At 42.5% G+C, this 141,918-nt stretch overlaps 4 protein-coding genes across 19 annotated transcripts; 2 read left to right on the top strand and 2 right to left on the bottom strand.

Annotated features, from left to right (window-relative positions):
- The first annotated feature begins 53,859 nt into the window (after positions 1–53,859).
- On the top strand, positions 53,860–66,673 carry ddx10 (DEAD (Asp-Glu-Ala-Asp) box polypeptide 10). Of its 6 annotated transcripts, XM_053854239.1 has the most exons (18): positions 58,620–58,747; positions 59,632–60,039; positions 60,103–60,224; positions 60,620–60,727; positions 60,805–61,023; positions 61,172–61,294; positions 61,430–61,519; positions 61,663–61,791; positions 61,883–61,997; positions 63,076–63,148; positions 63,225–63,385; positions 63,476–63,606; positions 64,140–64,265; positions 64,352–64,411; positions 64,694–64,804; positions 65,941–66,099; positions 66,165–66,215; positions 66,340–66,426. In XM_053854239.1, the coding sequence occupies exons 2-16, from the start codon at positions 59,721–59,723 to the stop codon at positions 65,962–65,964; spliced, it is 1,911 nt and encodes a 636-aa protein (XP_053710214.1). In that variant the 5' UTR covers positions 58,620–58,747; positions 59,632–59,720; the 3' UTR covers positions 65,965–66,099; positions 66,165–66,215; positions 66,340–66,426. The 6 variants fall into 6 exon arrangements, with proteins under 6 accessions (XP_053710208.1, XP_053710209.1, XP_053710214.1 ...); XM_053854238.1 differs by having other exon boundaries at positions 65,941–66,215; positions 66,340–66,382; XM_053854235.1 differs by lacking the exons at positions 65,941–66,099; positions 66,165–66,215 and having other exon boundaries at positions 66,340–66,673.
- A 187-nt stretch (positions 66,674–66,860) lies between these two features.
- Positions 66,861–69,965, bottom strand: LOC128747809 (uncharacterized). Its single transcript, XM_053845997.1, has 5 exons — positions 68,497–69,965; positions 67,829–67,992; positions 67,599–67,743; positions 67,203–67,499; positions 66,861–67,127 (listed from the first exon to the last, which is right to left on the bottom strand). Exons 1-5 carry the CDS (start codon positions 69,952–69,954, stop codon positions 66,969–66,971), a joined length of 2,223 nt encoding a protein of 740 aa, XP_053701972.1. The 5' UTR covers positions 69,955–69,965; the 3' UTR covers positions 66,861–66,968.
- A 5,153-nt stretch (positions 69,966–75,118) lies between these two features.
- szt2 (SZT2 subunit of KICSTOR complex) lies at positions 75,119–128,499 on the top strand. Of its 11 annotated transcripts, none has more exons than XM_053861078.1 (75): positions 75,119–75,261; positions 76,377–76,502; positions 76,670–76,843; positions 76,920–77,090; positions 77,473–77,595; positions 78,412–78,574; positions 78,640–78,746; positions 78,813–79,023; positions 79,272–79,442; positions 79,526–79,757; positions 79,826–79,955; positions 80,039–80,184; positions 80,272–80,424; positions 80,528–80,642; positions 80,742–80,947; positions 81,112–81,348; positions 81,423–81,501; positions 81,580–81,668; positions 81,840–82,008; positions 82,078–82,195; positions 82,342–82,455; positions 82,547–82,750; positions 82,820–82,917; positions 83,122–83,260; positions 83,550–83,852; positions 84,016–84,214; positions 84,506–84,553; positions 85,384–85,511; positions 85,634–85,901; positions 86,075–86,249; positions 86,443–86,532; positions 87,215–87,296; positions 87,618–87,905; positions 87,981–88,116; positions 88,376–88,492; positions 88,763–88,832; positions 88,962–89,147; positions 89,364–89,600; positions 90,689–90,923; positions 91,154–91,228; positions 91,559–91,697; positions 92,306–92,435; positions 92,692–92,812; positions 93,056–93,208; positions 93,370–93,472; positions 93,807–93,918; positions 95,570–95,657; positions 96,210–96,328; positions 96,415–96,579; positions 98,082–98,166; positions 99,326–99,505; positions 100,132–100,320; positions 100,802–100,995; positions 101,439–101,605; positions 102,022–102,119; positions 102,198–102,330; positions 102,454–102,584; positions 102,960–103,007; positions 104,117–104,238; positions 104,624–104,809; positions 112,421–112,676; positions 113,061–113,140; positions 114,083–114,208; positions 114,536–114,738; positions 116,302–116,398; positions 116,988–117,068; positions 117,289–117,363; positions 120,583–120,648; positions 123,613–123,826; positions 125,055–125,232; positions 125,310–125,432; positions 125,555–126,080; positions 126,269–126,379; positions 127,059–127,127; positions 127,200–128,499. In XM_053861078.1, the coding sequence occupies exons 1-75, from the start codon at positions 75,238–75,240 to the stop codon at positions 127,341–127,343; spliced, it is 11,148 nt and encodes a 3,715-aa protein (XP_053717053.1). In that variant the 5' UTR covers positions 75,119–75,237; the 3' UTR covers positions 127,344–128,499. The 11 variants fall into 11 exon arrangements, 5 of the variants coding, with proteins under 5 accessions (XP_053717053.1, XP_053717013.1, XP_053717044.1 ...); XM_053861038.1 differs by having other exon boundaries at positions 87,212–87,296; XR_008414235.1 differs by having other exon boundaries at positions 126,269–127,127; positions 127,200–127,288.
- On the bottom strand, positions 126,088–130,617 carry hyi (hydroxypyruvate isomerase). Its single transcript, XM_053861102.1, has 8 exons — positions 129,942–130,617; positions 129,730–129,841; positions 129,546–129,660; positions 129,286–129,364; positions 129,125–129,174; positions 128,971–129,040; positions 128,705–128,839; positions 126,088–128,633 (listed from the first exon to the last, which is right to left on the bottom strand). Exons 1-8 carry the CDS (start codon positions 130,138–130,140, stop codon positions 128,584–128,586), a joined length of 810 nt encoding a protein of 269 aa, XP_053717077.1. The 5' UTR covers positions 130,141–130,617; the 3' UTR covers positions 126,088–128,583.
- Positions 130,618–141,918: the final 11,301 nt, after the last annotated feature.

Raw genomic sequence — 141,918 nt, 5'->3', positions numbered from 1 at the left:
AACACAGGCAGGTAAGTTCAAAGTCCCGCGACATGATCCAAGTGTTAAGGCCTCCTCACTTGTTTCGGGTCATTACTCACGTGATGCAGCGGGTGCTTCATGATCAAGGCCATTGCCAGTGACAGTGTTGAGGTTGGCGAGTCAGATGGCAGGACTCCTCACACCAGCAGGCAGCTGCAGTGTGTGCCTTTTGTATGTCTGGCTCCAGGGGTCCCCCTGCTGTCTCAGAAGGAAGCTACTGTTCCACGGATGGGACAACGAGGAGTGGTGATGGCAACTCATCTATATTGGGAAGAAGTGTCCTGGTATGACTTGTCATGACATTTGACGGCAGCACAGAGGGGAAATGAAATATTGAGCTGACACCATTGATCATTTATTTACTTTAATAAACCATTCATGTGCTTTGCTTTCATTATTGAGCTGAAATCTACATATTTTATTCATTCATGAGTCAACTTGTTTTCAGCTCCATTGTCCTTCCATTGATCGTGAATCGTGCTCAGGTTTGGAGAGGTAACTGCTCAAAAACAAGCTTCATGACCAACTGCATGTGGTCAGCTCTATTTGGGACACTTTGACTTGAGCAACATGCCTGATAACAAGGGTTGACATGGGCCTTTGTATGACTTGCTGTGCTGAGAAAAAGTTGCATCTGCTTCTTTTTCTTAAAGAAGGTGTCAGTCTAAATGACCACTTTCCTGGTTCTTCTTTCTGCTCGGTCTGGGAATCTATCATATGATGGCACTGACAGTCTCCAACACGTGGTGTGGACTAGTTCCTGTGCTGACCCTCAAATCCATGTTGTTTATTCAAGAGTCACAGACGGATGAACCAATTGCTGACATTACGACTGACCCTTTTAAACCTCGCCATCATGCCCTCTGGATCAGTGACAACCTGATAACGTCCTGGACCAGCCACTGAGCCAGCAGGCTGTTTCCTCCAGCGTGTTGAGGACCGGTCAGGTAGAACAAAAGTCTGTTGACATGCCGTCAGCCGCTGACAGAACCATCATGTCAACCGACAGTTCAATGATGGAGCTGGTGATGATTTAAACACTTAGTTCCACAACTGAACTGATATTAGCCATTAAGATTAGATGTGCTTGGTAAAAGTAAGCATGTGTTTGATACATATAAATTATAGACACAGATGTTTTTCGTGGACACACCTTCATATTTGCAGACCTGTCATTTACAATTCTCCCACTGCTTTTTCCCGTCGTGCACAATAGCCGAGCAAGGTGTTGGGCTGGAGATAGAGTCCAAATAAAGCTCACAGCAGCAAAAAAGTGCGTCCGCAGAGAGCTGCCAGCAGAGAGAGTCCTCGGGGGATGAGCGTTAAACACAGCTCCTATCTTAATCCGCTTCCTATTTCTCCACAGCAGTTCTGCGCTCCATCCTGTCTCCCTGTCCACATGCGAGCGTGGAAGATGAAGGAGGCAGCTGGAAATGATGCTAATGTCCTTTAGATTCAATTTACCTTCACGATTCCAGGATATATATATATATATATATATATATATATATATATATATATATATATATATATATATATATATATATACACTCGTCCTCAAAATTATTCATACCCTTGCTAACTCTTGTGATTTTTTTATTTTGTGATGAATGATTTTTTTCAAATTTGTGTGTCAGTTATATGTGGCCAACAATTGAAATAATGACAAAAATACAAAATAAAATAAAAAAAGAATATTTCTGGAGTATTTTATTAATGGAGTCCCAAAAAATGTCATGTTCAAAATTGTTCATACCTTAGTCCATTGTCTTACTTAATAGTCAATGGCATAGCCTTTATTCTTTATGAGCGCTTCTAGACGATTCCTGTACGTGTCCACAAGCTTCCTGCATGTCTCCTGTGGGATGTTGGCCCACTCTTCCTTGGCAAATGCCTCAAGCTGGGTCAGGTTTGTTGGTCTCCTCGCCATTACTCTGGTCTTCAAGTGATGCCACAAGTTCTCAATGGGATTGAGGTCAGGACTTTGACTTGGCCATTCCAGGACATTGACATCATTGTCCTTGAACCATTTCTTCACTACCTTGGCAGTGTGTTTAGGATCGTTGTCTTGCTGGTACGTCCAGTTGTGGCCAAGCTGGAGTTTCACAGCGGATGCCTTCACATTTTCATCAAGTACCCTGATGTAATCCTCCTTTTTCATGGTTCCTTGGACCCTGACAAGATTCCCTGTGCCACTGGAGGAGCATAACATTATGCTTCCACCACCATGCTTGACAGTAGGCACAGTGTTCTTTGGCCTATAGGCTTCTCCTTTCTTCCTCCAGACATACTGAGCATCCATATGGCCCAATAACTCCAACGTTGTCTCATCAGACCACAGGATAGTTGACCAAAGGCTGGGATCTTCCTTCAAATGACAGTTACAAAAGGCCAGGCGAGCTGACAGATGTTTCTTACTGAGCAGCGGTGTCTTCCGAGGTTTACATCAATGATGGACCGTGACACCTTTGTCCCTGCCTGGTCAAGTGTTTCCATGAAGGCCTTGGTTGTCATCTGTGGGTTGGTGTTGACCTCCCTGTAGATTTTCCTCGCAAGTTTGGGGGACACCTTACGCTTCCGTCCACAGCCACTGAGGTTTTTAACGGTGTTGAACCTCTTGTACTTGTTGATGATGCTCTGGAAGCTTGAAACAGGGACATCATACTGTTTGGAAATAGTCTGGTAACCTTTTCCTTCACTGTGGCTATGAACAAGTCGCTGACGCAGGTCTTCGCTGAGCTCCTTCTTCTTGACCATGATGACCAGAAATTAAGGATGACCTGAACACTTTCCTCCTATTTATACTGTTCTGGACAGATGTCTTTTTTCTCTTTAACATTTGGCCAACAATGTTTACTTCATTGTGAAATCTTGAAGTGAGTACTTGACAAAACTTATCACATTTGGCACATTTTTGTTGAAAGATTGTCAGGGGTATGAATAATTTTGAACATGGCATTTTGGGAGACGCCAGAAATAAAATACCCCAGAAATAAATATTTAAAAAAAATGTATTTTTGTCATTCTTTCAATTGTTGGCCACGTATAACTGACACACAAATTTGAAAAAAATAATTCATTTCATCACAAAAAATCACAAGAATTAGTGAGGGTATGAATAATTTTGAGGACGAGTGTATATATATATATATATATATATATATATATATATATATATATATATATATATATATATATAGTAAGAGAGAGAGAGCGAGAGACAGAGAGAGAGAGAGAGAGAAGCGATTTATTTGAAATCTGATCGATTTTTTTCCCATTACAATGAATGGAAAAAGAAATAATGCGTTCCAAGCCTTAAAACACGCTTTTGTAGGAGTGAATGTAGAGTGTCTGCTGCAGGTGCGCTGTTCCTCTATGTGTGTGGCCGCTGCATGTGGGAGGGGTTGCCGAGTGAGTGACGTCTCTCCAGAAGTGAAGAGGTGCCCGGTGCGTGTCCAGCTCTGAATGTGCGCTTCTGTGCAGTTTGGCTGTGACAAAGTCATAAACCAAGTAACGCTCTGTCCCAGACTCGCCTCATCCCTGTCCAAGCTCCAGTCGACAACAGGACATCAAACCCTGGAGTGAGCGCTCCAGCACCTCCCCTGTGACACTCTACCACGGTCCAGTGCGGAGACAGGAAAGGTTTTACACCTCAATATTGAAGATAAAACAGTCAGTAAATGTAGCTAATGGGATACATCTGCATACAGAGGCTGCGTTAGACACAATAACAAAGTGCGTCGTGGGTCAGTTGATCGGTCCGGCACGTTATGGTTTTTTCGGCTTTTTCCGGGGGCGTTCGAGTTCTGGATTTTCGTTTGAGAATCAGAAGCAAAAAAATCTCGAAATTTTTGTTCGAACTCGATTTGTTTGAATTCCGGGATGTTCGAAAACCGAGGTACCACTGTACTTAATTGTGAGGTCATAAGTCATGTGCTCGTACCCAATTGACAATTGAGTCGTAACATCATAGTTTTGGACACAAAATGCTCTTACATGACACATGAATGGAAAAAGTAGCTTTCAGAGAAACTGAGAAATGACCAAAATAAGGCCCTTTCTTGCCCCTGCACAGTCCAGCTGATGCATTTCGCCGCAGGGTTCTAGATGTAGTATATGCATGTGTTTATGTCAAACATCATAAATCTGAACAACAATCTTAAGGTCTTATCACCTTCAGATTGCCTGCAATGTAAACATCATACCTCTTGATCACACATCTTTTTATTTTCGTTGCTTACTCCCTGAATGGCATTGTGGTTGACTGGACCATCAGAAGCCAAAAGAGACAGCACTCACACAAATGGACAATTCATCAATTAACCTGTGTGGACTGCGAGAGGTGCGGCTCCAAACACAGGACTTCAAGGATGACTGCCACAAAAGCATGAAAAGACAATCCTCTTAAAGAGGCAATTCTGATGAAAATTCACTTGACAGTGAAGATCAGTCCTTGGGTTCTCTCAAATGCCTGTCGTGAGAGTAATCATTACCGTTCCCTTCAGAGTAAAGTCACTGTCACATGTTCTTGTCTTTGAGACCTCTGATATTTCGCCTTTGATGTATTCAGACTCGTTCTCGTCTGGATTGTTTTTCGTGAAACTGTGGTACGCAAATTAGTTCCTGTAGTGTGGCCGATTTGTGTTGAGTGTTCCCAAGCAACAGGAGGGCCGATCCATGTCATGTCTTCTTCCAGAGACATTGTCAAAAAGTGCCTTATTGTAGCCTCATCATCGTCTGCAGCATCCACCTCGCCACTTCCCTGTCCCTCGGGAGGTGCTGGTCGACAGCCATACAAACCTCCACAGACCACCACTGGATGAATAGAGGTCTTCCGGTGTGCCTTCAGGCAATCCGCTGCCAGATCTGCATATCTTATTACGTTTGAATGCAGCTGTACAGTGAGCATGATGAGGTGTCCAGTCATGCTCTTGGTGGACCATGATTTCAGAAGCACGAATGCTGAGCCGATCTCACTGGGAACTGAAGTCACCTTGTCGAGGTGGACCCTCTTGTCCCGCTCATGGTCGAGAGGATAGAGGAATTTGTCTTTCACTTGTCCTGATGTGCTTTCCTTCCTCACCATCTGTGATGAGGCTGGTGGAGTTCTCTGCAGTAGGTAACACGCTGCTGCCCTGTCAAGCCCTTCCAACTCTCAACAAGTTCCCTCAGGACTGTCCTAGTCATGGCGCCATCTATTGCACGCCTGAGAAAAAATGACCTAGCAGGCAACAATGCGACTGTTCTTCTTCCTTGTTGGCCCTGCTAGATCGCGTGGCGCTCTTGCTCCAACCTTGCCACCTCAGCTACCACCATCCCCTTCCACGCCTTGAAGTCGGTAGGGCCAAAGCTTTGGAGCCTCTCTCCACCCTAGTCAGGGTTTCCTGTCTGTACGCTGCCATCAGTAACCTGATGGTCCTGCCACCTGCTGATGGCTCAATCCAACGCTGCTTGGACATTCCATCCTCAGGGAGGAGGAACACTGGTGTTCTGCAGGCCAGTGGACTCTCCCAAGAACCAACATGGGTGTGTTTTGATGGATGCAAAGTCGTATCCCTAATATCTTGAATGGATAAACATCTTTTGTCACATGCTGTCAAAGCATCTTTGATCCACATGGACACATCGTATTGTAGAATAATCTCGGACAAGCAACTTTGGTTTGGGTTCAGCTCTTTCTTCACCACGCCAGACTGACTCTTCATGACTGGCGGTACAGCCAGGTCTCACAAGACCTTAAGATTGATGAACTCCTCCACTTGTAGCAGCATCTTGTTTTGAACCTGGACTGGATTTTCCTCTCCTCCCATCAAGCAAACTCTGATGTCTGAGAGAGTCACCAAACTGAAGTCCCTCTTTAAACATCGGCTGAAAATAATGATGTATTTGAGCTAGTTTCTGTGTTTGAACCAAAATTGGTGTAAATCACCAACATTCTCCTCAAATGATTTTCTCTCGCTTCTCTATTTTTGCGCGCATCTTGATTTTGTTTTCCCAATACTTTCTTGTCTTCTTCGTAATCATACTCATTGCATTCTCTTTATTCCATGTGCACGCATTTCTTTTTTGAAGCCATGTCCACTGACAATAGAGGAAAGTGTTGCACGTGTTTTTGTTAGAAATGACTGTGTCGTTTGGAACAAAGCTCCTCTTGCGGCCCTGCAGGAAGGCAATTGCCGTCCTCAGGTGTTCCAATTCCCTTATTGACTCATTTATCATCAGAAAGTTGACAGCAAGATCTCGGCCCATTATTGTTCACTTTTAAGATCAACTTAATTCACAAAGTAAAGAAGTTCGGATTTATTGCTTCATATTTACACCCATTATTCCCTGTGGTTGCCTCTTAAAAACGTCCTCATTAGAACATTTTTATCGATTTAGTTTAGTCCGGACCGGCTGAACCAGGTGGCGCCCCTCTCCCTCCCCGGAGAGCCGTCGCTCCTCCACCGGTTATTACTTTGCGTGACAGCTGGATCAGAAGAGACAGCCGCCACCTTGTTACCTCCTCTGATGATATTGCAGTGTGCGCTCTCTCTCTCCCCCCCAGGCTCGCCCACCGCAGACCTGCGCTCTTGCCAATTTCACAAGGTGTAATGATCAATTGATTCTGCTACACTCTCTTATTTACTGTCAGACTCCACTGAGGGGGAAGGCGGAGAAAAATCACGTGCCTCCGCCACAAAAATCGCGTGAAGCCTCGGTTATTTTTGGTGAGACCTGCCTGTGTTCTCATGCAAGACTTTGACCCTTTTATGATCTGCTTTCTGGAAATGTTGCCCTCGCCCAGAGGACAGATCCCGAGAATATAATGAGTCTTTTCAGAGATTATGGGAGCGAAACTGAGTCTTTTCATTAACCGGGAGTCTGTGATCGTCCCTCTTCTCTTCACACCTCTTGCATTTAAACCACCCCACACACTTGTAGGACGAAACTGACCTTGGAGGCTTCTGCAGTAGCTACAGTAAATATCCTTTAATGACTACACTGGAGAACCCAGAAGAACAGAATCAATAGGAGCTGACTCAAACTATAAACTGTTATTGACGATCCCCAACACCTATCGCCCTGGAACGCTGACCACAGATGAGCCACCCAGATAGGTCAGGTGTTCATCCACACCAGCCCCTGTTATCATCTAACTCTTCTGCTGTTATTAACCTCATTGTATGTCATGGTGTCAGAACGAAAAATCCAAGTGTGAATTGCTGTAAAACCTCTCGGCTTCAGAGAACTGCAATAACCAGTTGATCACCATGTTGTACTCTTCTGTTAACACTGGCAGGGTTTTCACCAGCGCAGACAGCCGGTGTTGTTTTTATCAGCATTTCTTCGGACAGCCATCATTTACTGGTGAAAATATCGGGGGGAAATGGATCATTTATAAAATAGAAAATGGCAAATTCCCAAACCTTTGAGTCATCCTAAAGAATTTTATCCTGTAGAGTTTTTATCTCTAATAATTTCATGCTACAGCCTTTTGAAATAGTCAATCATTAAAGTGGAATATTAAAAAAAAAAAAAATCAAGTTTCTTATCAAGGTTTAAGAAAAAAAAAAAAAAACGAAAAAAAATCAACTTTGTTTTGTTTCCGTAAGTGTTTACACCACCTGTTCTGCTGCAGATCTCATTCAATGGAGAGGGGAAATAATCATCTAAATTATTTTAAAAAAGGAAAAAAGTCTGTTTAAGAAAATCTGTTCAATTTTATAGATATATACAGTACAGGCCAAACGTGTGGACACACCTCTCTTTCAATGTGTTTTCTTTATTGTCATGACTATTTACATTGTGAATTCTCACTGAAAGCATCAAAACTGGAATTGAGCAGAAAACAAAGTGTTTTATATTTTTGATTCTTCAAAACAGCCACCCTTTGTTTTGATTACCACTTTGCTCTCTCTTGGCCTTCTCACCTGATGAGGTCCTCCAACAGGTGACTACATCATGAAGCTTATTAAGACGGTCGAGGGGTTGCAGTGCTGCCAACAAGGCAAAAGCCCGCCACTTTGAGTCATCAGAAATATGAAATATATTTAGTTATTTTTTTTCTTTGCTACTTAATTCCATACATCTGCTTGATATATTTAATGCTGCTGAAAGTAAAGAAAATGAAGAAAAAAAACACTGCATCTGAAGGCGTGAAAGGCAAAACTTAGTACTGTGAAAGTTGTATTGTTTTGATTTTGGGGGTGGAGAAGACCCTGGCGTGATGTTTATAAACTGTGTGGACATTAGATGGGCTTACGGTCAGCTTGATGTTGTTTTGCTGTGGCATGTGCTGCCTGAACAGTGCCCCGGCTCTCCAGTGGCCCGGACCTACTAATGTGGTGGGAAGTTATACTCGGGCTGGAGCAGGACTGCAGTTATGAATAATTTTGGTTCCTCACTGAGTTTCGCCTGCACAAGGTCCGATATGTTAATATCCTGAGCCGAAGCAAAAGAAAGACCTCTGACCCACATCAGCAGGGATGCGATCCATATTTCCTGGTATGGGTAAATCAGCATGTGAGTGACAGTGAGTGGAGATGTGCACGAGCACTCAGGAGTCTCATGACCCCTGAGATGAATGTGTGACCCACATCACCTTTGTCATGATGAGCAGGAGATGAATCGGTGGCTCCATCTCGCTGCTGCTGGTCTGTTGCCTGTGAAGTGGATTATCTCCTCCATGAGGGCTTCTCTCGCCACTCTTGAGGAAAGAGCCCTCATCAGCATGCTGAACTAGCTGTCCTTGTCCTGAGCCACGACGCTTTAATAATCCTCTCCACCAAACGAAAAAAAAAAAAACCCTTCCAGGCCCACTTCCTTCGGCTCCTCACTCATGGCATGGCCACCCCCTGCCCTTTTCCCTTTCAAGACGTCACCGAGCGAGTGCGTAATGGACGGCAGGCGCTGAAGCACGTCCACCTTCTGTCGCCTGCCAAGATAAATGGAATAAGATGAAAGTGTCTCACTTGGTGTGCAAGCTTCCTTTTTTCTCTCACCACGTGTAGCTCACTTTCTTTGACCTGATTTTTCATGACCCAACATTTATGAGAACAAAATGTTGTCCTTCTTATGCATTTGTGCTCCTACTCTCACCTTCAACCTTGAGCACTGTCCTCACATGTGCTGATGGAGGAGGGCAGCCACTTTGTACACGTGAAGTGTCTTCCACCGAGGCAGGAGCTAATTCATCCAGCTTGGAGTGCATCTCACTGGTCTCCAACCTGAAGCACAGCCCTCCAAAAGGAAGCAGACCGCATGTGTGAGAAGGTTGGGCACCTCTTTATTCAAGTCTAAGCCATTTCTAGCAATTGCCTTTGAAAAAACACAGGGAGAAAGGTTTCTCCAACTTCTGTTAAGGGCTACATTTCGGGATTTTATTGCTGAATCTATTGCTACATGTGCAGTGTAGTCCAACTGCCTCTCGATGGAAGCAGGATACGTTGCTGGCGAGGTCAGTCGAACAGGCTGGTGCAGCTGGCTTCTGTAATGTAAGCTGTGGTGTCTTTCACGTGTCCAAGCATTTGTGTTGAGATTGTGCTCATACCATTGGAAGTGAACATGATGTAGTTCCCCAAACTCGTGAACAAAACTTGTCTCGATGGATGACGTACCAGATCAAATGTTACGACTTCAGTGAGTCCTAACAAACATAGCATTTTGTGTACACCACTGAGGGTCGCACAGGTGATGCCCAAACATGACTTTAACTGGCAAAAAAAGTGGATTTTCTTTTTATTTGTTTCTTCATTGACTGGCTCTGGCTCATCAAGAGAACATAACTTACAATGCATGATCAGCATTTTGTCAGACAGCACTGCACTCTCCTGTCTGCGAATGTTCTGCCGCGTTTAACTCTGAATCGTGACCATTATTACTGTGCGAGCAGCAGCAGCATTTCTCATTATTGCAGCTTAAAGAAAAAACCCTAGGCTTCAGCCAAATATCACACTTGCCCAATTTTGCTGTTCACAAAAGACGAGATTTCATTTTGGGAGGATCACTTGCTGCTGACTGAATAGCCAGTTATCAGCTCCTGGAACAGTCAGAGCAGTTCGTCCATGAAGTCCAACACACAAGCTTTGCATCTCATTAGCGCCCCCCAAACACACAGTGTATCCTGGGTGATAATTAACAAAGAAGAATCTCAGTCACTCGGTCGTCTAATTAATATTTTTCAAGACCGTTGCTGCTCCCCGCCCTTCGTTCAGGCATCCTCAAAAGTTTTATTAGGACAGACAAACCGCGGCCAGCTCTTCTCAACTCTGCTAACTGTCTGTCCTCGCTGCTGTGAAACGCCTTCTTTGCTCTGTGTCTCAGGCCAGGAGGCCACTCCCACTCCTGCCAGTCAACACAGAGGTGCTTCGAATTGCTGCTTTATGAGATTACACATCCCCTCCACCCTTGTTTCTCACACTTTCCGAGACGTATGTGGTGTTCCTCTTCAATATTTCGAAACATGAGCACGATGCTTAAACAGATCTGTCCAGTCAGACTGACACTCATGTAGATGGGTTTAAAAGCAGGAACAAAATCTCAAATAGTGGGGCGGGGCGCCCCTGGCAGGGCTCATGTGACCTTAGAACATCATTTTTTGACATACTAGAATAAAGAGTAATTACACATCCACTTGTGGTTTTTGTTTTTAATTTCAGTCACTCAAATCTTTTCTGTTACAGACAAAACAGTCTTAAGAAAGTGTGAGTGTGAGCCTCAAAACGTCCGTTCACACGTTTATTTATATGTTACTCTTGTCCAAACCATGGACCATAAACACTGCAAATGAGATTGAACCGTCTGCTAGCGGACGTAAGATACTGACGGCTAATGTCGGAGCTAATACGTTTTGCTGGCGATATCTACACTATACCGTGAAAAATGCAATAAGATGAGTAACGGACACTTACATGTTTTTTATCATCTCAAAACATTCGATAACACACCCAAGACCCGCGCAAAAAGAATGTCGGTAAAAGTACTGTTTTCACCACAATACATTGACTAACATGACTAGCACGGTTATTAGCATCTTGGCTAATCGGTTCAGCCACCTATATGTTCACTGTCGACAATCACTTCGTCAATGCAATACGACAAACAGCAGACAAACATCCATAACTGTGTTCGAACATGAGCAAGTCATTTTCGCTGGCCATCAATTCATTGAAAAACTATTTTCGCCATACATGAAGTATATCTATCCCGTTTTGGCACCGCAATGTTTGTTTCGCTGCAAAGATATATATACAAACAACAAGCATGTAGACATTTGTTTAATGACTTGGCAACACAACAGAGACAGCAGTGACCACAAAATTGACTCACAAGTCGAGTAGATGCATCGCCAGTTCAGGATCAGATGAAAAGCCTTTCGTAGCTGTCAGTTACTGCCAGGCTCCTATTTTGACACATGATGTAAACAAGGAGCTCAGCTCGCTGGCGAGGTCGCTCTGCTCTTCTGTCGTGTAGTGTTGCGTTGGGGTGGAGTGGGGCTGTGACGCCACTCACAGAACACACCACACCATCGCCCAGAGAACGTTACATAGTTCAAGGGAGTGTTTAACCAAGAGAAGGAGAGTCTGACTCCAGGATTTTTAACTACTCAACATGAAACCTGTCATCTCAGGAAATCTGAAAATAATCTATTTATGTCTAAATGTTACACATTGTTGCTTTAACAGGGATGCAATGTTATACAGAGATGTACTTATAATAATTTTATAGACAAATGTACATGAGCTGTTTGACACCACTTACTGGCCAAGCCATGTCGGAAGCTTGAATCTTCTGTGCTTGTGTTCGTCATTTGAGCTACCCTTCATTTATGTGTTGAGTGACACCAGTGATTCTTGTAAATACACAATATTCAAGTTAAAGACGACTCCTTGCCATCCGCACTGATTCATGCAAAATGTAATGTGCGTGACAAAAAGACATGTCCACTCCTCTCTGAAATAACTTCCGTTTTATTACCACAGTCCAGCACCTTCAGTAACAGCAATCATGAGCCACAATAAAGACTTCCAGCTCAGCCGCGCGCTCACCACTCGCTCCCTTTGTGCCTTAAGACTTCTTTAATGTTGGAATGGACTTAACGTACATAAGCACCCTAAAAAGTCTATGGAAACTAATTTCACACTTGGTTACACACACACCTAGGGAACAACAGCTCACAAGTCGAGGCGTGAATGTTCCGTCTGCCATGATGCTCACACACAACAGAGGAGCTGAGGATTGTTTTATACTGTGCAATGTAGGTTGTTATTTCATCCATATTTCATGGGGATGTGACCAATAGACTCATTTTTGTAATGCAGAAGTGAAAGAGATTAAAAGACCAAGCTTATTTTAATATGAATGAACACATATTTGACATGAATTGTCTATCATTTTGCATTATTCCTTGTGTTTAACACTGCAAGAAGTGGAGACAAAGAAAATCAGGACACACTACAGCGCAACTCCAGAAGCAGCCAGTCTTGACTTGAGCTCAAAAGATTGTCTGATTTATGGACCAGAAACTGAAAATATGTACTTGCTTCAAGCATCCAAATGAAAAAAAAAAGTTGAGAATCAAGAGAAATATTGGTACTAGTCATGCAACACATCATTTCCATGGGAGGACATTTCCAGAGAACTTCAAATTAGAAGACAGAATTCTGCAAAACAAAATGTGAACCTTCTTCTACAGCAAAAAGCTGAAAGCCTCTTCACACCAAGCCTTTTGTGAGAGACTGAAATGCTCCCGCTGACTCGCAGAGGACATTTTTTACGACCCTTGATCTTTCTCTTTTGGTTACGACCCTAATGATGGGTTTGGGTTCAGACTATCGAAGTTAGCTAGCTAATGCAGCACTACGTAAGATTTTCACACATTTTTTGTCATAATCATGAAGAGCTATTATTGTAGAAATCTCTAGACCAGTGACTCGTGAGCGCCTCCTTGAGGGCCGCCAGACGTTTTTTTGTTTTACACCTTTGGGCTGCGAGACGCTCAGTTCTAATACATTAGCCACGTATGGTGGCAGCCGTGTGTCACTGAAGTGACTTGACACCTGCAAATCTGTGATAGTGACCAACTGTGGAGAAGTTAAAAATGATAAAGAAAGTGATGCTGCTCCACCCCAACAGTAAAAACTGTTCATCAAAGCACCTGTTGAAGCAGTTTTGAAAATAAATTAGAATATTTTGTGGCAATACTTTCATTTATTTTAAAATAAAATAAATAAGTTTAAATAAAATATAGTATTTTTATTTTATGATATTCAGACATGGTTTTATTATATTTATTTTATTCAGAATTTATTCAGTTTTTCCCATTTTCTTAACAGTTTTTTTCTTTAGTAGGTTTGATGAATATGACTTGTACATGGTTCTGCTGGTGGGTGGACTTTTTGATGACAAATATGTGGGGCCCGGGCCCATTGGTTCTGGGAAAAGGCCCCAAGATCAAAAAGGTTAAGAACCCCTGAACTAGACAACGTAGCTCTCTCTGGACGACCCCTTTAGTCACGTGACCACCGAACTCAGAGGAGACATCACCACCGTATGGAGATGGTGTTGCTATCACTCCATCGTATCACAGTCCTGTTTGTGAATAACGTTCTATCATCAGGGCCATCTTCCAACTTCCTCAGCCTCTGGTTGCTTCCAGGCTTCCCTGACTGGCTGAAATGACGGAGCTGGATTCCTGATGACAAACGACAGAAAGACATTTCTAAAATTCCCTTCACAACAACAACACGACTGCATGGAGCACGTCGCTGTCTGTAGTGCCATTTTACACTTTTATGCCACGATCCTTCCTCTTAAAAAATAAACTATGGACTGCAGGGGGCTTTTGTAACCAGCTAACTGCAATGAATTTTAATACAACACATTTTTGGATGTGCAGCTGTGTTTACAAAGTCCTGCTCTTTGTGGATGTGCTGATGGGTTTGCTGATCTGATGCGGACACTGTCTTTATATTTCTTTTCAGTGTGTTCATCAACATCTTTATGTAACATGTTGATCAAGTGGTGCGTTAAAACACACAATTCTCTCCTCTTAAAGTGAAGTGGAGCTTGAACAAGCTGCACTTACATTTCTGTGACTCACTGGTCATGTGATCAGCAACCACACACTCTAGACAGATTCATCGGTCTTGACTGACAGAGCGCTGCTGGCATTGTTCTCTCCTCTGGGATGTGATTTAGCTTCCTTTCCTTTCGGGGGATTTGTTTGGACCGGACTCCTCTGTCTGCGAGGCAGAGCATCGTTCTAATCTGTTTAGCATAGAGGCGAGCACAGAGTGGCAGCAGAGGAAGGGCAATCTGGGGACAGCTTTCTTCTCCAGAGACACTCCAACACAGTCAGGCTTCAAGGAAACAAGTGAACCAGCAACAACCTCCCACTGCTTTCATTTCTATACTCATTTTTTTTAGTTAGCCGTCGCGCTATTTGGCAATAATCCTGAGTGCATGAGGAGTTGCAGTCTTCCGCAGTGGAAAAGTGAATGTGATGAAAGAGCACTGTAGAAATGAACCACTGTCTTGAAGCAATTTCTGTACAAGCAAGTCAGTTATGTATCGGCTGAGGAGGAGGAAAGTTCATTTACATGCAAACTGCGAGATAATAAATGATCAGTTTCTCTGTAGAACTTTCCCCCACAATGTTAAGCCACAGTCAAAGAAAGGCGACGCAAATGATCAGAGCCCCCGGCTATTATTTTAAGCACTTCAGTCTTCATTACCTTCAATAAACGGCATGTGTGTAGGGGATTTGGATGCCCATTTTCCCTGGGGATGTTTTGGGTTTACTTGAGCAGTAGAGGGATTAGAGGTTTTCCTTTAAGTACAAACCAATCCATGCACATCCCGTTTGACTTGTGCATGGTTCTTTGGTTGCAACAGGTTGTCACCAGTGGCGCTGTGAGGTTAAATCTTGAGGTGAAGTCTGTCCTTTGCCATAGTGTTGATGGGCAAGATGGTGAGGGGCAGATGTTTTGGCAAAACCAAAGATCAGCCGCTGAGTACATTTAGGACCATAACAGCAGCCTGGAATCTGTTTGTGAAGTGTTTTTCTTTGTGCACAAAGAATGCGGACCATATGTTAATGTCAGCACCACCATGTTCTTGTTGTTGTCTTTTAACAATGAGAACAAGGTTGCAGCTGAAGTTGGTGATCTTGAAGGGCCTACTGCAAATATGTTACGGCTTTCTTGTTTCTTGGAAGCAGACGCAGGACTCCTCTCTGACACTTAAAGATCTTGGTACATCGTCCTCACTGCTGGCTGAAGTGCCTTTTTCTGTTTTTCTACTCCTGAAGTGGCTGTCTATGTTCACAAAGAGAAACCAGCCAGTGGATTCCTTTTATTCTGTTGTCATTGTGTGATGTTTGGATTCCATACCCGTTCCTTTGCATAATGCTGGATCCAATATTCAGCGCTGAAGTAAGGTGGGCCTTAGTCCAAAGGTCATTTGTATGACCCCCCCCCCATGAAAGTCTAAAGATGTGCTCGCACCTTCAAACACTTCATCATCAGTGTTGACATCAGCGTTACTCGAAAATTATGAAAAGTTGCATCAAAGTCCAGACTGGTGATAGTTGTGTTTTCAATCCCAGGTTGCATTGAGTAATATTCTGGATGCAGCACCAGAAATGTGCAAACAGAGACCCACAGGAGGCATTCAGGGATGCATAACAAGCAGGCTGCTATCTGTCAGCTCTGCCCAGACCAGGCCGAGATGACCTTTGGTACCCTTTTAATTTTTACTTTCAGCCCTCTGGTGGGAAGTTCATACCTTTAGGGAACAAGCCACTTAATATTCGGAGATAGCTGCTCTTATCAGACCTATTGTGGACTATTGTCTGGACAGAACACAAAGCCAATCCTTTAATTTCCTTCCAAAGACCAGAAAAATGGAGGTTCACTGGTGACTCTAATTTGTGTGGGGGTTGGAGTGAGAGTTTGTGTCAGTTCCCAAGGTTAACTATCTCCTTTTATTGTCGTTTGGCATTTGCCATCAAAGGTGGAAGCAGCACATCAGGCTCCAGCCTTTGCCTCCTTGTCTTGTCCATCCAAGTTACTTTCAATGAAAACCTGAGCATGTTCAACTCTCGCCTCTAACTCTGCTTCCTGTCTTGGTGTCAGTCTGTCTCTAAACCAGAGATCGTAGCGGGTCTCACTACTGGCGTAATGTGCTTCAGTTTCACCCAAGCTGCCGCTGCTCTGTCACAGATGACCCTTGTCTGTTGCCTCCACCTGTTCCATCCAGCCTTTACACTTCTCTTCACCTCTTACAAACCTTCGGATTTGTCTGTTTTCGCAAGTTCTACTCCCGGCAACTAAACTTGCCCTCCTGTCACTAACCTTGTTTGCATGTACGTGGACACAGCAACAAGCCATTTGTATAGGTTTGATTCAAGTTTTAGTTTGATTCACATTTGAAAGTAGTTGCGTTTTGGATTTGAGCATGTTTCTAAACTCATCCGCAATACCTACAAGAGATACAGCTGAACTAGCCTTCTGTGTACACAGATATAGATATGACATCACGTCTCTGCAGTCCCTTAAAACCAAATAATAAATAATATCTGCTCTGATATTACCAATACCACTGTTTAATATTGCCACACAATCTACGCACATGTATTCTGTCTTTGTTCACCTGACCTTCATTCATCAATAAGACTTGTCAAAGTAATTTTTGACAATTACTGTACACGTGGGGAGCAAGTTACATTTTACGTTCCCTGTTTCATGGTTCTTTTATGAGGACACATCAATAAGTTGTTCAAGTTTTCAGGTGTTTTTATTTCTGTTTGCATTTTTTTTAGCTGAACTTATTTCTTTTCACTTCCCCAAACAAGTGCCACCTACGCTGCCGCTACCTCTTTGACCAACAAGCCTTTCAGTCAAACCAAGGTTGCAGTTTTGTTCATTGAGATATTGTTGAAAATGTCCTCAAAGCACAGTACTTGAATACTTTTGTTATCGCACAGAATCCTCCTCTGGAGCCGAAGCTTGCTTGATCCTGATTGTCAGTATGAATACAGACCGTGAAAACTTTTGCTGAGGTCTGCCGGCAGTGATCGATCAAAAAAAGTATTACCATTCCACAATGCAATGACAAAAATCGACTCTGACATTTATGTTTTTTTTGTGTTTTGTGCTTCAAGAATAACATTTGAAATATGTGTGATCATAACACTGTTGTGTTCAAAGCCTGGAAAAGAAAAATAACTTTGGATGTTTAATCCACAATTGTTGCTTGAATTATTACTGTGGAACAAGTTAGGTCAATTTATTAAAGTAATTTTCTAGAAACATTTAAAATGGATTTGTCGTGGGTTTTTTTTTTTTGGGGGTGGGGGGGGGATTGTTCTATGTGCAACATATTTTGCTAAGCTAAATGCTATGTTATGCTACATCTCAAATGAGACTTAATTTTTACTTTCCCCGCGTGTAATTTTTTTAATTTAACGCTTGCTTTTGCTGGTGACAAAAAACATAAAATGAACAGCACTGTTTCAAGAGGATATTTTCATAATCTGAGATGTCATGAAAAACCTGCTGCCAACAAAGCCTCTTAAGACCCATATACACTCTTTAGGTACAAAAGTGTACTTGTCCTTTTCAAACAATGTTACCATCACAGATCACTTGCCTGTGATGTTTTCTTTACGTTGGTATAGCTGTTCACCAATATATCCACCAGGGGAGGGGCAGCCACTCCAAAACACTCATGGCAACTCTGGAAGAAACATTGGCAGTTTGTACCTGTTTGACAAAAGAGGCAGTGCTGTTGGAGGCGGGGGTTGAGTGTGAGACGGAAGACGAAGACATGAATACGTGACCTTCTATTGTACGCGTGAGTGAGGGGTGTGATAAAGTCCAGACCCACCATGATATGATGTGAGATACAAATGAATGAACATCACAGGAGTCGTGTCATGTACATCCAGGTTCCATAGAGGTTCTGACTAGAGATGAATCAAACTCCACGCTTCACTGTGGATTGCTGTTTGCTCACACTCATCACACGCTGCGGTCTTGATTCGTAGAAGTCATTCAGCCGTGTCCCTCAGGTGGTCCTTTGGGCGTGCTTCTCAAACGCCAGCCATGGATTCAGATAAGAGCAGCACCAGAGTCTGGTGCACATTATCTTAAGCTGGATGAAACCCCCACAGGTCTGTCGTTTGTTACTGGATCTGCTTGCTCCTGAATCATGCTTCAAGGTGCCTCCTGGCTGATCGTGGTGGTGCCACTATTTTTTTCAAAACCATCATTTCCAAGAACAGATTCCACACCACTGCTCAGACACCATGGGACTTCTGCGCTGGCTTGATATTCCAAGTCAGTGACGCCCTCGAAATACATGGAGCCACGACAGGTGGCTCTTCCTTAATATTTGAAAATCCTTTTTCATTATGAGGCTCTATCTCTCCCACCGCTCCGACTAGATGGTCCTAGTCAGACTGCAGGCAGAGGAGCGCGTCGGCTCTGTGATCTCAGGAAGTCATGATTCTGTCTATTTAATTACTGAAGACAATGGTGGATTCAGCCGGCGTCTTCCCGCCGTCTGCTGCTCCCTCTGTCAGCCCGGCCTCGACCACAGCCCTGACATTTACTGAACTCTGTGTGTGTGTGTGTGTGTGTGTGTGTGTGTGTGTGTGTGGCGTGCACACCCGCACGCTGCTGTGAGGGAGAGCGACAGAGGGAGAAAGAGAGAGAGAGAGAGAGAGAGAGGCTGTTCTGCGGCCTAATGAAGGAGGTTGACAGGCCTTTTAGCTTCTGGACTCCAGAGAAGCAGAAGGCAGAACACTCTGACACTAATTGCAGGTATATAGTCACTGAGCAGACCAATCACAGCTCATTATCTCCACTCTGGCTTCGTGTGTGTGTGTGTGTGTGTGTGTGTGTGTCGCATCGTAAGTAATGTCGACTGAAGAATTTAACTGGTAATGATCTCAACTATTACTTAAATGAGGTGAAGTTTATCTAACTTTATCGTGTCCCATTGTCCTGACTAGATGGTGGGGCTTCCACATGGTGTCAAAGCATGGCGTGTGGCTTTGCTGCTTTCAGTCAACCATCTCAAGACATATTTCATATCTTCCTCATCTAAGCATCTGGCTTTAGAGCAGGCCTGGCCAACTGGCGGCTCCTCTTTCACCAAATGAGCCACCGAACTGGCTGTGACTCTGGTCGAGCTGCTGTTGAGATGGTAGTTTATACAGGAAGTAAGACGAAAAAGCAAGAGCTATTCTGGTGGAATGTCAAAATGTTGTACAAAGACTCTGACTTGCCCTTAACTTCGAAACATAAACAATAAACATGGGGCACATCCAATGTCGATGTGAGTCACGGTTCTTGGACCGTCATCAGATTTGCACGACTTAGTTCCACGATTAACACTTTGTCATTGCCTAAACTAGAGGTATGGCATGTGTTTCACCTGTTATTCACTGTCGATCATGGTAAAATCACTTCAGTTCAGTGGAGTGAAGATGAGACGTTCCAGTCTGCACCGTCACTCACACACACACAGACCGGGGCCACGTTATTGGTGGAGCCATGAGTCACGTAAAAAATAAAATATAAGTCAAATAAATCTACACCACTTGATATTTCAAGTAGGATCAAAGCAAAAATGTATACATTTTGCAAATACATGCACAAGAAACATACGCTGCACGTGAACCAGCGACAACTTCTGAAATTCACTTCCCAAAACAGTCAAAGCTCTAATAAAACCAACCTTATAAGATGTTTAAATCAAAGTTTCTCGGTTGCTCAAAGAGTATCATAAAATAATGAACAAATTCGTAAAGGTTCATTCTCATCGGGAGAAAACAAGTATAAGAAGAGTAGAATTAGTGAAGGTATCTTTCAAGTATGTCACGTTTCTGGGGCATTTTGAGATAAAGATTGTGCCAGAGTTTAAATCAATCCATTAGCAACCAGCAGTATTGAATAAATCTTTCAAAGAGCCATTAATAATGAAGGCCTGTCGATGGTGTTCACAGTGCTTTTCATGCAGATGGGTTTTTTTTTTTAACAGCGACATAAAAGCAGCCTTTTAAACTATGCAAAGTGCAGTCACGTGAGACATTTATGTCAAATGGGAATCAGTTCTCCAGAGCTGAATCCTGAGTCATGGGCCACCAACATGCCCTTCTTGAAAACATCTTATTGGAGGTTCAGCTGTTGGCCAGTATCAACCTGAGAAGTGTGGCACGAAACCCTCATGACCAGGCAATGGAAACACATACAACAACAATTGGGTATTCTACTATTTATTCTACTAATCTCTGGTTGTCTGGTTGTTTGTCCGTGTGTCTCCATCTCAGTTGTTTGTTGAGTGTAATTGGACATATTTAACTTATTTTCTTTGCTTTGTTTTTAACGTTTGTTGAGCCAAGATTGTTTTTATGTTCTGTCTTACACATCATGACTGAATTTTCTAGAGCTCATTTGCTCGGCTTGTACAGTATCCCTGCCTCTCGCCCAATGACTGCTGGGACAGGCTCCAGCACTCCCCACAACCCTGAACAGGACTACGCACTGGGTAACTGAAGATTTACGTATATGCTGTATTTGCTTGGTTTGTTCTTTATTTAATGACAAACTGTTGAAAAATGAAGAATAATCGAGATCGAACAATATGGAACTCAAACCAAAACCCTAACCCTAACCCAGTACTGAGTATAGATTGAATATGAGGACCAATGGTATGCTAGACCTCTACAGCTGGTTGCTAAGCTGCGTGGAAAATAGTGTGGCATCAGGTAAAATGTTCCATAATTATGCCAGATGAGAAAGCGGAATCTAGGAGAGCATATTTGTTCTCAGTGAAGCATCAGAGCATCAGCCGTCTAAACGCAGCCAGCAGGCTCACAGCCCTCACCCAAGTGAAGTAACTGCCAGGCTGTTCCAGCTGTCGTCCAGCTCCAATGATAAGACGAGCAGCTCCATCCACACCAGGCTCCGCTGCCTCGCCCTCCCTGTCTGGACTGACTGTCAAGAGCTCAGGACAGTGCTGACAGGTGTGAGAGCTGCAGCCATGTTCTGTTGTTTCAGAAGTTCTGTTTCTTGTCTTTGTTGCTCTCCTTTGGTTTTGCTGACGTTCCTTATGACCCCGATCTGCACCTTTACCGCGCCGTGTTATATGATTCCGCTAAAGCATATTTCCTCGACTTTTCGGTCCCTTTGGCAAGCTATTGTTTTGTTTTTAATAGATGTGATAATGTATAATATGTAAGATAATGTTACCATTTAGCTACAATAATGTCACACCGAAGCTGGAACTAAATTGTTGGAGGCGTAAGATCACACAATATCATCCATGAGAGACTGTAGTTGCCTACCTTGCGTTCAATATGCAAATCAGGTTTTATTTACACACGCAAACGCGTGATCACGTGTTGTGGTGACTCAATGAATTTCCCCTAACTGGGCCTTAAGGGAGGGGTGGATAAACCAGTCTTCAACAAAAGTTTTCCTCTTTGTAAACAGTAGGCTTAACATGCTTCAGTTGAAATTGTCATTGCGTTTGTTTGATGTCATGTAAATGTTCTAGATGAGCGTGGGAAGCTTACATAAGACGTGGAATCATTAAATGTGCAAAGTTCCCTGCTGCTCAAAGAAAATAATCCCACGTTAAGACAACAGAGAAGAGATGGAAAGAGGAAGAAGTTGCGGCGTTGTGTCTGTCTTCTTCACTTGTCATGTGTCCCACTGTCAGACATGCCACTGTGCTTGACAGTCATGTAGCACACATCTGAATTCTCCTGTGGAGCTGCCGGATTATGGGATGGAATATTAAGTATGCTTCATCTTATGCAGCCCTACTTTTTCCAAACTTCTTCTTTGTCTCAGAGTCATTTAGTTAGGACTTTCAAGGTTGCTGTGTTTATCACTTTAAGCAAGAACAGTATCAGGCTTCAGTTACGCAAGAGTGAGAAATCTGAAAAACAGGCAGGCCAGCAAACTGCATCTGAGAAGTACTGAATACTGTTTAACAACTTCTGATAAAGCTGTTTTTTAAACCCTAAGATTTACACTATTTGTACAGTGAGTTGGCAGGAAGAAGCACTCAACTTTGTGAAACAGATTTTATAAGACCAACATCCGTCGCTTTAAGAAGCTTCCAGTGAAGCGATCAAACTCACGACTGTTCCACAAAAAGAAAAAAATCTATGTTAAATCAAGAGGAAAATATGCTGCCACTGGCAACTCTGTTTGTTTTTTTTTCTTCTTGAGGCCGGGGGATTTGGGGAGGTATTTGTTTGTTCTTAGGATTTAGATTAGATTAAATATCCTGTATTTGTCCCGCAGTGGGGAAATTCAATGTGTCACAACAGCAACAGTTAAAGAGAGTAAAGACATGACAGACACACACAGTAAACGTCAAAGATGTACACAGTAAGCGTCAGAATACATCAAAATCATCATATAAAACACGGAACACTCTGTCATCATTCTACCATGGTGTCGAAGGGGTTTGCTCTTCCTTAAGACGCATTATCTTCGCAAACAAAATGAAGCCACACTTCAGAACACTACGACCCGCCGCCGCTCAAACTCCTCCGACCGACAGTCAGGAACCAATTAAAGGAACAGAAATTAACATATCTTAATGATTCCAGAGAATGTGACATTTTCTCATTGCTTCTGAATAACAACCAGTTCTCGATGCCCATCCTGCGGCGCTGTGTGTTTACACCAACAGCGACACGGCGCATTGACGCACAGATTTTGACGTCGACAAAATTTTGTTGTCGATCGTTATTGATGACGTCAACTAATCGTTGCAGCCTGACATGCAACACCCTTTGCTCTTGGTTCATCTTCTCCTACCCCATGTCTCTTCTTGGTTCATCTTCTCCTACCCCATGTCTCTTCTTGGTTCATCTTCTCCTACCCCATGTCTCTTCAATGAAAAAGAAGCATGGAATCTTTGTGGAAGTTCCATTCCACTCCACCACTGTGTCACTTCCAGGTTCTGACCGCTCAATGAAAACAGACCAGTGTTCCACAGTGCTCCAAAGCCAGGAAAGCAACACGTGACAATAGATATTGACAATATGTGTATTTAAATAACATGTGTTTATCAGAAGGAGTCGATGGCACATACGCAGTGTGTTCCAGTTCTGTGAGACACCCCCAAAGATACACCGCCACCTCATGACCACGTGCAGGAACTGTGGCAGTATCACCAAATGATGCCTGAGTGATGCCGGCTCCATGTGAACAGTTTCAGTGGGTGTGAATGTCCATAGGTCCTGTTGCTCTCAGTGACACCAGCAAAAATAGCCGCAGACTCTCCAGAGCTCCACTGTACCCTGGTGTGTGGCGAGTTTTCACCATTAGAGAACGGAGCACTTTGTGCGTAATTATTGAGATGATAATTCCGCGCAAAGGTGACGATAACCAAAGAATTTTTATCTGTCCAACCGAACACTTGTAGTCACATTGTTCCCTGTTGAATATCTGAGTCGAGTGTGAGAGAAGCCAAGGATTGCATTTGAACAAGTTTGTGATTTGCCTGTAAGAACTTGACCTGTGCCCTTCTGTTCTGTGTTCACCATATTGTACAGTTTCATTTGTCTCCCAAGTGAATTATTCACAGAACATATGAATACTGAAGTGCGGTAACCAGCAGTCGGTGGTACGGGGTTAACTGGTTCTTTCAGTTGAGGTGAGCTGTAGTTTTCAGCTCACCAAACACACACTGAATGCCAGTCACGCACGGTTCCATCTTTCAAGACACGGACTGTGTTGCATTAAGTTATTCATGCTCCTCACCATCTGCCCTTGAGCAGAAATGGATAATGGCATCTTGCATCAAGGCTCTGTCTCCTCCCCAGCCACACATGATATTGAACTTTTGACTCCCCTTCCATCATCTGGAGATTGTGACATCAATGTGTGCATTACCACATCTACCCAACTGGTTTGGTTGATTTGAGATGCGAGTCTCAGCAACAAGACAATATCACCCAAAGCATAGATCAAAGCCATAATACTCAACAACTAAGGCAACAACAATAAAAGCAATGAAAACTGAGTTTCAGCAAGTGAAAAAATTGCCATTTTTCCGACTGCGATGTATATGCATGACGTCATGGCTGGTCCAGTCATCTTTTTCATCCACAAAACCCATACTTTTCCTTTTATCGATTCGCAAATCCACCACCACCGAGCCCCAACTTGAATTGTCATTTCACGCCACTGTATTACATTAAATACTGTCGGCAATCTAATGTCAAAAGTAAAATCAGAATCAGAATCAAATGTATTACCATGGTCAGTGGGGAGCCCACCAACTAGGAACATGTGTTGGTATCAAGTGCTGACAGAATAAATAAAATAAAATAAAATAAAATTTGAGGTCCTCAGTGATGATGGTTCCTAGGAAGCAGAAGGAGTCTACAATAGGAATAGGTAAACCAGCCAACATGAGAAGGGACAGAGAAACTGTGACTCTCCTGAAGTCTATAACCATCTCCACTGTCTTCTGGGCGTTGAGCTCCAAGTTGTTGTGGCTGCACCAGGACACCAGCCGCTCCACCTCCCTCCTGTAAGCCGACTCATGAAAAAAAAAAAAAAGAACTGACTGAGGGTTGAGTTTAAATTTGAATTTTAATGTGTTTTAGACCAGTAAATACAGCAAATGGTAAAGGTTTTAAGCACAATCCAGGTGAAGTAAGGCCTGACACATGGGTAGCCTGGGGGAGGATATCTGATGTTGCGTTTACAGTAGGTGATAAACATCACAAGAAACGTCACCAAAACACACTTTCTTCCCTCCTAATGAATAGTTTGATGTACAGATGAGTGCATGAAGACGCCAAGTAAAGCAGGCAACATTACGGGTGTTTTACTAACAAAGTGTTTATGTGCAAGAGGAACAGAGAAAATGAAACTAATATCTTGTCATAAGGTCCTGTTTTGGATCATTTCTTATTATTTTATGAAACTGGCTGGAAAATGAGGTCAATGATTACGGCTTCATTAAAACTCCCAAAATAAGTCTTTCGTGGTGTTATATCTCCCAGGTGGCTGATTTGTTTTCCTGTGGACTGACGGAATAACCTGAAACAAGAAGTCTTGCTGCATAAGATACTGTGCGATCAAAACAGGGATCATGACATTTCTCCGTTTAGACTCAACGTAGATTAGTATTTGTGAGGGCCCTTTCCTCATGTTTACAGGTGACAATGGTTACATAAGCTGATGCCTGAGGACAGCGACATACATGGGAGTCCCCAAGCAATTCAGATCTTCAAAACTGCTACAGTACTGTACAGTACAGTAGCAGTCACAATAGTACCTGAATCTTCATTTCTTAAACCACTGTTTGTTTTTTTTAACTCAAGTCCACTCTCTGTCTCACCACCTGACTCAAGATTACATTTCAAGGCCCTGTTGTTTTTCTTGAAATCGACTGCAACCTGTCTTGAGCTGCACTTCTGAGATTTTGTCAAGCCCTACAGCGATCACAGCATTTTTAAGATCCCAAATGTGTCAAATTCCTGACACCTTGGACTATATAATTTTGTTTAGTTTTTGGCTTTTTTTATCAACAACTTTCACCCTTGCGCTAACCTATGCGCCCTTTGGTACCGTGTGATACCAAACCATGATATATCTGTTTCTGGATAATCAGCCAAGCTGATGCACGTCTCGCGAAGGTGTCACAGATCAGTTGACTTCAGAAACCTACTCAACAGAGCAGCCAATGAAAAACACAAATTTAGTCATTTATTTTTGTTATTTCAACCCAAAAATTTGACTGACAGAAGATAAACGACAGATAAACGTCACAAATACACAAATGTACCAAGCCCCAAATGTACTACTTTCACTGACCAGTTTCTGCTGGAAAACCCTGATGTACATTTTTAGATTATAAAATTAAAATCATAACAATCTATTCAATAAAATCACACCAGTCTTAAAATCCCCATGTATCAGATTTGCAATATACATATAGGTGTTAGGGCTCAGATCTCGGAGAAGGTCCTAGAGAGGCAAACACCAAATACAGGCACGAAAAAAACAAGGTTTATCACAAAAGTGGAAGAGCCAACCCATATGGGACGTGGTCCTAGTCAAAACGGTAACAGAAGGAGTCTCCAATGGAGCAAGAGGGTGATTGGAGTGGAGAGGAGCAGCACAGAGTGCAGAATAAACACATGACAGGTTGGGTACAACAAACACAGGAACTAAAGAACAAAATTAAATCTAAAAAAAATCTCACTAAACAAAAAATAAACAGGGCAACGAGGAGAAAGAGTAAAGAAAACATGCATACAGGAACAGAACATACAGGAGCAGGAAGTAGAGAGACAAAATAAAAGCACAATGGGATGTGACAATAGGCACCCACTTATCCGAACACATTTGAACTATCTCTGTTATTTAGAATTGAGTGACCAAGATTATAGTGATGGAAGATGTGGTGGTGTGTGTGTGTGTGGATTTGAGTTGTTGTGAATATCAGATTTCAAATAAAAACATTTCAACTGTTGGCTTATCATGTGAGTGTCCACAATCACTTTGAAAAGAAAAACATGACAAGAGAGATTCTAGTTCAGGTGATCTTATCGTACCAACAGCAAGAAGCAAAATGACCAATAGACCAATGCTGCTGGATATTCAGTTTGGTCTCGGTCTTAACTCTGTCTCGGATATGGTGATCCTGTCTGCTAGACAATTATCAACAACATTCATCCTCACAAAAATGGAGAAAAGTCTTCATAGGTTCAGTCACACTTTTCAACTTCTCCACAATGCCATTCCCAAAGCTCTCTGGGTGACTCGATGTGGTTCCTATGTGTTTTACGACGTCACTTTATTTCAAATTGTTTGAGGAGATTTTGCTTTGAAAGTTACGACTCTCCAGTTGGGATTATTTAATGTGATCCATGGATTGAACTGGATGTCTAGATTTTGACAGAGCACTTTATCGTACTCTCCCAGCGCCAGTTTTGAGCCTCTGAATTCAACTGTTTGTCCACATCAGAAATGTTTGAATGCAACAGACTTCTGAGTCAAAGTGACTTTGACTTGATGTTTGTGAGCTCTAAGAAGACAAAGGTACGTGCACACACCCGGGCTCAGTGAGAGTCAATGCATTGTAATTGAAGTATAATAAAAGAGCACTTGAGGTAAGTGCTGCTGAAAGCATTTGTCATCCGTTATCACTTGGAAGGTAAAGTAGAAGCAGGAAGCAACATGAATATATGGTCTTAATAATGTCATTAACTTCAATATGAAGCCATTTAAAAAGAGAACACTCTGACCAAAATGAGGATCATTATGTTGAGAAATGGAGGCTATTTGAAGGTAATGAGTAAATCTTCATTTGAACACCCAAATAGAAGCACAGCGCATCAAACACCCCGGTGAGGCGGAACTCTAGGACATGTGACGTGACTGTGATGCTTTCATCTGCTACATTCACCTTTGCAACAAGCTGCATTTAAACAAGCCAAGCCACAAATATGCATGAAGCCTGATGTAGTTACTACTACTACTAGTTACTTGCACTCAAGCAGATGCAGACATCTGTAACTTCAGTCTGAGCAATATTTTTGTCTATGTGTTTATCTGAATGTTTCAAACTACAGTGGAACCTCGGTTTTCGAACGTCTCGGACTTCGAACAAATTGGAGTTCGAACAAAAATGTAGTCATTTTTTTGCTTGGGATTTCAAACAAAAATCCAGAACTCGAACGCCCCCCAAAAAAGCCGGAAAAAACATAACGCTTCGGACCGATCAGCTGACCCACGATGCGCTTTATCATTGTGTATAACGTAGCCTCTGTATGCAGACTTGCTACATTTACTGACTGTTTCTTCCTCATATTGAGGTGTAAAACCTTTCCTGTCTCCACACTGGACCGTGGTAGAGTGTCACAGGGGAGGTGCTCACTCTCCACACCTCCACTCCAGGGTTTGATGTCCTGTTGTGGGCTGGAGCTGGGACAGGGATGAGGCGAGTCTGGGACAGAGCGTTACTTGGTTTATGACTTTGTCACAGCCAAACTGCACAGAAGCGCACATTCAGAGCTGGACACACACCGGGCACCTCTTCACTTCTGGAGAGACGTCACTCACTCGGCAACCCCTCCCACATGCAGCGGCCACACACATAGAGGAACAGCGCACCTGCAGCAGACACTCCACATTCACTCCTACAAAAGACTATTTTAAGGCTTGGAACGCATTCTTTCTTTTTCCATTCATTGTAATGGGAAAAATCGATTCTGATTTCGAACAAATCACTTCTCCAACGGCCGTCTGCTACGGATTGTGGTCGAGAACCGAGGTACCACTGTATGAGCTTTTGAAATGGTTAACTTTAAAGCACACTGTCTATTTGATGTGAATGAGAATTAAAATTAAATTATTGTTCATTCATTGAATTGTATTCAATTAGCAAGAAGATCGTGGAAGAAATGAAGTGGTTCACGAGACACGATGGCTGAAAAATGTGGAGGAGGCCGACACTGCTGCTTCCCGTGATGGAACTGCCTACCCTTGTTAAAAGCAGTCAAGACATTACACCTATGTTTACTCCCACTCACGAACTGCGGGACCTGACTGACAGCGTCCCATCAAAGTTAGATGAGCTACTGGCATCCCAGATTAGGGGAGAATTGAGAAGAGCTGCTGCTTCTTTATATAGAGCGGTGTCTGCTGAGGTGGTAGACACATCATTACAGGATGTCATTCAGGTTACTTCCATTTTTCAGGTAGCTTGGAGTCGATCACTTGGCAGGCCAGATCACAATGCCGTCCTGAATGTCTTAACAGATGTCTGTTGTCGGACTGAGCACAAGTCACTGCTGAAGTGAGGTCTTTTCTAAAAAAATCCTCTAAAAATGAGATGAATATATGATAACACGTGGAATCCTTTAAAGCTGCCCCCTGTCATTCACCATAGCATAACTATGTTTGGAGCAGATGGCTCAGCGTCCTAAAGCAGGGCAGCGTAATTGCAGCTACTTCCACACTAAACAAACTACATTTTGTGATGCGTTGGGCTGCAGCATGTTTAAATGTGTGTGGGAGGAACTCACTCTGCCAGCAAATGTTGCAGCTGGATTTTATGTGAATATATTTCCAACAAGCCTTTCCCCAGAGAGCCCAGACAAACATTGTCACCAGCGACCTTGTTTCACTGTGCAGGTTTTTTGGCTTGATGATTGTTATTTACTGTTGGTTGCTCTGATAACAGCAACATGCAGAGATAACAGCAGAAGAGTAGAATGCCACCGGAGATGGGAGTGCGGCATTGTCGCCGCTGGTCGACTGCTGAGCTAATGAAAATATTTGTTTTTCCACTCAGATTTGAGTTCTGCTGCGAGTGCACTTTGGGAAGTATGGAGCGAGCGTTTAGTTTGGTGAATGACAGGCTGGATGGATGGAGAGGTGGCTGGGAGCAGTCGTGCTCAAAGGAGCAGCGCTGCAGTTTTCCAGCGTGCAGACTCAGAGGATGTGCTGGCGCTGTCTCAATACTTATCTTTCCTTCGCAGGTGCGTCCGTATGTGTGTGCGGGTTTCTCATTTACCAGGCGTCTTCCTGTTTTGCTTGGCTGTTTTTATACGTTCTTTTGAATGAAAACTATGTGTGTAGAAGATCATCGCCATCAAATGAGAAGCGTCTGGATATCGAGGACACTTCTGTGAGCCCTGCTGTCAGCTGGAAGGTGTAGTGTCACGTTCAATCATCATCATCTGGCATCAAACCAAAGTCTGGATGTGGCGGCCTGAAAAAATCCCCTCTGACTCCGCCTTTAAATGATTCTGATTGTGGTAAATAGCTCCTGGCATGAACACACAGGGGCAAAACTGTTTCTTGTTTGTAGTAACTTGCGTTCACTGGAAAGAAGAGCAGAGCAGGTTTAAATACCACAGCCGATGTGCCCCCAGGCATTTCTCTTGTGGCCCTCAGGTGGTCAGTTTTTTGCTGTTGTTTATTTGCCCAGGACATTCTCACTCCCAAGTTATTAAACAGCAAGTATTTTGAATTAAACTTTTGCATCTAATGTTGACGGCAAAGTCACATTGCTTGTTGAAAGTATATTAGCACAGCAACAGATAACAACCATTGTCCTGGTCACCTGTCGCCTACTGAAGCAGTCTACCTTCCCCTCTCTTCTGTGTGAACCAATGGAATGAGAGGGCGGACCAGTACAGTATTTTAATGCATGTTGAGCATTGATTCCCGCAATAAAGTTCAGTCAAGTAGGTCAGTAAGGTATCAGACAAGGTCACTGTCAGTTATTTTTTGTCATGATAGAGAAGCTGTTAGAAAAACGCCTCTTCAAAATATAGATAATCTAGATCACAGGGGTCAAACTAGTCCTACAGGTGCATGTTTTGTTCCAAGCAATCCAGAGGACACCTTTTCACAAATCCAGTGTCTTAACATAGTTGGTTGTCTGTCTGGTGCTGTTTGTTCAAGCTGACCTCTATGTGCTTGCTGAGTTGGTACAAAGTCCCACACCCACTGTGGCCCTTTTGTGGATCAGTTTGACGCCCCTGAACTAGATCCTTTCCTGCCACTGTTAACAGTATCTACAATGTGACTATAACATTTGGTCAGCTGCGCTGTGGAAGAAACACTGCAAGGACAATATGCGATTTGTTTATTTTTTTCCTCTTGAAAGCTGCATTTGAAAGCTAATTTGTTATTAAACATCTGATCCTGGTCTTTGCACGAGTGGGAAGAGGAAATGGGAGACCTTACTGAGGGGAAGGAGATGGAAGTTTGGGACAGGGAGTTCAAATGTAACTGGACATATCGCACCGCTACAATGCTGTCACCACAGTCCAGGCTCCGGAGGAGGCTGAGGTCTGTCAACTCAAGTTGCAAACCTCTCCAATCTCCTGGGAGGAGAACAAATATGAGGCTGAAACTTCCTGTCAGGACGAAGAAATGCAGATTCTCTGTGATTATCTGTGGGTGCGTGCGAGATTTTGAGTGCACGCGGATGCTTCACAGTGAAAAAGAAGTGGGAGAAGGATAATCTGCAGCATTCATATAAAATTCCTCCAGATTCATGCTGCTTCAGTCGGACACTATTCTGTGTCTGTTCGTGGGCGTTTCTTTTAAGAGACATATTTTACTGAAGGCTATCAAAACTCTTCCTGCCTTTCTCTCTCTTTTAAAGCCCTCCACATCGCCATGGCAACCACACCAATCAGTTTCTGTGAATACGCCAGATAAGGCCAGCTTGAAAGACTAAGAAACCCACCAGCCCTTCCCCGTGCCCCCCTTCTGTCTCTTTTCACACGATTCCTTCCCTTTATCTCTCCCATCATTTCACTTTTCTTCTCATCCTTGCCTGCATGTCTCCTCTCCCATTCCCTCTCATCCTCTTTGTCCTCATCCTCTTTCCTTCCCGCTCAGCGCATTCCTCTTAATTTTCCTTTATTGCATTATACATCTCTCCCTCTTCCTCCTAGCCTCTTCGTGCAATTCCCCCCTTCGCCTCTTTCATTGGATTAAGACGACACACCCTGCACAAACATCCCTCTCGGTGGCAGAGGCCCACAGTGAGATATGGGGACTGGCATGCTGCTGACACTCACCATCTGTCCCAGAGAGAGAGAGGAGAGGACAGACTTGCAGGAAGCTGCCAACACAGCCTCAATGCTTTTCTGCCTCTCCATTTGCATTCACGCTTCAAGGGTAAAACTGCTGCCCCACTTTATGCTTTTTGAAGCAAACGCTGAAATTTTGGCAGAGTCCTCTCCTGAGGATGTGGGAATCGATACGAACCATCGGGAGAACCGGTCGTTTGGGTTGTGTAATGTTGAACACTGGATACGTTCGGCCTTGAAACTGATGCCAATCTGAAGATTCTGCCTTTCATCACCACATTTTGGTTCCTCTCCAACCCTCTTTTATTGATCCCAATTTCCATCAGACAGCATTGGGCCAGACCTCTCAGACCAGCCAACTAAAGCGTTGTAATATGGAAAGAACACTGGAATAGGAACAAACTCTGGCTCTATGGGGACTTTGTAGACCCTTTGCCTGTGGCAGGATCACACCTTTGATCTCTCTGCCTGAATTGAATTGCAAAGTCACAAGTTGGCACACTCCTGCATGAGTTTTCTACTGGCGCTCTGGTTTCCTCCCATAAATGTCATGATTCCGCTTTTATTTTGGTCCCTTGAGTCCTGTTTTTGCTTTCTCCCTCCGTTTCTTCCTGTTTCTGTGGCACACGGCTGGAGCCAACCAACCCCTGATCACCTGAGTATAAGAGCACCTGGACTCCAGCGACGTGTGCCTGATCGACTCCTCTTGTTCCTGTGGTAAATTGGCTCTCCTCGTTTGTTCTCGCTTTCTGTGCGCCTCTTTGTTTATTTTGATTACTCTGTCTGAAACCCTGGTGCCTGAGTTAGTATTCTGTTCCTTCCTCTGTTTCCACGTGTTTCCTGGTTTGTTTTGTGATTGACTATCTCTGTTCATTGTGTTTTATGTCTCTCTGTTTCCAGATTTAAGTTCGTTTGACTCTCCCGGATCAGTGACACTTTCTGTTGGACTCTTATTCATGTTTATGGACTTCTCCTGGACCCTTTGATTTTTGGACATTCTGACTTCGCTGTGTTTCTCCCAGTTTGGTGACGCTTATGGTTTTATTGTTGTTAATCATTAAACTATTGTATTTAACTCGCTCCTGCCTCCTGTGAGTTTCATCACTGCACTTGGGTCCCACTCCACGTCTTGGGCTATAAGTCACGCGTGAACTCCAGTTAAGTAAATATGTAAATATGTGTAGCTGGCAACAAATGATACCAGGAACCTACGAGGATTACAGTGTATGAGCTTCAGTCCTTAATCAGGCTGTTTTCCAGGATGCAGAGTTCCCAAATGTCAACAATAGCCACGTCCGCACGGTAGCTATCTGTCTACAGTCATGGCCAAAAGTTTTGAGAATGACACAAATATTACATTTTCACAAGGTCCGTTCCTTCAGGGTTTTTAGGTGTTTGCCAGATGTCTCTACGGTATAATGACATACAATTGGAAGCATTTCACAAGTATCAAAAGCTTTTATTGAGAATTACATGCAATAGGTCAATATTTGCAATGTTGACCCTTCTTCTTCAAGACCTCTGCAATTCTCCCTGGCATGCTGTCCATCAACTTCTGAACCAAATCCTGACTGAGGGCCGTCCATTCTTGCATAATCAATGCTTGGAGTTTGTCAGAATTTGTGGGTTTTTGATTGTCCACCCGCCTCTTGAGGATTGACCGCAAGTTCTCAATGGGATTAAGAGCTGTAGAGTTTCCTGGCCAAGGGTCCAAAATCTTCATGTCTTGTTCCCTAAGCCATTTTTGTTTGACCTTTGCCTTCTGGCAAAGTGGTCCATCATGCTGGAAAAGGTATTCTTCATCACCAAATTGCCCCTGGATGGTTGGGAGACGTTCTGGTACCATTCTTTGTTCAGCGCTGTGTTTTTAGGCAAGATTGTGAGAGAGCCCACTCCCTGGACCGAAAAGTAACCCCACACATGAATGGTCTCAGGATGCTTCACTGTTGGAATGAGACAGAGGCCTTGCAGAGGTCTTGAAGAAGAAGGGTCAACACTGCAAGTATTGACCTATTGGATGTAATTCTCAATAAAAGCTTTTGATACTTGTGAGATGCTTCTAATGGTATGTCATTATACCATAGAAACATCTGGCAAACACATAAAAACCCTGAAGGAACAGACTGTGAAAATGTAAGTACAGGAACACACATCAAAGTCAGAATAGTGAGTGAGGAGGCAGCAGGATATCTGTTCTCTTTTTGAGTGGAGTCAGACTCCTGAAGTCTCCACTCATTTCAGTTTATTCTCTAAATATGATCTTTAGCACTTTGCAGCAACAATGTGCACAGAACAACGTTGTTTGTGTTTATACGTTTGTTTGTTTTTTTACCTTAATTTTCAGTCCATCACAGCATTTTCACTGAGTCTCCTTCATTATGGGTGTTTTGGTCATGACATTACATTGTATAATGAGAAATTGTTTCCAGCCAAAGAATGTCGACATGTGTGTAATCCACATTCAGGCATTGATATGTTATTTTTTATCTGTAATTAATTCATCAAAATCAATCTTATAGTCCTGATAATTTCATCTTGAACAGACTCACATTTTGATAATAGTTTATAGGTGATGCACTCATATCAGTTCCTACATTGACTCTGACAACAAAATGTATCTCTTCAAATATATCTCTCCACAGCCACTATCCACTATCTATAACGTCACATGTTCAGGAGCTTAAAAATCTCCATGTGTTTCTCACATGTATCACAGATACAGTCATTCGGCTGGAAATGCTTGAGCCTTATGACAGTGTGAGCGTACAACAAGCCTCATTTAGGTGTGTCTCTGAATTGGCTGGAACAAAAACCTGCACTGCAGCCCTTCGGTGTATCAGTTTGAGACCCCTGCTCTGTGGGGGAACGGTATGTTATGAGGGGGGATTGTTGAACCACAGTGATTCTTTATGATCAGCAAGACTTCCTCATCTGTTGTTGCTGAGCAGGCGGGGCACATCACAATAAGCACCGCTGTAGTCGTAATAATTCCAGCAATTATTTGAAGTGATTGTTGTATATTACGTGACTCAACCCGCCGAACCCCAGTCACGTCGTCATGACTCTTCAACTACTAATTGCTGACACTTCTCCGGAGAGCAGCCAGTGCATTCTGGGTAGTTCAGCGCTGCTCAGCAGCAGCATTGAGAAAGGTCACGCGTCACATGACACACCTGCAGACAGTAATTGAGTCAAGTCTGACGGTGCAGGTCAGTATAGTGTGGTGGGCTGTTCTTGACAGGTAAATGGCAAACACTGTATTTTCGGTCAGTCACCTAGAGTGAGACGTTCAGAATGGAAATTCTTCAGTAAACTGCCTGAGTAATTCCTGTGGTGACCTGCAGACGGAGCTTCTGCGGATCAAGTTTTGACTTGTCGGCAAGATCGTTTTCGTTGTGATCAACTTTATCTTCCACACATTCAGTTGTTTAACGCAAGAAGCTCTTGGCCACAAATGTTTGTATTAGATTCCTTCCTGTGTGTCGCCACCAGGTAATGTCAAAGTGAATGCTCACCGCCCTCATTTGGTCCATTAGATCATTGGATTTATCATTTCCTCAAGTCCCATAATGCATTGCAATTGTTAACATTATCAGACCCAGAGGTTCCAATAAAATTTCTGATGGTCAGCTTCAGAACATTTAATAATGGTGGGGTGGGACTGAGACTGGTTGTATTGGATGTCTCTGAGATTGCTGTTATTTGCAGCCTGGACGGAGCAGTCCACTCTTTTCCAACTGACACTAAATAGACTTTCTATTTTAAACACTATTAAATTCCATTTCTGCGTTAATATTTCTATGACACGACGTTATATAACTACATTTCTCTACTTCAAATGTTCTTTGTCCCACAGAATTGTACAAACACGTAATTACGCGAGTCAGAATTCAAGTCAATGTGCAATAACAAACCAGTAACTGAACTTAGATGTGTAGCCAATCAGCCACCTGCGATTCATGTATTCTAGCTGGACCATAAAATGATAAAATTTTTAATCTTTGATGAGGACGGGCCACCAGACTCTGAGCCCCAGGCAGCTGAGAACAGAGCATACGAGAGCATGAGTATATTTTGGCCTGATTCATCTGATTATTTTGGCGTCTCCACGTTGTTTTCTTAGGAGGGACAAGCTGCCCCCTGGTGCTGACGCTGAACTCACAGTTATCTGGAAGTGTAAACACTGTGATTCTGAGCTGAAGTGGAAAGTGTGTCATGTTCCAAAAACAATAATCACTACTTTTCTTCTGTGATATACAGAAGAGATTCTGTGAAACACACACACACGCACACACACACACACATATATATATATATATATATATATATATATATTTTTTTTTTTTTTTTTTTTTTTTTAACTAGATCATCTCCAAGCAGCTTGATGTTCCTGTGACAACAGTTGCAAATTCAAGATGCATGCGACTGTAGCCAACCTCCCTGTATGTGGTTGCAGGAGGAAAATTCATGACATATCAAGGAGACGGCTAATGCAAATGGTAGCAAAAGAGCCCAGGAAAACTTCTAAAGAGATTAAAGGTGAACTTCAAGCTCAAGGAACATCAGTGTCAGATTGCACCATCCTTTGTTGTTTGAGCCAAAGTGGACTTAATGGGAGACGACCAGGGAAGACACCACAAGTCACTAAACAAGAATAAGCCAGACTGGAATTTGCCAAACTACATGCTGACAGGCCACACAGCTTCTGAGAGAATGTCCTATGGACTGATGAGACAAAATTTGAACTTTTTTGCAAGGCACATGAGCTCAATGTTCAGAGACGAAAAAATGAAGCATCCAAGAAAAGAACTATGTCCCTACTGTGAAACACGGAGGAGGCTCTGTTATGTTCTGCGGCTGCTGCTTTGCTGCATCTGGCACTGGGTGTCTTGAGTCTGTGCAGGGTACAATGAAGCCTCGAGACTATCAAGGGATTCTAGAGAGAAATGTGCTGGCCTGTGTCAGAAAGCTTGGTCTCAGTCGCAGGGCAACAGGACAGTGACCCAAAACGCACAGCTGAAAAGAGAATGGCTAAGAAGAAAACACTGGACTATTCTAAAGTAGCCTCCTATGAGCCCTGGCATTAATACTGTTTAGCATCTTCGTACAGTAAGGAGCTGAAACATGCCGTCTGGAAAAGGCACCTGAGACAACTGGAGCAGCTTGCACAGGAGGAGTGGGCCAAAATACAGTACTTACTGAGAGGTGCAAAAGTCTCCTTGACAGTTACAGGAATCGTTTTACTGCAGTGATTGTCTCAAAAGGTTGTGCAACAAAATATTAACTTACCATCGTTTTTTTTTTTTTTTTTGTCCTGTTTCATGAGTTATTTTCAAGTTATTTCTGCGACCACAGTGAGGTTTGCTTCCATTAAATGGAGGGTACCAATATATATATATATATATATATATATATATATATATATATATATATATATATATATATATATATATATATATATATATATATAGATATATATATATGCGAAACGAAATGTAGCGAAGGGTGCTGCCGTCATGAAAACACATCGAAACACATGAATCAAAATTGCCTGCTTTTTTTTTTTTTTATCTAACAGTGGTGTTGCATGATGAAGATGGTGATGAGAGCATTACATGTACATACTCTGCTTGCTCTCTGTGCCTTTGTACTTTCTCACTATGAGGCTTCTGTAGTAGCAGTACTTGTATCACTTGACACTCCTGTCACCAACACACCTGCAATGTGCTACTGAAATTGAATTCATTTTGTCACTTTTGCTGTCCTTCGTGTACAAGAATGCACGTTGCAGACTGGAAACAACATACATATGGAAGGAATTCATGAAGAAATAATCACGCTAATGTCTCTTCCAGAGCATGCAGTAACCTATAGATGACCTCACCATGGTATGTGTCTAACTTCCAGTGTAGAATTTTGTCTGCATCTCCTCTCACTCAGTGGAATCCCTGGAAACGTGAAATAATCATTAACCACGTCTGCATGTCATCTCTGTGATCCCAGCATCACACAATCTGCTGCCTTCCCAAGGCAGGCATCCATATTTGTTTATCTTTAAATAACTTGCTTATTCCCCGTGAACGTGCCGGTTTTCCTCCGAGAAGAGCGGGTGCCAGCGTGCAGGGGCGACCCACAGTGGCTTTCATCTCTGTTTTTCATTTATTATTCAGCTCTGCTTGCATGTCGAAAGTAAGAAGCTTCACCCCGTCTCCCTGTTTTTCCCCGACTTTCACCTATAACCACACTCCCTGCCATTACCACTGCCTACATAACTGCGTGAACAACAACATATGGTTTGTGCTTGTTGAGACTTTGGCTTTCTTTTGTTTTCCATCGGTTATGAAGTATGCTGTCTCTGTCTTGTTAATAGTCGCCACAAATTTTCCGATCTCCTTCCTACAATTTCAGCTCATGGTTAAAGATGACTAAAACTGGAACATTTAATCATCCAACGGATGATTTACGTCAGGCCGGCGGAAAGTGCAGACCTTTGCCAGCAATTATCAGGCACTGAGTAGGTCAGAGTGAAGTGAAGCTGACCGTGACTCAGTTATTGTGTGGCCCGGGGCAGAATCTTTAGGTGTGTGGTGTTCTGTGTTGAGATTATCAGGTAACATTTTTCTATCCTCACGTGTGGGGTCTCTGGCACCGAAACAGAACCCACGTAATACTAGGTAGCAGGTGGTCATTTTGATATTGAATAAGTCAAGGCTTCATGGTGATGTCCAGCTACATGTTTACAGAGAAGAACTGTGTGGCACCTGAGCAGTTTTCTCTCTGCACCACAGCTCATTTGTTCGTTAATAACCAGAGAATTGCTGAAGTCACTGTTGCATTTTAAAAAGTGAGACCAGACTGCCGCTACTTTAAAGAAAATGACTTACGCTTTGATGATAGAAGAAAATGCCTTGAGCATTGGAGTGTGTCTTTTCTGTCCATACGCGCCAGAGAAAATCGGAGCTGAGCAGCAGCAATGTAAAAGAAACCCCTGCAGAAATACCAACACAGACAATTTACTCTCAGCTGGGGCTGCAGGCGCTGCCCGTGGTTTCTGATCTTCACCTGATTGAGAGTCACTGAGCTCTCTCTTCCTTTGTCTGCTTTTTGTTGTAGTGGACCCGTGTACCTGCCCGGTTCTCTACAGCACCTCATCGATTTTCCTCTTTTACCCGTCACAAACCTTTCTCACCGATCGATGCTCCAGAAAGGATTTTTTTTTTTACCACCAAAATGTCAGGTGGTAACTAGCAGCGCGTGAAGGGCAGAGGGTATAAGTTTCGAATTCGTATTTTTGCTCCTTTAGATGAGACTCAGGGCTCTTGGAGGAGAGCTTAAGAGCGGTGGAGGCTGACAGCTAAGACGGCAGTGGTGGAGGAACCAAACAGCCAGCTGTCACATCAAGACTGCTCAAACTGTCACAGTGCATACACGAACACACACACATGCACACACTCGCACAGTTGGAGATACACTCCAAAAACAACTGAGTCCAAGTCAGAGCCAAACAAAATTAACATTTGAAAAAAACGGACCTTGGACTCCCATTCTACAAATACAACTGTGGCAGTACACGAGGGGACTGAAACATGTGGGACGCGAGAAGTGTGGCCACATCACTGAATCACAACCAATTCGTGACTGTGTCCATTTGCTTTTGGTCATGATTTAAATGTCCAGGACACAAGTGACCAGAATGTGGGTTCTTAATTAGGCAGCTGAGGTCTCCTTTCCAAATGGCAGAGAGTCTGTAGAGCTACTGCCAATGTTTGTAACAAGGAGCCAGTTGATGAGATTTGGACATTTCACAAGGAAGTCACATGACCTCTCCTTTTGGATAATTTCACATCCAGCTGGGCGCAGTCCGCTCTCTAATGAGCTGTTTCCTCAACAACAGCATCGGTCAAGCTGATGATGATGAGGATGATGACGGTTTATTTTCTCTTTTCTACTTTGACTACACTGGTATATCACAAGCACATGTAACAGCAGAACAAGATTTGGCCACCAGTCAAGTCATAGGTCATCAGTAATGTTGCTCACATGAATCTCAATAAGCAAAGTTTCATAGCCATTCAATCTCAGTTTGGTTTGATAATCCTTAAAATACCTACTGAATTATATTCATTTTCGCTGCCTATTGTTTCCTGCACAGAAGCATTTCAGCGCTTCAGGTTGACCAAATGCTGTAACATGATGTAACATGTTGCAACCTGTTGTGTTGCCTTCATTTTTTTGTTTGTTTGTATTTCACTAAGAGAATATGTTTGACAAAAGTATTGGACTTTTTTAAGGTGAAGAAGCTCCTGACCTGCAAAAAACTAAATATAAATAAATAAAATAATGCCACCTGCCATCTTTAGTTCTGCTCGACTCTAAAGCTGTAGGAATGACAGGAGGAAGGTTCAGGTCAGCTACAGGTTCCAGTGGTTTTGTTCTGTATGAGGAGTGTGAAGATAGATTTGTCTTAAATTATTTCCTCATAAACAGAAAAGTGTTGAAGAGACAAGACACAGTCTCTTCCATAGGCACCAAAGTCATTGAACAATCTCAGTGTAGAGCATCATGTTCAAATGACTCAGATCAATAGGATTATCATCTCATAGGCTTTTCATTTGAGATTATATGAATGAGTTGGAACGTTCAATTTCCTGCTGGGAAGGGACGTCTGGCACTTGATGACACTCCTTCACATTTCCTTTGCATCATTTCTGTATCTGCTTTTCATCAATCGTGGAAGAGAACGTCTAAGAGATTGAATTTTTTTCCCCTTTTTTATCCTATTACATCAATAACTGTCTCTGACCTGTCTTTTAATGACACCTCAAAACACAGTGAGCCTTTCGTGTTGATATTTTTATATGTTTGTATGAAAACAGTCTTGAAACATTCTGTAGCACAATTCATTAGAACCAAGTAAAAAATGATATACACTCAATGCAGAGCCATGTGTATGGAGACTCTATTGCAGGCTGGTTGTGAAGGGCTCAGGGACCAACTAAATGGGCTAAAAAGTATCCATGTAATAGAAAGAAAACAATATTTGATTGTGAATTCACTGCCATGCAAATGATGGCCTGAAATTCCTGTGTTGACAGATGGAACGATTCAACTCAGAGGGTCTTTAATCTTTGATGTTGCTATATTTAAATGTAAATCCAACTTGTTTCCAGCTCCCGGTTTCCAGTTCATATTTTGAATTGATGACTTTCCTACTTTCCATGAAGGTATTTTTGTTGAAAGGAAAAATCTATGCAACTCTAAGGACACACTGGTATAAACCCCATATGGTGATGGAACGACTGGTTTTGCTATTGTTTCATTGCAATGTTAAAAATCTTGCTTTCCCCATCATGAGTCACATCACTGAGAAACAGACTCAGCTGCTACAGATTCCAATCACAACCAAAATAATACTGGTATAAAGATTGTATCACACATCATTATATCCTGGTTTTGATTAATAGCGTTTGTGTTTAAAGTTCTAATCCATCCTTGTCTTTGCAGAAAAACTCATGACCTCATTAAGAATTTCCCTTCCCACTGAGTTGCACTTCAGATTATGTCTTGTCCACATCAACTCACAGTAGTGGTTGTCTTCCTCTTCCTCTTCCACCTGGTATCTCAATGACATGATGTATATTCGGTCTCTCCAACTACTGTCCCTACCAGTCTGGCCTCCCTAACTTTGTCTCTTAACCCCTCCTCACTGATAAACTCATCTCAGCTCATTCCCAATGAAAACCAAAAAAAAAGCGTCTTCAACTTTGCCACATGCCAAATACCTCAATTTACGAGGATAAGCACAGTTTACATGCTACTGCCACTGAGATTAGTCTCTCCTCTTAGCAGCAGCAACTCATTCTCATCTCACCCCACATCTTTATGGTGTGACTCACCAACTCGTTCCTACTGCAGATGCGTAATAAAAAAAATATATATTTCTCTTTCCAAGGGAAAACAGTGGATTACATCCTCGTAATGCAGATGCATGCTTACACTTGACAAATATGGACATCAGATAACAGCTTTGCACTTGCCATCTATCATCACTATGAAACATGGGGGCTAGGGATGGGCGAAAATTTATTGTACACGATATACGGCCAAACACAATCTCCACGATGACAACTCTGCATCTCACGATAAATTCGATAAACACGTGACACAGTTGCTGCATTGGACTTGCACACGTGAACGTGATGAGTCCATGACGGCGCGCCACGCTCTCCAGCTCCGCGGCGTGTGACAGCTGTGGAGAGTGTGCTGGACTTTGGTTCACGATTGTAGTTTTTAACTTATTCCTACCTCTTCCACGTCCCCGATTCGGGTTCCCTTATCGCGGACACACTCTCAAAGGCAGCGGTAATGCTAAGACCCGGCATCACTTAGGGACTATCAACAAATTCTAAAACGGGTGAAACATTAAATAAGGCAAAGATAAACAACCATTTTAGGAGAGAGAATTGTGAAAATGTTTTTCATCACACAAGAGAAATGACTGACAGTTTGTGTCATGATTTGGAGAATAGAATATGACTAAAAGATCATTAGACAGCTCAATTTAACCCCTAAATAAAATGACCTGGTTCTACGAGAGACATGAAACATTGGATTTCTCATCTCTACACTTGGTTAACTATTATATTTACACATGAACAAATAATGCTGGAGACAAACTCCAGTAATAAGTTTCATCATGAAACAGTTTCAAGAGAGACTGTAGTGTGTACAACACATGGAATAGAATGAAAATGGATTTATCGTGATAATTATCGTTATCACTGAAATTACTACATTTATCGTGATAACTTTTTTGTCCATATCGCCCAAGTCTAATGGGGGCACAGCTCAGATGGTGCCAGCCCAGTTCGCACCCCGGTGGCAGCAAGGGTGACTTCATCTAAAGTGCTTTGGTCGCCGGCCTATACACGTAAGAGCTGTTTACCTTTTTACAACACTATACAAGCCACAGTAACTGCGTTTACGAGTTAATTGCTCTTCCATTTAATCTGTCTGCTCATGACCTGCCATTTTGTAAACGCCACAGTTGTGTTCATTGGGCTCTCAGTTCTTGTTGTAAGTGTAATCAAGCATCCAAATTGGCCACAAAAATGCTGCCGTGTTCTTTGGAGATGTGTGACTTCAGTCTGTTTTAGACTCAGAAGAGTTTGAAAAAGTCAGTTAGCGAATGGGATTCAAAATATCCTGCAGCGGTACCTTTTTCACTGAGTAGAAGTGAAAATCTAAATGAAATCAGAATCCCAGGGAAGCTGCTGTTCATTCATATTCATCGACACATGTGCTCATAAAAGAGGCTGTAAATCAACACTGGTTTGTGCACATACACGTTCATTATACCGAAGCGTTAGATTGGACTGCGGGAAATAAATGTTCTTTAACTGGCCTGTGTTGTATTTTAAGGAGAGAATTTAATAAGAAAATTTCCTCAGGAATTTAACCTACGGGCTGGTGGCCTATATATGTGTTTCTTGTGGGGCTTTAAATGTGCACATTTATGCATGGATGCCCTTCAATTTGCCTCCATCATGTCAACACATGCCGATAAAATGCATGCAGCACCATGGATGGAGTCATATTCATCCTGTAAGAGCCGCCACAGTTGCAGGTGCCGTCAACACTGGCAGCTCACGTCTAAACAGTTTCATTAAAATACTGGAAACATCATCTGGCTTGGCCACCGCAGGGATGCCTGACGGGGGGGTTAAGAGCACTTGAATCACAAGCTGTCAGGCAATCGCGCACATCCTGTTCCAAATGATATCAATTACTTTTTTTTCCTCAGGAACTAATGACCCTAAACACAGGAATAGATGGCCAATTAGGCATATCAGGATCAGAACCCAACAGATCCAGTTCTTACTGCATAGCACAGGCACTTTCAGTCCTACAGAAAAGCAGCTGGTGTACAAACACAAGATGATGTAAACAGATGTAGAGTGAAAATGATAATTAACTTCTCATTACGCAAATGTCTTTCCCCTTTCCCCAACTTTGAACTGTGACCATTTTCAAGTTAAGACTTACTGTGCGAGTGCAAAACTGTTCACACTGTACAGTGGCATCAGCACACAGTCCTCTCCTAACTAGTGACCTTACCAAACCAGTCTGACTGTCTTTCCAACATGCTGTTTGTCGTCTTATTTAAGTACTGTAAACGTCATCTCATTTTCCTAGATGTACAAAACGTCAAAAACATTTTGACGTTTTGAATTTTGTGAATGTACAAAAACGAGGGTTGAATTTTTCACCATCCCACCATTTTAAATTTGCCTGTTAACATTGTTTGATAGTGTTGGTTGTGTGATGAATAAATGACTGGATTATGTTAAAAACATTTAGCCAGTTCTAATCGGGTGTCTGAGGGTGAAAAATACGCCTTGAAAAACATATCCAATAAGCTAACTAGTGTTGTGTGGTACTGGTGGACACATGCTATTAACACCCACATGCTGACCGAGGAAGTTAAACTTAGATTTTGGTGCATCCATTTGCAATTCTATTACAATCTTGAATTGAATAATACTTCAAGTTATCTGTCCTAAAAACACAACTGCGCGTCTCCTGGGTTCTGTTTTCAAGCTTTGGAAATGCGCATCACTTCAACTACAGTGACAGTTGCAAGTTGTGTGTCATGAAAAAGCTATTTTAACGTTGGCTACAACGGCTGATAGCGCCAGTTAACCAAGGAAGAGGACCGAGAGAGGAAGTAGTATTAGACCACAAACAAGTCAAAATGAGCATCAGCATCTGCTGAGGAATGATGAGTGTTTCCATCTGAAACTGAATCCGGAGCGTGCAGCGGACAGGTGAGCAACCACATTAGTAACGCTGCCATATTTGGTGAAGTTGTTGTCTGGATATACATATGAAGATATCTGCATATCTATATACCGCCCCTGTTTTGATAAGTCCCCGCCCTGTCTGGATGAGAACGGTGAGTGTTAAGTTTCATATCGCGCCTCATACTGGTTTACCAAGTTTGCAATGTAACACCTTCACTAGCGACCCGTCGCAGTGCATTGCACAAAACAAAATTAAAAAGGTGTCTCAGCAATTAATGTTATCACAGACTGAGATCAAAAGTTGACCGTGTCGTGGGAAACGTCTTATACGCCATCATTTTCATCTTCCATCCGTATATTACATTCAAGCCTGACTTTTATTTTCTGTTGATTTCTCTGGCCTCTGTGCTTCTTGGACTGACCAGGACGACATTCAATTATTTCTTATCATCATTTTACTGTCATGAGAAATCGCAGACTCGATAAGATGTGACCCATTAGGGCAAGCAAATTTAAATGAGGGTCCAATACAATAGTTATTCGACTTCAACATCTTCCAGACACCCCAGAGAAAGACAACACCATGAATGAGCAAATCTGTGAGAATCTGAGAGTCTGACTGCGTCGCTTCAGTATGCTGGTCGTTTGACTTTCTGACACCCTCTCTTCATATTCTCTTCAAATTTACCTTCTTGAATACCACAGATATCTTTTCAAGCCATGGTTAGTCAGTGTGAAACCTTGTTTGTGTCACACAAGAGCGATGGTAATGTAGTCAAGCATTTAAGCAAAATTGTCTGCTGAGAATGTGTTTTCTATCATTTCTAACACATTCTGCTCCTCCAAATGTACACACACCGGCACACGCGTGTAAATGACTACATTGGCGTATTTATTTTTCCACACATTTGTTGATTTATAATCCATAATAACTGTATAGACCATAATTTTTTTTTTCATCAGTCTATGCACACTGTTTTGGAACACACAGCTACATCGATTTGCAAGCATCTCCATGGCTTTAGCGTCCCTGGCTGGCGGATGAATTGTGAGGATAATGAAGTCCACTGTTGAATACACAACATGGGTCGGTTCCCCCTGCTGGTGCTGATGGTGCGTAAATTGAATGGAAACATAATTATTTTACTCATTTCTCACAATGGAATTATAAGCAGCCAAACAGTTTGTCATTTCCTTGGGAGAGCAAAGTTGTCAACTGCCTGTGATGAACTCCAGGACAAGAGGCAGCGGTGGTTCTTCTGAGCAGGTGTTATATTCCGATCAACAGTTCAACCTTTTTAACGTATGAATGTAATATAAGCTACACTAAAACACAAGCAGGCTCCTTGTTTGCCCTGCAGATATACTCCACTGAAAGGAGGTAATAATCACAGAAAATACAATATAATTTTATTTCTGTTCCTTTCTTTTTCTCCTGCGTACGCAAGGGACCAACACTTCAGGTGAATGTGTTTCTTTGAAATGTAAAAATGGCCTTGCCTTTTCAACATTTCTTTTCATGATGGTGACTTATTCACGCTGACATTGGTGCCGCTGTCCATGGTGCTGAGGAACAAGTGGAGCAAAGAAAAAAAAAACTAGAAAAACTGTCACACATGAGACGCTCTACAGAGGTGCAGTGCAGTGTGAGTCCCGGAATGACCCTACATTCACCTGTCATTGTCACTTTAGACTCAGACTTAAAAGCATCACTGACATACGCTGTTCCTGCACTTCGTGTCACTTTGTGTTGCAGCTGTTGAATTTCTTTCAGATCTACTTTTGGCTGTACCCCCATATCAGCCATGTCAACTGACACTGCATCCTCATTCACTGCGATGGATTTCTGAAATCCACTGCCAGGACTACTGATGTGCACGTCGTAACAAAGGCAAAGATGTCCCTGTTTGTCGAAGTTAGGATGCTCATGTCAATATTACTGCTTTTACAATGGTACCAGTACATTATATATAAATGTGTATACTTCACTGAAGCTGAGCTTCACTCCCCCATAAGAAGTTTGTGTCAAACTTTCAACCAGAGGGCAAGATCCAGCCCACAATCTTTTTTAATAAGCCCCTGACAGCTTGAAATGCATTTGATCTCCCATGACGCCCTCTTTTGATGGCACCGTGACTCCATTGTCAATTACTGAAATATAAATTCTAAACATAACTTATATAAAAAAAGATGATATGACAGACGGAATAGTTGCCATTTGCTATGGTAACTCTTCATGGAGAAAAACTTGCTTATACTTCAGCACAGAAAACATTGTTGTCAAAAATGAGTGAATAAATGAACTGTATATATACATTCTCCCATGGACTCTCATGGACTTCCCATGACAAAGCACTTTCCTGAGTTCAGTAGGACTTGCTGGGGTCTGACCTGATAAGTGGGGTCCCATACTTGAGGATTAATTTGAAATCACTTTTATCCTCTCAAATTCAACTATGTTCCTTTGCAGTGCATCCATGTAATAAGTGGTCTGCACTGCCTTCATCCAGCAGTCCATAAAACACGCTGGACCTAATCTGAGTCTCTCGCTGACAATTGAGTTCCTTTCTATAAAGAAGATAGCAGCCACTCTTATTGAATTTTGTGAGTAATAGCATCTATCACCTGGCACCCACGCAACTGTAAGAGGGTCAGGGGCCAACAGGACTAAATCCAGACAATAAAAAAAAGACCCTGTACGACTGCTGAGGAGACCCACAGTCTACTACAGCTGGAGGGACTGGAGCACCCATGCGTGAAGTGAGGAGGGAGCACTAAGATTGTGTGTAAGCGAGCACTACAGTAATATTCACTTTATATTCCAGGAGTACTGAGTGAAGATCTCACTGAACCCATCAATTTTCATTTTTACCAGCAGTTACATGATTCACGTTAGGCTAGCAGAAAACAAGTAGCTTAGAAAGTGTCTCTCAGCAGAGAGAAACAGGTCAATGTCGGCCACTTCTCCATGATTCATATTGTATCACTCACTGTTTACTGCACTTTCATTCCATCGCTCCTTCATCATTAAAAGCAGAATCCCCGGAGGCTTTGCTCTTAGGCTTTAAAGACCAGTCCTTTTCGGAGACTTGCACTCGGAGTCGGTCGCATCATCGCTGTTCGATATGAGGAGAGCTGTCCTTTCTCCGGGGACGACGGCAATTTGACAGTTCGACTCGATAATAACAGAAGTGCGTGTGGCAACTTTCAAAGCCTCTTTCTTTCTCACTGAGATAATCATCATAACTCTCGATGAGCCAGAGGCCGGGACACTTAAACAGTTCAATCGATTTGTGAGTGAAAGGCCACTGCAACCTGCATGTGCTCGTGACTGAGCCAGCCAAGACTTCTCTGTCAGAAATAAGCAGTCAAAAAACAGCATCCATTCATTGTCTCCTGCTGCTAATGTGTTCACTGGGTGAAGTCGCTATTAGGGGGCAGCAAACTGGAAACACATAGTCCATCACCAATACGCCGTCGTGCTTCCCAGAAACAACATTCTGTCTGTCTGCATGTCTGTCCACTTTGCCATCAGAAGTGTGGATCGGTGTGAAATGTATTTTTAGTTCATAAGATCCTTTCTTCTCTCAGTCCCGTCCCCTCCTCTATGATTTGAAGGCTGAGTGCCGGCGGCAATATCCCTGCGCTGTTTGGAAGATGGATGGCACTAAACGTTGGCATCAAGGTCTCCAGCAGCCTGCGGCCAGAAGCCTGCAGGGTGAAATTCCTTCACAAACAAGTGTTTGATGAGCGGGTGAATATTAAAGATGTGAGGTATGTGCTTAAGAAAGGGTGTCAGGGGAGCTCCCGGTGTGGGAGGGGCCCGAGATTGTGTTTCAGATCGATACTAAGCATCACTCACGCACACAAGCCTTCAGCTTCGTCTGAGTGATCTGCTGCTGTCAACTGGAGATGGGCTGTGCAAACGTCCAAGCACGGGCCCTAGAAACCGTGCAATCGGTGTACATGAAGCTCAAGTGTTTTGGATTTTTGCAAAAATCGTTCATCCATTGTTCACCGACATTTAAAGGGGCCCTTTTGCATTTCTTCCATCATAGAGTAGCTCTGCATTAAAATAGAAAAATTAGTTCTACAAATCTACTTCAAGTGCACAAAATCATCCAAATAGTGAGCATTTAAAGCAACTATACAGAACTTGTTTAATAATTTAAAAAATAATAAATAATAATTTTGGTACAACGTTGCTGCATTTTAACACACTAGTCAAAAACCACAAATATACTGTAGACTGCAAATGCAGCTGCTGCATTGGGAGACTCCAGGACAAAATTATGACGACATTTGAACTAGCCCAGCTGCAAATATGAAGCCTGATGCAGTTATTACGTTACACAAGCAGCTGGTGGAAACCTGTAACTTCAGTCTGTGCTGTATGTATTTCTATAAAATCTTACAGGAAACAGATAAAAAAAATGCCCAATGCACACGCACAATATAAACATGAAAATAATATGCAACAATTCCTCCAGTGAGTAGTGGTTGAACCTGCTACTATTTTCATTTTAAGTGTACGTGATGGTCATTGGGAAAGATTTGTCATGTTGCCGTTCTATTTTACTTCACCTTTTCAAACCCAACATACTGCAACCGTGACCTATTTATAACGTCTCTGTTCTTGCAAAGGCCTAAATGTTTCCAAACACTGGACTCCAACGATGGCTTCAATGTTCCTCACACCGTCTGCCATGCTCTTTTGTTGACTGCTGGACCGCGGCGATGATGTCATGTCGCGATGTCATAGTGGCAGACAGATCAATATATGCTCAATATATACCATTCAGAAGGTCAAACTGCCAAACACAGATTGATGTAGTTGGATTGTACTGTTTTCAATAGATCGATCCATCAACTGGATTACGCCCCTAATATATACACTTTTTTTGTGTCAGTAAGGGTGACACTTCCTGCTGACACTTCAAATGACACTTTTTTAATAAACTGCAAAGATTCTCAATGTCTTAACAGTCACATGATCTATGAATAGCATCCTCACCTTTCTGTGTCTCAAATATATCAGACGAGCAGAAAAACAGAAAATGGGACAAAAGACAACATTTTATTAGGATGGTCATCGGCCGCCCAGGCTTGAATCAAGTCCTCCTACCTTTAATGGTACGGAAAACAGATGGTCAGCCAGTGTGTCTCAAGAATCTAAACACTAATGAGCTCACCTTTAGAGCTGATGTTCAGTGGCCTGACCCTCATTCTGTCCTATAATTGGCTAAAAGTGTTTTCTGTCACACATGAAGGTAAAGATGCCTGAGTCATGGCAAGAGCTGGTCTCAACCTCCGCTGAGATCTAGCGTAACGTAATTGTGCTTGTCGGTTAGTTGTTTGCTTCCTGGACTTGCTCATTAACCGGGTGAGTGGGAGTGAAGGGACAAGACATGTCCATGTCAACGGTTCCCCGGCTGCCTGGGTTTTCTCTCTGCTAATGACTGTCACACCGGGTTTGAAAACTGTCACAAAGTTCAACGTGCGGCAGGAGCGCACAGACGTGTCCCCTGCTTCAGGCTTTCATTTGTTTTTTTACTTTTTCATCTTGTCCAATGGAACTGCTCCGGGACTAAATAGGAGTGAAGGTTTTCCTTTCCGAGCCACTTTAACCCACGGTATTTGACGTGTACATGAAAGGATGACGCACCAGGGGGTTATTGTCCTTGTTGACCAAACATGCATTCTTGGGTCATTTCTTGCCTTTACCAAGGAGGTTGTGTTTTCTACGCCGTTGCTAGGTGTGTTTGTCTGTGTCTGTGTGTGAAGCTATCAATGCATTTGGATGATTTTTCTCAGGAAATATTTGAAATGGGACACGGAACAAATGAGTTAATTTTGGGTGTGATTTATTTAATCGTTCGATTGTCATTGTGGGATTGTGTTGTGGTGGCTTGAAGCTGCTTGACTGAGGTTTGCGCTCCCTGAGTGCTTTTCTAGTAGTAGAAATGTTCCCTCAGAGGGAATTGTTATTGGTGTAATTTAATAAACTGTCATTACATTGTCTGCATAGTTTGGTGTGAAGGTTTTGTTCCTGTTCAGCTGATGTAGATCGTTGGGAAGGGTTTGCTACAGTCTAACCTGCACATCAAAAGACCCTAGAAGTGATTCAGAGAAGTGAACAGATTCCGTCTATGAAAGTTGCAGCAGAGTACACCATTGTGATTGAGAAGGTAATGACAGACACTGCAATAGAGTTGAGGAACTGCAGAACAGAAAATACATCTATTTCTTGTCTATCTTCATTGGACAGCTCACTGTCGTCGCTCTTTTCCCTCCAGGTGAAGACAATGATTTTGAAAGCTTCTGTGCAGAGACGACAACAGTATATTCAATTAACTATTACAATATTCCTGCAGCTGTATCTTAGGCATGATAAGCAAATGGCTTGTTTTGGCTCAAAATATGGTTTAAGGTTTACATTTTAGTTTATCACTCGCTTCTTTGATGGAGAGCTGAGATACAACAGACACTCTCCTTCCCCTGTCAAAGTGCTGTGTGTACCCATACAAGCTGCTGAGAGTTCTCATCGGCCAGCACTCCAGCCTCACTGAAGACTCCTTGCACTCTGTTTTGAACCACACCTCCAGCAGACTCCCTGCATTCCCAGAAATCCCACAAGTCTCATCTTGATTTGTTTGTGTACAAAAGAACTGCATTATTTTCTGAGACAGACCAGGGTTTATGTCTTAACTTCAGTCTTGTAAATCAATTCAGCGCAAGACTACACAAAGAAACCTTTGCAAGTAAGGACACTGTGCTCTCAGAGCAGTCAGGCACAACTGCAGTAAGGACTGACTGGCTCCACTTCAATCCCATTAACAAGCACAACATGTAAAATCAGACTGTTAACCAATGAAATTAGCATAAAAGGCAAACTTGGTAAACGTAGGTAAACTACTGCCGGTCGAGGAGAGCGGTTAAAAGATGTCCACAGTGTCACGAAAGAAATGAGCTTCCGCTCATTCTGCTGCATTGGTATATTGTTTTATTATTTTATTCTTGATGAACTATGGATTAATCTGCATTTACTCTTCCGTTGTGTGTAGTATTTTTATGGCCTCCATGGGAACGTTTGCGTAGCAGAGAGCACCACCTTGACAAATATTAAGCACAGACACACATTCACATTCTGAAGAGGTCGAAATCATAATGCTAAGAAAATGTCAGAATCAATCAGCCAACCCTGAACTAGGACAGAGCCCCCCACCCGCGGTAGGTGAGGCTGGCAAGAGTGAGATAGAGTGTGAGGGGGCTTCAAGGCGGTTGGGGAGGACTTCACAGAAGGAAATAATTGCCTGGGTGAGGGTGAAAACATTTTCAACATAATAGAATGAGAAAAATATTGTAATTACCTTCTCAATGTGTGAAAAAAATGTGAGGACTAAAAAAAAAAAACACCAGTTCTGCTGGGAGTCCTGAGTTGGGGAGGAACTCTACTCCCCTCCAGTGGACTGTTGGATGATGACACAGGATTAAAAAGCCGAATTAAAAAAAACATTGTCGGCAAGAAATGACCGGCCGCGGGTGTCCGCCCATCGTTATTCAGCCTTCACCAAACAGAACGTGCCCTGCTGTTCAGTCTTCATTTTGAGCTGAATGTATAACTATCTTTTTTGTTACTTTATTGTTGAACAAATTTATCTAATAGTAGCGAGATGTAATTTACAAATGCAAATATAATTTATTTCTTAGCACTTGTTTAAGTACCATTTGTCATTGTGCTTTAGCTCAAGTGGCTTAAAATAAAGTTAGAAAGTATGACAACTGGAATTTCTCCCAACGTAGTTTGCCACTGCCAAATTATTATTATTATTATTATTATTATTATTATTATTATTATTATTATTGCATTACAGCAAATAGGGGTTTGATGTAGTTTGTGACACTTACTATAACACTGTTGCTGAAAATTGTGAGTGAAACACTTCATTTGAGACTGAGGCCAAGAGGCAGACACTCGGTCGATCATGAGATAGGCATCTCGAGGCATTTCACTTGGCAACCCGACAAGCAGAGAACCAGACATTCACTCTCAGAGGAGAATAGAGGACAACCTGGTGCCACAAGACTGGCATTAAGCACCCACTCACAGTCTGACCTCAGCTCATCGACTAAAACTTTTGTGCTGGACAGACTCTTCTGCCCACTAATTTTCTAGGAAGATAGCACTGTTATGTTGTCTTGTATTCTGTACATTTAAAGCTGAATCTTGCTTACCTTTATTTTTTTTTTAAGTGAATTGTGACTGAGACTGAGCTTGAACCCTCTTTTTTTGTATTTTTTATGGTGTTTCACACATTTTGACTTGAGCTGACATTCATAAGTTGTATCTTAATTAAAATCTTAATGCCTTTTCGACGTCATAGCCCCATCACACAATATTTATGACCGATAAGCTCGGACCTCATTATGGCCTGACATCAGCACTGTCCTCGATGTCTTCACATCCTATCTGCTCATCTGGCTCACCATGTGTTGGCCATCTGCTTTTGTTGTCCGCTAGCCTGCTGTTGTTATTCAGACAAATTATCATCCGTGTTCTGGAGCCAGTTATTACCAGGAGGATGTAAATCAATTGAACTTGCACTACATGACATGAAAGAGCTCACATGCAAATAACAATGCATTTTTCAAAAAGAAGGTATCTTGCAATTCAGTATTGGTTCACTATGTGTGACTGCTGATACTGAACAGATAAAGTGGCAGAAATGTTATTAATATGCATGAAAGCAACCTGTTAATGCGGATGGACATCTAAATCCGCCCTGAATCAATTGGGGAACTGGTATTCTTGGAAAAAAAAAATCAATTTAAACTTTGGCTTGGATAATATTAAGCAGCATCTGCTGAATAATACCCTTCATTTAATGTGGAGGGTATTAGTAATGTAAATGAATGCAACCATGATGTAATCTGTTGTTGTATAAATATATTTAAATATAAATAAACATTATTTAGAGACATGTTGTCAGCCAGTCAACTGTTTAAAGAGTTAAAAAGCAACGGTCATAGATCACAACTTGGTCATACTCAGTCATGAGTGACTCATTTGTTTCCACCAAGTCTATGATGCAGTGGCGGCAGTTGACCAGTAGGTATCACTAACCGCTTATTTCTCCACATTTTTCCCATTATATCTGTAACCGACAGCGTATGTCTGTGGCCAGATCATGTTTATCCTAACGACAGTGAACAAATGTGTCGATAGACGCACGCCTGCTGATTATGATAATATCATTATGCAGACAAGCATCGAAACTAAAAAGCTATTCGTGCAACACAACTTTGTTAATTTATATAAATTAACGTCTAAATGTAGTGAAGGGATTGAAGTCTTAAGTGTTTAAAAACAGTTTTATCAATAAAGCTAAAAAGAAAAAAAATGGTCGCATGTCCTTGACGTCATCAACGAGCGCCGGAGTCAACACGCCGCATTCCAGCTGCATGTTCACAACTTGTGTGGCATCGGGTTGTTTTCAACATGGATAAGAAATCATCGGATGTTCAAAAGCCCAAGGCCGCCAAGTATCTGGACACAGAAGACCCTGTCAGGAACTTCGAGAAATGGAAGAAGAAATATAACCGGACCAAAGCTCGCGTGAAGGGGCAAAGAAAGCCAAAGAAGCCGGAGTGGCAGGTTGAGAGAGAAGACATCCAGAGACTGGTCAGCAGGTACGATGACATCGACACCAAGGAGGCGGTCAAGTTTTCAGATTTCCCTATCTCAAAGAAAACATTGTTAGGGTTACAGGCAGCTCAGTACCGTCAACCCACCGAGATCCAAAGGCAGACAATCGCTCCGGCTCTGAGGGGCAGAGATGTGCTCGGTGCTGCTAAAACCGGCTCCGGCAAAACCTTAGCCTTCCTCATACCGATCTTGGAATGTTTGTACCGCCAGCAGTGGACCTCCGTGGATGGACTTGGCGCGTTGGTCATCTCCCCTACCAGGGAACTCGCCTACCAAACATTTGAGGTTCTGCGCAAAATCGGGAAGAACCACGAGTTCTCAGCTGGGCTTATAATCGGAGGAAAGGAGGTCAAAAGTGAAGCCGAGAAGATTCACAGGACAAACATCGTCATCTGCACCCCTGGCAGGCTCCTGCACCACATGGACCAGACTGCCACTTTCCATGCCTCAAATCTCCTCATGCTGGTGCTAGATGAAGCTGACCGCATTCTGGATATGGGGTTTGCTGACACAATGAATGCCATTGTGGAGAATCTTCCAAACACCAGACAGACCTTGCTGTTTTCAGCTACACAAACCAAGTCAGTCAAAGACCTGGCCCGCCTCAGTCTCAAAGATCCAGAGTATGTGTCGGTGCATGAAAATGCTAAGTTTAGCACCCCCGCCACCCTGGAGCAGAACTACACAGTGTGTGAGCTTCACCAGAAGATCAACATGCTCTACTCTTTCATTCGTAGTCACCTGAAAAAGAAGATCATCGTCTTCTTCGCTTGTTGTAAAGAGGTCCAGTATCTGTTCCGGGCCTTCTGCCGGCTCAGACCCGGCATCCCTGTTTTGGCACTGTATGGAAAGCAGAAGCAAAAGAAAAGAGTGGAAGTCTACAACGATTTTGTGCGAAAGCAAAATGCTGTTTTGTTCGCCACGGATATCGCAGCCAGGGGGCTGGACTTCCCTGCGGTCAACTGGGTCCTACAGTTCGACTGTCCTGAGGACGCAGACACCTACATCCACAGAGCAGGTCGGACAGCCCGTTACAAGGAGGGAGGTGAGGGGCTTCTTCTGTTGCTCCCCTCAGAAGAAAAAGGCATGGTCGCCCAGCTGCAAGAGAAGAAGGTGCCAGTCAATAAGATCCAAGTAAGTAAGCTGCAGATGACATCACCTTCATCAATAAACTGATATTTTTGAATAATCAAGTAATTCACAGTCAAACATATATTTTTTTCAAGCCTAGTTTTCATTTGTTTTGTTCAAAAATAAACTACAAAAAATACACAGAACATACAGTGGATTGGATTCTTTTGAATAATCATTTAGTCTCTTTGTCGCAAGAATGAATGTCTCATCGCTTTCTCCCATTTCCTGTTTTTAATCTGTAGGTGAGTAATTCCATCAGATAAATTCCCCAAATGATTTTTGTCCGTTTTGTTAGTGCTGGTGTTTCCTCCTGAAAGTTCTTTGTAATAGTTTTCTTGCAAGCCACCAACACAATTTTCACAAGATGTGTCTTCCTTCAATACTATATCGAAAGAGAGATTACAAAGGTACATGTTTAAAAGTACATGGAAAATTACAGCCCAAAATGTTCACCATTTTTTAATATACTTTTCCTATCCTTGTTGTTTTCAACAACAGGGTTGGGTTATTGACAAATTTGATTTTTTTTATCTTAGGTGTGTTAAAAAATCGAATTCAACCTATTTTCTCTCCAGACGCCAGCGAATGAAATTCTTGTTTGCTGGATTTTACATATATTTCTCCAGTCATCCTCAGTTATATTTGTAATGATTACCTTTTCCCATTTTGTTTTTATGTTCATTGTATTTTTCCCTTTGTGCTCCATCAGCCTTGTATACTAGGTTGATATTGCTCTTGTCTTCTTGTCTTCATTGACCCCCATGATGACTCCTAATATTCTGTGTTCTTTTAAATGAATATGTTGTTTTATTTATAAATTATAGTGTTCCGTGTTTGTAGATTACTAAAATAATAATCATGGTTAGTACTTTTGTTTTAAGGGTTAAAATCAGTGATTTTTACATTTTTTTACAAGTCGGTTTGGGATAAATTGATTATTGTACACTATCCAACTGAACAGACTTCTCTATATTTCTTTATATTCTTAAACCATACCTCTAATGTGAACGCAGTGATCGTATCCATCTGATTTAATAGTTCTCCCTATCACAGATCAAGCTTTGGATTTCTCTTCCTCGTACATAACCTTCTCGGTTATTCCATTTAGATTCAAAATTTCTATCACACCAACATATCAGGGGTCTAAGTTGTGCACCAAAATAATAGCTAGGAAGAGCCATGCCTCCTGTTTCTTTATTTAACAGCAGTGTCTGGTATTTTATCTTTGTTTTTTCCCCATTCCTTTTGCTTTTGAAAACATGAATCATATAAAGATCTACAATTACAGCTCTGTAGTCATTCTCATGTTACCAAACACAACGCTGAGATCATTTAATTTTGTGAATAAAATGTTCATTTATTTGGCTGTACGGGGAACAACATAGGTGATGCTCTAACCTAGTGCCAATTGTTTTTCAGGTGAACCCAGAGAAATTGCAGAACGTCCAACAGAAGTTGGAGGCTTTCCTTGCTCAGGAGAAGGAGCAGAAAGAGCGTGCCCAGAGGTGTTTTGTGTCCTACCTGCGCTCTGTCTACTTGATGAGCAACAAGGCTGTTTTTGATGTTTCTAAACTGCAGCTACATGAGTATGCTCTCTCTCTTGGCCTGGCTGTGGCCCCGAGGATCCGCTTCTTAAACAAAAGTCAAAAAGGGCAGAAGCAAGAAGTGACAAATAATTCAGATGAAGATGAGGAGGAAGAGCAGTTGAAGAGCTTCAAAGCACATCTTAGGGGAGAACCTTCTCAAGAGGAAAGTGGGAGTTCTGATTCAGAAAGTTCCAGCGATGATGAGAAAGAGCAAGAGAACAAGTCCTGGCCTCTGGTTCTGGGTACTGATGATGATGAAGAGGAAGATCAACGAGACCTTGAACTGCTGACCGTTAAAAGAAAAGATGTTTTCAACCTGACAGAAAAGGAGGCAAATACTGAGGGTCTCATAAAGACGAAGAAGAAGAGTACCCAGAAAGAGACAAAGTTCAAGGAAGCCAAGAAAGTTCTGAAGAGGAATTTCCAGGTCAATACCAAAGTGGCTTTCAATGAGGAAGGGGAAATGGTGCAGATGTGGCCTCCTGTGCAGCGTGGTGCCACAGCCCAGGAAGACCAGGAGGACGAGGAGGAGTCAGGCATCAACGTAGAAAAAGCCAAGGAACGTCTCCGGAAGGAGGACCAGGAGTTTGACAAGCAGGAGTACAGTCGTAAGGTCAAGGCCAAGCACAGAGAGAAGAGGTTGAAAGCCAAGGAGGCCCGTCGGGAGGCAGGCAAGAAGAAGTCTGCTGCTGGTGGTGATGATGATGATGATGAGGAAGATGAGGTGGTCGCCTATCTGGCCATCAGCAGTGATGATGAGTTTGACCCCAGCAGTCTGCCTGACCCGGACAAACACCACTCTCCTCTCTCGTCTGAGGGGGAGGAAGAGGAGGGAGAGAAGGTTAGTGCCAAGTCTACCAAGCGCCACCACAGTGAGAGCAGTTCTGAGGAGGAGGAAGTGCCCACAGGACAGAGGAAAAGGAGGAAGCCTGAAGAAGAGGACACTGTCTTGGACACTGGTCTGTCTCTGGCTGAAGATGAGGAGCTGGTTCTGCAACTTCTGGGAGGAAAAAGATAAGAGAGGACACAGATTATTAAGATACGTTCATGCGGTTTGTTCGAGATGATGTATGTGTTTTCCATCAAATGCCTGAGACCATTTATTCATACAGGCAAAAGGACATCATAAAGAGCCATGTATATCGTCATAAATGATTTATGACTAATCATAGCTAAGTAACTTCATATGCAGTCTACTAAGGTCTGAATTTCATTCAATTCAAATGCTGGGTAGATCACCTGAAATGAACCCCACAGCTGTGGGGGGGAATTAAGATGGAGGATTAAGCTTGTATCCACTATTCGATTTGTAAAGAGTCTTTAATCATTGCTGGTCTCGTCTGTCACCCCATGAACTTGCGCATGTGAAAATGTGACTATATTCCTGTACTTGTTTCTGAAACTGTTGAAATCGTAGTCTGATATTGTGTGGTCATGAATGTGCGTGAAAGACGATCAGAATATTGTTTCTGATATGATTTTCAGATGTAGTAGTTTGGATATTAAATATATTAAATTTGGCTTTGAACTGTGATGGAAAGCAGAGATTTAAATACGCGCGAATATTTGCATTTAAAAGAAATACCCATTGTTCTTTATAGCAAATCGCCTCGCATCATTTTGAACTGAGTAAATTGATTTAAATTTCCATAACAACTTTAGGTGCAATAAACCGAGGCAGCTAAAGCCAATATTTGTGGTTTGAATTGTAAACGCGTGGTTTCACTCGTCGTAGTCGTCGTTTCTCACTATGGCACTTGAACGCCGCACCAGTGGAGCAGGTGAGTTGGGATTTATCAGGCCCCGTGTGCTTGCTAGCTCTGTCGGCTTGTGGCTCCCGCAACCTTGTTTCTGTTTCTTACAACACCAGTTCAAACATGTGCCGCGGAGTAACTGACATGCACAGGTGAGGAACCATCTTTTTATCAGAGGCAAACTTCGATTGGCTAACAGCATCTAGCCGCGCTCAACGTTTTAAAGTGTGACTGTAAAGCTTTCGTAAAATAATTTAAGTCACGAACAAAAACTAGCACTTTCTTTTTCCGACATGGCGGCATTTTCTTTTTACCTTTTGGCTTGCTAAGTCTCAAACTTGACCCCACTTTTGCTGATCTACCTCCATCGTCGTCGTTCAGAAAAGTACTTTTTTTTTTTTTTTTTTTTTTTCAAATCTGGTTTAAACTCGTAAGGTATTTTATTAGTAATGTAGAAACGCCTTCTTCGTATAGCTTTTAAACATGTTTCTGTTATACCGAGACCCAAATGCCTTTTAGATTTTTCTGTCATCTATTTTAATGTGTTTTGTCTGGCCTTTTATGATGCTTGGAATTTCTGAAATTTAGCTCTCTAGCTTTCAGGTTTAGATCCCTGAGACATCAACCAAAAGCCGTCCGGTTTTAACAAAAGTTTCTGGTCCAGTTGCCTTATTTATTTATTTATTGGACTCGTTAGAAACCCTCTGGAGGCGCTACATTTCTGAGTTATTTTGTTCTTTTACAATATCATCCAATGAAAAAAATGACATTGTGGTTCTTTGCCGAGCAGCTAAATTTATATTCCACTAGTTTATAGGAAATTAGCAAAATATTGTTCAGTGTGATTTTGTTAGTGGTATGTGTCACAAAGTTTGATTTGGTTCTGTAAGTCATGTTTTCCTTCTTGAAATGAAATCTATAACCTCTGCTACACTGCTCCGTCCCAAAATGTACTCAATATTTCTGTTTTTTTCTTTGTAAAGTATTGGTAATGTTGTAATATAATGTAAAGTATAATGTTTATTTTTTTTTGCAGGTAGGTCCATGGTGTGAGCATAGTGGAACCCGAGTTTAAGTAGTTAAAGAAACCCCTCCTAATGATCATAGCCCAGTCTACTCAATACAATGTCATCCGAGGGTCCAAGGGGGGTCTCCCCCTCCTGCCTTGTTCAGCTTGCACCATCCTCTCAAGTTCAAACATTAGGACCCCAAACTTCGTCTGCTCTCAGGGTGGTTGCAGACATCACCAACACTTCAAGATTTGTTCCCAAAGCACCAGCTCAGGTCACCAAACCAGTTTTGTGCCAAATGCCTCCTGCAAAGCAGAACACTACCCAAGGAAGGACCTTGGTTCTTACAGTTCCTAGAGCAGCTAATCCACAGTCACTGACTGTAAATCCCCGGCTGCCTCAGACCACTTCCACAAATATCCAGATCCCACCAGGTTAGTCACAGATCCATCCACTTGCCTTCAGTGACAAGATGCATGTTGGATTTGTCCCTCCAGGTATGATGTTGGTCCGCAGTGAAGTTGGGCAGCTGATGCTAGTGTCCCAGCAGGCTCTGCTTCAGGTTCAGCAGGGAACTAGGTCTGACAGCGGTCAGTCACCAAGAGTCCTGGCTCCCCAGGTGTGTACAGGATGTTGTGATTGAAGACTGAAACAAGCCTATCTTTACTGTATGATCATTTGCTAACTACGATGTTAGCATTCAGTTAAAAAGTACCTAATCTAAGATTATTTTCCCTTAAACACAAATGCAGTGTGTGAAGAGCATGATACTGAAATAACAGTATCTTGTTTTTGATGCACCTTATTTTTCTAAATTCTTTTTGCTTCATGAATCTCTTGTTTGTACATCATGAATGTTGCAACTTCCTTTTTTCCTGAAGCTTGTTTTAATGGCAGCATTCAATCTGCAGTTCATACCTGGATTGAAACTCATCAAGTCTGCTCAAGTTAAAGAAAGTAGAACTGTATAACTGTAATATGTGGAATCATCATTCTTCATGGATACGCCTGCAGGTATCGACATCAACTGCAGGTAACACAAGTGAGAAAGTGACTGTGATCAGGATGCCAGCTCCGCCCAGTTTGCAGCCGCCTGTGGCTCAAAAGACGGCTGTGGTGAAGGTACTCCATCATCCGAGTTCTCATCAAATATTATGACGAAATAAAATGTGATCGACCAATTGCTCTGGGTTATGTAGGTGATCAGTGTTCCTCCGAAGAGTGCTACTCTCCAGAGCAGCATCCATGTGACTTCTGCTGCAGGCCAGAGTGGCCATCCGAGAGCACAGAGTGGTCCTCCTAAAACCCAGAGTGCCGCTGCTGCAGCACACAGCGGTCCAGCTGGTATTCCCGCTACCTCCACAGGTGTCCCGTCCCAGGGGTTCACAAAGGTTACACCGACGCCCACATTTAGCCAGGTATGCTTAAGCTAAGTGGACCTCACGTTTACTGTATCATAAGACGAGAGGGAAGTAATTTATATGTATTTGTGTATAAGTCACCAAGTATCTGTCGTCTTTCTGGACATTTTTGACAAACATGTTTTCCTCTTGTCATTATTTTCAGGAGACTCTGGACAGTGTTAAGAAGTGCAAGAACTTCTTGGTGACGCTCATGAAACTAGCGTCCAGTGACTCCAAGTCGGCTGACCTGGCTAAGAATGTTAGAGGACTGGTGCACAAACTGCTGGTTAGTTGCCGTCATTTACTTTGCTATGTAATTGCTTTAGTTGGTGTGTGTTTTGAAGCAATGCATCTTAAATGAAGGCCGTAACGTCATTCATTTTGTCTGAACCTGACCAGTTCTTTACCCACTGCTCTTCAGGAAGGAAAGTTAGAAGCAGAGGAGTTCACTGAAGAGCTCTATAAGGAATTGAACACCACACCTCAGCCATGCCTTGTGCCATTCCTCAAGGTAGAAAGTGCTTTATCTCAAACGTCTCTTTTGTTCAGGCCACAAAGTAACGTCTGGTCATTTTTCATTCGCCATTGCTGCTCTGTGCTGGTCCCATTTTGATGTATTGCCTTGGTATAAAGCGGAATGGTTCTCATCCATAGAAAAGTCTTCCAGCAGTCCGAATCCTCACTGCTGACCCTCAGTCATTCATCCAACAAGCTGCAACCAACCCCACAACCATCAAGCCTCCCTCTGCTGACGCAGCCCAAACGCCCAGCACCAGATTCCAGGTGAACTGAACACACACCTGAGAGTGTGGGGATGCTTCACATGGATATTATTTGCTTCTCTTTTTTATTGTATTGATTGTCGGGCCTTCAGAAGCCAACTGCAGTCAATCCAAGACCAACACAGTCCAGAACCTTTGTCTACAAAAGCAGTCCACTGTGTTCAACGGCCAAACCCTTCGTGCTGCCAACAGGAAGTCAATTCACAGGTACTCAAGTTTCATCCTATGATCATCTGGTATTTGTTGTATAAAACTGCCACGTAGTTGTAAAAATGGCTTTCTTTATTCGCATCTAGAAGGTTCTACTCCATGTTCCACGAACAATAGGGAGCTCCTCGTCCCTTCAGGTCGGTCCATGGGACCCGAGCTCTGAAAAACAATCAATAGAAGTCAGTGGGGAGATCAGTTCAAGTTATTTTCTAGTCCCTTTTGCCTCATGCCCTGGATCACACATATGCTGTACCTCAGTTTAAATGATAATAATGATGTGAGTTTCGACTATGTTTGTCGTATAATTTATGATTTATTTGCATGTGAAAAATGTGAAATTATTTGAAATAGAAATTTAACGTTTTATATTTGCCGTCACAGTTTAATTCGACTGCTCCTGCACTAAGGCAGATGCAGAATTATCGCTAGTACTACACTATCAAAGGTAGAAGATAGCAAACACTGGATGACATTGTTTAACACTTACCCTGTGGAACTTGTCCCGACTGCTTTCACTCACTCGACCCACTATCGAGAGAGACAATCTCTGTATTTCGCTACTCTTTATCACACAAAGCCTGAACTTTAATTTTGGATGCCAGTCGAAAAAGCAGTGCTCTTGCGACACTAAAATGTGTCTTTCAAATTCACAGACATCATATGTGTGATCTATGGCATAGTTCAAGCCAGATCAGAAAATGACTCGTCTCTCTATTGACTCCTGTTTAAAGGTTTTGTTAACTTACTTCCCATGAGGCGGAAGTAGAGGGGCGTGACTTTGAAGAGTATTAAATTAACTTATAAAGAGATTTTAGGATGAAGGAGGTGATTTGATATTTGCAAGGTGCTTTTAAAAGGATGGTCAATTTTAGACCCTGGCATAATGTTACATTTAAAAAATAGATATGTTACTGTATTTTGCATTTCTATTGTTTTGTTTTTGGACCACAAAATGTAATTAGAATCTGTTCAGAATCAAGATAAATGTTGTATCGCGACTACATTCATCTTTAATGTTGTCTATCTCTTCATGTATGTTCAACACATCACTGCATTGCATGCACTGTTTTTCCAGTGAGGCCGTCGCTGACTCATGGCAATCTTCAATCCACTATATCCACATTTAAGGAAGGTTCAGCATCCTACAAGTATGGTTGATGTGTCATTTTCCATCCACTGGTCCACCCTTGTGTCCCCAAATTTAACCTTGTGTGCATTTCACAGGGAAGATGATGACATCAATGATGTCGCCTCAATGGCTGGGGTCAACCTGGGAGAAGAGAATGCCCGCATCCTAACCAGCGTGGTGGGCCAGGTGGTGCAGTCATGCCAAGACCAGCCCTTTCTCAACCCTAATGCAGGGCTCAGCAGGATTCTGCACATAGGTGGGAGTGAGACCAATAATAGTTGTCATTAAGTCAGTGCTTGCGCTGTGGTGTTCATGATGGTAAACAGGGATATGTGTTTGGTTTTAGGGCAACAGCAGGGAGTGAATGAGGTCAATCCTGAGGTGGTGTCACTGATTTCTCATGCTACTCAAGAGTTCCTCAGGGGGATGCTAGAGAAGGTCACGACAGTGGCCTTGCACCGCAAGGTTGCCATGAAGGTACACACCTTGGTCACTTTTGGAAGTATGATTCAGTTAGTCTGCAGAAGGTCTAAACTTTAACCCCACACAACAAAGTTTATTTAGTGTGTACGTGGACATGATACTAGCAGGTCTGATAGGTACCAGAGGGCCCACCATAGCTGAAATCTATGAGGAGACAGTGAGCAGCAACATGCTCCAATCCACTGCTGTGATTTAAAATAGTCAGGATACAAATCTCATTTCTCTACTGACCCATGACGAATGAGCATCTGACAACCAGACACTGGCAAGCAGAAAACTAAATTCCGAAAATGATTACTCTCCATCTAGATCTGTAGTCAGGTTGTAAATTTTATGAATTGATATGTAGTTTATTTATGTCGTCAATATTTTTGCTTTAAAACTAGGACTGGTTTTCAAGTTAGACTGCACTTCACTCCATGTGGTTCTTAACTGAATCAGCAGAAACCAAAGAAAGGCCTAATGTTAGGCAAAAATGTCAAACTAGTAATTGGTTGAATAGTTCACATAATGTTTTGCTCTCGTAGGATGACCCTCTACATGCCAAAGTTAGTGATGTGCGCGCACAGCTTCGATTCCTTGAGGAAGTGGAGGCTTTAAAAAAGAGGAGGAATGATGAAGAAGAAAAGGAGATGCTGTTGCGTCTGGCTCGGGTGAGGGAGTGACAATGGAGCCATTGCTGACTGGCTAGTTAACCTTTCCATCAACTTCCTTAAAATGTTATGTATGTATGTTTTAGAGTCGCTCGAACTTGGTTGATCCCCTGCAGCAGCAGCAGCTCAAGCAGCGAGCTAAAGAGGTTTGGTTTTCTCTTCTTGTGAGGAATGTTGCCGGGCATTTCTGACACAAATTCTGAATGGAGACTTCTCCATCTTTGACCGGCCAGTTGGATAATTTCCATTCCTTTGTAATGTGAATGTTTTTAGTGGTGCTAGCTGTAGTGTTTTTGTATTTTCACTTTTACTTTGATGATTGTGATGAAGGCCCTTGGGTTGCAAGTGACTGAGAGATTTCTGAGCCTTGCAATATAAGTCTTATTTCCAGATCAGTTGCGTTTAAGTGACTTGTATTTTCCCCCCAGTTGCAGCAACTAGAGCAGGCACAGCTGCAGAAAAGAGAAGCTAACAGCACAGCCTTGGCTGCTATTGGACCCCGAAAGAAGAGACCACTGACTTTGACTGAAACCAATCAGGTAAGCTTAAACCCAGTTGGAAGATGAGTGGTATTTTTGATTAAAAAAATACCACTCATCGCTTTGTAGTTTGTGAAACTACAAAGCAAAACTGTGTGACAGGTTGTGTTAGTGATGCTGTTGGCCTGGAGCGTGAGATGGTTCCAAAGTGAGTGGTCATTTTGGGAACTTGGATTAACTGAGAGTTCATCTTAGTCGAAGATAATATTTACTCAGCTCCTGTAAAGAGTGGATGACATGCTACTTCTATAGTCATTTGCTACGGGTTAATCATTAAACTGGCAATTTGCCCATGTTTGATCTGACGAATCCATTCTGGAATCCACTGGAGATAAAAATGAAACAAGCCTTCAGACGGAGCATGAGTTGGTTTAGTTGATGGAGTCTTTAATTCTTGCTGGGGTTTTTTTATGTGCAATCACTCCAGGCTATTGGTATAAAGAGAGTGGTGTTCTGTTACTTCATCATATTTCCCTTTGAACTCCATCTCCCAGCAGATCCTGCTGCCTGGAACCTCTGTTCTCCCCCTGCTGCCACAGGGGCTCCTGTCATGCTTCTCAGGCTACAGCTGTCAGAGGAGGGGAACACTTTGATAAGATTCTTTTAAACCTGAAACCGTCAGAGCTTTAAAGCAGCAAACCTCCCTTTTTACATTTGTGTTTCAGTAGATGAGAGGAAGCTCGTTTACCTAGGCAAAATCTACACAGACTTGTGGAGAAACTGAAATCATTTCATTGTTGGTACCGAAGAGGATCACTCTTATGACTGTTGATCTTATTTTGTTTGGTTATCGGTAATATCTCTGGACAAGGGATGGATGTCCTTTCCTCAACTCTTCTGTTATCTTGATTATTTTGCGGTTTCTCCAATACAACTTATTCAATACCTTTTAGCTTGTCAACAGTTTGGTATTTACCCAAATTGGTCAACTTTTTTTGGATAAAAATCCAGTGAACTGTATTCTATTATTTTATGCAGTGTAATAATGTCGTCAAGGTTGTGGATCTCTCACATTCTATTCCGCTTATGTCTGAGCAAACTTCAGATGGTAGAGCATTCGTATTTATGCAAATTAGTTAGGGTTTTTTTTTCTGGTGTTGAATATCAAAAAGTTTTTAGCTTCTCACATTTTCCAGCTGGGTAGTACAACGCACACCTGATGTGTGGGAGACACACCAGTCCACACCACCCATGGTGTGATGGAAGCTGGCTACGAAGTTCTCCCTCACCCACCCTGTTGTCCAGACCTTCCCCCTCTTTCCCCGGCTGAGAAAAACACATTCAGGGCATGAGATGTGAGGATGATGATGATGATGATGATGATGATGATGATGATTATGAGTTGTCTGTTGCTGTGTAGGGTTGGTTAGGTGGCCAGGATGATGATTTAACCGAATTACTGGCAAACAAGGTGGGACAAGTGTGTAGAAGTCTAAATCCAAATATACTCTTTCTGTGTCAGGCGCAAAGCTTTTTGATATCCCCTCATATTCACAGGTTTAATCCCTCATTTGAATCAAGTGTCTGACTTGCAGGTGTCTTTGCTAACCCGGCAGTCTGTTCCGCGAGTGACCCGGGTTGTTCTCAAGGACTTGCTGCTGTGCATGGAGCTGGATCCATTTCTGCGCCACTCTCTCACCCTGTACAAAGCAATGCTGTGATTGTTGTGAACCTGTTGGGCTACTTTTGTGCAACATCAACACCATTATTTTTATTTTTGTTATGGTGAAGTTGATTTCTTATTTATATCCTACTTAATTTATGTTTTTGTTAACATGAGGCTAACTGTTTATTTTGCTACTGAAAGTTAACTTATTGTTAACTTACAACTTATTGTTTGAAGAATGCCTCAATTTTGTTTGATTAAAATACTTGGTCCAAGCACGTTTTTTTTTTTTTTGTCTTTGTTTATTTAATTTGTCCTCATTTATTCATCTATCTTATCTCTTATCTATCTATCTTATCTCCCAAAAGTATAACCCTCCAATCTAACAATCCAAATTTCTTTCGCGCCCAAGATTTCACAATATTTCCATGCCATCAGAAAAAAAAGAGACATGTTTTAAAAAATTTATTCCTCCACACTTTCCTTTTGGTTGCAGTAGTTTGACTTTGAAATTAAATGATGCCCTTTGTTTACTTTTTACATAGTTCATCAAACAGTCTATTCCAGCACTTCCTTCTTAAGCTGTGCAATGCGTCTCAGTTGCTGGTTCCACTTGTCTTCTCTTTGTAGTAGGTATTCCATAAACTGAGCTGAGTCCACCCCTCCACCACACGAAGCTGTGATGCAGAATCCTCTCTGCTGCAGACGCTCCAACACCTGAAGTGAAATGAGGAGGAATAACCTTAGCTGCCGCCATGATGGAGCATTCCCGTCCTAAGCTAATGTTTTTACCTGCACTGAGTTCAATGGGCAGTAGTTGTTTAGTGGAAACTGGGTGACGTGTGTGTCAGAGTTCCAGTCAGTGCTTTGGGAATTGCATAGGACTTCCCTGACCTCTGGGAAAACCTCCTGGATCCAGGAACGACGGCCACTCAGGCTGATCCTTTCCCCTTGCTCTGGGGCCACGTGGACCAGCACACACTGCCAGTCCAGACACACACGATCCTGCTCCGTCTTCCAGAGTTCTAGTTGATCCAGAAGAGGATCCAGTTGGAAGAAAGAGGCCTCCTCATGAAGTAGCCAGTATTCCTGCAAACACATTAGCACAGTGTCAAAAGGAAATAGTCATTTGGTGTTTCATCCATGTTGACGTCATATTATTAATTATATTTTACTGTAGACACTCACCTTGAAATCATTAGGTAGCAAGAGCTTAGAGGTCCGTAGGAAGTTGAGTATGTATCGGAACATGGGCCCATCTCGATCAATGAAGTAGTGCTGCTTCAGTGTGTCCAGCACGATCGGCTCTGAGCCATCAAACAGTCTGCTGAGCCTGTCCACAACAATGTCAGTATTCACCATTGCTTCTTCAAGACGGGCGTAATACATTTTGAGGTGCAGATTTTTGTCGGACTTACCGTGACCCTGGGTACTTGGTGAGCGTGGCCAAGCTGCTGGTGTACATGTGTCCGCCTACGTCGATGTGAACGGGTGCGTTGGTTTTGGTCAACTGTGCGTGGCTCGGTACACCAAGGGAGACTCCTGAAAACTGCGGCTGACTCACCAAACTGATCAAGCCGTCCTGAGACACCAAAGACATATTTCATGTCAGTTAATGACCATAGTATGATACGCGGATGCTCAGTTTAAAACTTTACTGCTGTTTTGTTTACAGACATTTATCCATTAAACCAGCATCAGGCTGCAACAGCCTTCTACAGTGCGTGTCATGTTTCGTTGGTCTTATTTTTGGCTATTCATCCACAGACCTTAACCTAAAAATCCATCCATCTGTTTGCCTGAGCCTTTCCAAGGTCTTTGTTGTGGGGGCAGCAGCTGAAGTAAAGTGGCCTAGACTTACTCTCTCCCCAGAAAAGGGCCAGTAACATCAGCTTGCTTCTCTTGCACCTCTCCTTTGAATGTCCAAATGATGGGTGAGCTTCTCTCACCAACTCACTTTAGTCACTAACCGCAGCTTGCAGGAACAAATACAGATCAAAGACCAGAGCTTTCTCCATTCTTTTTACATTTTAATGTCATTGCACGTTGAAATACTGCATCATTTATACTTGACTTGACCTGTTACCTGTGTGTTGACTTCTGGCTGTAGGTCTGCCTGTGTGGTGCAGCGGGAGGCGGTCTTCAGTTCCCTCTGTTCTCCCTCAGAAGCCTCCGATCTGACGCGCACACATGGCTTCTTGTAATTCGGTTCCAACGCCGTGTCCTCGGCTGCCCTCCTCCGAACTCCAACCGCGTGGGTCCGCTCTGGCTTCACCTCGATCACCTGTTCCGGGCGCGTTACCACGAGCTGCAGCTGAGGTTTGGCGGGAACTGTCTCCGTAGCAACGCAGTGCGACGCCGGCCCGGGACCAACGATGCTGTTGAGTGTCGCTATGGAGACGGCGCCGATGCAGTGGTTTGTGTACGTCTTGGACAAATGCGCTGCCCGCGACAACATCTGCATCCGCGTTCCCAGCAGGTTCTTGCCGATAGCCTTGTTCTCGAACCACGTGACGTCGCTCGCGCAGCACTGGTCTCGCGGGCGCTGGAAGAAGGCGCTGCACAGCGGGTTCCGCTTGGACACGAACTTGATGAAGCTGCTGTACGGACACAGCTCGGTGCCGGTCTCGTACATCCGCGGGAGCGTCTCCTCGTCAGGGTCCGGGCGCCTCTTGGTCCAAGCGGCCGAGCGGGATTTATGGTAGGGACCGAGAGCCTTGAAATAAACAAACTTTCGACCGTCTTCATCCACTGCGTGACCGAACGAGTCCTCCTCCAGCTCGCGCTGGTTCTCCCGCCCCCGCGTACAGAAATACATGCAGGTCTCGAACCAGACTTTGTTGAGCAGCCCGAACGGAGTGTCGACGTTAAAAACGGCGGACTCGTAAAGTTTCCGCAGGTCCGAGCGCGTGATGGCTTGTTTCTGAACCACCGGACCCGCGCCTTGCTCCTCCAGGCGCCGTATGACCGCGGCCAGCGTCAGGTTCGCGCTGCGCAGCTCCGGGTCTTTGGTCAGGTCCAAAGTGCGGGAGTAGGGCGGTTCATTCAGGTAGCGGTTCAGCGAGCTCCGGATGCTGATGAGAGAAGACTTGCTGTACAACTGGCCACTTTTGGAGCGCGCCTCGGCGTAGAAGGAGCGCAGGAACGCGCAGAGCGCCTCCTTGTCAAGAGTTTCAAAGTCTGGACTTTGGGCTTTCTCGCTCAGGTATTCTCGGAAGATCCGGACCGCATAGCGGGTCGCAAGTCGCGTGTTCTCGCTCAGTCGGTTTCGTTCGCCCTCCAGGTGAGACTCCAGCGGGGCAGGCACGCTCCCCCCAAATCGGTCGCCCCCCTCTTCTTCTTCTCGGTCCATACTCCGCATAACGACCGCATCATTTTCTGTTGCAGAGTCGCACTCTGCCTCAGCGCAATCTTCCTCTTCCTCCCCAGTGATCCGGACCTCCTGGATCTCATCCTCTTCTTCCTCTCCTTCTTTCTCAGCGCTCTCGTCCGGGCGGCTCATCCTCTCCTGTTCTGCGTCTCCGCTGGCAGAAATTCTCGCCATATTGCGGTCTGTGAAGCAGTCCTCCGGCAACGCGCATGCGCTATATTGGACCGCAGCACCGACTGTCTTTTGTGTTTTGTGACCTTCAGCTGTGCGCTCACTTTTTAAGACACAGGGAGCAAGTGGAAACGTTTGGGAGCCCAGTCCTTACAGACACGACGGGCTGCTGGACTGAATATAGGACCACATGACAAGCAATTTGATAAAAAAAAAATGGATCCCTGTCAGAAATAACAGCCAATGGCAGACAGAGATTTTTGTGTTTGAATGTCATATTGCTCTACATGGAAGTGACCTGGGAGAACCATTTTTGACGGATTTGAGCAATTTCAAGTTCATTCATTTGCTGTTCATGTTCCAAAACACATCTTTTTCAGAAGTTCCAAACAAAGTGCAAAAATCTGAAGTAAGGGGTTTGCGATTATCAGCGACTGGCATCACATCATCATCATCTTACTTGCCTCAACTTTGGTGAACTTTGGTTTGACTCTTGAAACCTTTCATCCTATCAATTTTTATATCCATTTGACAGCTACTGGTTATGGCAACAGCTGGATTAAGCCTCCAGTTGTCTCAATATTCAGATTATTCAGTGACAAATCAGTTTGTTGGGCTGCACACTTATTTAACCCATGTACTTCACTTGAGTACTACATTTGAGTCACAGGCTCTGATCATAAGAGCCATGACGCTGCCCTCGGGCAATATACTCCAGTCCTCTTGCAAGCCTTTGCTGGGAAATGAATTTATTGTCTGAAATATTCATTATTCTATTTGTTATTTTGGGATAAAAGCAAATAATTGAGGGTAGAAGTATGTGCTCATGCTAGTTAGCAACATTACTATTGCTCGCTCCAAAGTTTTTGTGATAGAGTATTTGCGTCATTTCTGCAATCTTTCCCACAGAGCATTGTTTGGTCTAAAAGGTCGCCAGACGTCTAGGCTAAAAATCAGTCTACCACTGATCTAAAAATTAAAGTCCAGACTGGCCGTCTATTAGTCTGTTCATTGATCATGGACTCTTAAAAATCTTTTATGTATTATTTTTAAGCTTTAATAATGAGTGGATTAAGTTCTATCATCTAGATTTAGGCTAAAGTTCAGCCCATTATCCAGTGGTGAGTTTTGGTAGACTAGTCATCGAATAGACATTTAAGGCTCAGGGGGTAGTCAAGCTAAGATAATAATTCATGTAAACACTGACAGTGATGGTGGGATCGATAAATGAGACACTCCATGAAAGAGGCTGTGGGCCTCAGTTGATCTGATCAAGGACCGCAAATGGCCCACTGGATGGACTTTGGACTTGCTGCTGCTCACTGCAAATATTGAGGCAAAAAAAAGTAAAAAAAAAAAAAAAAGATCCTTTTAAATGATGCAATCAAGTTTATGAATCACAAGTGCATTCATATTGGTAGTAAAGCAGTTGAGTGCTTGAGTGCTGCATTAGCAGTAGTTTATTTCAATCCCACATAAAACATCCAAAAATAACTCATTCATCTCATCTTAATCTGAGCGATCCCATTGGAGCTAAGCGAAGAACTGGACTTTTAATTTCTGATTTTTTTTCTATATTTTCTTTACTCAGACAGATCAGATTTCTGTTTTTCTTAATGAATAAAACTGTGTATATAGATGGAACAGCTTGCACTGAATTTAAATAATATTTATTACAAACACCAAAGTGCTAAGTGCTTTAAAATGACTGGTTTTAAAACATGTTGCATCAGCATGAAACAGACCATCATGATTAACTGAAATTGTGGAAGTGGGAGGTGAAGGTGTGCACCGATTATAATTTGTGAAATTCATTTGGATATTTTCTGATATTTGTAGTGATTTGATGTCAAATCTGGAATGTTAGTAAGGCACTGGTGACCTGTGTTTTTTTTTTTTGCTGTTTCATTTTTGATCAGATGGATTTATTTAAAAGTCAGTTGTGATTTGAAGAGTTGTTGAAATGATAAAATAAGGTTGGCAGGTCCAACTCGGGTTATTGATGTCACAATATAGAGGCAATGGAGGACACATGCCAGGACAGCTCTGTAAGACAAGGCTACTGAGATCAGAGGGACAGGAACTTCTTCGAGAATATATCGACAATAATACCCATCTTCCATGTGGATGTTCAGTGATTTTGTTGACATCAGGTAAAGGTTCAGGTGTGATGGTTGCTCATATACGTGTGTTTCAGACAATGAAGATATCACTATGAGAATATCGTGTCCCTAGTGAGAACCATCTTTCAATACCGTCATAATCAGTTATAACACAAAGAGTTTGTAAAATGTTGTTGCAGCACTTTCCAGAGTGTCACAGACTTATGCGTCTAAGATATCTGTCCCCCATTTCTTTTTTTTTTTTGCGTCTTCCTAAAATAGTGTCCCATCATGCTCTCTGTCAGCTGCTGGCGAGGTGCTGGTTCCTCCCAAGGGCATGCATGACCTTGATCTACTGTCCACCCTTTGCTCTGCTCCATGCTTATTGGCCATCAATGTACAGCACGATCCCTTCTCTCATACTGACTGTCATGAAAAAAATACCAGCAACTTTTTTCAATGACGCTGAAATGGTGTGTAGAATTGGATATTTTGTACTGTAAATGATATCTGCAACTGTTATTATAAATGGTGCCACAAACTGTATAAAAAACAATCACACTTCAGCATGAGTTCACTTCCCAAACTACATGACAGGGTTTCATTCTTAACTTTGGAATGGATAAATGTTATAGGTGGCCATGAGAGAGTCTGTTGTGCTGTTGTTGTTCATGTTCTTTGGAGGTCTAAGGGCATGAAACGGTGCTGCTGGTTAATTTTGGCATTGTGTTGTTGTGCTTATGGATGATGCATTTAACGTGAGTATGTCACACATCTGTTGCTGAACAGTGAAGAACAACATTTCAGATGCAAAGTATGAATATCAAATACCTGTTTTACGGTCTTAAATCATCTTGTACTCAAAGCTGGGATTGAACGTTAAATGCTTCTCATTTGCATTATCACGCTTAAGCAGCTGTTTATCAGTGAGTTATGATATTTCTTATCAGTGTTTCACCCTCAGGGCATGCATCCAGTTTGCCAGAGACATTTCATGAGCATGCTACACCTCTGCATTTACATTCTCCTCAGCTGAGCAACAACTACTAAACATTGCTCAGTGTGGTTCGGGAGGGGAGTGATTTGTATGCAGTTTGTGGAGACACCGATAAGAGACCCTTTAGTGCATCCTTTGCTTTTTTTTTTAATAATTTAATTTTGTGAGGATTTGCATGCCAAGGCAATGGCGGTGCTTGGGGGGATATCATGGCCTGTCTTCAAAAGGAGATCAGTACTCTGAGTACAGCAGAAAAATGTGTAGGATGGCACTTTTTTGTGTGAGCAGGTAATTTGCTCCCTGACTAATCTGCAGCGATATGAAGAGGTTCAGCACAAAGAGCAGACTTTGGCTCAAAGGCTCGTGACAAACCTGTAGAAATTAAAAACAAGGTGTAACAGCTGGAACGGAAGCCAGTCTCGGGGGCTGTGGAGGAAGGTGTGCGTAGAAGCTTGTCTGTGTGCATGTGTGTGTGGCGTGCACGTTTCACAGCAGCGATTCCTCCATCCGAGTGGCTGTGTGTTGAAAGTGCACCTTTGCTTGAGGATAATTCATTTGCAGGGGATGTCAGCAAGAAGTATTAGCCAGCCACAATTATGTGTGTAGGATGAGCGGAGGTGGAGGTTACATAAGGTTAAAATGCACACATATTTACAATGATTATGAGCTGTACTTCAGTTTTAAAATTCTATTCTGACTTTCCTTAAAATTGACTCCATATTAGTCAAGTTGTTGTGCTTTTTTTAACACCCTGAAACACAAGAGATATACATTTATGCATTTATATACATTTTCTTCTATCCATAAAGTTGCACCATAATGGCCCCTGAAGCTCTGCATCTTACCTCTTTTTGTTTGGAGAAGTACAGCTTGAAGATTTCGATCACCAAAAACAGCATGTTAATCTGGCTGCAGAGGTTGAGTGCTCATTCACCTGTGTCCCAAAAGTTGGTGCTTCAGTCTTATTTCACTTGCAGCAAAGAGGAAAAATGAGTCACCTATTAAATTCCAATTCTGGTCATCTGCATTAAAATCCCATCACTGAGTCAGTTTTAGTTTGTGCACGTATTGAATGTTGTGGCATTGCTCCAGTATGAGACCTGACGTTTTCTTGAGTTTTGCTTTTTGCAAATTGAGATAGGAATTCCTGAGAAAGAGCAATAACAGAACTTTGTATCCATAGGAAGGTTGCTTTTGCAAAGAAGAGTGAGCTTCTCCGTGGACAATAACTGCATTATTGACAATGCTGTTATATGTTATGTTATATATTGTATATGTCAGACTTTCATATCATATGAAGCTGGCAATTTTATTGTACACATTACATGTGCACTAGATTCAGTCTCAAAACTTGAATGGGGCGCTGTCCCTAAAAGTACATAGCTAGCGGATCAACATATTAAAAATCAAAGTACCATGGCAGTGAAAGACAAAATGTAATCTGCACATACTGTAAATGGACAGATGCACCAAAGAGGGTAAAAATTAAAACTAAGATATTAAAAGACCTTATACAATTTTTAATTACACCATGGTATGATATCAAAGAATTATTGTGCTCAGGTCAATAACAAACTCTATTCCGGGGCGATATCGCCGCCTCTTGGACCGAGACTGACCGTGTTTACGTCATGACGCAACGATGAGGTCTTGTTCAGATGCGAAAGTCACGAACGACTCTTGATTCAGTTTGGCGAGATGCATTTTTTTAAGTTAACTCCTTAACTGACTTAAACAATTTAATACATAGCTTGTACTTCACAACCGAACCTTGTCACGTTCATCACGTGGTGCCCACATCAACAATCGCGAAACTGTTTGTTATCAATATTTCAAATTAAAAGAAATTAGATATGTATTACAAGGCGTTTATGCACAACAGCGGAGAAAATATTTGATAGTCTCGAAAACATGACAGGCTTGCTCACGAAGGAAATTATTACTACGTTTTTACGTCTTCATCCATCGCTTCCACAAACGCGTTACGAGTGTTAGTTTATTTTATTCTGAAGGGAAATAGCGGAATTACAACGTGTTCATATTTTGTATGGGCGCTTATCCACAGGAAGAAGCAGGCAAGCTACGAAACAAGCAGATGAGATCAGGGAATATTTTGTGTCAGTCACCCCAATATCATCCATCGAATCAGGTGTTCCACTCTCCTGCAGGCCACATGCTCCGCCAGACATGGCAGACAGGCAAGACAACGAGGTAAAGTTTGCTACAGTAACCTGTCCGTTTGTCAACATCAACCCATGTTGTTGTTGTTGTGTGCTGCACCACACTGGCTGCTCGAAGTTTCACTTAGAATGCACAGCGGCTGGCTGTTTTCATGCCATAAATTCCACTGCAGTTCTTTCCTGACAACTTTTATCCTACCGTCCCGTTAGCTTAGCAACTTTTGATGGGTCTGCAAATGTTGATGGCATTTGACCAGTGTGTGGAATAAATGGATAGCACTTTACTTCCTGGAATTTTATTTTGTACCATACATACGGCATTTTGTCCGTTATAGTGCTATATTAAGGTTTTTTTTCCAAATGTTAGCGATCCCACCCAATGTAGCATCATTCTTTTGCAACAGACAAACATCCAGTGTTTAATGAATGTTATTTTCTCTTCATTATCTTGTATATTTTTTTAAATTTATGTCATGTTTCCAGTCAGTGAGTCCTTCCTCTGCCTTTTTGACAATTGTGGGTTTTATCTTAAGTTTTTCCCTGGATTTCTGCTTATTATCTAATTCACCAGTCTTCTTGGAAAATATATCAAATATATACAATATTATGGACAGTTGTCCATAATAAATCTAGAACAGCATGACTACCACGCAGTAATATTTCTTTGTGTTGCATTAATAACTATTTTCAACATACAATAGTTTGAGGCGGCCGGTCGAAAAAGGGTGCCAAGCATTGTCTCGACACATATTTGTAAACCCAGACTAACCCCCTGAGGTCTTGTTGATTCTGCCCGTAGCACACTGTATGGCTCAATTGGATGTGTCTACTTCCTCCTCTGTGACTGCTTTGCTTCTTTGATTGTTTTCTTTAAAATGCAGTCTTTAAACTTAGTGAAATATCCTTCACCATGAAGCCGCAGTTATCAGCAACATATTGAGGATATGAACCCGCCAATAGAATAGTGTAAATTGCAGTACATCCTGTGTTACCCTACCTGTTTTATTTGATGATAAAATTCAGAAGACATTTTTTGTCACACATTTTTTTGGGGGCGTGAATGTTAGGTGATCAAGTTCATGCAATCTTCCTATAATAACATGAGTGTAACATGTTTTGCACATGATTGATTTTCCCTCTACTCAGGTGGAGGAGGCTGACCAAATCTACCTGCTGATGAAAGAGGAGTATAGAATCTCCAGGAATGTGCGCCTTGCATGGTTTCTTGGGAAACTAAACCAGGTCATTTGGCCAGCTTCAAAACCAGAACTGGTGAGTGTCTCTTGGCTTTCATCGATTGCTGGATGTTTGACACCATTCAAAGACTGTCTACACAGAAATTTTGTGACTTATGAGTGAGCAATTTAATAAGAGGGAAAGAAAGACATGAACTATCCTCAGGTGATGAAATTATATTAGCAATGGTTTTGTACTTGCAGCTCAACTCTGAGAATGAATTGGATCTCCTTAGCATCTTGCCTAAGGGATGGCGGCCAGAATTCTCCCCGAACACGTACCCATATATGTTGGTGCCGTCCACGCGAGCCACCTTCCTGGCTCGTAGATACCGCTTCATCATTGAGCTGGACCTCAGCCCCTCCACTGGGATTGTGGTAATCTTTGCTGCTCATTTGACTGAGTGTGGAACTGTAACAAAGAAGACTGCAAAGTTCACTTTTTTTTCCTCAGGATGACTGCACGGGAGAGATGATCTTTGATGAGGTCTTTCATGCCCTGTCCCGCTGTCTCCTTGGTCTGGCTCAACCTTTCATTGTCCCCGGAACTGATCAACTGTTCAAACCAAAAATCTTCGTCACCATTTTGGTGTACTCGTCAATCATTGGTCTCAGCTTTCATCAGGTCAGTCTGGTTTCTCACTGAATGATGACAGTTGTCCTCAGATGTGTGTCTCTGTGGCTATGTTTGTCTCTCACCAAGATTCGTCTTTAACGAATGCTGGAAACAAAGCAATAGTGAAGTGTGTTTCAGTGAATGCAAACTTAGTGTGGAAAAATAGAAAAAGGTTTTTTGTAATAGGGAAGTGAAAATGAAAGTGCATTTTGCAGAAGGCTTTGATGCCATTTTATATGCCTTTTTAAGTGCATCACTCTGCTCCTCCTTAATCTGAAAATGAGGTTTATTACGTTTATTTTTGTGTTCACTTATTTTTCCTCCATTCATATTGATGGGTTACCACTTTGTACCTGACATAATGTTGTAGTCACTTGGACTCTCTCTTTAGGTGCTGGTGCAAGGATGCCAGCTGAATAGAACAAACCTAGATGCATTTTTGCTGCACATCTATCAGCAGCTCAGAGCTGTGGAGAGCAACATTGCAGAGGTTCTCTATCAGCAGCATGAACAGGTAAGTTTGTTTCTGCTGTCAACCATAACATGGTGACCATTGACAAGATAAAGTGTTAAGGACTAACTAGGGATGACAAACAAAATGGCAAATTGAAAATGTGACTTGCTTTATCAAATATGGGCTCAGTCAATGTTTATCATCTATTGCTACTTAGTTATGAGCTGCATAAATTCTTTGTATCGATTTCGCAAATGCTTGTTGTGTTATTATGACCACGGCTGTAATGTTCTTCAAGGTATTGTATTATAGTAATTTGTAGTAATTATCCAACTTGTAGAAGCAACACACAGACATGCTCTTCTACACAAAAAAGATGAAATTTGAAAGAGGCTCAGCATCCATCTCATTCATTTTGTACATCTGATTAAAATTTGAAAAAGACTCACATGAAGTCAGGTACAGTTGTGGTGGGATCAGTTATTTGTTTTGCAATATAAATATTTAATGTAATAACAGGTTTACAATATATAGTGTACAATATCAATTGCATTGGAATAGTTGTGTTTTTGTTTTTTTTTATTTAATCACAATTGGGATGGGCGTTGACAATGGAAATGCTAAAATCTAAAACAATACTCAAATCTATTGATGCTAACTGACCTGCTTCTCTTCCCTTTATCCCATTGAGAATTGGTAAGAGAATCGCTAAGGAAGCGTATCATTGAGCAGTATCGATAATGGAAATACTTATCAATTCCCATCCCTACTCACAGTAGTCTTTATTTCAGTCTCAAAAATATGTCGACTTCACTTCTGTGCTGCTGTTCGCGTTCTAAAAACTGTGATGTCTCACATCTGCTTTCTGTTCTCAAGTCAGCGAATCCACTCCAGAGCTCCAATTGTAGTAACATCCAAGCAGATGGTCAGCCCCAACGAAAACAGGGGGTGTCCATGGTGTCTGCAGACATGGGACTCGTCAGTATGGTGCGGCAGGGAATCTTGGCGCTCCAGCTGTTGCCTCCAAACTCCAGTGCAGGTTTGTTGTGTCCTCAATGGGTTTACTGCTCAGTGATTCTTTCTAATGACTGTCGTCTTCTTCAGGGATCATCATCATCACAGATGGAGTGACCAGTGTTCCAGATGTAGCCGTGTGTGAAACTCTTCTGAACCAACTAAGAAGTGGCACCATCACATGCTCCTTTGTGCAGGTCTTTATTCATTCTGCAAGACAAATGGTTTCTATGCTGACATGCTAAAAGCTTGCCTCGGTGCAGGTGGGCGGCGCCTACTCCTACGACTGTAGCTTTGGTTACATACCCAATGTGGAGCTGATGAAGTTCATCTCACTGGCCACATTTGGGTCCTACCTACCGTCCTGCCCGGAACCTGATCTGAACAGCCAGGAGATGAATGCCTACCACAAAGCCTTCCTCACTTACTCCTTCCTCAAGACACCTGAATCTATGAACTCGGAATACTTCTGCGGTGAGACCTGCTTGGCTACTACTTGGCACTGTAGTTGATGTATTCAGTAATATCATTTTGAGGTCAAGTAAATGAAAAAAAAACGGTAAATATTAAAGCAAAAAGTCCCCCAAATCATTGCAATACAACATATACGAGTTGAAGAATAACAGCATCAATAAAACATCAAGGACTTCACCGTGTCCAAAACAGGAATGTACATCAAACACCCACTGGATCTTCATAACCGCTGTTCTTTTTCTTTTTAGTTTCTCAGCACAAGCTGTTCAATGAGCACCTGGTGTCTGCCAGTGGAAACCCAGCGCTGGTCATGAGGCGAAAAAAGCACACAGAGAAGGACGTGCACGCTCATCTGGTCAGCGTGGTGTCCGTACGCCTGAGAGAAGGCTACACCATCAGGGAGATCAGCCTGACCAAAGGTCAGAGACAAATCTTCCCTCACTGATATGTTTGTTTTTGTTATCTCACTTTTTTTTTTTTTAATATTGATTTTGGTTTGCAGGCGGGACTCAACTGGAGGTGAAACTTGTGTTGCTGTGGAAGCACAATATGCACATTGAGTATGTGGCGGCAGCTAGCTGGCCACTGGACCCTTCCAATCGCACGACCAAGGTGGAGGTGACGATGGAGGGAAGCTACGACATATTGCATGACATCAGTTGCACACAAAGGAAACCCATTACCAGCCCGTACCGCACATCTGTCATCCGTCGCTTCTGGAACACTCTCCAGAGGTCTGACGTCGCAAGGAAATATTGTCACATTTTATATGATGTAATGGTTTGGTTTTTTTTTCATCCAGTATCAATCAGACTGACCAGATGTTGGTACACCTCCAGTCTTTTAATTCAGTCCCTGAGAACTACACCATCCCCGAGAGCACAAAAAATGGGGTTCCACTTTTCTACATCCCTCCTGGATCTACTACTCCTGTACTGTTTACGACTATGAAGTTCCATTTTACACTTAGTTCCCAATTCACTAATACTAGGTTTGTTCTGATTGGTGTTTGAAGGTTCTGTCCCTGCAGCACAGTGGCTCAAAAGACTTCTCTCAGTCCCAGTTTGCATCCTACTGGAAGCCCATTCTCTCCATGGACGCCAACTTCTGGCAGAGATGGTTGCACATGCATCGTATTGCCATCATTCTTGAACATGACATGTGAGACACTTCTCTGTTCTGTCTTGCCTTGTTAGAAGATTCACTGTACGTTTTCAGTTTTACACTTTTTGTTGCTCATTCTTTCAGGCCAGTGCCTAAGTATCTGCACACAGCTGGAAACAACGGACGCTACAGCACTATCCAGTGTCGAATCTCTCACTCAGCTCTCACTTCTCTGCTGAGGGACTGGAGTAGCTTTGTCTTGGTGGAGGGCTACTCTTATGTGAAACTTATATACAGGTGAGACTCAGCTAGATAGAAACAAATAAATGGTTAGCACACCCTTCGAGTTTGTTGAGCGGCTTTTTGTCTGTCAAAGAACTTACTGTGCTGCTCTTCACAGCTTGCCTGACCAACCTCCCACCTCCTTCTACCTGGTGCGACTAATTTCCAAGACACCCTGCATCGTCCTGCGTTTAGGCTTTCCCATTGGAACACAAGCACATGTGAGGAACAAGGTAGTGAGCATCTCAAATCTGCTCTCTTAAGAAATACTGTTTATGCAGTCTGAAACTGGAGTTGAATTTGATGCTCAGAAATCACAATTTTCTTTCTAGATTGTGGATGAGCTGCGGGATCAAATCCTCAAACTTCGATTCCCACATCGCGTTCAAAACAAAGAGGCCACCCCCAAGGCCAAGAGAAAGGTGGTTGGACATCCATCCCCGTCCAAGTCACCCTCCATCCCCATAGGAAAACCCGCTCTGTCAGATAGACCTTGTGTGGTGGTGTTAAACAAACCCCTGGAGAAGCTTCTCATCAGGTATGTGCTTCAAATTATTTTTAAAACAAACCAATGTTGTGAACAACCCACATGTGTGACATATATGAGTGAGGGATTTTTTTTCCACAGACTGGGATTTGCACACCTGCAAAATTAGCTTAGATGTAGCCCAACTTTAAGTTTTATTCCGACTCTGTCCGCAGGTATGATAAGCTGCCTTTGGACTTCAGGACTCCATTCATCTTCAACATGGAGAACTTTCCGCAGCCATCAAACAGTGCTGTGCCATTAAGCATGGCAGCCAACCGCACCGCATCATCAACACTGGCGTCACTGTCCCGCTACTTTCTGCACCGACGCTGGGTGTGGGCCGTGCAGAGCAGCCAAGGCCCAGCTATAGCCATGCAGGCTGTTGCCCACATCCTATCTATGCTGTCAGAGTGAGTGTTTGCTTCCTTTGTTGACTGACTTGCAATGAATATAACTTTCAGTGAGGCTTTTTTTGTCGCTGTAGAATCCGCATTTCTGAAGGTTTTCATTTTGCTGCGAGTGGAGAAGGAATTGTCAACATGGTGATAGAGCTGCCAATGAAGGTAAAGAAAAGCCAGATATGACAAACCCACCAACATTTATTCAAATGACTAAACTTGGAATACACAATTGTTTTACAGGGCATGTCAAGTGACACTGACTCAGAGAGTCACTCTTGTATTGTTCAGTACATTCTCTTCCCGCCTCACTGCACCTCCACCAAAGACAGGTATTACTGCCCACTTACAGTATATATTAAGCTTAGTTAAGTTGAAGAGGGATTGAACTAAATGAATTGCAGAAGCTTTATCATGCAGTTTATTTTACTTCAAATTATTGTGGTGCCACATTCAATTGAGAATACTACCAGTCTCGTGCAGCAGATCTTTTGTGATTTCAGCTTCTCCACGGATGATGACAACGACACTGAGGTAGAGCCTGTGGACCAGGACACAGAATTGAACCTGGTTACAGAGTGCTGGGTGGAACCTCAGTCAGGCACAGTCACAAACTGCACATGGCAACATCGCCACCTGGAGGGGCTGACGTATCAACAGATTCCTCAAGCAGTGTGTACATTTTTATTGTTATTTTTTTAAGCAATGTCACCTTGTTTGATTTGTGATTTTGGTTTGAAGGTCTTTCCCCGTGATTTTGCCTGCATGTCCACCATGATGACGTTTGAGTATCTCAGCCAACTTTGTCAGAATAAGGACCAGTCGTTCTCACTGCCTGTTGGAGTTAATGATGGCAAAGGTAACGTTCAGCTTTTGTCAGTAGTTTTGTGTGGGAACAGTAAATAGTACTGGTAAAGTAGTACTCACTGATTTTGCCTCTCATTTGTCCCGGCCTTATTTACTTCTGATAACGCGAGCATATCTCCAACCTTTGTTTGATCACAGGTGATGTCTCACCTCCCGAGGACAGTATTCACATGGTTCCTTTTCACTTTGACCTCATTCAACTGCTGCCTAAGTGCCAACAAGTGGAGCTCTTCTTCTTGACGTTCTGCAAAGGTAACTCTTGACTGTACCAGTGCTCAGGAATCACAGGCAAAAACAACTGAAACTGAAATTCTTTTGTTCTTGTCTTTTGTCAAATGTGCAGATGCATCGAATGAGGATCAGCTCCACGCTGGTCCCTGCTTGCCCAATGAGCTCCTGCTCAGTCTCTTTCACAGCAGCTTGGAGCAGGATCTGAGTGACAGGGAGATCCCGTTGGTCAACAATGATCACATCAACTTCATGCAGCACATTTTGGAACGAGAGAGGGAAGGTCATGTGGCACCCTTCTCCTTGCCTTTAATTAAAGGTGAATGTTTGCGATGAAGATAGTCCCCACATTTCTGCTCCTCTTCTGACGTACTTGTTGTGTTGTCAGAGGAGTTTGTGAAACCTCCAGAAAGACAAGACACAGTTACGTCATTCCACGCCACAGCTAGCAGTAAAGAAGTAATGGGATCCTCCAGCACATTACAGGTACAGCCTGTAATGCAGAAGCCCTTCTTTAGCAGCACTGGTGTTTTCACTGTAAAAAAAAAAAAAAAAAAAATTCACTGGGTGAAAACAAATATTTTTATGCTTATATGTAATGTATATGTGCAAAACTAGTGCAAGATATGGCTGTAATCTATTGATGGCTCACTGCTTCTGTTTTTGTGTCTCTATTCTGCTTTGTTGCAGAGTTTTAGTAATGCTGACCTGGTCGATGAGGAGCCCTTGCTTGGTGAAAGAAGCTGCTCGGTTCCACAGTGGAGATGCTATGCCAAGCACATTGGTTCTCAGCAAATCATCCTCACCTTCCTCCCTGCAACCTTCCAAGGTTGGTCCTCTGATGCTGCCAATACTCCTGAATATTGGAGAAAGATGAGCTTGTTTTCAAGCCATGGAAGATCCACTAGACAGTTTGAGTGTGTAGGATTTATGAGCTCAAGGAAATGATGAGATGATGATTATATGAATATTATGCTGAATTTCACTGTAGCCATTTCAGTCTTCTTGTTTATTATGGGAGTGAAGCTCTCACCTGAGTCCTAAACATGAGTGCTGAAGCTCTCAGTGTTAAATGTTCTCTGTGCTTCTGTATATTTATGCGCATATTTGTTTTTCAGATGTGTTGATGTTGATGACCTCAGGTCTGGACCCAGTGGCCCAGAGTCACCTGAACTCACAGGATGATGATACTCTGACTCCTAGCAACAAGTCACAGGCTGACTCTTTGTCCGGCTCCACTAGTGGACTGGACAGGTCTGAGTCCAGCATCAGCTTTGCTGACAAGATGCGAAGGAGCTCAAGCAGCGGCCAATTCACCACCTGGTCACCCATGCTCTCGCCACAGCCCGAAGGCCAGATTCTAACTGTCGATTACCTCTCTGTGGATCCTGATGGCTGGGATCCTGCTCCTGATAGCTTGGGTTAGTCCCAGTTTTTGTTCAACTCTCAACGACCAAAGCTGATGTTAGATCAGATGAACTGGAACACAATCATGTTATGAAACCATTACAGTATTGCTCAGCGACTTAGTATTAAATTCTGTTGTTGGCCATTTTACTATGGGCTATTATTTTTCTCTTCCAGGTCTTGGGGACAAAGAGGGAGTTCAGTTCTCTGAACCCCAAAAAGAAGATTTCCATATCACTTTTAGTCGGCAGGTTTCCCAGGAGAACAGCAACCAGTGCAAGTGTCCAGTCTATGTCTACAACTGTTCATTGGAACAGCTGAGGGAGCAGTTGGTGCACCCCAACCCTAGCCGTCAGCCTCGAGACATCTTTTTCAGGTACTGACAAAGTTGGTAGTTCAAAAAATGAGGGCTGCAGCAACTCTTTTGCGGATTACAGAACAAAAGCATGAGACGTAGAAATCTTTGCTCAAAATTCAATGTCACTTTAAGTGTTGAGGTGAGCAGATGGTTTGTCCCTTGACTGAGTTTCCTCTTAACACATACGTGAACCAACCCATTTTTAAGCGGCCCAGTCCCAAAGCCCTGAATGAAGAAGCCCCTAGAAATTGTGTTCTTTGTGAAATCATTAACATGTTTGTCTTTGGATGTCTCCACCGTTGGGAGTAGACCTCGAGATGCTGGGTCCTGGGAGATGTATCAGCAGATGAAATTCAGGTAGCACTGCTCGCCCTAGTCTTTGCTCTCCTTCCGTCTCTGGTGAGGTGCTGCATTCATGCTGAGGATTCGCTTCTCCTTGCTGGACTGTCAAAGTGTTGCTGATCTAGTTAACTCCCTGACACAGCTGCCTGTATCTCTCCTCACCCAACGCACCTATTATGTCACACTGCACACACAATTTCACGTTTTAGACACAAGCCCTAACTGCTTCTGGTTTTGTTTGCAGCTTAACCTGAAAACGCTATTTATGTATTTATTTTTTAAACAATGGTCCAAATGAGGTGGATGAAAAAGCCATCTTGGGATTCTGCAAAGTTGACTCATTTATGGATCCGGTGAGCTGCAGAATACACTGCAAACACTTTGGCCACAGGGGCACTGCCTTCCAGCCACTCCCGACAACTCTGCACGCACACTGCTACCCAAGACAATAACTTTGCTTCAGATCGTGCTCTGATGCTGATGACAATCTTTAATGTGGTGATACACTGAAGCTCATCAATGGACTGTTTAAATGACTTAAGTAGGTGCACTATATGTCGGGTGACAGGAACACAGGAAATATACAGTGCTTTATGGCATGTGCATTACATTTGCAGTGGGTGTACAGATCATTGTTAATGTTGGATTGCCGCCGTCATGGATTCATGACTCGTAAATATGTTCTTGTCCTTCACAGGCTTGTTGGTTTCCCTGGCCTTTCTCACTGTGGAGATCTTGGCTCAGTACTTTAACTGCTTTTGCTTTTGATGTTGATGGATTTGATGTATTGTGACCATATTGGGAAGCATGGTTTGAAGCATCATTCTTTGTTCTCCGTGTTCCAGGTCTCTGTCTCAGGACCGTAGCAGCCCGTCTCCCTGGTCCGACCTTCTCTCACAACCTCACAAAAACAAGGAGCTGGCTAACTACTGCAGTCTTCTCCAGGAGCATTACCACCACAGCTTCGTCAAAGGTGATGTTTTTCAATGTTCTTATTTGAATTGCATGTGAATGATGCACTTACCTTGTGTATTGGCCTGGATGTTGAACTATCTTTGTATCTTCGTTGACTTTATCCACAACCTGTGCTGGTAGGTGTGTACAGGAGCCTGCAGCAGTCTTACAGCATCAACTCCCAGGATGTGTTGTTGGCCATGGACTACTGTGAGGAATCCCTGCAGGAGATCGACATCACTTCCTTCCTGCAGACCCTTTGTGGACACATCAGGCTTTTTAATGAGAGTGGAGCATCTTCGACATGGAACATGACACCTCAACCCTCACGCGGTCCTCCCACCTTTACCATTGGAGACGTTGAGCTGGCACGACCGGATGTGAAATCTGTCCTCGCCTCCTCATCCAGGTCAGCGCGGCAGATCCTGATCATTTATTTTGCAGTATAGACATTTTTAAAGACAAGAATTCATGAAAGTTGTCTGTGTGATCTATTGAAATTGTACCGGAACCGGGTGTCTTTAAAATTCAGACTCACTGTTTAAAAAAAAACCCATTGATCTCATCAATGTCTGCCTTCAGTATGGAAATGGATGATGCCAGTGAGACTGAATCCAGGGAGGAGAAGTCTTCTCCTGCGACCTGTCCATTGGACCTGGATAATACTACCATGTCCAAGATACCAGCATTCCCTCTGACTCTGCTCCATAATCAGCCCAATTGTGAAGTGTGTCCAGATCTGCACAAGATCATACAGGTGATGTCCCTGACTGGCACAATGTTGGTTGAAGGATCTTTCATTGGGGTTCATTTTCTTCTGCGATCAGGAGTGTATTTTCAGAAAGCACATAGTCTGCGTATTGATGGACTTTTTTACTTGATTGCTGTATGGGTTTGAAGTCAGATTTGCGTTCTCACAACTACTGTGGTTTCTCTTATCTCATGGACAGGACAAGTTCATGGCGACTGTGTCTCAATACTTTAAGACTGTTCCCTCCAATCCACATTACTTCTTTTACTGCCCTGTATCCAAGAAAGAGGTGAGTGCCACTTATTTTTATTCAATAGTTTATCTGCATTTTATCGTCCCTGTTTGTTCGTTCAGTGCAACATCTGCAAATCTGCCTCCAATCCAAACATTTAACGCCCACTTGTCGATCCACAACAGATCTGCTTAATTTTTTTTCCGCAAATATAAATCGGCAGATTACTTAAGTTTGACCTACCATGATCATTTGTTGTATTAAGCATCCTTACATTGAACACTTCAGCTTCCGTTTTCATGTTAGGTCACGTGTAAAAATTGTTTGAACGTATAGAGGAAGAATTATAGAGGAATTTCAAACTTCACTAAACTTAGCTGAAGATATAAAATAGTACAGTATATAACATAAAATACAGTGAATGATATTGTATGTACTCGGTCACTACTTTGTTTCGAATCGAATCTAATTTAGTCGGATAAGTAGTTTGCTCGCAACGATCCAGCAGGTGTCAGTATTGTGCAACACAATGATTCTCTGTCACTATAATTTGAGGCCTCCAATGCCACTATTTTGTATCGTTTCAAGTTCTTCAAAAGTGTTGACATATTTTGTTATAAATGTGATAGCTGTATTCATGCAAGACTGCTCATTGTAGTTGTGTCACCCGTGACAAGGTTGATTGACGAATGTGTCCAGGTGTTGGAATGTGCCGATAACACATGTCTTATGTCAGCAGGATGAGTCTGAGGACAGCGAGGACATTGAGAGGAAACCCAGCGTGGAGCTAGTATCAGATGCAGAGCCAGCAACTGAGGATGGTGAGTGTTCACTCTCAAGATCTGTCTGAGGGGAGGTTGTGTTATTGTTTTCCACTTAATACCCCAGCAATGATGTTGAAAACTAACTGAAAGTTCATCAACATCCAGAGCGGCACATGCTGCACTGAGATCAGATGCCGATGTTGGTGTATGAGGGGTATTTCACAGATGTTTTGTGAATAGAAATTAGATTAACTGCTTGCTCAATGACTGCCTTTGGCAAAGAGGAGAAGTTACTCATTATGCCTGTTCTTTTATGGAGATTTGTTGTAATGTCTGAAGCACACTGAACAGCTTCACCAGTCGTTGGTCTCCCTGTAGATAACATGCTGGGCTGCTGCATCATGACAGAGAGTGACACTGACTTGGTTGTGGAGTATGAGGATCAGCCTGCTGTTGGATCCCTGGCTGGGGAAAACCGGTCTTTGTCTGATTCCAACACACTCAACCAAGACCAGGACTCATTCAGTATCCTAGATGGAGACTCTCTGCTGGAGGTGGACATCACACAACTAGACATGCCGCCACTGTTTGTTCATGTCACCTGCTCTGTCAGCATGAAAAGCTGCCACGGATCCATGCCCATTCAAACACTTCCCACGTGTCTTGGTGAGCACATGTTTTTTTTTTCTATTTTATGATTCTACACTCTAGATGATTCATAATATATGTTCATAATTTCAGGTGAAGTCATTTCCTGCCTGGAAAATTACAAAGAGCTTCAGTCTCTTGACTTAAATGAACTCTCTGTGACACTGGACCTGTTTGTTCTGACGCTACCACTGGAGATTGAAGTGATCAATGACTTCCATCATAACAGGTGCGTCTTTAAGGCAGAGTAGTTTAAGTTTTGTTGAACATTTTGTTGGTAACTAAACTGTAAATGCTTTATAAAATGGAGAGTTGGCATATTGGAGGCAAATCCTATAAACCCTGGTTTACACTGAAGGCGAACACCCCGTAAAGCTAACACCCACGGTCATGCAACTCTCTCAACCTACAACTTGAGCAGAGTTCCCTTCTTTAAATATCCTGACTTTGAGGGTTATTATTATTATATTTGCTCCTTGTGTGTGCAGATACACTTCAGAAAGTAGCGTGTCTCTGAACCGCTCTCCAGGCCAGCCGTCTTCCTACAGGTCTGATGAGGAGTTGATGACAGTCCTAGATGGTCTGAGGGGAGCCGAGCTTGATGGGTAAGTTGCCTTGATGTTACCGCTCTTATATGTTTAGACAACGGTAAATAGAATCATTTTCACACATTTACATTTAAGCTTTTCGTTATGAATTTGATTTTATATTTGACCTATTTGTGCTAAAATAACTAAAATGAGCTGTATATTTGTGGATGGATATTGTAAACATTTTTTCCCCTGTCAGATTATGAAATAATCGTTGAATAAAATCATAATACTTGGACGCCAGGTTCTATAATTATGATGATTTTTTTTTTGTCTTTCTTTAAGGGTTTCAGGTGAAGCTTTATCCAAACTCCCAGAACCTCATAAGTTGGCAATCTTGGCTACTATGGATGAGGTGAGTGTTCATTGCTTCTGATTTTTTTTTTTTTTTTTTTTTTTTTTTTTACAAGGGACAGATGTAAAGTTAATTTTGAAAGGAGAGTTTTTAACACTTTATTTATGTTTATTGCCATCTCCCTCTCAGATACGCTGGTTGTTGGAGGACGAAATTGTCTCTGCGCTGCGTCACTCCAGAGTCATCGGATCCAACATACTTCACAAAGTCGCTGACCATGTGATACGGTCCAGTGGTCGACTGCACTGTCACTGTGAAGATGTGGCACTACAATTTGTCTTCAGGCCAGAGCAGTCCCTTGAAAAATTTAAAGAGGCAAGGAAGTGCTCACATAAACACAAACACACGTACGCATAGATTCACAAGAGCGGTCAGAGGCTGGCCAGTGGAAGTGATGTCATAACATGGAATGCCATGAAGACACCTGAGTAATAATGCAATATTGGTTTGGTCCGTTTATCACAAATGATGTTGCTGTTGTTTTTTCCGGCTCCTCGAGCCGCTTGTTAATTCAACTACATGATTCTGCAGGAGTTTCGCCGAACATCATTCCCAGGTTATTTACTAAACGGAGAACAGGATGGCTTCTATTATATCTCTCTGAGCCGGCTTCACCCACGGAGGTTGCACATCACAAAGAGAATGTCAGAGGAAACCCCTGAGACCAGACCAGGCAGCAGCAGGCCCTGCACTTCAGCGGTAGAAACAGAACAGCTGGATGAAGTGTTGCAGCCCAGTGAAGAGGCCCAGACGGAGGCGGACAGACAGGTCAGTTACTTAAATTTGTTTTCTTCCGAAGAATGTTTTCTCTCTATGGAGAAAAAAAGATTTGACTAAAAATGAGCTCACTCATCCTAATACTGTGACCTGTGGAGTAAGAATCAAAATCACTTTCCCCTTTGGGCACCAAAGTTGCAACGGGCAGCGTTTATACTAACCCAGATGAAAATATGAAACCAGTTATTACTACTTAACAAAAGCAGATGCCGAACACATGTCGCCTCAATCTGAGCAACCTTTGTGGGCAGCTTTCTATTGCAGTTCTGGAGGATATACAGTCGAGAGAGGTTGTAGTTTCCTAGTAGGCACAGCGGAAATGAGCGAATTTGACTGACTCAGGCGCTGAAGATTTTCACTCGTGCAGTATGACAGAGGTGACGCTGCATCTGCTGTAGCAACACGTCCGTACACCAAGAGTCCACAGGAAGCGCATACTGGAGACCGTGCTTCACTGTATAGCAGGAATGTTAGAATAATGCAATGGGGAAATAGTGGCAGACGCGGGAGAAAATACACTGCACATAGTCATGGAGGCTGCACGTGTCGATAGTCGTGCTGTAAATGACAGTGATGAGAAGCATGGCGCGGACAACGAAGCTTGTTCCTGCTTTCTATCCTTTTTCTATTCGTCATGACCATCAGCTTTGTGTTAAACCTCATGCTTATCAGTTTCAACCTCCGTGATCTATCAGTGTATGAGTGCTATGAAGTCTTAAAGCAGGTAGCAGAAACCATGTTCTCATTTTCCTTGCTTCAGGAGCAGTTTTTTTCACTTCGAATCATCCCTGAAACAAAGCTTTACTCATGACTAAAGACGGATCCAAAATAGACCAGACTCAATTTTGTGTGTGTGTGTGTGTGTGTGTGTGTGTGTGTGTGTGTGTGTGTGTGTGTGTGTGTGTGTGTGTGTGTGTGTGTGTGTGTGTGTGTGTGTGTGTGTGTGTGTGTGTGTGTGCACGTGTGTGCACGTGTGTGCACGTGTGTGCACGTGTGTGCGCGTGTCTGTGTGTGTGCGCGCGTGCGCGTGTCTGTGTGCGTGTCTGCGTGTCTGTGTGCGTGTCTGTGTGTTTTTGCAGATGGAGGAGCAGACAACTTTGTGTATTTCAGCTGACCTGTCAAATGATTCGACTGCTGACATCAATAATAAAGACATGGAGTCAAAACTTAACACAGAGTGCAGTGCATCACAAATCTCTGCATCTATAGTGGTGGACAAACCAGAGTCCAGTACTCTGCAGGGTGACCCCATGTGTCCACCAAAGACGCCATCCAGTGTTAGCCTGGCTGAGTCCACGCTGTCAGCCTCAACCAGTGAGTCTACGCTTCTGTATCACATCTGCTGTTTGTTTTTCCTTGCTTGCTGGATGTTCATTTTAGCAGACAATCCAGTTGTTCCTTTGAGTACCATGAAATATTAAGATGGCTGCCAGCGCTTCTTTCCTAACTGTGTCATTTCATCACGACAATAATCTCTGCTCTTCTTCAAATGTTTGCTAGACGCAGTTATCACTCAGTGACGTACGCACATTTTGTCTCTGCAGGTTTTGGTAAGCTCAGGCCAAGTCGTGTCCAGAGTGTCATTTCCAGTCAGGGCAGTTTGGATTCTGACATGCAGGGTGGGTGTTAAACCAATTATAATGTGATGTTACATTGCTGTTTCAACGTTATTTAAGCGTTTATTAATTGGTAATTATTATGATAAAAAGTCGTAGTAGTATCAAAAGTATAACAGAAATAAATAACCACTCACATTCACATTCAACAGACAAGTAAAACTTACACTATGAAATCAATGTCTTTAAAAATGTCTTGTATCCATTGTTGTCATATATATATATAATGTGCCTTTATTAAATATAATCACTTCACTATAATCACTTTTTTTTTTTTTTTTACAAAAAGGTATAATGTGATGGGTTACATTTGTCTCTATTTTCTGTGTGAAGGGTATGATGGGGGCAGCAGCGACTCTGAGTGTGAGAGTCCCACCTTGGATGAAAGGGAGTGTCGCTCACCTATGATGCCAGACTTCTGGTTGATCGTGGAGATTCACCAAGACAGAGTCAAAGTCTACTCACACTCCAGGTTAGTCAACACTATGAGCTAGGACTTGGTCATTCTTCCAATATTCCCTTTCCACTGTGTTATGAGCCTAGATGGTTTTCTGAGGTTTCACTTTAGACAAAAGAATACAGTGTTGCAGCGCCTGACTGAGACTTGACGGTCCTTACATCACCTATCCCTTGTCTGAAGACAGCATGTGGCAGGATACAAGCATGCTGGGAGGCTGCTTTTTCAATTGACCGGCTGGGATTAAAAAGTTTTACGAACTAACAACACTCTTCCTGTATAGATATCTGGAGAGAAGCTCACCTTGAGTTTGACGGTGGAAGCCATACTAGTTTTCAAGTCTCCTTTAGACTTCAAGAGGATATTTGCAAGTAACTAAATGTTAAAAAAATAAAGTCTATAAGCTGTAGTATTTTGCAACTCTAGACTATTCCTCTTGACCAGAAGAGGCAACAAAATGGCTCTTTTGATAGTAAAGGTTTCCAACCCCTGTTCTAGAGTAGCTGTGGATGTGTAACTTCTTAATCAGTGTAGCAACTGTTGGATAGGTGAGGGCCAATTCTTTCTTTTTGCTTGTTGTGTTCTTCATCGAATCCATACCCTGTGCCCCCTCCTCCTCACAGGAGCTTCATCGAAGGAAAGGAGGAGACTGCAGAAGATTTGGAAAAGCAGGAAGAGCCGGTCTCTGAATTAATGTTGCTCTGTCAGACGGTGGTGCGGAAGATCGGAGAAATCTGTCGTATAGTCAACCAGGTCAGCAGCATCGCAACTTGTTCTTTCATGAAATGATCAGTCAACGCTACTCACAGAACTACGATACAATTAGCAACACAGTTTAGCTGTTGTAAACAGCTCTGTAATTCCTATTAACCCTATAAAAAACTGCCCTTTTCATTAGCACGAAAGGACAATTTTATTTCAGTCTCAATCGTCACTACAATGTAGCTCATAGTTGTATTGATATGGTGTGTAACCTCTTATGTTAGCTTCTCCCGTTTCTGTTGTGTAGCGAATGCTGCTGCAAGACCTGCACGACAGCCATGTGTGTAATTCTCTGCTGGTGGCTGAGAGTGAAGAGGATATCTGGAAGAATGAGTCTCTTTATAGGCAGAGGCTTAACACTTCCGATGGTAGGTCCATAGAACTTTGAGCGCATCTCTAAAGTTAAGCCCCTTTCACACAGAAGTTTTGGTGATTCGTCTCAGAAGACCCACTGATGGTGTATCAATTTTGCTGTAACATAATCAGCCAATTTATGCTTCTTGTCCGCCTTTGTTTACTCAGAAAGTGAAGCCGATTGATGGGGCTAAATCAGCTAAAATGATCAGGGCTTTTATCAGCATGTGAAGATCTGTGTTTACGCTGTCTAATAGATTACAGTGCAGATGAGAGTTACCAGGCCAGAGACTACCTGGCTGCCACCATGCAGTTCATCCCTGGTCATTTTGCCTGTGACGTCGTGTGGAGCACAGTCATCCATATTCACCCGCGACTGAAGATGGGACCCAACATGGGAGTGACAAGAGGTTAGTAACCAGGAGATACGTAACGTGTGCGAGTAAGTGACTCGCAGATAGATTTTTTTTTTTTCACGTTGTCCCCCAAATTGCGACAAAATATAGTATTTTATTGTATCCCTCTTTCTTTGCTTACATAAACTTTGTTTTTTTGTGTGTGTGTGTTTCAGCCATCCAAGGACTTCGGTCTGTTCTAAATTCTTTCTGTGTGGTCAACCGGAAAAACATGTTTGTCTACCAGGAGAGGACAACAAAGTCTGTCTTCTACCTCAGGTTGGGTTTCCGAATTTGTGTGCTACTATATCTGGAAAAACATAGTCTAAACCCAGGGACGGCGAACTGGCCTTTGAGACAGTCGGTTCTTCAGGGTGGAACAGTTGAAAGCGAAAGAATCAGACATGCATGTGCCAAACTTCGGTCTCTGTCTCTTGACCTATGATAATACAAATGCAAACTCTACATTGGGGGTCTCTTCTTTCGAAGACTTTATGGAACTCGGGGCCCATATGTCTTGTGGAAAGATTTTATGTTCACCCATCTGCTTTTACGTTTAAAGCAAAAGATTGGAAGACTGTTTTGTTTAACCTCAAATCATTTCTCCTCTTAGGCTGTGTGAAACCTCACAAACAGGGAAGTACTCTGATGTTGATGGAAATGTTCACCTGAGCCGCTCCACTGCACTCGCAAGAAGCCAGGAACCCTCTAATTCTGAGGACATGGTGAATGTCTCACTGAAACTAACCTTTTTTTGTTATCCCTATACTGCATACATGGAGCTCACCACCACTTTTACCTTTACACGTGGCTCTACAATTTACACATATTTTTGTCACCACGCTGTAGAATTTCAGATTTCCTGAAGCAACTGTTACTTGACATTAGATCGATCGGCCACTGATCGTAATCTGCCAATATCAGCGTGATCTATGAATGCCCATCACGATTTCTCATTGCCCATTAAAAAAACAGTCATGGTGGCGCGCCACGACTTAAATGAGAGCCGCTATGTCTTCAGTATGAAAACGAAATGGAAATTTGCATTGAGGAACTTTCAATGGTTGATTTTTTTCACATGTAAACAGAATGACTCATCATAGCTACATTTTGATTGAAGTTGATACTCAAGCCATGTGATCAGCATCGATGATTGGCAGCATAAATCCTGACTGGAGCATGTCTAATTGGCATCCCTTGCCTAATGATAAAGGTCCTTATGTGATGCTATTCACACGTCTCAGTTGTGTTAGTAAGTCTTTACAATTTGCTCATTATTGCTGTTGAGACAATCCATCGAAGAAGCATCGCATAGCAACAATACCATACATTAGCTAGTATTGAAATTATTGGAAAGAAATGTGAATTTTATCAGTATTGTGTGACACTAATAGGAGCCATTATTGGGTAATATAGACTTTGTGTCGCAGTTATTTGATTCTTAAAGAGTGTGCTCTTTATCTTTTTCATATTTTTTGCTCAATCACATATGGTCCCAGAGACAGTGAAGTTACCTAGTAAAGTGTTTTGATGGTGGTAGTGGTGGTAGTGTCAGATCTGTTCTGAAGTCAAAAAAAAGCTTTTCTCCAAATGAGTGTATAAAGAGTTCATGTGAGCATCGCAGTGAACTTTTGGCTGTAGCTCTTAAAAGTCACATAGCCTGAGGCAGTAGCGAGGATTATGAAAGTTAAGTGGGGATAATTGTCGATCCAAGGTGCTTCTCTGCTACTAATCTGGTGCTGCGGGTAAACTCTGCCGTTTAACAGCTTCTAGTCTACCATGCAGGAAAACATGACTTAGTCACCTACATCCTACTCATATGGCCTCTGGCTGGATGCAGGACACAGATAGAGTCGCTTGTGTCCTGTAGCAGTCTGAGGGGGCTTTGGTGGCAGGTGTTGTAATCCATTTCAGTCGTCTTTGCCACAGGGCACAGGATGTTGTCTGTATCTCCTGTTTTTATAAAACAGTGGTTACCATAACAGTCCAGTCCAGCTACATGCTGTGAATGCAGTTGTCCACTAGGTGACACATTTTTACAACATCACAGCATGTGTCCTTCAAAGTTATTATTGATAAAAGCAAATCAAATGTTTTCACTTGAATATTTCACATGGCTTTTTTGCTTAATAAAAGGCCACCTATGTTTTACTTTTTTCTGCATTGTCACCAATGCGGCCCTCAGTATACATGTGCATGCATTTACTGAGGCGAGTGCTGTTAACAAAGAAGTGAGCGCATTATTATGTTTACAATGTGTTTTAGCACTTTATACAGTGTTCACAACCACAGAAAACAAACCTGATCACTTGATCGTATCAGTTACTTATCATTGTTTGCTAGCTTTCTGCTTAGATTGTTTTCGTCTCTCCTCAGGCCTCCAGATCTATTCTAGAGGGCACTCGTCCTGTAGGACAAGTGGACAAACACATACTGCTCCTGGTGCATGGAGTGGGAAGTGCTGGTAAGACTGCCTTGAGTGGAGTTTTTTCTAGTTCATAAAAATAGGTTTTATAAAGTACTTATTTTTATTTAGCTTATAGAAACCAGTTGATACCCTATAGGCAACTCTGCTCTTCACGTTTCTGTCTGTTGGTGGCGCTTTTGTATTAGATCTAATGTCCAGGTTACATCTGTGGCCCAACACTCTTTTCAAACCATCAGTTGATTTTCTTATCGTCTCTTCTGAATTATGTTTCATGTCATTGATGTAACTGTTTATTTTATAGTCAAATGTGTCTTTTTTGTTCATCCATTTCCCTTGCTGTCAGTGTTGGTTTGGTTTCAAGTCAAAGACTGTATCCAACTAAGAAAAGCAGGGGCCTTCAGTATAGCTTATGAAGAACATTACATTTTTGCCTAGATTAATTTCACTTCTTAGTAGCTCTCCACAATAAAACATGCATTCACCTTGTAAATGTGGGAAAGGGCCTAATGCTGTCCTTAATACAAACAGACTTTCTGCTTGCTGTTTCTGTTATTTGTGGCAAATGCATTTAACCTCCTTGCTGTTCAGGGCCAGAGATCACAGATGAGCTGGTGAAGGTGCTGCGCAAGCGGCTGGATGAGACAACCTTGGACATCATTACAGTCATGTTGGTCAGGAACTGTAAACTGACACCTGCGGACGTTGAGGTAGGAACCGATTCAGTGGTTTACTTCGATAAACACTCCATGCACTAACAAGACTGATTCTGATTTTCTCTATCTTCTGTGGTCAGTTCATCCAGCCGTCTAGTTCTCCTGCCACTGAGGTGATGAGCTTCAGTCTGCCTCACTACTGTTTCTCACTGCTTCCCGCCGTGGCTCACTACCTCAGACAGAACCTCCTCATCTTTTTGCACATACCCAAGTACACAGACAGCAACACCGCACACCACTTCAAGGTACAACTGTGACTCAACCGTCTTTTACATTAGACTTAGCATTACGGTCGCACAGACTTTCTGTTTCCCTGCCTCTGTTTTGGTTCTGTGGCCAGGGTAAGAAAGATACATTAGGAAACCTTCAAAACAATGACTTCCTGTGACAAATTACCATTCAAGAAGAAGAATTTCCAAATGCCAATCTGGCACAAAGGCTGAATATGACCTAGGTTAAGAAATTCCTCGCTCCAGATGGTGATCCTTTTCCTGAAATTTTCTTCAAAATCCGTACATAGCTTCTTTTTTTTTTTTTTTTTTCTTCGAACACAGACAGACAAACGGAGACATCAATGGCAAAACAAAACTTCCTCGGCAGAGGCATTGATCAGAAACTAGATAAGTTGTTGGACCTCCACTGCACTGACTTCCTCTCAGTTTTCTCCCAAGTCTTACTTGTCATGTTACTGCACCGACAAGTGAGATATAATATCAAGCCAGATGCTTTATTTGGATTATTTGCAGTAAACACATCATGTATTCAAATACAGTGGCGCCTCGGTTTTCAAACGTCTCGGAATTTTTTTTGCTTCGGATTTCGAACAAAAATCCAGAACTCGAACGCCCCCGAAAGAAGCCAGAAAAACCATAACGCGTGCGGACTGATCATCTTACCCACGACGCGCTTTGTCATTGTGTATAACGCAGCCTCTGTATGCAGACGTGTCCCGTTAGCTACATTTACTGACTGTTTTATCTTCATATTGAGGTGTAAAACCTTTCCTGTCTCCGCACTGGACCATGGTAGAGTGTCACAGGGGAGGTGCTCGCTCTCCACACAGGGATGAGGCGAGTCTGGGACAGAGCGTTACTTGGTTTATGACTTTGTCACAGCCAAACTGCACAGAAGCGCACATTCAGAGCTGGACACGCACCGGGCACCTCTTCACTTCTGGAGAGACGTCACTCACTCGGCAACCCCTCCCACATGCAGCGGCCACACACATAGACGAACAGCGCACCTGCAGCAGACACTCTACATTCACTCCTACAAAAGCCTATTTTAAGGCTTGGAACGCATTATTTCTTTTTCCATTCATTGTTATGCGAAAAATGGATTCAGATTTCGAACAATTCGCTTCTTGAACCACCTTCTGGAAAGGATTGTGGTCTTTGAACTGAGGTACCACTGTATTGATAAAAGGAAATTAAATCTTAATAATATTTGCAAATGTGCCATTTTATAAATCAAAGCAAAACTAGCGATTCTTGCATGATATGCGAACTTAGTGACTATTTCAATAACCGTATTGACTATTCCTATATTGTAGATTAGACTTAATTAGACCCTAAAGTATGGTTTGTGCTGCTGTGCAACAGTTTAACAGGTGTTTTAAGTGATCTGTATTTGTAGTGATTGAGATGAAGTGCTTGACCCCTGGTACGTTCTTTGACATGTCACCGTATGTGATGCAAGTGCTGATGTATGTAATGTGTTTATGTCATGACTGCTCTGTTCCCTCCAGCACTACTTTCACCTCAATAGTGAGCTGGCTGATGGGGACATCTACCTCTACAACAAACCTGGAGGACAGGGCACTGGAGGCAAAGGTAGACACATTTTCCTCTCTGGGATAAAACATATCCGCACCCCTTTCTGAAGCTGGAACTGATAAGTCTCATTCTCTTTTATCACAAAACAGCTCACACTTTGAATGAACTCATAATGGATAAAATCATGTGGCGATCTTACTCTGTGAGAAACGTCCAAAACATATATACGAAACCTAAGCCAGCATTAGACTTCAGTTACAACAGAGCAATTATGGCATCTTTCCTTGACAGTTCATACTCCCTTCCGTTTGTGATCCAAAACTGCTGCACTCTCTCTTTTCTAAGACCTCAGATTTGAGCTATAAACCGGTATCTTTGTTGTCACCCAGGTGTATATTAATATAAAGAAATTAGTCCATGATGTCACTGTCTTTTTCATTTTGGAAAAAATGTCACACCAAGGCAATACTTTCTTTCTTTTCTTTTTATTGCCAGTATGCAGACTATAACCTCTGGCAACTGTGCATCTGAGGGTACAATGATGAACTGATTAAATCAATTTCTTTCTTCACATGCTCTTATTTGGGGAGGTGGTTACACTATCATTGTCATATCGGCAGTTATGCTCCAGTTATGACTTATAGTTGAGCTCCTGACTGGTGGGCACTTGTTCTCACTCACCTCGACTTATCAGTCACCTCTATGTGACTGTCAAATCCTCACCACTAGCTGAGATGAAGTGTTTCCTCCTGGATCGTCAGTTCATTACCCTGACTCCTAACTTCTTTTTAATTGCCAAGTTGAGGTATGTGTACTGTCTCTCATTAGCTTTAAACACTGCAGTACAAGACATCTAAGTCATGCAGGGGAGCCTCTGAGTGGCGGGAGGCAGACGCTCTCCTGGTTTTTTCGAACATCCTGACAAAGATAAATTCTAGGACTAAGACATTACACGTGTACCTACAGTACTCAAAATCTTATTCATATTCACCGTTCTAGCTTCACATTAACTGCATGAAGAAAAGTGAAGCCTGGTGTTTTTATTTATTTATTTTTCAATAACGTCTTTTTAACCTATGGACATTCACTAGATTGAAGATGCATGATCTGGTTGACTTAATTTTATATATACAGTGGAACCTCAGTGCGGACCTGCACAGTTTACCACCTGATTTCTTTGTCAAACAACTTGTAAGTAATTTGACTATCTTTTCAGGAATCGCCTGCATCACCCTTACTTATGTGGGCTCCAACAGCCAGCCCATTCATCTCCAAACTCTGGACTGTGTCTCACCACTGACCTTGGACTTGTGTGCCAGCCCCCTCCTCACGGAACAGTTTGATGAGCTCACCTCTGTGAAGAAAGTTGAATTGGATTGTCTCAGCTCAAATGCAGGTGCCAGCAATTGCCAGTGTTGGAGAAGCTGCTTGACAAGTGGAGCTTATAAAACTTTGTATATTTATTTGAGCCGCAGTAGCGGTTTGAACAAACATCTCTGCACCTGGACGTAGAAACATGTTTTGCAAAACATGCCTTAGCAACAACTTCTACTCAGATTCTCATTTCTTCTTCTTTTGCACGTTATGTTGGTGTTGTCCTCCTGAGGCTACTATAGTTGGGAGAATTTCTAATGCTATCCCTGGGGTGATGATTCTCATCCAAGGCAAATGAGCGGTGTGCGCAGCAAAACAGCAGGATTGGCTGGTTTTACTGAAGTTTATTAAGATTATCAGACAATTAATTTAACCGTCGTCCATAATAAGTCTTCTGAGATGAACTTAATTCTAGAATGTGTAGTAATGGTTTCTAAGTTGGGAGAGTGGAAGTCAAAACAGAAATTTCCATTTGCCTTTCCTTCAAAAAAGACAAACACATAGATGGGTCGGTGGACAATGAGCTTTATCACCAACAAATCCCTGAGTGTTGTGTTGCTCCTCTTGTCATTCAGTTTTAATGAAATGTGATTCACTGGATAATATTAAGTACCAATCCTAAACAGAGCCTTTCCCTGTGTTAATCAGAGCCGCAACTGTACGTCCGCTTTGACATCTGGGAACAAGGCAACATCAGCCCGTTACAACTGTCTGACAAACTACAGGGGGCGCTACGGCACGCGCTTTGTGACGTCATTATGGAGCTCCGTGTTCTTCCCAATCCACTTTGCCTTGGAACATTGTGCCCTGCCGCTAAAACCAAAGAGGAAGCTAAAGGTGAGTATTTCAGGACCTTGCCTCCTTCAATAGTGTGGTGTTCTTACTACCTATTTACCTACTACTACTTTACCTAGAAAATCCATAGAAAATTTCATCAAAATTCAGATCAAAATGAATAACAACCTATTCACTTTGGGAGCTATAGTGTCAGTGGTGATGGATATTTTGGGTTCAATTCCAAGGCTGGAGCTTGCAATACTTGCAAAACGTGTATGTTGCTTCCTCTGCAAACATGAGAAAGCAATTTGATGCTGTCAAGGTGAATATAAGTATTCGTTTTTTTGCCTAAATTTTGACCTTGTTGACCTCCATTTAATGAGTCAACATGATTGCAAATGTCGCGCATGCTTGTCAAATTTGAACATCTTACATGTATAGCCTTAGTGGAACCAGGACATAAGAATTGAAATTCATGTTTGATCCAGTCAAATATTATTCCTGACTTCTCCAATACTGACTACAGTGAATATCTCCTCAGGACTTGTACTGCCGGAGGTCAAGGAGATGAAGGAGAGTCCCAGACCGCGAAGTGGCTCTCGTGTCTTTAAAACCAGCCCCTCGCCCATCAGTGTAGCACAGCACAACACAAACAACAGCATGACTGGGTCCAGAACACCAGAGTCTACAACTCCTACTGGAAAGAGCTCTCGACGCAGTTTCTGGGACATCCTGGTGAGTGGTGTTCATGCTGCCTGGTGGTGAGCTAGAAGCAGAACACATTGTCTCAAATTCTTATATTATGTTTTACTATATGTATACAGTATATTTCATTTACTCTGACAAGGGCCACCTAAATATAGGCAGGCAAATACTTTTGCTCACACCTGCTCAAGAGTGAAAAGTCCAGTTTCTTTTCATTGTAATGCGCTTTGTTGGGGGATTAGATGTGGTTCTACAGTCAAAAGTTTTCTGCTTTTTCAGTCTTTTTAATTTTTCATTGCAGGTAAGCATCATGGTCTTGTTGTTACACTTTAAGTAAAAAGAAATTCCTCTCATTTGTCTGAAAAAGTTCATTCTTCAACAGATTAAATGAATGAAGGAATAGGAGTCCCAGAGATGTTTTGGATTAAAGTAATACCATGCCACAATTTTCATGCAGTGTTCCGTTCCTGCAGAATAAACCTGACACGGCAGAACTGAGCACTCCCAAAACAACTGACGACATTGTGCAAGAGAGAGGAGAAGAGGGCCGAGCTGCGCGGCGAAGACACAAGACTGAGAGTGTGAAGCAGCAGTGGAGCACAGACAGAGGGGTGGCTGTGGAGCTGGAGCAAGCCCAGAGGTTGTGTGTGTGTTTAGATGCATATCTGACAATAGCTTAGTAGTTGTCTCCTACAGTAACCTAGTCTGTTTTGTTTGCAAACTGGTGATGATCTTTGATGTGCTCTTCAACTGAGTCAACTCTGAGGTAACCACTGTGGACCCTGAGGCAAGGTCTGCGAGGCTATATGGTGATCTGATGGTTGGATGATATGTAGAACTTTGAACAGGTGGGAAGAATCTCCTTGAGACAAGATGCTTGTTTTGCATCGGGAACATTTACAGATGCTATGAATTTATTGTGTCAGAAGGAGTTGTTCCAGAAAATTCCCTCTGAGATTCGACCGCTTATCATATTCTACTTATTAATCTATTTTTCAGTGAAAGCATTTCTGCATGTGACAAGTGCGATCTGTGAATGATTCCCTTGTGTCTTAGGCGACAAGTGTGTCAGCTTGAGGAGGGAGACTCAGGCACTCTGCACCCGATCTACCAAGACACCTGCCAGCCCTGGATCAATTTTATGGCAAAGCTGGGTAATGGTCATGGCCATAATGTTTATGCTCAAATGTGGTGTTGGTGTGTGACGTCTTATCGATCTCCACTGGTACCAGGCTGCCCGTCCATCCAACAATGCTTTGCTGAAGTCGCCTCAAACTTCCTTCTTCCTTCTGTCCTGGCTGAGATTGTCAAATTGGTCAGTTCTCTGGCCGGTGATACAACAGTGAAGGCATTTGAGAAAACTAGGTATGTCATCAGTAAATTCATGATGTATATTTTTGGACCAACAAAGAATTTTTCTTAAGTCTAGGTCCTCATGGAACAAAATTGTTTTTTAGTTGGTTAGAATATGCTCTTTGTCGTCCCCAGCACTCTTGAATCTGGAGATGCATATGTACCTTTTCCATTGGTTCCTAACTTCAGCCAGCCTCCGGACACCATGAGGAGCTTCATTCTTATCGGACGAAACTTCCAACAGTGGCACTGCAGCACAGAGCAAGGTAACTTTGACCGTGTTTCCCTGCATTAGAAGCGGAGGTTTTGAGAGTTTTTTTTTTCAATTTGACGGATGTGCAATGGTTGTATTCCGATACTGTGGAACTGAAACAAGCATGAGGCCGAACTCTAACACTAACACTAACTCTGCTCCAAACATGAACGATGAGATTTCGTAACCAGTACAGCAGTGACTCTCTGATAGTGCTAACAGACAGATTAACTTAGTTTATCTATTTCAAACATGTTTATCATTGCTTTTGTTCGTGTGCATGGACTAATGCCTGCAGCTGTCTAACGTCTGTTCTTCCATTAGTGTGTTGTTTTTTTTTAACTGTCCATGCCGCATTGCTGTCTGTGCCATCTCTGTCTGCCTGCAGAATACAGTTCAGATGAAGAAAACACACCAGTGCTTAGTAGGTGCACACGTAAGTCTTAACTTTGTCAGATTAATTCATTCATGCTCAACTACCAGCTTCCGTACCTTAATCCGTCCTTACGCAGTGCGTTGCCCACAATATGCTGCACTAGGTTGAAATTGTGCATCAATTAAACCCTACTGTGTCAACAGCGATGCAGTGTGGAAAGCTTCAGTCTGACTTTGGCATCATACTAGGACACTGTAGTCCAGTTTTAAATTGTCTCTATTTGGTGTCTTGAGCGTGAGAATATGTTGCTGAAAGCAGTGAGTGGGAACCATTGTGCCTCCTGCTGCCAGAGTGATATCATGATTCAGCCTTCAGATTAACACTAATGTGTTCTTCAGTGTGTTTTTTTTTTTTTTTTAAACAAACAACACCGTCCCCAGGTGCAGTCTCATTCAGGGTCCTTCATCATGGTTGTCTTGGTGATGACACCACATGCTATAAAACGGTGCACCTGGAATTGGTGTTTGCTCCAAAACAAAGTTTGTATCGGATTAATCTGAGTTATTCAGATGGATTCATTATTTTTTGTCTGTAATAATTGATCGAAATTGATCTTCTGAAGTCCCAGTCCAATTCTGAAGAAAAAGTTCAAGTTCATCACTCAAATAATGATTTTCTGTCATGATGCTGCTATAAAATAGCAAACATAATGATTTGTCCACTTAATTAAAGATCTGCTCTGAATTCTTAAATGGACTAGTTTTTCTTAAAGGACTGTGTCCTCTTGAACAAGACAGCAGGATTAGTATGACGCCGTACAGTGCGTCGCACCATTGCACAAATGAATCAATGCCGTCTGATCTGATCTCGTCTCTCCATGTTACACGTCTGTTAACCCACCTATGCAAACACTGCATGAATTAATCTCTTGATGGTTGGACCGTTGCCTTTGTCAGGATAGAGCTACACAGACGAATGTTGGAGATTTCATGAGCTGCATTACTGATCTTCAGCCAACTAGTAAGCAGGTGCCTAATTCTTGCTACTGAAGCGTGTCCGAGGATAAATGGGAGTGAACCGACTGAAGCCCTGCCCTAGTCAGAGGCCAGTTTTAGGGAATTTGGACTGCTTTGCTCTGATGACCTGACTGACTTTACATCTCTCTACAGCTCACAAGGGCTTCCAGCGCTTTGAGGCTTTAGAGCAAAGTGATTGGTTCAGTAGCAGCCAGGCCGGGGCAGGACTGGCACCCCGCCAGAGGTTTCTGCTGATCAGCATCCTGGACAAAAAGGTGAGTTGGCATGCAGGAGTGGGGAAGTGTTTGTTGGCTTTTGAGTACAGCCTGGGGAAGAACGAGCAAAGGTTTGGTCGGTGCAGCAGCCACTTTTGCCTCCACATGAATTCATTTTGGAGCCGCATTTTTTTTTCAATCAGCAGCTACAAAATGATGTAGACACTAATGCATTGAAGTGGATGTAAATGTGGACACATGGATGTTTGATGTCCATTTTTTGTCACAAATCTATTCGTCGCTGAAATCTGCTGCTTAATGACATAAAAGTATGTGGATGGCATGCCATCTTTATCCGGTAGTGATGCAACACGTCATGCTAGTGTTTGCTACTTACTGTCCGCATTCGCTTGTCTTTAATGTTAACTGCCTCCCTGTGCACCAGGTGACCTTGTACAGCTACAACTGGTCTGTGGACCTGGGCTGCTCCCTAAACCAAGAGCTGGTCCGCCTTGTAAAGTGGCAGAATGCCAGGGCTCATGTCGTCCACTGCTTGCTAAACCAGAAGATGGGTCTGTTCCACCATCACTGCTTCTCTGATGCACCTGTCCATGAGACTGACTCCAAACAGGTAACAGACCCCTTCATGGCCTGCTTGTCCAGTTGCATGCATACATACATGCATGCATTTACCTGTAAGAGTTTTTTTACTTTTAATTTAATGTCTTCCTCCTGAGGATTCACTTGCTTTCTGGGTGTTAATTTAATGGTTGTAGTGGAACAGTTCCATCCAGGTGTTGTTAAATCACATTGGTAAAATGATCAAAGTAGCAAGTGTGGAACGATAAGTGGCCACTAGCCTTTTTTTTTTTTAAACAGACAACAGACCCTCACTTTCATCTGTTACGGAATTGTAATTGTAATGGCCTTGGTGCCTGTCAGTCACTTGACGTGCAGATGTTTGTGCTGCACAGACTAGTTCAGATGGAATCATCCTGTTAGTTCAACATCTGGAGTGATGCGGCTGCATCTCCTTGGGCAGTGGTCATGCAGCTGTTGTGTCCCGCGGAGTATTGGCAGTTACCTGTTCGACTCATGGCTTTTCTCATATCACTTGTGGCATCTGGCATGGTTCGTGTTTCATGACATCTTGATGTTTAAAAAAAAAAAAACCAAAACCCTTACTGTTGCTCCGCTGACCTAAAAATTCAGTTGTACAATGTAGATGCTTCAACAGTCTGGCTGCAGCATGTTACTTAAAATGACAAGCCATTACTGTAAATGCTATTTGAGCACTGATGAGTCACAGTCACATTAAATACTGCCATATTTATTGTCATTTTTATCATTTAAACAGTTGTCATTCAAACAAATTGGTCCTCCGATGTGGTCCTCAAAGAGCTTGTACAAAATGGTTTCTTTGAAAGACATGCTGATTTACAGTGTCCCAGTCAGACTTTGTCTTTCGATAGGGAGACGCTTGCTTTCTGCTTGAAATTGTGTGGTTATGTTTAGGCTTTCGGTGGAATGTAGGAATCGATATTGGGACCTTGTGCTTTCTTTCATTGTGAAGTTGCAGTTCAGTGGCTTAATTATTGCTCCCAATGCACTTCTTTAGTCTCGTACTGTATTGTCTCCTCATGCAAACACACTATCTAACATGGGTGGGAATCTTACACTATAGATGTTTGGGAGCAGAGTTCTTCCCATTCAAATGATTTATTATGATTTCTGGCTGAATCTCCGTCTTTGTTTTGGTATTTTCAGTGCATGTGTGTGTCCAGAAACGGCTGTGTTTTGAGACATTTTAACTCAATTCTGAATCATAGCAAATGAATCGTTTTGCGATTGAAATGTGAATCGATTCTTTTGACACACCCCTGCTTTCGCACTGTAACCACTTCTGTCACAGAAACCTTTACTACTTTGTTCAAGTATTTTGCCTGTATGCCTCTGCCATGTCAGGTCACCAAGATTTAATCGTGAGACACCAACAAAGCACATTTGTCACAGTACAGGACACTATCAGCCGATAGGTTTCTAGCTGACTTCTATCATCTGATTAAATATGGCTGCTGACATCTTCATAAATGGGTGGCTCATAAAAGTTCAAACAGGTCACATGACGTCCTTTGCAAGTTTATTTTATCATGTTTTTTTGGCGGGATAAACATTATTATTTAGAGTATAACCGATGCTGAGCAAATACAAATGTGTGACTGGGCACTTTTTTATTACACCTATATGTTTCCCGATGTTTTTATTAGCTCTTTTTATGTGCAGACTTACAGCCCAGCTACATCACCAGCCTTGTTCAAAATAAAACACTTATCCCTCGTCAGCTTCCATTTATCCTTGAGAATTATTTATGATCTGTTCCCCCATACTAAGGCGAGATGGAGGGCATTTCTGCAGTCTTTAGTCTTGTGTTGAAAAGTTCAAAACTGCTTAATAAGCACATTTGATAATCTATTGAACTTTGCTGTCTTACTTCTTCACTCACTCCATTCCTCTTCTTGACAGAGCAACGTCCTCCGTTCTGGATGGTTAGTCCAGAATAGGCAGGCAGAAAAAGTCCAGTCCAGTTTTTGTTTTGTTTTATATATATATATATATATATATTTTTTTTTTTAATTCTCTCTCAACCATCTCGTACCGTCATCCTGCCTGTAGCACAGTAATTAACGTACTACAGAGCCGAAGATTCTGGGTTTGGCTGCTGGCTGGCTTGAATCTTTGTTGGGAGTAACTTTAGTGAGACACTGTGTTTTACCACGTGGAGTTTGAGTTGAAAGAAAGTGATTTCATTTTTTCTGTTTGTGTTCAAAATAACTTCAGAAGTGTGGATGAAATTTTCCGGAAATATGTGAACTAGGACAGTGATTCTCAACCATAGGGCCTGGGCCCATGTTTGGACCGTGAGCGCCTCCTAGAGGGCCGCTACAAGTGTTTTCTTTTACGCATTTGGGCCATGAGGACTGCGAGACGCTCAGTTTTAATACATTAGCCACCTATGGTGGCAGTGGTGTGTCACTGAAGTGACTTGACAGCTATGGAGAACGTTTTGAAAAGAAAAAAAATTAAGAAAGTGATAACTTTTTACCGACAGTAAGAACTGTTAATGAAAGCACCTGTTAAAACAGTTTTGTAATGGCGATACTTTTATTTACACTTCACTTTTATCTTCTTTGGAGTTTAAATAACATATTTTTATTTTATGATGTTTAGACATGGTTTTATTTTATTATATATTTATATTTTTTATTCAGAATTTTATTGATTTATTTTTTCCAATTTTCTCAACAGTTTGCATCTAGGGTATTTTTTCCTTTTTTTTCCTTCGTAAATTTGATGTATATGACTTGCACCTGGTTCTGCTGCTGGTTGGATTATGACAAATGAATGTCTTTGTGATGATCGCATAGTTTCACAAGGTTTTGGCGTGTGTATGTGTAAGTATCAGTTCTATTACTTGACCCAGACCCATTTGGTTGGGGAAAGGTGGGCCCTGAGATCAAAAAGGTTAAGCATCTCTGCACTAGCAGAAGAAGGATAGAGCAGGGTATATCTCAGGTGAAGATGTGAAGGCAACATACAGGGCTTGGACAAAATAATGGAAACACCTTAAAGCTAAAAAAGCTGTCCATGTGAATTTAGCGTGCTCTGCTGAAGTTCAGCACTGAGCAGTCTCTCCTGCAGGATGGACCCAGCTGTTAGTTGAACTCTTCAAATGTGGCACCTGCGTTATTAAGTCAATGAAATATATATATGTTGTTCATACAAATATTGCGTATGAAGAGTAGTTACTGAGAGCTGCCATCACAGAGAAAAGTTCCGCAGCATCACCGTCAATCTTGTATCTTCTCTGTTGATAAACATTTGAAGAAACCAGCACATCAATGATGTGATCACTCTTCACAATGGTTCCTTTTACATGTATGAATTTGTGATGGTCTTCTGCTGTTGGTGCAAACAAAAGTGACTTCTCTAAGATTCTGGAGTCATCTGTGCTGCATCGTGCAGTTCTTGTTTGTTAATGTTATCCACAAAAATAGAAACGGTGCACTGTCATGACGTCACTGCCCACATATAGATATGGATGTGCAGCTTCAGACCCAGTGATGCTCAGAGCTGCTTCTTCATCAATGACATGAACCAATTCAAATACAAATTGTGTTATTCTTAAATGTGTATTTTATTTCCTATACCAGCAGTATAGCTATAGATATATAGATAGCAGCAGCAGTAATAATAATGATAACACTGACATGAAATTTTCATACCATTACATCGCAAATGCGACACTTAGATTTCACTTTGTTTTTGTTTGTTTTTTTTTTCCCTAATCATATCAGCTTTGGGATATATAGTGTTTTGTGCAAAAAAATATCTACTGCAATAGTCTAATGGGGTTTGTAAAGAGTCTGTGATAGGTTTAAATAGCTATTTTTGTTCACCATGATCTCAGTTCAGACTAATGCAAAGATGTCAAACTCGGTCAAACACAGGCCAAAATGTAGAACACAGCCCAAGTCACAGGCTGAAGATAATTGATTGATTTGTTTAATAGTCGATTGGAGTCCCTACAGAGTGCAGTAGCCGGCTCCATTTTAATTATTGGAGATGGAATTTTGCATCTCTGTGGTTCCCCGCTGAGTCCACCTCTGTTTTTGCTCCCAAGGCACAAACTTAAATCTGCCTTCCTGTCCGTCATTGAATTCCTTTCCATCTGTTTCATGGAGGTTTCCAGAGAAATTGTTGCCGTTTTTAATCTCCCCTTGTGACCAATGATCGGTGAAGCTGAAGCATTGTGTTCTTGGTGGGCTTAAGATAGGCGCGACACCAGCAGATATGCACTGAACAAAAACGTGAAAAAAAATAACATTAGTGTGCAATTTAGCACAGTTTCTTCTCGTAATATCCTCCATCAACTCTGCAACACGCCTCAAACCTCACCACAACACTCAGGATTTCCGTTCCGTCTAAACCAGAGGCGGGCAATTACATTTCCTAAAGGGCCACATTACAAACTGTAACTGTTGTGAGGGGCCATCATCTAAAGAAAGACGACTACAATGATGACTACATAACATGATGGAAAAATATCCAAATGACAAAATAAACGTAAAAAGATTAAATGTAAGTAAGGATATGAAGAAGTGTAAATATGCCATGAAACCTCGTGGAATATTGAATTTTATATGCATTTAGTTTGAATATAAATCAACATAACATTCAAGATAAAGAAAAAAAGGCTTTTTATTTATAAATATATTTTCAATATTCCTTCAATGTATTTTGAGGAACGTGAAAAACACACAAAAATGGCCATTGAAAAGAAGAAAATTATAGTCTTCAAACAAGAACATGCTATAAGTGGTGGCGATGACTAAAAGAGAACAAAAAAAAAGGCTGAAAAATTACAACATATCAGTTAAAAGGGCCACGAAAATACAGGCACTGGGCCGCATATGGCCCCCGGGCCGCCAGGCCATCAGAAAAACACTATTTTCAAAGATGAACTCTCACGTGATCAAGCGTATTGAAACCAAGTGGAAACATCAAAACGAACTTCAGCATCATGGAGGTGAACTTGAAGGTGATGGAATTGAGTGTGTTTTTCATGCAACAATCCTTAAAGAAACATCTTCATAACTGAAGTCCGTCGCTCACAGAACTTAAGTTGCGCATTCCGGCTGTTCATATGAAGAGATGCAAATTTACTACTTTACTTTATTGTCACCTATTCAGCAAATGTCAAACATTCCCCTCTGATTCATTGTTTCTCTGTCTCGTCCTCTTTGGCTTCATTCCGTTCCGTGTTTCTGCAACACAACTCTCATTTTCACCGATCCTGTTTTTGCACTCTAATTTGAGCCTGCTGTATCTAATAAAATGTTGTGTATACCACATCAAATGAATTCATGGGCCAAAATTCAAAAGATTGATGTTATTTCAAACATGCAATAGCAATGGACACTTTTTAACACATTAACTGTACAGACTCCCATTTAGATTTTTTTGCTGTGGAGTTACCTTCATGCTATCTGAAAGCACTACTCTAAGGAGGCACTTGTATGTCAGAGAATGTAAAAAGGCATGTGTTACTGCTGGAGTACAGCTCTGTCACAGCATAGAGAGAAAGCAAATGCTTTCAGTCATTCCCCCCCGACGGCCAATTAGAAAGCCAGGAAAGAGAATGGCAAGAATAAAACTTTTCTATTCCTTCCGATGGCCTTTCTCTTCATCGTGGCATTACTAATGAGTACAGACGGAGAGCAGAGTCAGAGCAGCATAAAAATTTGCCTGAACAGAGCCTCATCTGTCATGGTCCTGATGAGAAGCAGAGGGTGCTCAGTTTGACCCTGCGGCCTGTGGGCATGCCGCAGCCAGTTCAGTCACAGCCGGGCATCTGCCCCCTGAGCTGCTCTGCTAAGCAAACACGCCCAAAAGTTGCCTTAATATGGCTGTCTGACAGAGCTGTGGGAGCAACGATCAACGCTTCAATACGGAGCAGAGTTTTATAACTGTGAGATATTCTGTGCTTAAGGCCATCTCTGAAGCTTCTAGGGTGAGTCATCTCACACAACATCAAGATAGGGGCCAAGTCCCTTTGATTCCAGTGCTTTTTCCCCCCCTCATCTACAACTGCATTTTGTGGACGTGAAAAAGGACAGATTGTATTTCTCTGCTTCTTTGTTATGGGTTGTTCTAAGATCATTATTCTAAAAGCTGTGGTCAAGTTAAATCTGTGGCAAACCCATTTTTCTTTTTTGCTTATTTTGTGAAAAAAAGTGTGATGTTTATTGGAGTAATTAATTACAACAAAAAACATGTTAAAATATCTAAGCTTTTAATTGTTTTAATTTAATCTAATTTAATTGAACAGTTTGCTCTCCAGACAACAGGGAACCTTTATAAGTGCAGGAGTTCCTGGTCCACTGATCACACTGATGCACAACACACGTCGCAGTTAGGATGATAACAGCAACAACAAACATGGAGGAATCCCTGAACAGAAGCAAACAAAAGCTTCTGTTTGCTTTTGTTCATTGATATTCTTCGCTACACAATGGTCAGAGTTTCCACTACTCTGAATGTACTTGAAATTCTTATAAACTTGAAATTCTTAAACAAATATTTTCAAGACGTTAAAAGAGCTTTAGTTTCAATAAGGTGATATAAAAACTTGAACATAGCCACCATCATGATTTATTGTGCTGTTGTCAAACTGATGTAAAATAAACAATATTTTGTTGCTTTAAATGTATATATGGGTCCATCATTTGATTCAGTAATATACCAAATTCATTCAAATTGAAAAATGCGGCTTCTGGTGGCAAATATTCTTATACCATTAAACTGCGATTAATTGAGATTAATTAATCGCAAATTCTGTAATTTATTTGAGTAATTTTTTTAATCGAATCCTACCCCTACTGTTTGTGTTTCTTTATTCATAGTGCTGCCGCGCATCCCTGCTACATGTGTCAATGATGAAGTTTACGTTGATAGCAGGCCAATAAAAGCAAGGCAGGCACGAGGATGAGGGAAGATGATGGAGTCACGCAAAAAGATTATTTTGGGTCAATCATCCAGAGGGATGTGTGCTAGAAAAATGACTCATGAAAAGAATATGTGTGAAGGCAGCCCTCAACATTTTGATTTCTAAACTCAAAAACCATCTATTGAAGTGATGAAGTGCCAATTCAGGATGGGTGCAGCAGCAGATGCGTAACGGCAAGGCATCTCCCAAAATGTTTTCAATATTTTTAATCCAGAAACTCTGCCATGTGTAAAGAGGATCACTGATGGATGGTGGAACTTTCTGATATAAAGGGTATTGGTGTGACAAGGGAGGATATGAGAGATAACTTTTAAGATAAGCTGCAGCCACTGGTAGGAATTACTGGTGTTTTGGACTAGAGGAGACCAGAGAACAAGCTCCGGGAGAAGACACCAAATCCTCCCAGATCGAAACCAGGTTTGCTCAAAAAAGCAAAAGATCAGCATTATTATATTATTATCAATAATATAGCACTAAAATGCAATTAAAATGTCCACTGTGGAAGTCAAAGTGTTGTACATGAAACAAAGTAAAATAAGTTAAATAAGCATTTAACTTTATATGTTATTATTACTTTCAATAACTACCGTCAGTCACGACTTCATTGATCGAAAGCTTGACCTGTAGGGGAGAAAAATAAGAGCCGAGATTCACTGAAATTTCTTTTCTTCCTAGGATCCTAATCCCTTCCTCAGCCCCTCTGTGGAGCCCGATGCCCTGCTCAGGAGCCCAGTTCCTCCTCTGCCCAGTAAAGAGCAGGGCCGACTTGCCGGTTCTGGTCGTAGTCTGGCACCCCTTCACTTCCCTTCCGAGCTGTTGCCCTTTGATGAGGCCCTGAGGGATGTCTGCACCATCCGACCACTGATGGATGGAGACGCTGTGGCCCGACACGGGGGTCAGCTGTTGGACATTAAGGCCGTCGAAAGAAGAGGTTCAGTTTCACCCACATTACTCAAAACACTAGTGCCACTTGTACATTTGAAGCTATAGTTTGCCTTCTTTTTAATGCCATGAGTGATTATACTACCACTAGTACTACAATTACTGCAGGTACGACAACAGTTATTGCACTTGTTAATAGTCTTATGGTTACTGCTTCCATGACTGGAGATGCTTTTGCATCCAGATTGTATTGTAACTATTGGAGAATAAATTCAGTGGAAAGCCTCTGTGTGGATCCCCACTGACTCCACCTCATAACAAAAGAGAGGCTCAAGCTTAAATCTGCTCCTACTCTTGCTGTTACTGCTTCTGGTACTAATTATACCGCTGCTGTTGCCATGGTGGGTTTGAAGGCTTTGGGTTTGTCTGACAGAGCTGGAGAAGCAGATGAAGATCGAGAATCTCTTCGTCACGTGGCAGCAGAGGTCGGCTCAATCCAACATGCCCATCTCAGTGAGTTCATCTGTCGTTCACCACCTCAGGTGACACCTGCTGGTATTGAGTCGATATGAACAAAACAGAGCATGACAAGCACATTCTGATTTCACAGTCACATTATGGACCGCACAGTGGAAATGCTTATGTTATCAATAATCATGCTTCCTCCTCCCACACAAGCGTCCAAGTTACGTGGGAAAGTGATGAAGTGTACTTGCTTTAAGTTTGACTTCAGATTAGATGTGAACATAACCATGTGCAACCACAAACTCAATCATTTGATCCATGTGTGGGATTTCTGCTGTTTGTTTTACTTTACTGTCACAGCAATAAAATAGGATTCCGTTGCTCTAAACCCAGAGGTGCTACATTCTAAATTAAATCTGTCGCATTCAGTGTTGGACAGAAAAACCTCTAATGTAGACAACAGATTTATCTGGCAGGGGTTTTCAACTTCTCCCCTGTTGACAGGATCTGACTGCAGAAATGGAACATATTTTTTATTTACCTCTTAAAGCAATTACATTTCAGTCTGTGGGGAAATCTCTTGTTTTAAGTGGATAATGTCACAGAGAGACAGATTTCCGTCTTGGATGATGATTTTGCGGCACATATCGAGCGCTCTAACAGTGCCACATCTCAAGGATGCGCTGTAGCGTTCTCTCTCTTTTAGTTCAACTCGATGACATGCAGCATCAAGGTTTACCCATGATTAGTGTGGGTGCGTTTTACTTGACATTATTCTTATATTTTTGATGTGAGGCCTCATTTAACCTGAACATGATCTAGCTGACGTTTAGAAAATACTGCTTGTCTCAAATGTATTTTTGATCGATGCTCAAGATCCTCTAGCCTTCTGAAACAAATTGCTGCCGTGTAGGGTGATTGACCTTCAACATTCTTGGCCGTGTTGCTGTCTGAGCCTTGAATTGACATGAACTGTCACCCTCTTAACAGCTGGCTGATTTAGAAACCTTGAAGCAGTCCTCCAGACTGGTCCACTACTGCGCCACCCCTCTTCTTTTTGACCCGGTTTTTCGCAAGCACATCCAAGAAGAGCAGGTCATCCCACCGCCAGTGAAGGTACACACATTTTGTCAGTCCCTCTATGAGGATTTTGCCTCTATTTATTCTCTTCAGGAAGGACACTTTTTTGATCATTGCTTAACAATTGGTGAATGCTTTTTTTCCCCATGGGGTATGAATAATTTTGAGGCTGATTGTGTCAACATCTGTAATGTTCAATTGTCTGCTAGTGCTCCTTCCAATTGCCCCGTGCTCTTCTGTTGATCATCTGGCCCCAGGGCCAGTGAGAAAGAAGAAAACTAAACCTGAAGCTTCAGGCAAGAGGATATACCAGTTTCCTTGTTTTTGAATACACAAACTCTCTTGTGTGTGTGTGTGCTTCAGAAACGGCATCGATCGAATGACTCAACAGCATCAGGTCGAGACCGGAGCTACAGCACTGATTCTGCCGACATGCTGCCCAGCAGACTGAAGGAAGAGCCGTGGCTGCTCGACATTTCCAGCACCTTCCTGCAGCAGTATGTTCAGTACTTACAGAGCATGGGCTTCATCCTCGTCCAGGTCCGGCCCCAGTCTCCTGCTCGCAGGTCTGAACCACTTTCACCTTTTACTGATGTGAACCTTTTATAACCCAATATGACAACCAAAGTTTTTCCTTCACTTTCAGTCTCTCATTAACAAGTGACTCCTTATTTAAAGGAGAAATCAATTCTTGTAGACTTTCAACCAGGTCAAACAACTTAGCCCCACTCCACACTGCCAGTTCATGAATCTGTTGGCTCATAACTGACTTGGTTGAGTCTCTTTGCTTCAGCAAAATGACGAACTTCATGTTAAGTATTATCCTTGAACATTGTATGAGGTAATCACAATAGCAATAGTCAACACTACAGTCGGAATAGTTAACATTTACCCTTTTCTTGATCATTTAAATCAGCTTTTTAAGGCTCCTTAACTTAATTACGAACTAACAAATGAAAGTACAAAATACAGGTGCAACTACTGCATTACCTTGTGTCCCAGTAGTCAACAAAAATTAGGATAAAATAATGAATTAATTGTAGTTTATCACATTTTTATTCCTTATGGAAGGATTATGTTTAAACTGAGTCTGTACACATGTGCTTAAACATCAGGGTGGAAGCGCTGCATTAAGTTCGCCAAACAACATTGTTTGTGTTTGTGTTCTTTTTTTTAAGCTTTTAGCTTTTAAGCTAAAATTTTTCTGTTCATCGCCCATTCTGATCTCACTTGGTCTTCTTCATCATGGCTGTTATTGTTTTGGTGATAGCATCATATTGTATGATGCAGTGCACCTGGGATTGGTGCGCTGAAAAATGATCTCTGTGGAAGCAAGTTTATATGCGATTAATCTATGCTCTGTGGATTCATTGAATTTTGTAACTAATGAATCGAAATGAATCTCTTCAAAACCTTACTAAGTCACAATATGGAATTTGGCAACTGTCCTGTGGCAGAATGTGGGCAGGCCGCGGCACTGCCTCCTTCTAGAGGAGCTGCTGAAGGTCTGATAGTCCCAGGAGTCAGTTGTAGACGTGAGGACACCAGATGAAGAAGCGAGTGGGACGTGATGGTTACACCCTCCTGTTTTCCTTTCTTCCTGTTGTTGGTTAATAAAAGCCACGTGTGGAATCTGTGCAACGCATATTTAATTCTTGTGTTTTGCAACCGGGTTTAGTATCCCTGCATGTAGAATGAATGAAAAAGGACCCAACTGTGTACAAATTAAAGACACTCCTTGATAGGTATGAATGACGTTCTCCCTCCAATCTGTTTTTATTATCTCACTGTTTCCTCCCATTAATTGAACTACTGGCTTCTTGCTATTTCACCTCCTTAATGGAGTGTGGATTTCTACCTCAACCTGTCCCCCTGAGGTCCCACCTCCCTTCCCTGGGAGCTGCTCTCACCTCTTAGTTTTTCTATTTGTTTTTATTCATTTCTGACCTCTGATCTCACAGTGCTGCTGCCTTGTTGCTGATGATGCTGGGCCACTTTCTATGTTTGAAATAGTACTTTTTTTTCTTTTGGGTTGGCTGCAGCTCATTGCTACTGCTGCTCTGCGGTCTGTGGTTTAACTGCACCCCGTGTGATTCTTTGCTGCTCCCCAATCCTTGTATCTCTTACAGCATTGCCAGGGCCCGTGCTGCCATGCTGAACTCCATGTCCTCTGAAGGAAGGATGTCTTTCTCTTACGTGAAGCAGAAGAGTGAGGACAGTTCCAAGGTCAGTGCTCACAGAGGAACAGTCTGCTGTTAATCCAGAAGGTCTTTTCTCTGAATTTGGTGCTGAACCTATGGGTGAATTCCAATTCCTCCCTCAATCCTCCATCTTTAGCCTCTACCACAGCCCTCAAAACCAAGCGTTAAGGGCTATATGTAATTTAGGAATGGGGCCTTAGAAATTACTTTAAAAATGTTTCCCTTAATGGACCTTATGTACGTCAAAGATGAGGGGAAGACGAGACCGTGAGCGTCAAGTTACCTTTAAAGATAAAATTAATATAGTTACTCTCTGGCTCTGCCAATCGTGGAGGTTTTATATGAGGGGTCTCTGTCTGGACCACACAATTCTAAGTCTCAATTTGAGGATGAAGACTTGAGTATAAGTAGGCCATTATAACTAGGTTTAAGTCTGGTTCAGAGTCCTGGTTAAGGTTAACCATTTGTTTTGCATGGTTAGGTTTGGATGGCTATGTGCCTGTGTATGTCTATCCTGCTCTCTGTCTAATATTATTGAAATGAAGATCATTTGATGTTGCTGTACGAATATGAGTTCAGATCAATACAAATCCGCAAAACGAAAATCTTTTCAGGCCCCTCCCTCTGCCACATCAGCCTACCACCTTCAAAGGGCACTTCCTGGCGGCATTGTTTTGATGGAACTTGCTTTCCAGGTGAGGCATAATCCGGAAACGTGAGCAAAGACATACACACTCATTTACTTTACTGAACTAGTTTTCAAACGGATTGCAAGATTTTTGTGGGAAATGCATTTTGTGAAGTCTTCACTGAATCAGATTTACCCAGGCTGAGTGTCTTTCTGGGCTCCCCTGTGTAGCTTCTCACTCACAGCAGTCATAAATGTGTCAAGCAACTTCTCCATCACTCTCCCAGGGCTGTTACTTCTGTGTGAAGCAGTATGCACTGGAGTGTTCCCGCATTCCTATGGGCCAGACCGTCAACTCACAGGTAAGAGGCTCACTGGTGATGATGGCTAATAAAGTTGTTCAACTGCTTCACTGGAAGCAGACATGAGTGGGGACGTTCGCTTGGAGAGCCAACTCAATTTGATTTAATAGAATTCTCTGCCTTTGCAGCCACGTTTTACTCCATTGATTCTGCTATATCTGCATGGTCTGGATATTATGTAATGTTTGGAACTCATGAGTCTTAGTTCTGTTCAACAAATACCTAAGTATTATGTCGCTCTCATTTCTATGCAGCCAGTAATGTGTCTGGCAGATTTGAGAGTTAAATCTGGAGTTCTGGAGACAGCAAGTGAGAATACGCTCTGAAATTGACATCTTTTCATGCTTGTTCTCAGTCATGATATCGATATTGGTCGGCTCATAAAATGGCCATGAAACCGATACCACTTTATGGCAGCGTGGAATTTTTGAATGTCAGATAATGACAATTTCGTTAAATATGTGTTAAATACGTGTGACCGTCACCCATGTAATATATATATATATATATATATATATATATATATATATATATATATAAACTTCATGTGTTATAGTGTAAGTACTCAATATTGGTAATGGTGAATACTCAAATGCAAGTACTTACTGCTACTCATTTTGGAAAAAACTGGTATCGCTAGTATCCCTAGTTTCCTATCTTGTCAATGGTATTTTGTTACACTTCAGGTGCATATCTAAATTATCCACCGATTAAAACACACTATTGCAATTCATTAAATGGTTTTACGAAATTGAGATTAAACAAATGTCTCATTAAACAGTGTTGGATAAGTCTGCGGCTCTATGCCATTAGTCAGTACATGTGCTTCTCATGTATATGACGCTGCATAGCAGCAGCATGTTAGTATGTTGGGCAGAGTTCAGGTCCACAAACAAGACAAAAGGTGGATGGACTGTTTTGCTGGGTACATGGTTACATGGGTCGCACTGGCCTGGGAACTAGTTCCCTAACTTTTCTGCATGAATTGCCTGTGGTCTGGTGAGGCTCTTCGCTTGGTTGTTTTTCTCAGTGAGGATCTCTGTGGGAGTATCAGTAACCCACCACTTCTCATTAAGAGTTTCAGAACTTGCCAGCACTTATATTCATCAAGAAGTTTATAATTAAACCTTGAATGTGATCGCACAGTTCAGGTCTGCGAAAGTCACTTCTCCAATTAAAGTTAGACTTTTTCCCCTGTGACACTTGTTGTGTTTCCTGGTGAAACTGCAACAGAATTCTCTGGTTATAATATTATAAGTTTGCTGTGTTTTGACCGTCAGCACCGGATTTCATGAAACACACAAGTATTTTCAAGGTGTTGCGCTTTGTTTCTGATCATGATGGTAACTCTGGCTGGACATGAAGCCCTGTGTGGGACTTTTGCAGGAGAGTTGTGTCAGTGTCTCCTGAGCAGGTGAACTCCAATGAGCTTGCTGTATTGAGCCCAGACTGTCATCGCAGTGTTGTGGTAGCTGCAGAAAATGAGAGAAGAAAATACATTCACTCTCCCCCAGAGAGAGAGAGAGGGCTTTTATCATTCAACACACAATAAGCAGATTGTGAGGTCGATCAATAGCTTATATTCATTCCATATTCCTACACATAACTGGTGTATTACATATGTATCAAGATTAATTTTATCACTGTGTCAGCTAGCTTTCTAAAAGGTCAAACTTGTTATTGGACGCTATGAGTCTTATTCTTTTGCATTAAATGAATTGCTTAAATATTGAAAATATGATATCTGATTTAATGTCTTATTCTTTGAAGAAATGTCAAATACCTAAGTAATAGTGTATATTACAAAATAAAAGGTACAAATGAATGTTTTTCTAAAAAGCCTTTTCTCAAAAAAAGCTGAAAATAAAGTTGTAACGTGGAGGCCAAGTATGAGGTTGGTATGGAATCTGTAGTGGGTGTCGGTATTAGTCACCATCAGCCACAGGAACCAGAAGTTAAATATTCAAGTGGAGTGAGTCAAAGTTGTTGTTGAAATGTAATATTATTTGGAGCACAAGTAATCATCATTTTGATACGAGCCCTGGCGTCGGAACACCCCGCAGGCTCACTTGGCTGTGTCAAGCTTGCTGCCTCTTCTTCATTAAAATCAAATGGAAAAGTGCTGACCGGTCTGGAGGAAGGATTTCATTTTGGAAGTAGCAGCTGCAAGGCCCTTTCCACCGCTATTTGCTAGTTATGAGTAAGAAATTTGTACCAATTTGTGATGTGGAATTTTAACCTCCGGTGCACAAAATAAAACATCTATCTTTTGTAATCTGAGAATTTATTGTTAATGTGTTCACTTTTATCTGCCAATCCAATGAATAGTTACCCAGAAAGTGGTCATAATCTTATAATGAATTGCAATTCTGATAGGTCAGTCGTTTATTAAATAAAAAACATGGAGTTGATACTGTAATCGAGAAAAAAAAACGACATTTTCATTTGTCACTGGTGGGCACCATTTGGAATAGACGGGTCATGGTCCATGTAATGACAGGTAAAGACTGTCAGAGACTGTTCACACATGCTTTATTATCAATTGGAAGTTGTGTCTTTGTGCTTTATGCTTTTTTTTTTGCTTTCAAGAATATGATAGCTAGATGTTGTTAGGGTTGTATGCATATTTTCCCATGCATTACACATGTATACCTTATTAGATGCAGGCAGCACTTGCATCGACTGGCTCCAGCAGCAGTGCTATTTCTCAGCCACACAATTGTTTGCCTCATAAACATCAAACTACAATAAGACTTCATCAAATAAACATCTAACAATTATGTGCCTGGTTGGTTCATGTTCGGTGAAGAAGCCAAAGCTGCTCTGCTCAGATCCAAGCAAAAACATTCCCCTTAGAAGATCTCAGTCCCCCGTGGCAGCTCACAAACTTCAGTTCCAATGTCATGTTGGGCCCTGACGTGACGTCGAGGTGTATAGACCCATCAGTGTGGTGAAGCTACAAGGTATACGACACAATCATACAAAAAAAGTGGTGTCGCCAAAAGCTGGATTCTTGTAGCGGGGCTGAAGCTCTCATCACTACAACGCACACAAACTTGCTAGGAACAATATCGGCATTAGCGTTCGACAAACCGCATCCAACACCATATCTGACCTGTGGCGTATTTTGTTGTTGCTGTTTCCTCCAAAATTCCATCCAGTCCTTCTGTCCATGTGTGTGTGTTTGCCGAGTCCCACTCTCTGTCATCTCTCCATCAGGGAAGTCTTCTCACCAAACCTCGTTTGAAGCCATTTCCAGATGTCACCCCAGTATCTGACTGTGCGGTATGTCTCAGCCACCCTTTAAAGGTGTGGTGTCAGTCTCTTAAGCAGGTGTCAACCCTCCTCTCTGCTTTGCTCGCTGCCGCCAGTCTCCTCTCTCCTCCATTTACCAGCCTGTGGCTTTGTATTTCTGTGATGGATTTGTGATTAAGTGCACCATCAAACCGTCGGAGTCAAGTTTCTCCAGGCTTCTTCTGTTTTGCTTCTCTCTGGTTGCTCTGCTAAGAGCATTTTACCCGGTTACCATGATTCTAGCTGTGATTTATCCTCCCTCTTTGACTCTCTTCCAACTGCCTGGCTCTGTGCTTTGCGGTTATGGGGTTATCGCCTTGACAATTTCTCCAATTCTCTTAATCTCTTGTACGTTCTACTGTGCTGCTGGAGAATGGAGCCATGACTTTCTGCTGATGTCTCTCCCTCTCTGTTACCTGGAACACTTTTGATAGCAGTGGTTACTGGGTGATCACATGAGACGTTTTTCTTCAATGTCTGAACACAAATCATGAATGAATATCTTAATAAGAATTTTTTTTCAGGTATTTGAATGTTGAGTGGATGATAGTTAAAACGGGAACAATAATCAGATATTGGATTAGGAGTATTGGGATTAGAACCCACTGTAATTGGATCTTGGAAGATGTTCTTTCAATGATTATGGTTATTATTAACCATATGGTTATTATTATTATGGTTTTCAGTTTTTTCATGTTGCAATAATGATGTTCACCCATTTCCAAATAATGCGCTTGCCCCCCTTGCCTAATAGTGCCTCCAAAAACTCTCAAAAACCTCTGTTTGGCTGATTCCATTGGCCTTGTTATCCAAGTACTGTAGAAGTGCAAGTCACGTGAGCTTGTTCCTGTGGCTCACTCAATATCAATGGGTCATAAACCTCAACAGAAACCATCATGGAGATAATACAATCTTTTGGACAAGTGAAACTGTGAATGTTGGAACGAGGAGAAACATATGAACAGAGGAAGGGAGAGAGCAGAAAGACACACACTGTAACCGTGACACTGATCGTCCAATCCATGTCTCATTCTGAAGTTAGCGTGATGTCGTGTGATTTCAACGTTAGACTTGAGTTATGTGTTGAACTGCAGGAACAAACGTCTTGCCAAGGTGACACACAAGTCCGATTTGTTTGAATTTACAAACAGGTTCATTTAAGCTTTGAGATGCTGGTTTGACATAACTTAAAAAATACAAACATTTCTCATGTTATTTTGAGGTGAAACTATTATGTCAATATGCAAAATTTGATCAGTGGAAAGAGTATTAGATTTCTTCTCATGTTCGTGTTTAAAAGCCATAGTTGGGGGAGATAAGTAAGGCTTTTATTCTAACTTGGTCCGCCATGTAGTCAATACATAAGTCCAACTACCAGCACTGTTTTTTGAAAAAACAAGTCTTGATATTATTGTTTTCTAGCTCATCTGTGTCGGTATGTTGCTTTGCAGTACGGTTGCCCTTCAACACAATCAAACGGCAAAACTCTCACAACATTCAGACAAGGCGCTTCAAGTAGCTCATCGATTCATCCAGTTGAAACAAGCAGCGGGTGTGTTCAATAAATAATGGTGCTGGCCACTTGCTGTAAAGGGTTTACAATGAAGTCCTCTTGAGATCAGATTGAACTGATGCCACGATTGCACTCAATAATAATATGGCTATGTAAGTTTTAGAGGGTCAGAAGCAGATGTTTGAACTCACAACCTGTTCTACACATGATTGCTTGCAGTGTTTAAAGTTTACTTTCCCTCCTGTCTGTATTCTGACGGACCAATTGGGAAGTTTAAAGCAGGAGTCACCGACATCGTAGCTGGCAGAGACCAGAGGAGTAGTCCACGTTAAAAAAAAGAAATAAATAGATAATAATGATCATTTAAATTTTCATGTAATAACCATCTTATGTTTGATTTTGTGAGTCCTATTTGTTACACCATTAGTAATTATTGTGAAAACTCAGCAATGAGACAAGTATTTGGGAGGAATAACATTTACCATCCATTATATATTGTGATTTCAGAAGTGTGTACTGAACTAGTCCTTTGGGTCACACTGTGCGCTTGGAGTAGCTCGCGTTTGCTAAAAGGCTGATGACCCCTGGTTTAAAGAAATAACTTTTTTCCTGTAAGGCATTTCTCTAATCCCCTAAGTTTAGCTGTACAAGTGATGTTCTGATCATTTTGCGAACTAACTGGAAAGCCTGTTATAGGCCAACCCTCTCATTTGCATCCACGCTGTGATATTTATTTAGCTAATATCATCGATCGACGATATAAAAATAAAGGCCGTCTAAGCTAATATTTTCTGTGTGCAATGACCTCCAGTCATCAGCAGAGAGCAGTTAGCGCTGAGGAGTTCCTATTGGACGCAACAGAGCCTGACAGTATTCTCCACCAGTTTCTTGTATGGTTGTTTGTTCAACTTCAGAATAGAGACAGTATTGCTTTGTTCATGCCTTTCGTCATCCTTTAAGGTCAATGCTGCTCTGCTTTTGACAGTAAAATTCAAGAAGATGACAGTGGGATTAGCATTGTTAGTATCTGAAAATTCCCTTTGGCTGATCAGTGAGAACCTGATCCAAGTTGAGTGGCCAGCATTGTTTCCTGCATTCAATAGTAGAAGAGCGGTCCACATTCGGCTGAGGAGGACAAACTTCTGCAGGATCCACAAGAAAGTGAATCCTCCTCAGAACCTGATGCTTCTTCTGTTATTGTAGTGCTTATACCTGGTCAATGTCTGATCCATCTGACCTTTGATAAAAGGAAGTACAAGTCATGTTTGGATCCAAGAATGATGTGCTAGTACATTGTTCTGTTAAAGTTTGTTGATGGTTGAAAGCCATCTGCAGCGCTCTTCAAAACCCTGGAGACCAGATGTTGATATTGGGTCAGATGAACGTCTCAAATGCAGATGTTGATACATGTATATTGGTGCTGACTTTATCTCCTGTCTCAGCTCACCATGCTGTTCACAGAAGAATGCGATAAGGTGCGCGACCTGATGCACGTTCACTCCTTCAGCTACGACTTCCATCTGCGAGTGGTTCACCAGTACTTGGTGGGCTGTCACATGACCCTGCGCCAGGGTTACCAGCTCACCGACTTTCTTGACGACTTCATCTCCCACCATCCCGACATTCCCAAGTTTGGTCGGAACCACGTTTTCCAAGGTAAAAGTTTGAACCGTTTCTCAGTCAGATGTTCCTGCGCTGGTTGCTATAGACCAGACCTGGGTCTGATATGTTGTAATTTTTCTGCCCTTTTTTTCTCATTTAGTCATCGCCACCACTTATAACACATACTTGTTTGAAGACTGTAATTTTCTTCTTTTCATTGGCCATTTTTGTGTGTTTTTCATGTTCCTCAAAATAGATTGAAGGAATATTGAAAATATATTTTGTAATAAATAGCCTTTTTATCTTGAATGCCTGGTCTGTATTTATGTTGATTTATATTTAAATTAAATGTACATAAAATTAAATATTTCAATAGGTTTCATGGCATATTTACACTTCATAACCTTATTTAGATTTAATCTTTTTATGTTTATATTTTTCTTGTTATTTAAGTATATATTTTGGATACTTCTCTGTCATGTTTTAGAGTCATTGCTGTCTTTCTTTTCATGATGGCCCCTCACAACAGTTACAGTTTCTAATGTGGCCCTTTAGGAAATTTAATGGGCCACTTCTGGTATAAACTCACAGATCTACCCAGTTGCATTTTTGGAAAAAACTGAAATTTGCTTCATATGGCACTTTACTTTAAGTCTTCTTTAGTTTCCAACAAACAATATTTTTTTAAATATTACACCATTCAATAGAGATAAATGTGTGGTCAGGCAAACCGTGCAAGTCACTGTGGTTCTTACACTGCATTAGATGAAGCAATCCGATGAAGACGATACGGTGCAGACAAAAACATTTGTACGAGTTTTTGCTCTTAATGGATCCTCGCTTTCAATCGCAGAGTCTCCTTCATGTGTGTGACAAAAAATGGTCAGCTAATGCAAACATTCTGTCATTTGTTTAATTATTATATTTAAATATTCAATATTTAACAAAATCTTGAAGCTGTTACTGTATCTTTTTTGCCTAAATTAAGAGTGTTTTTGGAAAAAAACAAAAAAACAAAAACGTATCTTTTTAAGAGCCATGTGTGGCTTAAAACTGTTTTCATTTCTGGAGGCATCATGATTCTGATTTCATTCAAATCCCACAAATGAATGCTTGAATCCCAGGTTCTACTCATCCTGCCACAGTTCTACAGCATCATCTCGTATCTTATCAGCAACGTCTCGTAAGACGTTTCACCTCCACTGGTTTTATCGTCTGCTGGGCTCCAAATGGACCTCACAGATGAAAAAATCGTATTCTTCTCTTTGTGTCTCTGCATCAGGGAGTTTCTCCATCGCCACGGGGATGATCACGGCCCACCAGCTCTACAACTACATGACTGACCACGCCAGCACTTACGGCATGAAGCCGCTCCGCATGTCCAAGACTGTGGTCTGCACGGACAACAAAAAAACATCCCCCGACCTGCACGAATACGCACTGGTGGCGGTTTGGAACAGGTGATCCAACATCTGAGTAGACGTCAGTCAACATCCTTCATCCTCAAGCTGCTGAGTGAACCTGATTTTCTGCTTAGTTCGGGCTCATACAAGGACCTAGAGGGTCTGCACCACCATGACGACTTTGACGTCTCACTGGTGGTCTGTCACAATGCTGTGCCGTTTGAGGAGCAGTCGGACGGAGAGAGGCATTTACTGAGGTGAGGACCAACAAGAATTTATAGCTCCACTCACGATCGATGATATACCAGTTATGCACGTGCGGGGCTTCGTACCTTCTCATGAGACAGCATGAAATTATTTGGCTTTGTTTTTGTCGTAGATTGCGCTTTTTCGTGATCATGACCAGCCAGAGGGAGCTCTTCCCTCGCCTCACCGCTGACATGCGTCGCTTCAAGAAGCTACCTCAGATACACCGTGACCACGCAGAGCTCGGGGGCCGGCAGTCCACCGAGAGAGCGGAAGCCAGTGTGTCTCGCGGCCTTGAGCAGGATCTCTGGGAGGACTCCGCCTCATCCTCCGCCGCCACCTCGGCTCCCAGTGATGGAAATGAGTTCTATCCCCTAGTGGCAAAAAGCGGCGCTGCAGAGAAGACTCAGTCGCTGGTCTACCCCTCGCCACTCTTCCCCTTGCTCAACAATGAGGTGGCATCTGCACGCAGACAGATCCAGCTAAACGTGGAGCAGGCCATGGGCCACTGCCGGCGGGACTACCTGTGGAGGAGACTGTTCCACGGAGAGCACCTGGCTCTTGATAAGCTGAAGCTCTCCAAGCTGTCCTTCACAGAGCTGGAGGAGCTGCTGGATGCTGTGCAGAGCCGCTCGATAGGAGACATCGACCCACAGCTGGTAACACTCATACACATTACATCACCCCTGAGGCCCAATTAGATGCGTGCAGCGCGACTGTCCGTTTATTCCGGCCATTGTTTAAATCCAAATTCAGCGAGATGACAGAAGCCTGCTGCACTGTTGGGATGAAGTCTGAACTCCTTTGTTAAAGTGCCGGTGTGTGAGACTGTGACCTGATTGTGCAGGACTGTTTCCTGACCATGAGTCCAGCCTGGTACCAGGGCCTGATCCGAGTCCTGCTGAACCGCTTTCCTCAGAGCTGCAGACACTTTGACGACAACGGCATCCAGTATTTGGTGAGACTGACTCATTCTTTGTGTCGTCAGGTGACCTTTTCTTCAGCGGATCCCAGCTGCAACAACGATGAATGTTGGCACTATACTGCTGCCTTTACACGTTCAACCAGCTGTATTCATGTGGGACATTTTATTCATGTCAAAATGGGATCTGATGAATTCACTGTGTCTGGCGGCATGTCTTTGGGATGGAATAAGATTTCTGAGTCTAATCGGCTTGTTCAGATCCATGAACACAGTGTCAATGTTAATTAACCTTTTTTTCAATGAAATATTCCACTTTAATATCAATATTTTAAAAGGTTGTAGCTAGAAAATGGTTAGCGATAAAGGGATATTGTTGTTCAACATGGCCCAAAGTTTGCGGCGATGCTGCCTGTCTCGCCTCATGGTTCTCCCCAGGATGTTTTCTCAGTGCAGCGGATCTCTTTCCCCTCCATCTACTCTAAAATTAAATTGAGTAAAGAGACTCGTCCGATCTTTGGGAAGAGGAAGTCTAGACTGGAAAACACTCGGTCAAAGGTCAACCTGAGGAGTACTGATGAGTCTGCAACATTTGAGTTTGATGATCTGAAATGTGCAGGAAGTGAAAGGTCATCATCAATGAACGTAACAGGAAACCATCCTTCTCCTGATCAGTCATTCAAACTCTGAATCATTCCTATCATGCTCGTTCCAGGCGGTTCTCAACCAGAAGTTCACAGACTGCTTTGTCCTGGTCTTTCTGGACAACCAGGCAGCAAAAACGGTGCGTTCCCTCACCAAGGTCAGAGCGTCATGTTCTCCTGACCACTTTTAAGTTTCACCGTTTTCTGCTCAGAGCTTGAAGGTGGTGTTTCGGGAGCCGCTGCCACCTCAGCCGCAGCCCAGCAGCAGTCCTCCGCCTCAGCTGGTGTCCATGTACCATCACCTTGAGTCGGTCATCAACACAGCCTGCTACAACCTGTGGACTGGTCTGCTGTAGCTAAGTAACCATTGTGACCTTGTTCACTTTTCCCTCGCTGGTGAAAATGAATCAAAGCTCCAGGAGGTGAGAATGTTCTCATCCTCCAGGTGAAGGACACGTGAGCCTGTTGGCTAGTGGTCTGTTTTCAGCAGGATACTGGATCCATTATTTCAACTGAAACTCTTATAGATGCGTTCCATTACCTGGACGTGGTAGTGTCCATATTTGATAGGTTGTTTTTTTTTCCATTCTCCTGTGGGAGATGATTTTTAATGGTTGTGCTTTTTAAAGGAATCATTTTTCTCTTTTTTTAAGAAGGATCATGTCCTGGCCACCACTGTCACACTGCCCCCCGCACATGAACGCCATTGGCTCTTTGGCGCTTGGCATCAGGACATTAACTTATTAGCATCATCTCTCATCTCCTCCACTGGCTGTCAGGTATTAAAAATAAATGACGACAGAGAGGGTTCCTCATCTTTTCATGGATGAGTTCAACCTGAATGAAGCAAATCGGCAGAACCGCGTTGACTTGAGTGTTAAACTGTAGCACTGTGAGAAAAAGGAGTAGACTCGTGTTGAAGTTTCTTTTGAAACTCCTCTGAACTCTTCATCCACACATCCCTGGTTTTAACGGATCGGACCGTTCTAAAACCCGAGGATTTGTGATGGGACGTTTACTTGGTGCCTTCTGGTTGACAGCCATGCCGTGGCACGCTGCCACATCTCCTGCCCTGAAGTGCCTGCTGAGCTAGGTCACGCTGAATCCCCATATGGTGAAGTGAATATTTACCTGTGCAGCAACTGCAGCACATGATGCAATGGAAGTGCCTAAATAACTTTGAGGGTGGAAGAGTTGGCGCGCGTTTCCTGAACCAATCCGCTCGTCACCGACTGAGTAAATGTATTTTGACTGAAACCAAAGAGGTTTTGAGCTTCTCCAGGGCTTCTGGACATGTTGGTTTAAAATTTAAACTGACAGTATAATGTGAAGGAGGAATAAGTTGATTTGATCACTGTACACACTCAGCACTGACTCCAACTGTAATTATGTACAAAAGAAATCATTAAAAACCACTTTTGTGTGTTCTGTACATACAGGACGATTTATACTGTCTCCACTACTGAATAAAGAGCCAGGAAGCTTGGTGATCTGATCATGTGTGGTTTGTTCCTACACGTGTGCCGCTGTTGAGGCATTGAATGACGGAAGCCGTGTGGTTCCTAAGTGCCACTTTCATCATCATCTTTTCTATTTTCATGATGTTGTGGAGTTCTTCCACCAGCCAAGACCTTCTTCTGTGGATTCTGGAGAAGACACATAGAAGACAATTGATCTAACATCATCTGACACGGCATGGAAGAAGAGTGTCACTGACCGAGGGGCTTGTATTCACAGCCGACGTGTCCCTGGTATCCCAGACTCTCAAGTTTGGAGAACAAGTAGCTGTAGTTGAGTTCTCCGGGACTGTCCGGCTCGTTCCGACCGGGAACCTGAGCAACCTGAATGTGTCCTGCAGTTGAGAACGTCTGTCTCATCTCTGTATTGTGAGTGCGTCATACAAGGCTCTCTGCAGGGCTTTTATTACAATGTCACCCAAATATCTGTCTACAATGCAGGGGAGTGTTGTTGTGGACTACTTACCGATCTGCGGTAGGTAGGTCTCCATGTTTTTGGTCAGGTTTCCATCCATTATCTGCCAGTGGAAGATATCCTGCAGCACACGAGCATAGTTTTCACTTGATTTACTGTACAGCGTTGACCTTCGAGGTATGAAAGATTACTTCAGATCACCCACCATCTGCAGTTTGATGTTCGGCTTTCCAACCTTCTTCAGGATGTCGGCTGCTGCAGGTGACAACATACAGGCGCGACTGAGACAGCTAGTTTACGAGAGTCCCACTCTCCTCAGCATCAACAAGAACGTTTGCCTGCCACAGAACAGAATGTCGGTCTTACCCTGATGAGGAGAGTCCAGGAAGTATCTGGGGTCAGTTATCCTGGAGTTGATGGGTTCAATCAGCCCGGTCATTCCTTCCTGTAACCCATCACCATGTGTGTCATTGGACCTTGAGTGACACTCATTCAGACATGCTGAAAATCAATGTATTCTTTCTAAAGGTCAAACTGGAAACAGGGAAGGTGTGAGGAAACATTGTGAAGATGAATCCGCTTGACATTAAGACTTTCATGAACATAAATCTAAATCTGACACTCACCTGTGCCAGCAGGTCAGCAGCGCACTGCAGGTTCTTCACCAAGGTGCTCTCCATGTCCCTGCTGACAGCAGCTCTGACTGAGCCCCGCGGGATCCTCCCAGCCATCAGGTGGATCCTGCTCTCAGACACCCGCGTGAGAGGAGGCTCAAGTACAGCTGTGTTGCGTGAGAGGGGGTGTCCTTACTTTTTACACTGCAGACCCTTTGCATACTTCATGGCCAGATCCAGTCCCTGTCGGAACTCGCGCTCTCTTCCCGGTACCGCGCCAAGACCCAGATCTCCTGACGCTATATCTCCTGTGGAGGAATCCACCGCTGAACTAACATGGACTGAACACAAGCTCCCGGACTGACTCCTCTCCTGGGGACCGGAGCGCCGCAGACAGAGTGTACTGACCAGGGGGTGTGTTGATGAGGACCACCTCCACACCAGTCGCTTCCCGGGTTCGCTGCAACTCCTCCAGGTCGCAGTCGTACAGCCAGGCCGCCTCCACTGCCCGGAAACCGGCGGCGGCAGCCGCGTACATCCGCTGGCTGAAATCGGGACGCTCGGTGAATAACCAGGAAATATTGGCGCAGAACTTGAGCGGAGGCATTTTAAGTGGTCGCACCGCAGACGTCAGCAACCCCGGGGTCAGCGACACCAGCCCAGTCGAGCAGCGTGGAGGAAACCGGAAGTGTCGGAAATAAAGTTGCAGTGTGAAGTGGCGGTACAATAAACGGCGCGACTGAGACGCCAAAGAACAACAATGTCACGTGTTATCTCCTTTATGCAAACAGTTTTCAACAATATGTGAGAAGGGGATTATATAAACGGTTGCAAGCAACGTGACACATTTTTTAAAATACTTAGTATTGCTTAATAAGACTGAAAATGGCTGCAACTCGTTTTTTAACATTGAAAATGCAAAGGAAACGTGTGTTCTAATGTCTTGCTTGACAGCATTAAAACGCTTTTTTTGTCGTTGACCGTTTTGACGCGTCCAAAGTAAAATGCTGAATAATAATAAAATTAAATAAATAATTAAATAAAATGTCATATAATTTCTCATTCTCTCAAAAGTAAGAGATGCTGTTGCTAATCCAACACACCCTGATCCTGTGAATAAAATACAGTGGTACCTCGGTTTTCAAACGTCCCGGACTTCGAACGAAAATTTCGAGATTTTTTTTTTGCTTCTGATTTCGAACGAAAATCCAGAACGCGAACGCCCCCGAAAAAAGCCGGAAAAACACATGTACGAGTCCGATCAGCTGACCCACGACGCGCTTTGTTATTGTGTATAACGCAGCCTCTGTATGCAGACGTGTCTGTTAGCTGCATTGACTGTACTGACTGTTACTGTACTGTCTGTTTTTTCTTCATATCGAGGTGTAAAACCTTTCCTGTCTCCGCACTGGACCGTGGTAGAGTGTCACAGGGGAGGTGCTGGAGCGCTCACTCCAGGGTTTGATGTCCTGTTGTGGGCTGGAGCTGGGACAGGGATGAGGCGAGTCTGGGACAGAGCGTTACTTGGTTTATGACTTTGTCACAGCCAAACTGCACAGAAGCGCACATTCAGAGCTGGACACGCACCGGGCACCTCTTCACTTCTGGAGAGACGTCACTCACTCGGCAACCCCTCCCACATGCAGCGGCCACACACATAGAGGAACAGCGCACCTGCAGCAGACACTCCACATTCACTACTACAAAAGCCTATTTTAAGGCTTGGAACACATTATTTCTTTCTCCATTCATTGTAATGGGAAAAATCGATTCAGATTTCTAACAAATCGCTTCTCGAATGTCTGGAACGGATTGTGGTCAAGAACCGAGGTACCACTGTATCTCACTGGACAGAAACGTAACTCATTCTGCAAGAGCGTTTCCCAAATATCAACTGTCAAGTAAGGAAGGCGCCTCTGACCCTACAAATAAAACCAGTCTCCATCTCCAAGTGACTGCAGCACATTATTTGAGTAAACAAAAATCCCAGCCTTGTTTTAGACGTGTTAGTTTGACAGAAATGTGGGTGCTTTCTCACTGACAAATGAGCAGAGCCGGGCAACAGCTGGTGAGGCGTTTCAGCTGTTGGGAAGCCTGATAGCACTGCTGACGGAACCTTAGCAAGTCACTGAAGTGTCACAGACTTGTCATCCACTGGCACCGCTGCATCCCCTCTTCACCAAACAAGTAAATAAGTGCTTGCTCGTTCCTCAGACACTGATGTCCGCAGATCCCTGGCAGGACATGTCAGAGCGCCGTCATTAAACATCCAGCTGATTGCTCTCATGACAGGCCTGTTGAGTGGAACCGTCGCCTCAAACGCGTCGTGTCTCCTTTGCATGAGAGGCCAGGCATCCAGCTGATGGCCTGGAAGCATGTTGGCTGTGTCCCGGGGAAGGCAGGCAGGCAGGCGGGGGGGCTCTGCACAGCCACTGAAGTGAAAGGAACTTGCTCAGTGTTGTGTTCAGCTGTGAATTCCATGTGTCACTGGTCTTCAACTGTACGAGGTGTCACGCTTTTCACATCCAGCTGAAGCTTTCCGCTGGTGGTCCAACAACTGGACGACACAAGTCTGTCTTTAATGATTGTTTTGCTTTGATCTTTGGACATTTTTCATTTTTCTCAGGTCTATGTTCAGTGTGTGTTCATTTGAAGAGTTGCTGGATGACTCTGTTGTTTAACTTTGTTTGATAAAATGCCCACATCATATGGAATCCCTGACTTAAATGTTAGATATGGGCTCATTTTAGAGAATTTCTCAGTTTGGGAACATAGTGTTTCAGGGATTCCTTGAACATGTATTATGTATTAATGTATGAGCTAGCTACATGCTCTTCTGCTAGCGTTGTTGTCTGTCTTGTTGTCCTCACAACGCATGCATGATCCCATAGGCCCTAAGCACCCGAATATTTCTTTAGCTTTTGTCTTTTACTAAAATAACAGAGGCATTTCAAGTTATTTAAGAAAGAAAGTAGCATTATTCTTCAGAATTTTGTTTGCAGTGATGCCTGCAGTTGTCACTTGAGTCTTGAGTTGCTTTATAGCTATATATATATATATATATATATATATATATATATATATATATATATATATATATATATATATATATATATATATATATATATATATATATATATATATATATATATATATGTATTTAATGTCACGTTTACATGGCAACCGTAAGCGATAATTCATTTACTACAGTTCTTGACAGTGCTTGACAGATGCGATAAGTTGGCTGCACTTCCACGTGCTGTGAGTGATCTCTGCTGCTGAAGGGATCTGGAAAGTGGAGGCAGGTCACAGCCCAATGGAACCTGAGTAAAGCCACCTTTTAAACTGAACATTTGATTCTTTTTTTAAAGTAAAAATAAATACGCACCATTCTATTTTATAGAAAACTACTTCCTGTTCCCATCCTGCTCATGCAGCACAGGAAACATGGCCTCTTCATAGCAGGACTGGAATCTGGTGCCTGAGGGGGGCAATTTCTCCAGTGCCCAGAGGTGAGCCTGTCTCTGACGGCGAGGAGATGAGACGCTGCTGTAGTGGAAATTTAGTGACACACACACCAGACTCATGCACCCCATAAAAGTAGTGCTGTTCTTCTGCTTCCAATAAATTGCTGATAATAATTTTTAACGCAGGCTTCACAACTGTCTCGTATGTCACGGATGGAAAAGTACTGCATTGATAGAAGATTATAAGCACCATTCAACAGAGCACTGCCATTCAGCCATTTGTCTTGAATTGTATGGATTGTACTGTGATTGAATGTGATACTCCCTCAGAGGTCTTTTCACCAGTCCCCACTTTATACAGATCTTGAAGAGCTCATCATGAAAACTTGTCCCCAATTTTCTGGCATGTATTTATCAAGACTACTTGTTCACTGTCGTGGTGGTGAGTGTGTCTCTTCTCGAGATTGATCCATGAGGATGTCGATCGCAGCTCAGATGACAGTGGCTGTCGTAGGGTTTGTTTGTCTACTGAGTGATTGTAATGCAGTCTGTGATATATTTATCAATCCCCTCTGCAGCGTTGTTACTGGGTATGATACATGAACTGCATGCACTTGTGTCGCACCCGACTGTCAGAGTGGATATGAAATGAAAACATCAATAACTAAACAATGGATCCCCATGATGAGGCACGTACACGTCATGTAGAACACGAGTTGAGCATTTGAAACATACACATGTTGAAACAGAATGCAGGATATGTCCACTTTAGCATGACGTTAACTTAAGAATAGAGTGGTGCTGGTGTCATCCCTGACATGACTCCCTGACATCCTCTCTGGAAACAGACCTGTATTGTATGAAGCCTTAAGACCATTTTAAACTGCAGTGGCCGACACAGAGTGTTGCTCCTAAATACAGAGAGCAGTGTCATCATCCATGGGCAAAGCCACGTGTCCGGGTTGTGAGTGAATCACTGCTGCACATTTATAATGCAACAACCTTGTTCTCCCTGACACCTGGTCTGAAGTGCACAGAGAGATCCCCGGTGAGACTTTTTCAACTCCTCCTGTGCTGCTGTATCTGCATGGCCATCATCTGAACCACTGAGTTTCATGTAGATCATAAAAATGATTGGGTGCAGGATGTTGAATGTTGAACAAATCCATATCTGCTTTTCTCCACATTTCATCTAGGATGAGGCTCCTTCCATCCTTGACATTTAAGCGCCCATCACTCTTAAACGCCTCTTCGGTGCAGCAGGCTGTAAAAAGATCCACATTTCTCATCTGTGTCTTTATAGTTCCTTGAGTTTGGGAATTCACTGGAGGGGCTCAACAGCTGTCCTGCACTTGACCCCTGACTGTATGAGTTTTTGTTTTGCTTTTTGCTTGTTCGCCAGAATTTAGAAGCTATGGCGGACGGTGAAAGGGAACTGCTTTTTTCGTCTTGTTGCATGAATTGTGTTATCCCCTCACACATTTGTGAGTGGGTCTCACACACTTGGCCTGTTCTTTTTCAGGAGGTCACCCAAAGCACCATCCCTCACATCTGGCCCTTCGGTGACCTCAAATGTGCGATGTAAAAACACTCACAGTAGATGGATGTGATCACACATCTCCCATCAAACATGAGCAAACATTAGCTGCGTAGGCAATTATTAAAGCTTGTTATTTTTCAGAGAGACGGATTTTAATAACACTGCTGCTATGAGGAAAAACAAAACTTGGTGTTTGTCTGTCATTAGAGTGAAGAGTTTCCACCACAGTGAGTAATATAATACTAAGTAATAAGAAGAAGAAGAAGAAGAAAAGTTTTATTTCATATTATTCCCATAAAACCTTTCTCTCACCATCTTTCTGATTTAGTTGTTGAGCTCTTGGAAGATGGCTTTGATTCCTTTTTTCCTTTATTTTCTTTAGATGTTTTATTCTTATATTCTCTTCCTATTAGTTATAGTTGATAATGTTCTAATGTTTACATTTCCCTGTGGGGAACGTCCTAGCTCACTCCTGTTTTACAGTAAATTGTCCACAATAAAGGAAATTTAATTTACCTCTTTTGCCACCTGACATTGTCTCCTCCCCTGGTGCTTTACTTCCAAAAATATCTGCTGCTGCGGGCTGCAGAGGGCTATCAATTTGTAGAGATGATGCGATTTATATCGAGCATTCAAGGATCACTTTCACTACAGTGAAAACTGGTATTCCTGCAGGACCACACACACGCACCCACCTCCACGCACACACACACACACGTTTGTGAGGACACTCCTTGCCATAATGCTTTCCCCAGTCACCCAAGAGCTAACCATCCAAAACAAGTGGTTAAACATAACCATGACTCTTCAAACTCAAACCCAATTATAATGACCCATTACTATGAAATCTTCATCCTCAAAATGAGGCTTAACCTTGTGGGGGACCTTCCAAAAGGCCCTAACTAAGCAATATGTCCGCACAAGGCGGTGTTTTGTCATGATTTGGTACCCAGAAGAATGGAAAACTGTCAGTCCGCGCAGGGCAAAGATCTGTTTTCTACGTAATAAAATTGAGATTACTGTATATGTATCAGGAATACGATTAAATTGTACACTCACTTTTGTCGATGTATTTAGTCTAGCATCAGTCTAAAAGTCAACACTACCCAAAAGAGAAGAAACTTTTAGTTTTTGTTTGTTTTGCATTTTTTTGGTAAATGCTATTCCTGGTGAAGAGGGCCAGCTCAATTCTGGGCTGGACTTGTGGAGGAGGTTGGAGACAGACTCAGCAAACTCATCCCCAAGCTGATGATGTGGTGGGGGTGAAACTGGATTCCTTGTATGCGGTTATGGAGAGAAGGATGCTCCTGAAACAAAGGAGGATCCTGGATGACATCACCCACTCCCTCCATAAGCTCCTGGTCCAGTACAGTAGCACATGGGCCAACAGACTGAGATTACCCGACCTAAAGACTGAGCGCCGCAGGAGGTCCTTTCTTCCTGTGGCAATTCATCCCAGGAAAAATTACAATGAAGGATTCTTTGGCACGTTTTTCTGTTCATTCTGTTCTTGAATCTGCATTTTTAGCACATTGTTTCTAAGCTCTTTTGTATAGCTTTTTGCACTTTATATTTCTGTTTCCTTTTGTTGTGATATGTTGTGTACAGAGCATGTTACGAACACAATTTCCCTTGGCATTAATAAAGTTTTGCATACAGTTTTTTGTTTGCTCTCGCTCTGTGTGCATCTTTGCTGTTTGCGTGTGTCTTTGATGTTTTTGTTGTCTTTAATGCCTTGGTGACTTCTCTTGTTTCTGCTGTGACACATTGAATTTCGTTGAAATTAAGGACATCTTCTTATTATTCTGTCCAATTTATTTACTCCAACATTTGTAGTGCGGTCCACTCCATATGAAAATTCTTCTCAGCTGCCGTGAATCTTCATTGCGCCACGACTGTGAGCTGCTCCATAATTAGCCAGTGCACGTTCATAAAAACATTACGTGAGGTAATGAACGTGATTTCCTGCTGTCAGTGATCCCAAGGATCCCTGCCAAACGGCTCTCATCAGATGCGTAAAATGCTGCTGAGCAGATCCATTTCCACACAAATTAGCTCCCCATGCTCCAGTGATTGCTGCTAAATTGATACAGATACTGGTTCTGTTGGACCGGCTGGGCTCCTTTCAGTCAGTCGTACCTCATTTGCCAATGAGTCACCAGTGTAGTAAAGACCAGCATGGAGTCAGATTTTGTGCAGTGACAGTCAGCAGATGAACGTCCATTGCTCATCCATTCTCTCCAACAATTTTTCAAAGTCATAGCCACATTGTGTCTAAGTGTCTCTTCCGGCGTGTGTGATCATCATTTTCAATAGTGCATGCCTGACACCTTCAACTTTTTTGGTTGGCTCTCCTACACGATGTCCACCCACAATTCTGCTGTTGAGCAGCTCCCGCCCCGACACTGTAGCTCGTACGAAGACTGCAGTTTCAGTCATTTTGGAAGCGTCCCACTGACGTGTGGGGCCCACTCATGTCCACCATGTGACAAAGTTACAAACAGTTTCCCAGGAGGAGGAGGAAAAACTCCTCTGACCATTTTCTGAAAGAGCAGACTTATGTGTGTTGCTGGAGCCAGAATGAAATGGATGGTTTCCTCGAAAGGAGCCATCCATTCAGTTTATTTAGGCTTCAGCTCATCAGTCATTTCTCTGAACTTTCTCTGGGATCAATGAATCTCTCATTAACATCCATCTGGTACATACTCATAACCAGATGGCCACAGTAAGTTGTGGCGATGCAGGCAGCGGAGACTTTGAAGAAACATGATGACTTAAATGACTCACGTTGAGCTTGATCTCATTAGCCGCTCTACAGTGATCCATAAATCTATTTCTTAAAGTCCTATAAACTTCAAAACATGGCATCAGTGCACATCTTTGTGCTCTGTTTTTGTTTCCTCCCTTTCCTCGACTTTTAACCACAGGTCTTGTCCTGAGAAAGCCTCAGTATTCCACTCAGCTGGAGGAAGTTAAATGGAGAGTGAAAGTATTTCTCACTTTGCTTAAACTGTGTGCCCCATGTTGACCCCATGACCTCTGATTTCTATCCTTTGATCATTTGAAGATTTGATGTTTCATAAACTGCAGCACTACGCTGCATGAAGTTATCCTCTTAATGTTGAGAGAAACTCATTCAACAGTGCAACAAATGTCTTATTACAGGCAGGCGGGAGTCTTTCCCTCGCCATTCTCCCAAAGCCTTTCATCACTTTTATGAGATGTGGACCTTTTGCTTGCACAAATGCTTTAGCTTGAATTTTTTTTCCAAACCCAAGCCCCTGCCTAAGATGGCCACACAGCTCAGTTCAGTTGGATCTCTTCCCTCTGTCAAAGATGCGCTCGTGCCATCTGTTGGTGGAGGTACCTTGAGAAATGCTCTAATATGGCTAATATTAGCTGTGTTTTTTTTTTCCTCCAGTATACATCCCACAGTGGCTGTATCCTGGGGGGCAGTAGGGGACCATCTGGTGGCTTGTTTCAGGATTTGTACAACAGGAGGGGCCGGAGGCAGGAGGCTTGTGCTTGTCCAGCCCCTATAGATGACTCACACGCCACCACCAGGTCTTTCATTATTAATGCCCTATACAAAGTTATGATTACTGCTGTTCATATCTATGAAAAGAAATAAAGTCTGTTTGACTTCGAGAGATAAAATATTCATAACCGTACAATAACGTTTACTATTTTATATCCACATGCGTCGCTGGGAAGGTGTTTAGTTCCCGTTCCACCACATCCCTCAGATTAAAGACATATAAAGGGGGCCACAAGTTTTGGTTTCATATTTGTGGCGCCTTCAGTGGACTTGAATAACTTTCTCCACCACTGAACTGGTGTGAAGAATCAGAATCAAATTATGATTTTATGTTCTTAATCTGTCAGGAGATATCAGGAGACACAAACGCTACCCTCAGCATGAAGATCTTAGCTGTTCATATTACACTACTGAGAGAATTTGTACCTGCTCGTCTTACTTTATTTAACGGTAACGTCACATATTTGGAATTACCACAGACTAAAAAGCACCTGGGCAATGTACTGACATAATACTAATAGTGATATTGCTGCTGGAAGCACTGCGGTTCCTTGCTACTGTAGCATCGCTGGATCTGTTAGCTGGCAATATTTCACATTTTTTATTTTGGCCTTTATTTGCAATATCCCCAGTCCTTTTTAATGTACTTAATTGTCACTTATTTGTTCTGATTCCCACATGTTCTGTCTACTCTAATTGTGAAGCTGCACTGGTTTCATATTTTTGCACTTTACAACAGTAACAACAGGACTAAGGCATAGACTATTTCTGATATTGGATTTAATCTGACTGGTCCACTTACTCATAGGTTTTGAATGTCTTTAAATGAAGTGCGCTGTGATACAATGATCGTTCAATATTTGCTTACAAGGGATATGAATTTAAGACCAAATCACCCGACCACACAAGTGGGTGATGGAGAAAAGCATGGCGACAGTGTGTCCGAAGATAAATTTATCACATGAAAACATTCAGATCTATGATGTACATTATATTGACTGGTCAATTTTCCCATTCTGCACTGAGGGTAATACAGCTGGTCATTTCACACGCCAATCGGTTTTATTAATTTAGCGCTGTGTACATGATGGGAACTGTTTTCAGGCGATACCACTGCATCTCCAGCCTCGTCGCCATTCAAACATGCAATGTTTGAGTGCACACATCACTTCATCTGCCTCTGCAACGTTTTGTTTTCATGTCAGAGCAGAAACTCCCGGCGCAGCCTTTACCCCGACAATGCCAGTTCCAGTGGGATGAAATTAAAATGTGGGAGTGTTTTGAATACGTGGAGCGAGTGGAGACAAAGTGGTCCCAGAGCAGCCTCCAGCACTGGCAGGCAGGCCGTTTGAACAGAGCCTGGATTCTGCAAGGCGAACACGTTCATTCATGTAGAAGCACAAGTCCAAGACTTAATTGCAGTTTGTCGCTCCAAGATGAATCTTAATGTGCTTGACAATGTTTCATTTAGATACATTATTTGGGATTTGCTTCTGCACTTATTGGCATGATTCAACAGACTCCTGTGTGAGTGTGATGACACTAGTCTGAGAAAAGTATTTTTTAAGTGCTGGGGTACCGGTGTGTGGTAGTCTGGACAGAGCTGTGGAGGATGGAGGTCTCGCCACGGTGCCTTCGACATAATCGTCCTCTGGCTCCTTATCATAAACAGTCGTAATGTGCTTGATTGTTGAATGAAAATAAATACTTGCCATACTTTGTAATATATTTCACTTCAGCCCAAGTGACACTCCACTCCTCCCAACTTAGTTCTGCTTAAACTTGTTTGAAGACAGGTTGATTCAAAAGCACCAAAGTTCAGAGAATCCAGCTCAGGACTGGTTCCAGGACCCTGCTGCTGTGAAGTCTCAAAGACAGTGAGGATGCAGTGATCCAGTATGTCCTGTGTTGTGCTACCATTGTGGTGAAGAGCTCCTGTTGCTGAAGTTGCCCTAAAGTTGTAATGTGTTTGTGAAGATGACGGTCAAGAAGTTGGGAATTAATTCAACAAATAGTCGTTGAATTAGAAAATGGAGACGGGCTGATGGAAATTTATGGATGAGCGGCTTCATTCCCAGACAACTGTAGATGACTCTCTGTGGTCTATCATCTTAACGTGTTGTAATGGAATCTCACATCATTTTTGAACCGAGGGCACCACCTACAATAGTCTGAAAATGAGGGCCTTGTTTCATGGGTATTTCATTAGCCATTCTCAATCTGCAGGCCTAAACCCAACGCTGACCTAAAGTGTGCACATTGCAGTTGTCAGTTCAACATGAAGTTAAAGTTTCCATCATTTTGACTTGTAGAACTTGGTCACCACTTGAGCATCCAGTGTGAAGCTGCGCCTTCAGATGCGTTGAAACAGGCACTCACTCCAGCGCGCATCACTGCAACATTTCCTGAATGCGGTTGTCGATAGAAAGCGTGTTTTCCCGTGAAATGGAGTCTGCTGGTATTGAACCCATGGCTGTCTTGAGTGACTGCTGCAGTCCTCCTCAGTAAGGAGATATCTATTCCAAACCATTAGGACAACGCCCCACAGAGAACACTTCTGCACCCACCTAATTAAATATTTACCAGTTTTCATTTTGTCAGTGAAAGAAATGGGAACTTGATGAAGGTTTGTGTGGTGCCGTAGTAATTCAACTCCTGAGAAAGTTCTTGTTATCAGAGTTATGAGAGAGTTGAGATTTGATTGTCGGTGAACCAAACGTTTGTATTCATTACTTTTTTGTTCTTCTGTCGCTTTATGTTTGGGAGAGGGTGCAATACCACATGATGGTCGAGAACTGTTGTTCATCCTACGCTCCCTTACTTTGACAACAGGTCACATGGAGGCCACAAGGTCAGTGATCTCTTGCATGGCCTGCAATTGAAAGTGAACGTTTGTTGCACCGTGAAAGTGTCCAGCGTTGTGTAAGTGGATGACTGATTTCATTTGCCGAGAGTGGTAATGTCTTCAATTAGAGACAATACGATAAGACTGCTTCTGGCCCTTAAACTCTCTGGCTTGATTTTAAAGTCTTTACAGAGCATTTTGTTTGGCACCTTCTTCTCTAATACTAACTCAATAAAGCTTGTCACCATCAGTTGAAAGCAGCTGTGAACAGATCAATAGCTGTAATTCAATCACTTGCTTTCTAAAAAGAGTCAGACGTGTGGGAAACATGTCGGCGCTTCAACCCGAGCATTGTTCCAATGAGTGGCCTTGAATGTTGTAGGAGCCTTGTCTATGATCCATGTTGTCCATCTCTGATGGAGCTAGCTCAAGTAAGTCCTACATCCACTCGTGCATATCTTCACAACCACATCTGAACAAGCAAGCTACTGCTCTCTGTGAATGAGTCCTGTCTCCCCGTCAGGTGATGCTGCAATCCTGCTGAGAAGCCCCTGTTTCAGCACCGGCAGCGAGAACATAAACATGGATAATGGGTAGCAGTAGGACTGAGCCACCTGCACTACTGTTGCTACTCAGTAGCCATGTTATGCTAGCAAATTTGCAGGTTACGTGGGCGTGCTAGCACTAAACCGTTTGAGGTAGTTACCTGTTTCTAACAATGTTTTGCTCCCACACTAGTGTATTAATGTTGCTTACACACTGAAGAAAAAGAATACATGTAGATATCCAAGTTCAATGGGCTTGTGGTAGAAAAAATGGAGGAAACAGTGTGGTGGCCTTCGGAGACACAACTGACTGTGGGAGCTGAAGCGCACTCCTTAAATGTGTCAGGTCCCGATGTAAGAGTCGCTCTGTGAAATACAAGTGAGTCCATTACAGTCACAAATATTGAGTAGGGACTGTGCAAGTTCCTCTGTTGGAAGAACGTTTTACTT

Source organism: Synchiropus splendidus, chromosome 1, assembly GCF_027744825.2.
Source record: "Synchiropus splendidus isolate RoL2022-P1 chromosome 1, RoL_Sspl_1.0, whole genome shotgun sequence".
Lineage (NCBI taxonomy): Eukaryota > Metazoa > Chordata > Actinopteri > Syngnathiformes > Callionymidae > Synchiropus > Synchiropus splendidus.
Note: the sequence above shows the minus strand (reverse complement) of the source record. Positions and strands in the feature narration are given on the sequence as shown.

What these genes read in the sequence shown, in the direction of transcription:
- ddx10 (XM_053854233.1), top strand. Translation starts at nt 53,915, where the DNA reads ATGGATAAGAAATCATCGGATGTTCAAAAGCCCAAGGCCGCCAAGTAT. An exon ending in TGCCAGTCAATAAGATCCAA is followed by an intron (nt 55,256 to 56,674) that starts GTAAGTAAGCTG and finishes ATTGTTTTTCAG; the next exon opens with GTGAACCCAGAGAAATTGCA.
- LOC128747809 (XM_053845997.1), bottom strand. Translation starts at nt 69,954, where the DNA reads ATGGCGAGAATTTCTGCCAGCGGAGACGCAGAACAGGAGAGGATGAGC. An exon ending in AGCCAGAAGTCAACACACAG is followed by an intron (nt 67,993 to 68,496) that starts GTAACAGGTCAA and finishes TTGGTGTCTCAG; the next exon opens with GACGGCTTGATCAGTTTGGT. An exon ending in TGCTACCTAATGATTTCAAG is followed by an intron (nt 67,500 to 67,598) that starts GTGAGTGTCTAC and finishes ATGTGTTTGCAG; the next exon opens with GAATACTGGCTACTTCATGA.
- szt2 (XM_053861038.1), top strand. Translation starts at nt 75,238, where the DNA reads ATGGCAGACAGGCAAGACAACGAG. An exon ending in CTTCTTGACGTTCTGCAAAG is followed by an intron (nt 82,456 to 82,546) that starts GTAACTCTTGAC and finishes TCAAATGTGCAG; the next exon opens with ATGCATCGAATGAGGATCAG. An exon ending in CAACATGGGAGTGACAAGAG is followed by an intron (nt 93,209 to 93,369) that starts GTTAGTAACCAG and finishes TGTGTGTTTCAG; the next exon opens with CCATCCAAGGACTTCGGTCT.
- hyi (XM_053861102.1), bottom strand. Translation starts at nt 130,140, where the DNA reads ATGCCTCCGCTCAAGTTCTGCGCCAATATTTCCTGGTTATTCACCGAG. An exon ending in CCTCATCAACACACCCCCTG is followed by an intron (nt 129,842 to 129,941) that starts GTCAGTACACTC and finishes ATTCCTCCACAG; the next exon opens with GAGATATAGCGTCAGGAGAT. An exon ending in CTGCTGACCTGCTGGCACAG is followed by an intron (nt 129,365 to 129,545) that starts GTGAGTGTCAGA and finishes GATGGGTTACAG; the next exon opens with GAAGGAATGACCGGGCTGAT.